This window comes from Clytia hemisphaerica, unplaced genomic scaffold (assembly GCF_902728285.1).
Source record: "Clytia hemisphaerica strain Z4C2 unplaced genomic scaffold, Clytia hemisphaerica genome assembly, whole genome shotgun sequence".
Lineage (NCBI taxonomy): Eukaryota > Metazoa > Cnidaria > Hydrozoa > Leptothecata > Clytiidae > Clytia > Clytia hemisphaerica.
Genome location: NW_027103748.1, coordinates 101,960 through 243,362, shown reverse-complemented (window position 1 = coordinate 243,362; position 141,403 = coordinate 101,960). Strand labels below are relative to the sequence as shown.

General features: G+C 35.7%; 11 protein-coding genes across 18 annotated transcripts; 5 read left to right on the top strand and 6 right to left on the bottom strand.

Annotated features, from left to right (window-relative positions):
- Window positions 1-9,040: 9,040 nt before the first annotated feature.
- Window positions 9,041-10,891, top strand: LOC136805402 (uncharacterized). Its single transcript, XM_067061982.1, has 3 exons — window positions 9,041-9,267; window positions 9,501-9,690; window positions 10,512-10,891. Exons 1-3 carry the CDS (start codon window positions 9,070-9,072, stop codon window positions 10,622-10,624), a joined length of 501 nt encoding a protein of 166 aa, XP_066918083.1. The 5' UTR covers window positions 9,041-9,069; the 3' UTR covers window positions 10,625-10,891.
- Window positions 10,892-14,332: 3,441 nt separating this feature from the next.
- On the top strand, window positions 14,333-25,161 carry LOC136805401 (TNF receptor-associated factor 5-like). 2 transcript variants are annotated; one of them, XM_067061981.1, is made up of 3 exons: window positions 14,333-14,476; window positions 23,648-23,722; window positions 24,017-25,161. In XM_067061981.1, exons 2-3 carry the CDS (start codon window positions 23,675-23,677, stop codon window positions 24,965-24,967), a joined length of 999 nt encoding a protein of 332 aa, XP_066918082.1. In that variant the 5' UTR covers window positions 14,333-14,476; window positions 23,648-23,674; the 3' UTR covers window positions 24,968-25,161. The 2 variants fall into 2 exon arrangements, with proteins under 2 accessions (XP_066918082.1, XP_066918081.1); XM_067061980.1 differs by lacking the exon at window positions 14,333-14,476 and adding an exon at window positions 23,163-23,330.
- Window positions 25,162-30,989: 5,828 nt separating this feature from the next.
- LOC136805400 (WD and tetratricopeptide repeats protein 1-like) lies at window positions 30,990-36,106 on the bottom strand. The gene is made up of 8 exons (XM_067061979.1): window positions 36,006-36,106; window positions 35,695-35,781; window positions 35,018-35,064; window positions 34,253-34,364; window positions 33,909-34,096; window positions 32,636-33,352; window positions 32,238-32,467; window positions 30,990-31,997 (listed from the first exon to the last, which is right to left on the bottom strand). The coding sequence occupies exons 1-8, from the start codon at window positions 36,060-36,062 to the stop codon at window positions 31,456-31,458; spliced, it is 1,980 nt and encodes a 659-aa protein (XP_066918080.1). The 5' UTR covers window positions 36,063-36,106; the 3' UTR covers window positions 30,990-31,455.
- Window positions 36,107-60,278: 24,172 nt separating this feature from the next.
- On the bottom strand, window positions 60,279-61,528 carry LOC136805434 (bombesin receptor subtype-3-like). Its single transcript, XM_067062017.1, has 2 exons — window positions 60,978-61,528; window positions 60,279-60,492 (listed from the first exon to the last, which is right to left on the bottom strand). The coding sequence occupies exons 1-2, from the start codon at window positions 61,526-61,528 to the stop codon at window positions 60,279-60,281; spliced, it is 765 nt and encodes a 254-aa protein (XP_066918118.1).
- Window positions 60,465-86,593, bottom strand: LOC136805399 (probable flavin-containing monoamine oxidase A). 3 transcript variants are annotated; one of them, XM_067061977.1, is made up of 12 exons: window positions 86,456-86,593; window positions 86,176-86,263; window positions 85,596-85,776; window positions 85,309-85,423; window positions 85,022-85,182; window positions 84,730-84,922; window positions 84,033-84,310; window positions 83,586-83,672; window positions 83,326-83,429; window positions 82,923-83,052; window positions 60,978-61,827; window positions 60,465-60,492 (listed from the first exon to the last, which is right to left on the bottom strand). In XM_067061977.1, the coding sequence occupies exons 1-11, from the start codon at window positions 86,559-86,561 to the stop codon at window positions 61,777-61,779; spliced, it is 1,494 nt and encodes a 497-aa protein (XP_066918078.1). In that variant the 5' UTR covers window positions 86,562-86,593; the 3' UTR covers window positions 60,465-60,492; window positions 60,978-61,776. The 3 variants fall into 3 exon arrangements, with proteins under 3 accessions (XP_066918078.1, XP_066918079.1, XP_066918077.1); XM_067061978.1 differs by lacking the exons at window positions 60,465-60,492; window positions 82,923-83,052 and having other exon boundaries at window positions 61,734-61,827; XM_067061976.1 differs by lacking the exons at window positions 60,465-60,492; window positions 60,978-61,827 and having other exon boundaries at window positions 82,436-83,052.
- LOC136805398 (acid-sensing ion channel 1B-like) lies at window positions 70,228-82,447 on the top strand. Of its 3 annotated transcripts, none has more exons than XM_067061974.1 (7): window positions 70,228-70,400; window positions 77,529-78,498; window positions 78,911-79,058; window positions 79,749-79,811; window positions 80,592-80,784; window positions 81,391-81,482; window positions 81,785-82,447. In XM_067061974.1, exons 1-7 carry the CDS (start codon window positions 70,306-70,308, stop codon window positions 81,973-81,975), a joined length of 1,752 nt encoding a protein of 583 aa, XP_066918075.1. In that variant the 5' UTR covers window positions 70,228-70,305; the 3' UTR covers window positions 81,976-82,447. The 3 variants fall into 3 exon arrangements, with proteins under 3 accessions (XP_066918075.1, XP_066918076.1, XP_066918074.1); XM_067061975.1 differs by lacking the exon at window positions 70,228-70,400 and adding an exon at window positions 76,236-76,402; XM_067061973.1 differs by lacking the exon at window positions 70,228-70,400 and having other exon boundaries at window positions 77,184-78,498.
- A 314-nt stretch (window positions 86,594-86,907) lies between the features above and the next one.
- On the bottom strand, window positions 86,908-95,597 carry LOC136805397 (NKAP family protein CG6066-like). Of its 2 annotated transcripts, none has more exons than XM_067061972.1 (4): window positions 95,516-95,597; window positions 88,741-89,171; window positions 88,476-88,544; window positions 86,908-88,170 (listed from the first exon to the last, which is right to left on the bottom strand). In XM_067061972.1, exons 2-4 carry the CDS (start codon window positions 89,155-89,157, stop codon window positions 87,166-87,168), a joined length of 1,491 nt encoding a protein of 496 aa, XP_066918073.1. In that variant the 5' UTR covers window positions 89,158-89,171; window positions 95,516-95,597; the 3' UTR covers window positions 86,908-87,165. The 2 variants fall into 2 exon arrangements, with proteins under 2 accessions (XP_066918073.1, XP_066918072.1); XM_067061971.1 differs by lacking the exon at window positions 95,516-95,597 and adding an exon at window positions 91,470-91,578.
- Window positions 95,598-100,905: 5,308 nt separating this feature from the next.
- On the top strand, window positions 100,906-118,062 carry LOC136805433 (protein still life, isoform SIF type 1-like). Its single transcript, XM_067062016.1, has 27 exons — window positions 100,906-100,914; window positions 101,303-101,415; window positions 101,714-101,819; window positions 102,317-102,395; window positions 102,663-102,719; window positions 102,888-102,952; window positions 103,569-103,979; window positions 104,196-104,591; window positions 104,928-105,152; window positions 107,603-107,979; window positions 108,174-108,565; window positions 109,677-109,847; window positions 110,987-111,104; window positions 111,308-111,363; window positions 111,455-111,552; window positions 111,700-111,846; window positions 112,059-112,127; window positions 112,270-112,338; window positions 113,021-113,077; window positions 114,803-114,911; window positions 115,388-115,482; window positions 115,766-115,960; window positions 116,189-116,339; window positions 116,549-116,601; window positions 116,702-116,798; window positions 117,094-117,172; window positions 117,377-118,062. The coding sequence occupies exons 1-27, from the start codon at window positions 100,906-100,908 to the stop codon at window positions 117,600-117,602; spliced, it is 4,020 nt and encodes a 1,339-aa protein (XP_066918117.1). The 3' UTR covers window positions 117,603-118,062.
- Window positions 105,195-106,788, bottom strand: LOC136805395 (galanin receptor 2b-like). Its single transcript, XM_067061970.1, has 2 exons — window positions 106,342-106,788; window positions 105,195-105,971 (listed from the first exon to the last, which is right to left on the bottom strand). Exons 1-2 carry the CDS (start codon window positions 106,740-106,742, stop codon window positions 105,266-105,268), a joined length of 1,107 nt encoding a protein of 368 aa, XP_066918071.1. The 5' UTR covers window positions 106,743-106,788; the 3' UTR covers window positions 105,195-105,265.
- A 2,845-nt stretch (window positions 118,063-120,907) lies between the features above and the next one.
- On the top strand, window positions 120,908-134,402 carry LOC136805393 (signal recognition particle subunit SRP72-like). Its single transcript, XM_067061967.1, has 21 exons — window positions 120,908-121,174; window positions 126,410-126,524; window positions 127,386-127,512; window positions 127,649-127,714; window positions 127,936-128,013; window positions 128,162-128,273; window positions 128,400-128,431; window positions 128,912-128,955; window positions 129,233-129,371; window positions 129,566-129,697; window positions 129,841-129,975; window positions 130,356-130,425; window positions 130,682-130,746; window positions 130,875-130,970; window positions 132,184-132,287; window positions 132,417-132,494; window positions 132,827-132,964; window positions 133,069-133,112; window positions 133,232-133,345; window positions 133,468-133,513; window positions 134,172-134,402. Exons 1-21 carry the CDS (start codon window positions 121,069-121,071, stop codon window positions 134,311-134,313), a joined length of 1,983 nt encoding a protein of 660 aa, XP_066918068.1. The 5' UTR covers window positions 120,908-121,068; the 3' UTR covers window positions 134,314-134,402.
- On the bottom strand, window positions 134,304-137,803 carry LOC136805394 (protein SSUH2 homolog). 2 transcript variants are annotated; one of them, XM_067061968.1, is made up of 7 exons: window positions 137,727-137,803; window positions 136,453-136,585; window positions 136,041-136,226; window positions 135,709-135,771; window positions 135,325-135,542; window positions 134,992-135,199; window positions 134,304-134,592 (listed from the first exon to the last, which is right to left on the bottom strand). In XM_067061968.1, the coding sequence occupies exons 1-7, from the start codon at window positions 137,783-137,785 to the stop codon at window positions 134,458-134,460; spliced, it is 1,002 nt and encodes a 333-aa protein (XP_066918069.1). In that variant the 5' UTR covers window positions 137,786-137,803; the 3' UTR covers window positions 134,304-134,457. The 2 variants fall into 2 exon arrangements, with proteins under 2 accessions (XP_066918069.1, XP_066918070.1); XM_067061969.1 differs by lacking the exon at window positions 137,727-137,803 and adding an exon at window positions 136,675-136,876.
- Between the last annotated feature and the right edge of the window lie 3,600 nt (window positions 137,804-141,403).

The following is a 141,403-nucleotide window of genomic DNA, read 5'->3' as shown; positions in this document are numbered from 1 at the left end:
GCTCCAGGAAAAATCAAACTTGAGTTTTCAAAAATTTCCTATAAATCCATAATGGCGCCCTAGAAATTGAGTTTTCATGCTAAATGCCAATATTTCAAGCTAAAAGTTAAAACTTGGTTTTCTTTGGCTAAAATCTCTAAAATGATTTCAAATGATGTCCTGAAATGTTTGGATTTTGGAAGTATTCTGAAAATACTCTGGGAGAATCAAAATGGTTTGGGTCAGAAATTTGCCCAAGTCTGCCATTATTGTATTGCATTTCCCACTAAAATGCGATATTTAGAGTTAAAGTCAAATTTTCTCAGGCTAAAATCTCAAAAATGGTTTCAAATGGTGTCCTGAAATTTTTTGGTGTTGAAAGTATTCTGAAAATACTCTGGGAGAATCTAAATGGTTTGGGTCAGAAATTTGCCCTAGTATGCCATTATGGCATTGCATTTCCAACTAAAACGCGATATTTAGAGTTAAAGTCAAATTTTCTCAGGCTAAAATCTCGAAAATGGTTTCAAATGCAGGAGAAAGTTTTGGTACATAAATTTCCTAGTTCTCCCACTTTTCCAATCAAAAAGTCAAAGTTTTGGCCAGAAAAATTGGAGAGTTTGTAAAAATTGTAAAATACCTTCCCATTTTTCCCATCTCAAAAAACCATCCTTGAAAGTTGTAAAGATGTGAAAAATAGGACTTTTCCAAACTCTCCCAGCAAACAACAGCAATCATTTGGATTTGCAAAGTTTTGGTATTTTGGTGGGAAAATGGATCTATGATGTCATAATTATTCCAGGCTCAAATGAAAATTATGCATACCATCCTCCAATAGCAATCGAATAAAGAACTTTCACTTTCGATTTCATGAATAAATAAATTATAGCGGGCGCATAAATTACGATTTTCCAAGGTCACCTTTACTTGAAAAAAATTATGGAAATATTTTCTATTTCGTGCTACCATGTTGCAACCATGGAAAATCCCCCATTTTTATAAACATTTGCAAAGTCTTGGTGAGGAAAGTTGTAAAAGTGTGAAAGATTGGAAAAGTGGTAAGTTTTTTTCCCAAAACTTTCTCCTGATGGTGTCCTGAAATTTTTTGGTGTTGAAAGTATTCTGGATATACTCTGGCAGAACCAAAATAGTTTGGGTTAGAAATTTGCCAAAGTCCGCCATTATGGAATTGCATTTCTCACTAATACGCAATATTTAGAGCTAAACTCTAATTTTCTCAGGCTAAAATCTCAAAAGTGGTTTCAAATAGGGTCCTGAAAGTATTCTGGAAATACTCTGGGAAAACCAAAATGGTTTGGGTCAGAAATTTGCCAAAGTCTACCATTATGGAATTGTATTTCATTCTAAAACACAATGTTTTGAGTAAGCTTGAGTGTTCTTCCTAAAGAAATAAAATTCATAATGGCAGACTTTGGCATATATATGTCCATTGTGAACCACTGTGATTTTCCTTGATTGTTCCAAGAATACTTTCAACACCTAAAGATTTCAGGACCCTATTTGAAACCATTTTTGAGATTTTAGCCTGAGAAAATTAGACTTTAACTCTAAATATCACGTTTTAGCAGGAAAAGCAATACCATATTGGCAGACTTAGGCAAATTTCAAACCCAAACCATTTTGGTTCTCCCAGAGTATATCCAGAATACTTTCAACACCAAAAGATTTCAGGACCCTATTTGAAACCATTTTTGAGATTTTAGCCTGAGAAAATCAGACTTTAACTCTAAATATCGCGTTTAAGTGGGAAATGCAATACCATAATGGCAGACTTGGGTAAATTTCTGACCCAAACCATTTTGTTTCTCCCAGAGTATTTTCAGAATACTTTCAACACCAAAAGATTTCAGGACACCATTTGAAACCATTTTTGAGATTTTAGCCTGAGAAAACCAAGTTTTAGCTTGAAATATTTGCATTTAGCACGAAAACTCAATTTCTAGGACGCCATTATGGATTTATAGGAAATTTTTGAAAATTCAAGTTAAATTTTTCCTGGAGCTTTCACTGAAGTGTTTAATTACTGAAAGTTTCAAGTGTGTACCTTAAAAAGTTTAAAAGTTGTGGGTCCTCAAAAATGCTGCTTTCATGTATTATGCTACCCAGAATCGGAGAAAATCAGCCTTTTTAGCCTGAAATTGAAACATTGAGCGATCTCGCTGGGGTTATTTTGTCTTTTTATATTGAATATTAGTACAAGACACCATTTAGAAACCATTTTGACCCTTTACTGGGCTTTCATTGTCTTAAAATGGGCAAAAAAATGCCATTTTTACTCATTTTTTGCTTTAGTGCGAATCAAAGACCCCCTGCGGAATGCTGGATTTTTGACCTAGGAGGTTAAAAATTGTGTTTGTTCTAGGAGGTTAAAAATTGTGTTTGACCTAGGAGGTTAAAAATTGTGCAAATTGTCTTAATAGATTAAATTTTCACAAAAAAATATTACACTTTGAATATTTTGACATCATGCTAAAAATGGTAGTTGACGATCTACCCTACAGATTATCGAAAAGGCTACCACGTGATAAACTAAAGTACTATCTTTCCCGGGTTTTATAAAAAAAACAGCGAGTCTATAACTAATCCAGCTCAATAGCGATAGCCATTTGAAAAATGGTGGTCAAGGTAGACGGGGGTGCCACGAATTCCGAGTCGCAATTTTTTCACCTTGATGTCTAATAAATGGTATATCTTTTTATTGAAGGTAGGTAATGGGATGGGGTTTTTTTCTTTGTTTCCTCTGATAAATTCTGAGTATTTCAAAAAAAAAGAATGAACAAGTTTGGAGTTGTTAAGGATAAGTTATGATGGATGGAATGTTCTAATTTTGATTTTCGACTTGTTCCACGCAAAAAATCCCGACGAGTGCGCATCCTACCATAGATGAAAAGATATTTAAGCCAAGCCAACCTTGAGAACAAATTAGAAGATCAACTTCCCTAGAAAAAGATCTACGGGGGAGACGGAAATTTTGCTGGACCTCAAACACTGACCCATTTACACGTGCGGAATTGTTTTTACTTTAGCGGTCTTTTTTAACATTAGTTCTCACCACCAGTCAGCATCACTAGCGATTCATTCCCTTTCGTTTATCACGGGAATTAACTACATGTGGTCTAAAAGAACGACAAATTACGCATGCGTGTTACAATGCAGGATCCTTTAGAGGAAACAGACTGACTCTTTCCTTCCCAACAACTTTCGTTATTGCTTATGTAGGTTTTAAAATCCACAAGTAGTGAACCTCTTATAGCTTTATCTGAATAAATATGGTTGAAAACCTTCTGTCAGGTTTCATTCTGTATGTTTTTTATCCACGTGGTGAACCGGTTTCCCCCGATTTCCCGATAATTAAAAATTGGAACTTTCCCGTGGGCGCGATTGGGCGTACCGCCATCGCAAAATATTTTTCGTGAAAATTTACCGTATTCTAATGCTAATATAATCTAGATAGAATAACAAATATTAAATTTGTAATATTCTAAATTTCAAGATAAAAAGAACTATCTACGAATTATTTTCCTTAACGGGCGTTGAATTGACATTGACATATTTAATGATGTCATAATCAATGCTGTGCATATTTTGTCAACATCCTTTTCATTGGATAAATACCACTAAAATATACAAGATAAGTAAACATAGATTTATCGCCCGCGAGCAGGGCTTAGCTAAGCACACCTCTCTTGAAGAATTGAAGCGGGCAAAGATTACCGCGCGGGCTGATAGCGGATGAAGGTTTTTTGAAGATATTTTCAGTTATAATCTAAGGTAGAACAAACTAAACATAGAAAGGGGGTATTTTTTAGTGCTCTATACGATGATGGGTATTTTTTATTGAATTCTATGTTTAGATTTTTCTACCCAGCCCCGTTGCTATGTAAGCGCGCCCTGTTGCTAAGACCTTTGCTTGAAATCAAAAGCCAAACCAAGATTATTTAGCGCACACTGCCGTTTGCGTAATATCGATAAAGTGAAATGAGGTCCTGACTGATAAACAAGGCCTTAAAAATCAAAGCGCTGTCTCGGGAATTGAATGACAAACTTTGGTTGGTTGATTTTGGCTGCTACATGTTTTATTTTGTTTCAAACTTTCAAGTTTTAATTAATTTTCTTGCGAACTTGATTCAGGTAACTCTCATCCTTGTTGTTCAAATACATCCTGTAGATGACTGATGTTGTTTTTTCTGAAAGCTAGATTTCCTAGTGTGACTAACTGAATAAGTCTTTTGTGGTGGAAGCTGGTGGAAGAACGTGAGAACCTATTGACGCATATTATAAAATTATTCCATCTATCCAGGTTGAAAAATATCTTTTCCATATACCAAAATACCGAAATAAAACCCTTTGTTAGATAAAGTCCCGCAAATGCGGGACAAAAATCAGTTTTTTTTAAGTTTGCAAAAAAAAGTTCAGTATGTGAATAAAGCAATAGAAAGTTCAGCTTTCGTATTTTTCCTTTTTTCGCAAAAGTTCAAGAAATTAAAATAAAGGGATAATGATTAGCCTGGATATCCAGACTGTAAACTTTTAGTCACACTAGCCTTCTGCCAAAACGCGTATCAAAATTGACTCGCAAGCAAAAAATATGCCGCAAAACTTCTGAAGGGATTTATGAAGATCAGCTTCCCAAGAAAAAGATCTACGAGAGAGTCGGAACCCACCTAGATCCGCGTACTACTTCCTGAATCAGCTACTTCCCGAAAATTTTACTGGACCTCAAACACTGACCCATTTACATGTGTGGAATTATTTTTACTCAAAATTAAAGCGCTGCCTCGGAAATTGAATGACAAGATTTGTTTTGTTGATATTCTGGCTACTTTAGGCGTACAAACTTTCGCGAGCAGAAACTTTCGCGAGGACGAAAAATCGCGAAATTCACGACATTTACTTTCGCGAATTTAACGGAAAAATATTTTTCGCGAGCATAAACTTTCGCGAATCAAGACGTAAAATTGAGAATTTTCACATGAAAAAATGGCTTAGAGACACAAATACTTCTTGGGTTGGCTTGAAACATTTGTCCTTTGACTTATTAGTCTTTTAGCAGGCTAAAAAGTGCCATAAAAGTTACAATTTATTCAAAGTTTGAAGTTTTACAGATTTTCTATTTTGTCAAGAATTTTTCGCGAGCATAAACTTTCGCGAATGTCCCTTCCTAGAATTTTTAAAGACATTTACTTTCGCGAAAAGGGCCAAAATTCGCGAAAATCGCGAAAGTTTCTGCTCGCGAAAGTTTCTACGCCTAAAGTACTGTACGTTTGCAATCAGATTTTATCTCATTTTAAGTTTTCAAGTTTTAAATTAATTGTCTTGAGAACTTGAACTTTATTCAGGTAACTCTCCTTGTTGTTTTAAATACATCCTTTAGATGACTGACATTGTTTTCTGAATTTCCTAAGTGTGACTAACTGTCTAGTTGTTTTATAATCTTGTCTCAATGTTTACAGTCTGGTCCAACTAACTTGTCTGCAGGGATATTTGTCCCTGCATATGCAAGTGCATCTGATTGGCTGATTTGCGCCAAGTTGTTGAGCAGAATTTTTGCGGGGTTTTCAATATTTTTCTATACGCGCATAATATATGGAAAAACCTGACATTGCAAAAAAAGATAAACAAATGAAAATGAAAACACAGGTTCATTTCTAAACAAAATGGCTGATGGAATTGGAAAGGAGCCTTTATAAATGTAGCTGATGTTTTGATGTAGTTTAAAGTAGTTTTGAAAGTTTTTGAGGTTTCTAAAAGAGGTTTTATGGTAAGTAATTAAAAATATGTGTCTCCCTGGGTTTCCAAAGTTTTGAGATTCTGTCAACAAGGGTTCACTCACAGACATTATCAAGCAAAATGTATCTGACTTTTTTAATTGCAGAGTCTAAAATTTTATAAACTTTGTTATGTCAGAGATAAGAATTTCTTTCTAAAAAAGAAAAAAAAAGAAACTTATACTATTGATTATCGCCAAATCCTGAGCCAAATTTCTTGAAGAGACCAGTCAACTTCAAGAATCAAGGATTAGTCTTTTTTATTATATTTAGACCAATCTTGTTCGAAAAAAATAGAATGCTTGAAGGAAAACCACTCTCATTAAATGAAAAAAGACAAAACTGTGGAAAATGGTAGGTCTATACCTACCTAGTCTAGCAATACCTCCCAGATACAGTTCAGTTATTGAATGGGCTTGAAAGAATGTTTGATCAGTATTCTTGAGGTATCTGTGATTCTTGCTGGTAAAAGGATCCTCAGAAGTAAAAGATTCGAGTCTAAGGATATGTCAGGTTGAAGACTTTATCTAAGAATCATCCTCGCATTTAAGTAGATTGTAATTGAATTCCCCTAGAAGAAGAAGTTGCTTTTTGGACCTACCCCGGTGGGGTGGAGGTCCTATAAATTAACCCGTGTTCGTTAGTTCGTTCGTTAGTTACCAACTTTTCTCGAGATTGGCTCATTCAATTTTTCTGATTTTTTGCACAAAGGTACATTACTATAAACCCTCGAGTGTGACGAAGCCCGATTTTCGAAAAAAAAAATTTTCCGGCCGGTAGAACCGGAAATGTCCCGAAAAAAGCGGTTTTTTGAGATTTTCTCGAGATTTTCTCATTAGTTTTTTGCGATTTTTTGCACATAGATGCACATTAGTACTGCCGAAAAGGTGTCGAAAACCGTTTGCCGAAAAAAAATTTTTTCCGGTCTGTAGAACCGGAAATGTGCCGGAAATAATAGTTTTTTCACATTTCCGTCACATTTTTTCAACTTATTTAATTGTTTCTTTACAGAAAAATGTTCTTTATGATGATGCCCAAAACTTAGCATCGTTTGATTTCCAAAAAAATCATCCTTTGAATCCGGAACTCCTTAAAAATCGCCGGAACAGCCGAAAACCGGCGTAAAACGGTTTTCCTTCATTTTTTCAACTTATACTCGACAGATTTTCATGCAATTTTTTGCACAATGATGTAAAATGGCAATGCCCAAAATGTGACAGAGCCCAATTTTCGAAAAAGAAATTTTTCCGGCCGCTAGAACCGGAAATGTCCCGAAAAAAGCGGTTTTTTGAGATTTTCTCGAGATTTTCTCATTAGTTTTTTGCGATTTTTTGCACATAGATGCACATTAGTACTGCCGAAAAGGTGTCGAAAACCGTTTGTCGAAAAAAAATTTTTTCCGGTCTGTAGAACCGGAAATGTGCCGGAAATCGTCGTTTTTTTCACATTTCCGTCACATTTTTTCAACTTATTTAATTGTTTCTTTACAGAAAAATGTTCTTTATGATGATGCCCAAAACTTAGCATTGTTTGATTTCCAAAAAAATCATCCTTTGAATCCGGAACTCCTTAAAAATCGCAAACGACTAATTTTAATAGATCGTCACTATTTGTGTTCTGAATGATTGTTTAACGGTCATGCTCACGTAGATATCAATTAAATTATATATGTGTTAAATGCATAACCAGGTAGGTCCATAAAAGTATCACTTGTTCTCTTTGGAGTTGTTTGCAGTGGTTTGAAAAAGTCTTGATTGAAGCCAGTCATCTTTCGGTGTCAAAGAATAGTAATCATGTTACTTGGCACTATCAGGTAAGATAATTTCACCAAAGATTCAAGATTACGCATGCATGATGAGTAACAAAGTTTGTCAAGGTCATTTTTAGGTTTATTAGAACAAGATTGAAATATACATGGCAGTCCCGCTTTTTTTTCAGTTGGGTAAAAAGTTTGATTCCATAGCCAGGTTGTTACAAGATCCTCTTTATTTTCTTAAGGATTTTCAGTCTATGTGTCTATAAGGTTTTGGTCTCAGAAATACAAATGATGCTAAAAGTACAATCGAGAAATGCAAGCAGATCTCCAAGGGTGTGGTTTAAGTGCACCTGTTTACTAGAATTTGAGAGAATGATTGTTACAATAATTTTGAAACATCTGAAAATATACACAAACTTTGAAAAAACAAAATCATTATGGAACTAAAAAGTCTTGTGTAGTTTGAATGATACACAATGCAAGACCCTTGTTTACATAATATCACAAAACTTTGGAAACTTGGGCACAGGTTTAGAATATATCAAAATAGAAATAAGATTATATTTAGTTTTCTTTGTGTGCTTGTCATTTCATTTGATTTGTTTTCCTGATTTTTATACAACGTTTGAAAAAGAAACCACAAAACAATAAACATTGGAAAAAAATTAAAGTAACAATTAATACAGAATCATATAGAGGGAGTCGATTATGAATTTAAATACAAATTTCACAAAATTTCGCTTACAAACCAGGGGGGGGGTCATGCAGTTATTATATAAACACTATGACAATTACTACCGTGGTGGTATATAAACCAAAATTTTGGAAAACAGTTACTCCACCAGTGGACTAACTGCAACATGGGTGGTGCCTAAGCCCAAAATTGTCGATTTTGGTAGGATATGGTGTACTAAGTGAGCAAATTTTTCAATTTTTCACTTAAAATTTCAGGTTTTTAAAAATTCCGGAAGCAAAAAAATTCAAAACATTTTTTTCAAAAGTCAAAAAAAACATCACAAAATTATTTCTTCAATCAAGGCATGAAAGATATTTTAACAAACTTGGATATTTAACTCTTCAACGGTCGTTGATAAGACGTACCCAGTAAAATGGTATCAAAAATGAGGAATTCAGTGAAAAAATTGCCAAATTTGGCATTTTTGGGGGTGGTATACACCGATTTTGAGGGTAAAATCAGTTAGTACACTATGGAATAACTGCAAGGTGGTGGTGTCTGTAGAAAATGTCCAAAATTGCAGTTACTCCACATAGTGTCAAGGAGTAATTGCAAGACCCCCCCCCTGTACAAACAAATCTGAAAAAAATTCACGATTCTCAATTTTTGAAGGTTAAGTAATTGCTGTTGTATCACAATGTGTTATCATTTGACTCAGGCGAATTTTTGTGACTTTGTCAGGCCTTTAATTACCCAATTACCATATTAACGATGTTCAAATTATCATTTGTCTTTATATTTTTGTTTGTTTTATTGTTTGTTCAATTAATAATCTCTTACACTTTTGTTTGATTCTGTTTAGAAAAACCATGAACAAAATAAACATGAATATAGACTTAGTAACAACTGGTCATTTACTAAAAACAACAGCCACTATATTTTCCGGTGTGTTTGTTGGTGGGGCGTTGTACGTGACGTTGGTGGAACAACCTGCCCGTATGACACACGATCCAACCACTGCTATCATTCAGTGGAAACCTTCTTTTGTGAGAGCTGCTTCACTTCAGGTATATTTTTCGTCTTATCTGATCCTGTCTGATTGTATTGAATTGGATCCTACTCATTTTACATTGCAGGAAAAACTCTCAAAAAAGGTGATAAATGTGAAACTTGTTTAGACTAGGTGAAGAAATAGTTTTCTTCATTTCAGATTAGCTGGTTCCAGTGGAACCATTATTAATACAAATATAATCTGAAAGAATTTTCATTTGACTTTCGTTATATGTTTTTTTTCATACAGAGTAAATTATCATTGCTGTCGAGTGCGTCGGCTTTTGGAGCTTATTTTTGTTTACGAAACACTTCAGCAGACGCATTGAACTGGCTTGGATGTGGGTGCATGATGTTGTCCATGCTGCCCTTCACACTCATCTTCATCAGACCTCTCAATAATCAACTCATCGAAACTGAAAAATGCATCAGTGTCAAAGGTAAGATTAAATGGGTCTTTTTGGATCAAATTTGGCACACAGGATCCTTGTCACATAAGGTAACTTTTGACAAAAAATATTTTTGATGACGTCACTCATCATGCCCAATGTGAGCAGAAACCGAAAATTTCCTTCGATCTTATAAATAGCTATTGTATTCTAACAAAGGCTCTAAGAAAGTTGCCTGAGTCTAAAATGCTTATTTTATCCTAAATATTCAATAAATTAGGGTTTAAACTAAATATTTGACATAAAGAATAAATTTGTATTGGAACAGTGTCAATTTTTGTGACACCTTACTGTCAGAAATGTCATCATGCTCAAGGTGTGAAAATTTTTAGGTGTCAAATTTTTTTTGAAGCTAATAAAAGTTAGGAATTTACAGAAAATTTCATGGTAAAAGCTCTATTATTTCAGAAGCTATTACCATTAATGTGACCTCCGAACAGAAAAAGCCCCCTAGTACGAATAGGGTTAACTCGAAAAAATTCGTTGGAACAATATTTTTGGTTCCTCGAGAACATAAAAATTAGGGTATTCAATGTCTCCATAATTCGAACTCTCCATAACTATATTGAACTATTTTTTTCTTTCAACTTAGCGTGAGAGTTAATTTAAACTTGACTGAGTAAACTTGAAAACCTCTGCAACTCGAATGTTTCCTTATCTCGAACGGTAAGGGGGGGGGGTAAACTGTTCGTGTAAAGGAGACATTCGATTCGCAGAGGTTTTCAAGTTTAAAGTACAAAAAAATAAGTGAAATAATTTACAAAGAGTATCGATGATTTCATATTTCTCTTCTTTCATTTTATCTTTTCTAGGTGAAGGTTGGATCACAGAAAATTTGAAACATTGGGGAAAATTACATTCAGTTAGAGCTATTGTTTCATTGGGTGCATTTTCTTTTATGATCTACACCCTAAATAAACGTTAAATGTGACGTACTTACAATAAACTATTTGGACCAATTTTTCAACCCTAGAAAAAGTAAAGAGCATGGAGCGTGTTATGACTTCCCTTCATCTTATATGATTTACTGAGTTCTAAATATTTTCTCTGCTATATTTTTGATATGTGAAAATCAGTACGTTAAATAAACTCACTTAAATTTGATGAAAAGGTTTGTGAATGAATTCACATTTTCGGAGTATCTTAAGAATCTTTGTGCTCGAAAACAAAGATAGTTTATCACATTGTAAATGACAACTGTTTCCTTTGAATGGTTTTCGAATTAAAACAATTGGCTGTCTTATCCTTAGGTAGGCTCTTTAAAAAGACAGCCTTTAGAATACTATTAGATTATTTTTTATTTTTGAGAAAAATTTGTTTGGTTTGTTAATTTTTAGTACATATTTAAATAAATAAATTATATTGAAATTTTAAAGTAACTAAACTGCCCTCTTTGAGTCGACGGTCTATTTAGCTTAATTGTTCTATACATCTAATAAACACTTTTTTACAAGAATAATTTCACAAAAACGTAAGGCTCAATTTTGGCAAAATCCTAAATCCAATCCAAGATAAGTCCACATCCAAGCAATTTTTTGCAATACCAACCGTTTTCCCTGCTTTTTGAATCGACCCTGATGTTTGCTCACTCATTCCAAATTTTGGATAGGAGGTTTGATTGAAGGATCATGCGTAGCAGAAAAAGGTTTTTGACTTTTTCTCTTCGTACTTTTTGTTAAGCTTTCCATTAAGCTGGACATGCTTCTGAACAACACCTGATGCGGAAGAATATCCTGATTTCCTTGTCCTCACTAATAGACATGCCCTTCTCGTCAAAGCCAGACCCATGACCATAAGTAATAAGGCACACTCTACATTTTTCAATGTCAAGACATCATCCAGGTTTGCGTACGTGTCTGTGGAAAGGTGTCTTGTATTCTTTTTTGTCTCTATATAAAAGATTACGTCATGCAAATCAATAATTTCGAAAGCATCCACCGAAGGGGAACTTCAAAATATCTGTTCTGAAGGTACGTTCCAGCTGGATATGGCGGTCTGTTCTTAGCGAACTAAAGAAAAAAGTCTGCTGGAAAAAAGTGGTCTGTTCTACTGAAGATTGGGACCAGCTGGAAAAATATTTTCTGTTCTACTGGAGATTGGGACCAGCTGGAAAAATATGATCTGTTCTACTGAAGATTGGGACCAGCTGGAAAAATATGTTCTGTTCTTATGAAAAAATAGTTTGATATCTTATATTTATAAATAACGTGTCTAAGAATTTCTTATCTGTTCTGAGGGAATTTCAAAAAAGTCCTGAATGTGGTTGCCTGGAGAGCAGCTGAAAATTCTCCATCTGTTCTACAAAACATCTGGAAATTGTGGATCTGTTCGAACTGTTAGCTGGAAATTAAGTTTCTGTTCTTAAAAGTCCTTCAATGTCAAGCTGGAATTTAGCGATCTGTTCTTATAAGATTTTGTCAGCCCTGGTAGATAAGAACAGTTAACTCGCGTAAAATCAATCGCCTGGTAATTTCGTATCTGTTCTGAAAGTTTTTTTACCTCTTAGCTGGAAAAAATACAACTGTTCTGAAGTAAAAATTTCTCCCCTGGAAAACGAGGAGCTGTTCTTAATTTCGTGGAAATACTTCCAGCTAGCAAATCAGAACAGATATTTGCAAATTTTAGGTCGGTGGCTGCTTCTGTAATTTTTAAGATAATTAGGGACCTGTGTATGCCAACCATAAGGAGCAAACACAGATCAAAATTATATTCCATAAGAAATATATTCATTAGATAGATGAAGTTAAACGAGCTTTTGAATGCAGTGATTGGCTAAAGCAAAACAATCGCACCAAAATCAAACGCAATTTGGGCGAGCATTAATCTGTTAGTTGATGATACATTAAAGCAAAAGCATAAAGTGGTTTTAATCCAATCTTGTACCTAAGGCCACTTGCACCGTTTTTGATTTTTTAAACCTTGGAACAATCTTTCGTGAGCGCTATAAGAAACATAAACAACGAACAAAATGACTGAGATTGATAGTAAGCAGATTCAGTTGAAGCTCTCTAATTCAACGTTCTCTGCTATTCTATACGCTCTCTTATTCGATGAAAATCCAATCATAGAGAACGTCAACTGGAGTTCGACAAAAAACGCCAAAATCCACCGCTCTTATCTCATCATCACACTTAAGTAAGACTTATAACCACCGACCTTATTATAACGCAATATAATCCTTGCGTTAAATTTTATTAAATTAAAACCGTTTATTAACACGCAATTTGAGCCAATGTAATTTTCGAAAACCCTACCTTTCGCATAGTAAATACTTGATTAGTTTGCGAGTTTGCGCAAAAATCCACCATGCATACGGTTAACTACAGAATCCCCATACATACGGTTAACTACAGATTTTCTTTTATCTGGTACCAGACGTGGAAATATGCTATTTAATTATCTGATATTCCGATGGCGTATTGGCGGCCGCCCACGCTAAAGCTCTAAAGGAGCGGGCCAATATACCATCGGAGAGAAATAGTAGTCATCCATTGATGTGCCGACATAAGTTTAGCCCTCATTTTCGGGGCCGTGCTGAACGCTCAAAAATTGTTTTTTTGAGATCTGGCGCCTCAAAAAGACCGTCAAATCACTGTCGTTAGTTACCACGTCATGAGTATGTCGGCAAAAATTACAATCAACATGACTGATGTAATTTTCAGAAATGTGTGCTGTATGGTTGTTTTTGGTTTCTTTTGATGAATTTTTTGTAGTTTAACTGTACTTATCACTCCCTGAATATTAGTTTTAGTATCCAGTGTAATTTCTGTATGTGCACCAACCCAAAAAAATGTGTTTCTACCACAGAAAAGTTGATAATCATAACTTTGTTTTTGTTTGTTTTGATGGCTGATTTTTTCTGCACTTTCTCAAATTTTATACCATTCAAAGACCAAAGAAACTAAAGCAGGTATGTTCCTATGGGTTTAGGCTTTTATCAGTAACTTTCATGTTGTTATCTATCTTAGACCGTCCTCCAAATATAACTGTTGTCCGACAACCGACAAACCGACTTCAGTGTTCCAGAACTGAAGTTTTTTTGGATAAAATCTTTATCAAACTTCACAAAAGTGTTCATTGAGGGTTAGTATTCATTTTCTATAGCTTCAGTTTTTCTTTTAGTGTTATTATAGATGATGATTTCTCTTCTTTCAAGCCTTTTTGTGTACAATGTTATTTCTATTTTGTTTTTGCTTCTGTGATCAGTTTAAAGAAGGAAAAATACTTATTTGAGTATTTCTACATGCCCTCCTTGTGAAAAGAATGATAATATTTTGCATGATTCCCTCTCCAAAAAGTTTTGTATTTGAATTTATTTCGTGAAACCTTTTGAATTTTTTTCTGACCAAAATTTTGTCGGCCATGACACCTTCCCTGTCCAAATTGCACTCGGGCCCATTTTTCTAAAAAATTACGCGGTCAGGCGAAATTCCGTAATGTATTTCTTCCAGATGTTGAAAATTTTCCCGACCTTCAGAGCTTTAGCGTGTCGGAAGAAAATTTCTACATCGGGTGCCAGATAAGCTATTTAATGAAAACAACGCTTTTTCGCGCGAGTTGCAGTATCTAGTCTATAGAGTCGAATTGACAGTTCATCGCTAGTCTAGGTGCCGCCATGTTTGTTATGATTTCCAATTTTCCATTCAGAAATTCGGAAATTCAAATCAAATTCTGCTGTTGATGGTTCTGATGGTTTTCATACAAGGAACAAGGATATATACAGTTAATGCAACAGAAAGCAATTCAGCCAAACACAAACGCGATGTCAATAGTATAGGTATGCTTCTTCATTCACATGTTATTCTAGAAACTTGAACTTGACAGTAAATTATTCTCTGAGAATAGCAAAACATTGATCTCAACCCCCCCTGATTTAAAATCCCCTGACCAGACCAGTTGGCGACCAGTCTAGTTTGCAACTGAATGTTTTTAAACCCAGAAAAATTACACAAAAACAAACCTCTGGAGAATTTCTTTTAGTAGTTAGAGTCCCCTGCCCAGTTGGCGACCGGTCTAGTTGGCGACCAAACGTCTTTGAACCCAGAAAAGTCATACAAAAACAAACCTCTAGAGAATTTCTTTTGGTAGTTATCTGCCTTGACCTATTTCCCGTACTGTGTAAAAAAGGTTTTAGAAAAAAAAACGAGTAGAATCCGAAAGATCCAACTTTGCACGGAAGCACACGAAAAAGCCGGATTTTTCAAAAAAAATAAAAAATGGCTACCTGTGGACAAAAAAGCTTCGTAAGAAAAAACGCTTCAACTCCCACGCCAAAAAATACTTGTCCAAAACAATGAGTATGTTAGAAAGCATTTCTATAAAAATCAGCTCGATACAGTTTCCTTCGTGTGAAATATTGATAAAAAAGTTGATGCAATCAGCTTCGAAATTTGACGTCCAGTCTGCGACCGACCAAACTCAAAAAATGAAAAAGAAGACTCTACATTGCGATCAAAAAATTCCAGACGCGAAGAGAAAAAAACAGGCATAAAAAATTCCCGCGTTTTTATCAAATGAAGACTCTCCATAGACCGCCACTTTCAAAACAAAACAAAAACAAACTTTAGAAAAAAACCGTGAAAAAGGGTAACTTGCATCAGTGGAGGCTAACATGCGTATACCCCAATTCACAGACCAACTAGAGCAGTATTACTTCTCTTAAAAGTGTTGACATGGAAACATTATAACAAAATTACTTGACAATAGAAAAACGTACCTTTGATCAGAATCACTTTTCTTTTCCCACGACAACATGTCACAAATTTCGAAGAGCGTGATTGTAAATGTCTTTCGCCTGCTCTCCTCTGCACACTCTCCCCCGTTTTTCATGGTAATTATAATAATCTTTCCTCAATTAATAACATGTTTTCTTAAATTTGATTTTCATATACAAGGTGAGAAAACCATGACCAGACAAGTCTGTGAATTGGGGTATATGCATGTTAGCCTCCACTGATGCAAGTTACCCTTTTTCACAGTGGCGACTTGAAGAAAAATTCTGAAAAAACATGCCGAAGGGAAATGTAAGTGAGCTATTTTAAAACAAAAGAACGAGTGTAAATAAATTTAATACGGGAAAGCTTATGAGTTTTTTTATCATCCTGATCAATTAATATGACCTTACCTGTAAGTAGAGCACTGATTTTCTCTTTTTAACGATCGGTCGCAGACTGGTACGTCGGTCGGGAACTGGGCACTAGTACCGCTCGCTTCGAAAGTTTTTTATTCTAAGAAGATCGCCTCAAATAAAAAATCAAAACAAACACGAAGAACATGTGAAAAGTTGTCTAACCGTTGGTTGAAAAGGATTTTCAAAAAAGTTAGAAGTAAGTGAAAAATTTGAATCCAAACTCTATCTTCAATCAATCAGTGAGGCTGGAACTTTGATTTTTGAGGATAACAATTTTACCAGCTTTTTAGCGATTTTTGCCTCTTGCTTTACCTTAAAGGAAGATTGAAATTAGAGTTTTTCAGCGTTCTAAAAAAAATGCAAAGCAGAAATTTTTTCATCTTCACAGGATCGATTCTCAACAACAAAATACATCCCTTGGTCTTTGGGTTTGTTTCTGACATTTTTCCATCAAAGAATATCGATCTCTTTCCTTTTCCCCTTGGGCGCGCGAGAAAAAAATGATTAGCTTGCATTCTTGCGAGGGGCAAATTAAGATGAGGCAGCAATCTTGCACTGAGGGTGCTACTTAGTTTAGGACCCTGCTGACGCACCGGACTTAACAAACACCGGACACACGAAAGTCCGGTGTAAAATGAGAATTTTTTTTACCACCAGTCAATCGCTACACCGGACTTAAGGAAGTGGGATGTCGGAGAAGGATGTTTTTCCACCGGACAATCAAAACACCGGACATGACCAGTCCGGTGCGTCCGGTGTTTTTTAATTTTTTGTTTCATAAATGTCCGGCGTACAAAATTCCCTGTATTAGGGTGCGCACTCGTCAGGATTTTTTGCGCGGAACGAGGAAGAATTTACAAAAATGAACTTCAATGCATTAGTACTTACCTTTAAATCATCCAAATGTGTTCATTCTTTTTTTTAAATCAATCAGGAATTATCAGGGAAACAAGTAAAAAAAACTGCATCAAGCTATCTATTTTCTTTCCAAAGATATTCATGTTTTTCGACGTCAAGGTGAAAACGCGATTTAGCGCTGACCACGGCACCGGAAAATTCTCGACCCACATTGAAACAAATGGCTGTCGCTTTTGAGCTGGTTCATCTTTTCAATCACGGTTTTTTTAGTAAACCCAGGGTAAGATTAGGCTACAATCTATCACAAAGTGCTTTATTTGAAAATCTACAGGCCGTCTGGAATTTCGAAAAATAAGAAGAAATTGTGATTTTTTAACAAGATTGCAGATTTTTTCATTTAAGCAGCATACACCATCTGAAAGCTGAGGATTTCAGCTTTCTAGTGGTGAAATTTGTTTTTAGCTATCATTTCTAGCTCATTAGCGATAAGCTAAAGTTTAACAGTCATCGGGCTGATTTTCAGACCGCACCGGCAAAACTCCCCACACCCCGCCACACAGAAGACTAGATTTCATCCGACTAGATTTCATTCATTTTTGGTGCTTCCGAAAATTATTTCTTGCTGGCGTGGTGTAAGGAGGCGATTCTTTGAAAAGGTGATTTTTTTGTGTTTTGAAAATGGAATAACTTTGGGAATACTTAACCAATTCTAATAAATGACCCCTCATTTTTCTCACAAAGGTAAGGACTTTCAAATAAAATTAGTTTGGTTTTTTTAAAATTGAGGGGGAAATTTTGTCCTGTCCACCCTACCTGTATGCAACACCAAACTGACACCGGACTTATTGCGTCCGGTGTAGCGAAAGGACTTTTTGCCACCGGACAAATACACCGGACAGTCCAGTGCGTTGGCAGGGTCAGTTTCCACCCTATTTTGTGCAATGTCGTTTTGTAAGTGTTAATTTTCTGACAGATACAAATAGTATATTGAATATTATTAACTTATTTGTTTAAGTATTTTTGAGCTCAAATTTAAATATTCGGTTAAATAAAAAACAAATGACAGCAGTTCTGTTTTTCCACCGGGAAAAGTTGTCTTGCCGACTTAGCTATTTTACAAATTTAGGAAAGAACTCCCATAGGAATTCCGATACATAACCCGATTGGTTTATTTCGGAACGAGTCATAATGGCAGATAATTTTAAAAGTTTCTGTGTAAATGTGTGCCATTTATCAATGTTGATGGCTTGTTGATTCTTTAAAGAAAAAAGATAACAAATATAGCTTTTTCTAATCCTGGAATATCGAGGTTCCAGCTACATTGATTATTGACCAATTTGCCGTGTACTCTGTAAACCAGACGGTACTGTGCGAGATTGCATAACTTGCATCAGTGGAGGCTAAGGGCCCGTCAACAAACGATTTTCTTTTTTTTAATGGCTTTGGCCGTAAGGGGTGGGACCCTCACTGCAATGCCGTTAAAAAAGTTCAAAAAAAAAGGGAAAGTCTCACTTACAAATTTCATCAGTTCAAAAAGTAGAAATATGTGAAGAAAGGCTAAGACCAAAGTAACCACACGACATTCACCTTATTCCCAGTCACCAATTAATGCTTCTACGAGAAAAATGACTGAAAAATATTTGAAAGTTCCAATTTCAGCCATTTTCAGCCAAATCCAACTTTTTTTCTTGCTGGGGCTTCAAGGAAACTTATCCTATCCATGTGTAAACATTCCCGTATGTTTCTGATGTACTTGACTATCGGTTGTCGAACCGGGATAAGACAGGGGTTATGCAAGAAAAACCATCATTTCCACCTCAAAAGGTGACTTTCGCTGCCAATTTGATAGAATTGTTCCCCTATAAATTTCCTCCCTTTCAGTAGGTCTTCCTCTATCTTATATGCTTCAAAAAAGCCAAAAATATTGCCCTAAAAGCTTAGCCTCACAAAGCTCCAGCTTAAAATATAACCCCCTGGTTGAATCTTTGTATTCTTATCCTATGAATATAACAGTACAGCTATTCTACGGAAATTGCTGTCATGTGACTTTACTCTACCGTGTGATACAAATTGCGCATTTTCATTGGATGTTGGAAATTTATTTGTCACGTGACAAGAAGTTCCGACTTCACATTAAAATAAAATAAAATGGTGGAAGGACGTTTTTCCGATGTATATGGATTATTGAAAGAATTCAGTTGATTTAAAGGTTTTAATTATTTCTTTTTCTTTTGCCATGTGTACTAAAAGATTCTACAATGTTTGGGGAACTCAAAATATCCAAAAGTTTTTCAATTTTTCATGGAATATTTTATCAATTATCTTGGTTTTTTCAGGGTTTATTCTAGAACTATTTTGGAGTAGAGAGCTTTTTACAGATCTTAAAAGTGTTTACTCATTCTTTAGATATAGTCAAAAGTTTAGACATTGGCGAAAACTTATTTCTTTGATTAAACATTGACACACGCTCTTTCAAATCAGACACGCTTGCACCAGACCTCCAAAGTCATTTTTAATTAACATAACAGCAAATTATACCGATAGATAGCAAATAATGTGATTACGCTACTCTCACCAGGTAGGCTTTCACACCTCAAAAGGAACAAATCTTTGCGACGAGAAACACATAAATGCAATCATGTGCATTCGCACAAGCGTCCAAACACAGATATAAAAAAGTCTGTTCTTCCGAGGAAAGTTGTGGGATCTGTTATCGACATTGGTAATTTTGACATGTCGATCAATAGCGCACACTGGAAAAAGCGCCTCTAGAGAAAAATAAGGAAGACAAATAATGATGTAAGCAGCAAGTGTGTGATTAAATTGTTCTTCAAATTATGTACTTTTAAAATGCTTTAAAAATACATATTTGGTTGTGATTATTGGATGGTGAAAGTTTGATTGATAAACTTGGTTGAAGTAAAGCAAACTTGTTGTCAAAGAGGTTTAAACATTAAGTGGAAATACAGGTCAGATATTAACAATTCCATGTTTTAACCAATCGTCCCAAGCTAGAGCCGTTAACGGTGCAGTGTCCTTCGTCTGAAATATTGATAAAAAAGTCGATGCAATCAGTTTCGAAATAAGACGTCCAGAGTACAACCACCAAAATTGGAAATAAGAAAAAGAAGACTCAACATTGTGATCAAAACATTCAAGACGCCCAGAAAAAAAAGAAGACTTTACATTACTATCAAAACATTCAAGGGACATGCCGACAGTCTTCAACTTTTACAGCTCCAATGCAAAGTTTCTAGCTCTGTTTTGAAATAACAAAAGAAACCGGTATATTGAATCTCTGGATAGACAAAAAATATTTGTGTGTTTTTTATCGAATGAAGACTCTCCATAGACCGCCACTTTCAAAACAAAACAAATACAAACTTTAGAAAAAAATGGCGACTTGAAGAAAAATGGGGAAAAACAAAAGAATGAGTGAAAAGAAAGTTCATGAGTTTTTTATCATCCTGATCAGTTCTTATGACGTAGGCTGCAAGTAGAGCACTGATTTTCTCTTTTAAGCGTTCGCCAACTGGACAGGAGACTCTATAGCCACAAGATTCTTGTTTTTACTTATGTGTTGTGGTGGGACTCAAAGATCAAAACAGGAGTTTTCATATTTATTTGCGCAGGAAAGAAAGTATGATTTCATAATTACTGTTTTTAAGATCGTGTTTTGAAAGTTTTGTGTGTGTACTCCGTCTTGAAATTTTTTGATATGGGAAAACAGAATATGCTATGTCTTTTAGAACAAATTACCTTAAAGCTTTTGTTGCTTTATAAATATTTCTTTTTGGATTATGAAATTCCATCCCTTATTGTTCTAATGAGTAAAATATTTCTTTATAAGATGCTTCGTTGGATTTACTGTATAATCTTTGTGTAAACTTGTATATGTTTTGCAACCACAGTTTTTTTGTTCCTGTATTTTTGAACTTAAACTTGAACTCCAGATGCCATGTTATATTTCTCTGATCCAGTTAGATAGCTATTTTTTTACTTACCCATTCTCCTGTCCAGTAAGACATAAGAATTTAAATTGCGTGATGGTTCTATTGAAAGTAGAGTGTAAAATTAGGGGAGACATACTCATTTTGCCTGACATTTAAATTTTTGAAACTTTCCCCTTCCTTCCACCCATTATTGCCACCTGCGAACTTTAATCCCCGCAAAAGTTTATCCCGTTAAAGTAACTCTCACCCTTGTCGTTGCAAATACATCCTGTAGGTGACTGATGTTGTTTTTCTGAAACCCTAATTTTCCAAAGAGAAAAAAAAAGAGAACCCTTTACCTAAAAGATATGGGCAAAAGAAAACTTTTAATTAGTGATAATTAGGGTAAATTCTCTTGATCTCTTTTTGCTCTTTTACCCCATCTCATCCTGAAGATCTCAAATCAAAAAAGAAAAGAACAAGTTGCTGTTTGTTTGTCAATAATATCCCTTTATTGTCATTTTTGGAACAATTAGAAAAAAATGGAAAAATAGTTGTATTTCTGGTTGCATAAGGTCCAAATAGTAAATTTGGAAGGTATTCTTTGTTGAATCTTTTCTGCAAATTAAAAGAAATTGTATATTGGCCCAGTTTTGCGAGTTATTTATTTAGCATTAGGTGGAATTGAAAATACAGCATTGTATACAAGGTCTAATGCATGTATTCCCCATATATTTCGTCTGAAGGTTTAGAGCCAAGTTGACTGAATATGAAGTCTTTGGTATTACCTCAGCAGGAATCGAACCTACTGCCTTGTCCACCGCAGCCAAATGCTGTAGTTTTGCACTACAAGCAAACCATACCTATGGCTAACTATCCGCTCAACATTCAAATGAAAACATTGGGCTAAAATGAAAATTTCAAAATGCTTTAAGATACGAATCCTTGCCTTATTTTAGTTTGCCTTGCATTATGTACTGGTTTGGTTTATACCACAGCACTATCCAAATTTTTGTCATTATTGCACCTTGATTGTTTACTTTAGGAACTTTTGCGGATTTTTGGATAGTTTAGCCGTAAGGGAAGTATTACAGTGCTTTCATAATAAAGTGTTAACTTTCATAGTCTCCAAACAGCTGACTCTTCTGGTCTGTAAACTATGAATTATGCTAGCTTGCTTGATTGGAATGCAAAAAAAGTCAGGCTGCAGCTCTTGTTGTTATCCCCAGCAGAGCAAACAGGGTCTTTGAAAATTTGTGAGATGACACAGTCCACTGAAACTGGGAAGTATGGTGTTTTATGCTGTATTAATCGATAAACTTTCTTGATTGACTAACTAAACAAAAATTGATGGTAGCATACTAGGACCTTGCTGTATATCTTAGTTGATTGGATTGCCCCAAATCTGTATCGTCCCGACCTGCATAAATATGCTCTTTTTTGTGGCCTTCCAGACCAGTTGATCCATAAAGTAATAAAGCTTTGATCAGATCCAGCATTCCCTTCTCTTGAACGTCCCTCTCTAAAGGAAAAGTTTTTCAGTAAAGGCTCCTTCGAGTAAACGCCTCCCCTCTAGGAGGGGTGTTTAAATTTGAAACATACATGTAGCTGTAAAAGGTAGAGTAATATGGAGAAAAATGTTAAAGATAGTATTTTTTTCAGTTATCAATCAAACTAATTGTGACCCATTTTTACATTTACAAAATGAAATATTTGAACTGAAATAAAACGAAAACGCAAAGCAAGGTTCCCATTCACTTTATCAAAGTGACCGTGGCTAAATAATATTTGATCAATGCCCCCTTCTTTTAAACGTTGGACCCCATTATAGACAGGGGGGACAACGTGATGAATTTTTGCCAAGCCTCTTTATGCTTCATGCTATTTTACAACAAGTTTTTTGTGAGATTTTCTCTTAATGAGTTTATAGACATAGAGAAAGTTTTATCAAAAAGGAAAGTAATTACTTTGTTTTTAAAAATGTCTAAAAGTAATAATTTTTTGTTATTTTGGAAACTTTTGATTTTTTGAAGATTTGTAAAAAATGAGGCCCAGCATATGTCTTTTTACGCAATGCTTTAAAAGTTTTACCAAAGTTAAAATATTTGTTTATCCTTCCCAAATACATCAAGATGTTTATTATTTATTTATCATTTGATAAATTACTTTTGTGCTCTTCGTATACGAATATATGAATTTGCAGCAGGTGTCTAATAATAACCGGCTCCCCTTTTTATGTTGATTAATTCCTTCTTTTTATCTCTATTATTTATCGTATCGTTTATTCAAAAGCTGAGCTCGATAAATCGCCATATATTTTTGAAAAGTGTAGTTAGTTTTTTGATGAGCTATAATCCATAATATTGTGTTGTTGTAGAGAAAACAAGACAAGCAGTTCTCTAAGAGGTGAATAGGATTGTTTTGTATACCATGGTGCTCCTCAGAAAGCTTTTTTATGTTTGCACCATGGGTTATTTTTATGTCGTTAGAATGAGTGATTGAGAAAAGTTTAATAATACTCGTTAGCCACTCTGTTTGCTGTATAAAAGTTGTACGAGATTATTTGATATAACTGATTGCAGAAAGCTCTTTTGCTGACAAGAATCGCGACAAGTTTTGATAGATTTTCTCTTTTTCTGATGAGTTTGTAGCTTGTGATGGAGAAAGTTTTATCAAAGAAAAGTAATTACTTTGTATTGAATAATGACGAGGTAAGCGGCTTATATCTTTTGTTATTGCAATCAGAATTTCCAGTGCACAAGTTACAAAAGTTTAGCTCACTGACTTATTATCAGATCTCAACCGACCCGTACTTTCTCTGATCATGGCGCTTGAAATTTTGTTTGAAATCCTCTTAGTTTCACAAACATCTTTTTAAAGAAAAATATGTAATGACGAATTCCTGCGTGAACAGTTTACTTTCTGATTGCTTGCTCTGATAATTTCTCTTTCTGATGAAGTGAAATATCAACCCATGTGAACGTTGAACTTATTTGATTTTTGATACGTGGTGTTTTTGTTTTGACAGGTTGGTGGTCATCCAATCATTCGTGAGATGGCAGATGAAAAGAAGAAATTGTTGGCTAGCCCTGATGATGACTTGGTGAGTAAACTTCATGTTCGTGTTCGTAGCAGTTCGTGGTCATTGCTGAATACGAATTTCATCAATTTGTATCATAAGTCACAGATAAATTCTCAGAACTAGTTTTCCCTCATTTTTAAAAGTGACTTCCCTTTTATGGTCATTAAAAGAGGCTAGAGGATGCATTGTACAAATCTTATGCGAGTTATGCGAGTTGTAGTCGTGGCGTTCTAAGTCATAGATTTAGAACGCTATGGTTGTAGTTTTTATTTTAAAACCTGAATAAAACCTTGCTTGTCATCCTTTCTTCGTCAGGGTTACAAGAACAAAGGGATCATATCCAACGATGAGGAGCACGACCTCTCTTTTGCTCTGAAGATCATTAAAGAGCAAGGTGACCTCCTCAAGACCATGCAAAATGATATGGACGAGCAACGAAGTTTGAACGCCAAGTTGTCAAGTAAACTGGAAGATCTGACGCGAGATATTCAAATACTCAACGATTCACATTCCAAAGAAACGATCAAGAAAGATGAGCAAATTGATAAATTGAAAAACACTCTGGAAGCTAAGACGGAATTCCAAGCTTCTTTGATTGATGAGTTGCGATATCAAATACAAAGCATGAGAAATAAAATGGACTCCAAACGGCTTACTGAGAATGGTACATCTTCAGGGAAAGCTATCGTCAAACATAACGAAATTCTTTCACCGACTAAGAAGTTATTGAGGAATAATTCTGAGGACAGTATCTCGAGTAATGGATCAAATCCGTGTCTTCTATCGAGAACCATCGGTCCTCAACGCGCAGAATATGTGTGGAGAATAAATGCCTTCACCAAAAAGCTGAAGAGAATTCAGTCCAATAGCTACGATGACCCAAGTAGATCAGAACCTTTTGTAACTGGTCCAAATGGATATCGTTTGTCCATGTGGGCTTACTTAAATGGGCGAGGAAAAGGGTTCGATAAATGTCTTGCAGTGTATGTCCGAATTATGGCTGGTGAATATGACCCTGTGCTACCGTGGCCCATCAAACCGTGTTATACTTTCCAATTGATCAGCCAAGCGCAAGATGCCAATAAGCGATTAGATCTTGTCCGCGTAAGAGACTTGTCAGTGAAACACAGCGGTATTTCGCGACCTCAGAAAGACGATAAATCCATTATTGTTGGGTTCGATGATTTTATTGTTCACGAGGACTTGGAGAAGAAAGAATATTTAGCGGACGATTCTTTGTTCATCAAATGTATCGTTGAAATTTAATTGCTGCTGGTCTGATTCTCATCATTTTTTAGACATGAAACTCTGCTATTTGTTGTCGATGGGATTCATAGAATTCTACATCGATGTATTTTATACTCATAATTTATTATTCTCCATTTTCAAAATGATCTTGATACGATTGTGCTAATTTTTCGAGAGGTATTTTTTAGAAAGAATGTTTTAATTAAAATGTATCAATACATTTTCACTATCCTACTCTGTATACAGCTACCACAAAAAAATCCCGTCTTAGAATTCCCCAACCCGGTGAGAATTCACTTTCAAAAGTTATCCAATTTTCTTGGGAAAACTTTCAGTTGGTGGTGAAATTCTTGGGCGGACGCTCGGGAAAATTCACACGCATGTTCAATGTGTACGTTTTTTATATTATGAGAAAATTTCGGGACCTTTGGAAATCAAGTTTGCACGAATACTGAAATTTTTGGTTCAGGCAGCAAGTTCCTTCCTTTTTCCTTTGCATTCTTTGCACTCGACTATAGAATACGCAAAAATCTTCAACCATTTTTACTCGGAGTGTTTGCTCTTGGCTGGCATGAACAGTGATTTTATTTACCAATCTAAGTAAACCGAGATGCAACATGATATTTTCTTCTCTTTGTCGTGTTTTAAAGGTTGACGAATCATAGGCCAACTACTCTCAGGTGCCTAATAAACGAAGGGGTTAGAAAAATCTTGATTCAAATTCCGGCTTATTGCTGGGGAGGTCGGGAGATTGAACCTACTCTAGGTACCCAAAAATAAGATAACTATGACTAAACCAGGCTGGGAATATTCAAAAATTTGCAAATGAGGAGGAAGGGGAAAATCGAAAAATTAATAAGCGATTTTTCATGTATCTTGATGAACGTGTGAACTAAAAATAAATGTAAAATTTATCTTGAAAATATGAATCAATAAATGGCATATTAAAAAAATATGTGTTCATCCGACACTGAGATAGACTGGTAGTTGTAGGCTAGCTGATTCAAAATAAATAAATCTGTTTTTACTTAACTTTGTTTAACCTTCTTTAAAGAGTAAATTATTTTTGAATGAAGAAAAAATAAGCTTGGCCTCCAGGTCGAGTTTAATTTTCGTTTGGACAAAAATGCAACTAATGCCTTTGATTTTTTCTCATGCCTAACCGCAACCTCGTGCCCGTGTATCCCAGGCTTTATTTACACTACTGATGGGGCGCCAGAGAATACCCTGGTGTTGGCTGATGCGAGTTCCCCCTCTCAGAGGGGGAACTTCTCAAAACAATACGTCATAAAAAAAATTGACGTTACAAAGTTGCACTGCAATGCAATGGTTTCAAACCCAGGAACAAATGAAATCTGACGTTTTGTTTTTGAATTACGTAATCAGACGCGCTCGAAAACCAGCCAATGCCAGGGTATTATCTAGCGCTATCAGTAAGCATCAAAAGCTGACAATACGCAGGGAACGAGGTTGGCCTAACCGTTAATTATAAGGTTACTCTCGGCTTTTTTGAACGAAGGAATTTCTTTCAAATAACAAATAACAAGGAATTTGAAAAGTTGGAAATCTTTTTTTCCCCACAAAACTTGATTATTGTGTCAATGTCCACCCAGAGTCATCTAGATAGTGGTTTTTCGATAGTAAAAGAAATTTCTTGTACAAAAAGTCGTTAATGGATTATCTAGATGAAACTCGACTAAAGTCTGTCCAAATATAATTGGCAGTGGAAACAAGAATGCCTGTAACTTTTGATAGTCAAATATAATTTATGTAATTTTTTTTGCTTGTTTTAGAGAATCAAAAGCGCTATATTTGAATGTATTTTTGGTTGAAAAATTCGCGATTTTTTGCGGTTAAATTTGCGATTGTAAAAATTGAGCTTTTTTTCTACTTATGCTATAACTTTCATTTTTACACCAATGCTAGTTCAACCTTAGGTTAAGAAGTTTGTTAAATTTCAAGGCAAACAGAAAGGTCCTTCGGAAGATATGGGACCCGAAATACCCCTTGGTAGCACTTTTCTGTGAAATATCAAATCTCCAACTTATTACTAAAAACGGGGGCTATGTTATCTTTTTTGAACAGGGAAATTAAAAGTTGGAAAATTTTAATCTGAATTTTAGAATTTTTGACCAACTTGGTTTCATGAAAATTTAACTCGTCAATTTAAGGTGCACCATAAATTGACGAGTTAATTAACTCGTAAGATTAAGGTGCACCATAAATTGACGAGTTAAATTATCTACTTGTGACGTCATAATTTCCCATTGATGACGTCACATTTAACGTAACTCGTGTTTTTTGTAACTCGTGTTTTTTAACTCGTGTTTTCCGAGCCTCGACTTTAGTTTGATGTTTTAAGAATAAAGACTGCATAAATCAAACGATGGGAAAATATGAGAGAATTCGCATTCTCTCTGTGAGAATTTAGCCTGAATTTTGCTTACAGTATATGGAAGACGGAGACGGCCCCCAAAACGAAGATCGTCATTAAAATGAGGATTCTGACCTGTAGATTTATCAGAATTAGACGATTTTTGTTTATTTTGAAAGAATAATGGTTATACTTAAAAATGAGCATGTTTTTAATGGATTGAGACATATTCAAAATAACATATTTGTGTAATGCCTTTCTTGGAATTCCATTCCTATCAGCTATAACAAAAAATTAACATTAATTATAAAATTTTTCGCTGAATAAGCAAAAACGGAAAATTCTGACATTTTTTTGCAAAATATAGGAGAAAAATACCTTTTCAGTTTCAGTTAAGCTGTTTTTATAAAATTTTCACAGCATATTCCATACATTCTATTTTCAAAAGAGATTGGTTAAATTCAGAAACTTGATTAAGGTGGTCGTTAACACTTCTGAGATAGGCTCATCTTTTTTGGGTCGATTTTTCAATTTTTGGTTTAAATTAAAGTTTGAACCTTACTAAACAATATCCCGAAGTTTTATTTGATATAAAGAAGAGGAAAGTGGAAAAATTTAGGTCTTTCTTAGACACCTACCTGAGCAGATCTTGCGGTCCGCCCTAAACGCCCACCCCGCCGCCCGTCACGAAAACCAAAATATTCGCTCTTCTGGTCCTTAGAGCGACTCTAAATTTTTACCGTCGCTACTTAGAGCCACAAAGAACATTTCCGGAAAATTTTTTTCCGGTACTGTTAATAGTTCCGGATTTATGACAACCAAAACAAACCCGCCATCTTGAATCTTGTCAAATTTCAAGTGTGGTTTTTTGGTAAAGGGAATAACTGTTTCATGGCTTATTTTCTTGTAATAAGTGATGGTTTAATGCTTCCATTTTATATAAAGAGCTTCTCAAAACTCCAAGGAACATTTTTACTTGATAATCTTTCTAATTTCCTCCCCATTGGGATCAAATTTCAGCGCAACAAATGTGTGACAGGTACGTGAAACGTTTCTTCTGTTTTCTCTCTCTTTTTAAGTTATTTAATTGATAATTTACTTTTAAAAAAGTCCATAATATATTCTTGAAACTATCCATACACTTTAGTGGGTTTTGATAGTGATATAGTTGATTTTGGTGCATTTCGGGGTTTTCGCAAAAGTGAAAGTGAAAGTGCTCTTTACTAGACTTGAGCGCAGCTTGTATTTCAAGTAAGTAACGGGGATGAAAATTTGCTTTTCTACAATAAAATGTGTTACTTTAACCAATGAAAAGGTTAGGGAATACTTTTCAATCACTTTTCACCAACTTTTAGCTTTTTCGCAGGCAAAAGTAAAGTTTACGCAACTTTTTTGCATGTTTGCGGTAAATCTCAGGGTTCCAGGCGAAGCCAAGAATTTGCTGACACATGCAAAAAAAATGGCTTTACTTTCTTTCTTCTATTGAAAATTGGATTAGTGCATCAAGTTCAACTGAAATATGTCAAAAATCCCACATTAAAAGCTTTTTTTTCCTCTTTTTACAGCAATAAATAGTTTTTTTTTTTTAAGGCCAGTTTACGCAAAACAGCAAAACCGGGGGTTTTTTATCTCTTGGCGGAAATATCTCAGGATTGTATGGTCCGATTGGCATGAAATTCTCAACACAGCTTCCCCTCATGGAAAGGTGTGATCTGAGTGAAACAGTTTTAAAAAAAAATGTTTTGTTGATTTCATAATTATAAAAAACTGTTTTTTGGGTTTTTACCCCCTGATTTTATTTTTTTCAAATTTTTTTTTCACTCAGATCACAGAAGGTCACTAGGGTGACATAACTGCCAAATATCAAAAGCTAACTCCATCTGGTTGCTGAGATTTTTCTGCCAAGAGATTTTCGAATCTATTTTTAGAAGTGACGTCATGACCCCCGTCTTTGATATTTTTATTTATTTTTTCTATTTTTAGAACAAAATAATAATGAAGTACCATCATACAAAGTTTCAACAATATATCATTTATACATTTTGAGATATTTCAGTTTGAATATTTTTTGACATTTTCAAAAAGTTTGTTAACGACCACCTTAAGACATTGTTAAATCAAAATGGTCATTTTGAAAATTTCTAAATTTTCATTTTGGACTTTCCATCATCGAAAATTTTGAAATATCAAAAAGTATCATAAATTTTACATCCATCGGGTCGTAAATTCAAGGGAAAGCTCAAATATGTTCATAGTTTCTCCCCCCATTTCCACTGGGCTTTATAATTTGATTTTAACTACGCCTACGTTTTGGGGGGCCCCAAACCTGCGTTTTAACAACCAGGGGTATACTGTAAAAATTTTATCAAACAAATTTATGTTTAAAACGCCACTAAATCACATTTCCTGGGCAAACTATGGTCAAAATTTTGTATTCATATATTTAAGAAATCGCTAAAATTGCAAACCTACTAGTCCAGGAAAAAATGGCCAAAAACCCACCTTGAACTGGACTTTGTGAACCATGGTTTTTTAGCTTCCTATGTACCTATAGATTACAGTTTGGGATGGTTTTCAGGCTGAATTGAAGATAAAACCCTAAAATTTGACCTAAAACGGGGTCTTTTGCTCAATCAAGGGTCCCCCCTTTACTAGTCGATTTTTCAAAGTGCTCAAATGAACAAACTTTTGTGCTAATCTGATAGAGCTCGAAGTGCTGAGCAAGAAAATGGGGTCATATGTTTGGTTTTGAACATCCGTTGCGGAGCTAGGAGTCAAAATGGCCGTTTTAGCCCTTTTTCTGCTGACAAAGTCCCGTTCAAGGTGGGTTTTTGGCCATTTTTTCCTGGACTATACGTTTTGGGGGGCATTAGAAAAAGCTATTTATTGAAAAATATTATTGAAATTGAAAATTTTGAAAAAGAACTTCCGGGAGATAAAGTAGAGATGATAAAGTTTTTCATGCAGCAAAAATTTTTGTAAAACCTCTTTTTGAGAGAAATTTTAAATTTGATCGATGTTTTGGGGGACACATACTGTAGACTTTAAGGAATTTTCTTCATGTTTGAGATCTTGTCATTTTGTTTTTTGCTATCATAAAAATCGAAGTGTTAAATTGGCGGGGAGCAACCGATGTTATGTGCGGTAGCTTTGTGCGCATTTTACAAGCTAACCAAAATCCCAGTGATCAAGGAAAAATTACCTGAAGTGGATAAATTTTCGCGAGACAGTTAAAAAAAAATAAACTAATTTTCACGGGACTTATTTTTCGCGAGTTGGCCCTTTTTTCAGCTATTTTTTTTCATTTTCCTTGGGGTTTTAGCAAAATAACGTTTATGGCAAAAATCTTGGTATCAGTTAATTTTCGGGAAAACTCGTTGAACTTTCGAAATATAATCCCTCGCGTAAATCTATCCACTTCATACCATTTTGTTTTTAGAAATACGAAAATTTGGGGTGGGGGAATGAAGGGTACGATTCTCACCAAAATTTTGCTGCACTATTAGCTTACAATTTAAAAAGCGAAGTTCTTTAATGACATCTTATGGTTTGCACGGTAGCGTGGTTGAAACGTTTCGAATATTTTGGCGTGATCGCGTTTTGCTATTGGTCAACAAATGAAGACTAGCTTTAAGAATACATGAAATTATGAAACTATCATCCGTCTTCGGATTGAAGATTTTGATTTCTTTCGAAACCATAGATAATTGTATAAAAATAAAAATCATTAAAGTATCATAAATAAGTACAAAAATTTCTAAATCACCTAAAACAGCTATTTTCTTACTAATCCTAGTACTTGCAAACTAAGGATGCCAACCAAGGTCTAAAAAATCTTCGGAAAAATATAAAAAAGAAAAGAGGCGAGGAAAAGAAAAACCCGAGAGGACAAAATACCCCAGCATCGCTTTGAGTGGTGAAAAAGCTAATGGCAATTTATTTTTGAAAAAGCAAGTTTAATTTCATTGATTGCGAAAACTTTAAAAATAAAAAAATTCTATAAAATAGCTTTAAAATATAAATCTCAAATAGGATGTTTTGTTTTAGTAAACTGAAGAAGGAGTCACATTGCTCCATTAGTTTTAACCTCGCGTTTGAATCCGAAAAGTTGGAAAAATATACTAAAGCAACATTAACTGGTTCTACACTGCGTGGGTTGGTCATCGTCTCCTTCCACATCACTATCATCCTGTCCATCTTCATCGTCACGAAAAGCATGGTAGCCCATCGTGCGCAACATCTCTTCTAAGGGATCAGTGTTCATTCGCTTCTGATTGGTGCGCACCAACACCTCCACTTCTTTCGAACGACTATCTACGTAATCCTCATCCACTGGTCGTGGACTCCACAATCTGACCACCGGATCCAAGCCACTGGTGGCCACCAGACATGACGAAGGATGAGGTTGAACGCAGTTGACAATCGATTCATCACCTTGCCATGCTTCGATTAAATTAGTGGTGGTGCGATCCCACAACAACATGCAACCACAATCACTACCCGCCACAATGTATTGTCCATTGTCACCAAAGAAATTGGCTTCTTTAATGTCAGTGGTGGTGTTGCAGGAACCTACAAAACGTTGATGGTAATCGAACGCGTTCAATTGATGATAGCTCTCTAGTCGTGAAGGATTTCGATGAAAAATTTCGCTTTCACTCTCCGACTCTGTTTCTGGAATGAAAAGTTTACCAGAGAAATTAGTAAACTTGGCAGTAAACTATTCCACATTAACTAGTAAACATAGCAGTAAGCTATCCTAATAAGGCAGATATTAGTCAGTAAACTTTAAAAATCAAACAAAAGGTTACCGAAAATCTGCGAAGGAAAATTAGTCTATTTATGTGGTGCATGTGAATTTTGAATATACGATAAAAGAAACAAGAGGAATCGCAACAACAACAAATCACCTACCTGCTCTACGTGTAAGATGTTGTTCGATATCCCGCTCCAACATTTTCAAGGAATAACTGTTCGATTGTTCACTGAATTTCTCCTTGAACGTTTCGATACAAAGACTGGCTTCCTCTATCCACTGCAGCTCGAATAAACACTTCGCTTGACGGTAATAAGCTTTGCTGTGTGTAGGGTCCAGTTGGATGGCCGTTTGACAATCGCGAAGTGCTCCATATATATCGCCATCCCTAAACGAAAGATGAAGCAATGGCAAGTTATTTCAACTGATACACGATTTTCTTTCAACTGAAAGGAGCTGGTTTATATCGTCTCAAGAAGGTGACGCCTAGAAAACTTCTAAAGATTGGAGCTGTTCTGAGATAGTGAAATGATAAAAAAAAGATGGGAACCATTACCATTTTCTTTTTAATAGTGCTGCTGCTCTGTTTGCATAAAGTACTGAACTGTTGGGAGAAAGAGCGATCGCTTTGTTATAATAAACCACAGCTTGGAAAAAGTTCTCGTTAGAAAAGTAATCATTCCCTTTTTGTTTCAAAGAAGTTGCTTTATCGCACGGAGTATCGTGTATCATGTCGTGTTCATATCGAGAGCGTGATCGCATCTCATAGGTCGAATTTAAACCGTTCCCGCACCGATGGATATTATGTTGTTTGATAGTGTCATGGTCGTTTGCTTCTCCTTGAGAAGTGAAAATAACCGGTTTTTTCTTTTTATTGTATTCGTAAAGATATATGTGTTCACCACCTAAGTTTTGTAAGATTTCTCTGCCGTCAGGGCTGAATTGAATATATGTTGAAGTGTAATGTCTGTATTTGTTAGGTCGTCTACGTGTTTTCCGATTCGGTAGATGTCCCGGTGATAAATAAGAAACACAACCCGATTTATCATCCGTTCTAATATCGTTGCTGAGCTCAGAGAGATTCATATTTCTACGATCGTATAATCGAACAAAAGGGTCGGTTGCACCCACAGCGAAAAGTTCAGGAAAATGTGGATGTAATTGTATGCATTTAACTTCTTTGTTCGGTACACTTTGTGTCTTTAGATTGACTAAGACGTTTCGACAAGGGCTTTCCGATGAACATTTGTGTGGTGAACGGAGGTCGAATTCTCTGAAAAGTTGAAAGACTAGATATATGAATACAGGAGGATTATCTAGAATAACCACCGAGTATCACATTGTTACTCGATATGTCGAAGTATTATTGGGCTTTTCCAGAAAAAAACCGTGCACCCCCTGTTGAGGAGTCCATTTCCATTTCAAGGGGGTATGGTTTGAAATGCAGTGGAATTCCATAGCAGTAGACAAAAATCCGATAAAAATAAGTGGAATTCCATGGGGGTAATGAATGAAAATCTGTAAAAATTCGGAATTCCAGAGGGGTATGATCCTAAAATTGCCTGGAATTCCAAGGGGGTGATTCACAAAAGGTTGGAGTGTACGGTTTTTTTTCTGGAAAAGCCCATTCTTTTTCAAAAGAGTATCGAACCTATCAGAGTTATTCGTTTCATAATAGTTATCGAATGGTACTGAGTAACAATATGGTCTATATTTTTCGAGTTCAAAAATTTAGAAAATCTTTTTAGATATCTGTGTTGTCAATCAATTTGGTTATTTTCAAGTTGTTGAGTACAGTTATGCGTTTACAATATATTAAAAAGGCCTACCGAACAGTACCATCCTCAGAAGCAGACCAGATCATAGAAGGAGAACTGTCGCAAACAGCCAATCGTTTGATGCGACGAGAATGACAATAAAAATTCTGTATGGTGCGCGAAGAAGGGACGTCATGTGTTTTGAGACAGGCGTCTGCCGCTCCTGTTACAACAATGTTGTTGTTTGACGCAGGTAAAAACTGAAAACAAAAACCACAATAAAGGCACCAACTTTTTATTACACTGTAATTGACTAAAAAGGTATAAGAAGCCCAAGCGACTATAGAACATAATTTCGTAGCAGAATACCGGGTTTAAACTTCGTCTGATAAAAAAGCAAGTTGACAAAGCCTTACCTTAACAGTAAAAATATTTCCATCATGGCGAGTAGGAAGCACGTGTTTTGCTTTCTGCTGAAAAACATTCCAAATGATGACATTGAAATCGTCAGAGCCTGATGCCAAGTACCTAAAAGGAAACAAACACCGTCATCAAGAAAGTATGATATATATTTTGTTCTATTAGAGTTAGGGAGCGTCTCCAAATATTGTTTCATTTTTAAACGAAAATGAAACGAATGCTTCGTTTATGTTTCGTTTAGCTTTCGTTTCGACTTCGTTTCGAATATATTCAGATAATGATGTCTGATTAACTTTAATTACTTAAGAAAATAAGATCATTGAACTGAAAAAAGATAATATTTTGAATCGAATGGTAAAACGAAATAAATTTTTTCTCTGAATTTCATATAATTTTCATGTCATCCAAAACTTTTTAGAACTTTTAGCAATAGTCTGATTTTGTTACTACAACAATAGATAGTTCTTACATCCTCAAAATGCGTATTATTTTTTTCGATGTTTAAAGGAATGCAGTTTCTGAAGTTTCTTGCTTTCAAGCTTAACAAGTTTTCTATTATCTTTTGCCCTCGATTTAAGAATTCTTTTAGAGCATCAACTATACCACCTTTATCACTCTAAGGGCTTTTGATACGCAAGCTAAACCAGTGTCGTATTTTGGATTTTCCGAACAATACTTCAACGTATTGATCTATGTTCTATTTTGAGAATTATAGAATTTGATTATTCAAATATTTATGAAAACGAGAGACAGATTCTTACTCTCCACAACCGCTCCATTCCAAGCAATTCACACACCCTGTATGCCCCTGAAACAAAACAAAACAGAAATGAAATACAGCTGTGCGGAGTTAAAATCTTCCCACGTCAGTACGATTTGACAAGATTTGACGCCACATCACAATCATTTAAACAGAGAGCCGTCATAAAAACGACTGCATTTCTTTGTGTGCATGGGAAAGGGAGTTGCTGTAGTGTAATCTACATTTTCGTTCAAGATTTCATGCTCTTTTAACTGTTTTTCAAGCTGTCATTTTTCTTGTAGTTTTGCCTATTGGTCATAAAAATTTATGCGGGGCTAATCCCGTCCTTCCTCAAAAAAGGGTTTCAAAATACATTATACAGCAATCAGTTGGATTTAGTCTTATAATACGGAACCCCAGTGTTATACCCTACAAAATACCTAGCATTCAAATCGAAATAAAACAGACGTTTTTTTATAAGAACAAACTATTCAAGAACATCGCTGGCCAAAATGTTAAGAAAAAGTTAGGAACATTTTAATTTAAAGCTTTTAGGACTCAAAAACACCCTATTTCTTACGAAAATGGTAAAAAATATTCACAAAATGGTCCAAATAAGAACATGTTAAGAACATTTTTAGGCTTAAAACTCAAATAGTTAAGAACATTCAAAGGCTGAGGTATGAGGAAACATACCTGTAGTTCATCTTGCAAACCCAACCTCTGGACGAATGGCAAGTTTATTTGAAGTGCTTTTTGAAATTTCCTGTTGAACAATCCTGACTAAAAAATGGAAATAGATTCGTTAAATTTTGTTAATTTGTGATGTTTAAAATATAGGTCAAAGGGGAAAATACAAAAATGAAAGGAAGGCTTATTAAAGTAACTGTGGATGTGGACAAGATCTAATGACAGGTAATGAAGGAGAGTGAGATAGATTTACTTGTTCATTAAATGCTAACTTGGTCTGACAAGGAAAAAATCAAGTGAAACGAACTGATACATACCTGAATTTCCCTTTTTTGGCAAAGTGTTGTGAAGTTGACATCATATTTTTTATTCATTTTACTCCTTACAAAACTATTGGAAACAACAGTAATTCACATAATACAAAGCCCGTTAAAAACAAACACAGTAAATAGATACAAGTTTTTTTAAGAACAAACTATACAAGAACAAAAGGCTTCGAGGGCCAAATTGTTAAGAACAAGTTAGGAACATTTTAAGGCTTTGTAGACGCTGAACACCCAATTTCTTAGGAAAATGGACAACAATACTAAAAAATTTGTGAGAATAAGAACATGTTAAGAACATTTTTAGGCTTAAAACTCAAAAAGCTAAGAACAGCTGAAGGCTTCAAAAATTCTGGATGTTCTTATGTAAAATGTGTACTTAAAGTGCAGGACAGAAGTTTGATGGCTCAATGACTTAATGCTAGAATGTTCATAAAAGGCCGTTTCATAAATTACGTTACAAACATCACTTGCCTTGTTTTGAAATTATTGCCACGGTAATTAACTCCCAGCGGATTTTATTAAAACTACTTCCTATTCATAAAAAAATAATTTAATGTCTCAAGAGACATAGTCGTCACCATGGTAATTGTTTGAATACGAGGCAAGTGATGTTCGTGACGTAATTTATGAAGAGCTCTATTAAATATAAAGAACAGATTCACTCATCAAGGAGAGAATTTTGCCAATTGAAGAAGTGAAGAAGGAGAAACAGGTAAACAGAGTGTCCCAAAAAAAGACCACTTCTACAGACAGAATCGCAACATTGAACACTCAACAGCTTACTACAGAAATTCATATTGTATTCACCCGTCTTGTATTGTATTGTCAAATATAAACTATCGGAACATAATTTCCGCTGAAGAGATGGAGCCGGCTGAAGAGTGGGGTGATTTTTCCACTCTGTTGGAAATGTTGATGTAGATAACGATGTGTGCTAGTGGTTTGTCGATCACTGGTGCAGAATCTTTGAGTAGGTTTGACGGTAGCTGATCGATACCAGTAGCTTTTTTGCGTTTGAGTCCTTGGAGGAGTTTAAAGATTTCGTCGCTTTCTACTGGATCAAACTTGAAAGTTTTGTCGGTGCGGATCGGAAATCTTTTGATTGGTCTCCAGACAAATTCAACGAGGGGCAGCAAAGTAGTGGCAAAACATATTGCCTTTCTCTTTGGCATTTGTTACGGTAATTCCATTGTTTTGTAACTTTTCGACTGTTTTTGATTTAATGTTTGAGTTTGGTAACAACTTTTTGACATGATTCCAAAATTTTTGACTATTTTTTTGGTTTTCAGTTGTATTTGAGCACCTTACCTACGGGAAAAACGACGCTCTGAAGCAAAGTTCTCGCTATTTTTCTGACACAGCAACGTTGATCGAAAATAAAGACGAAGTTAAAGACCTTGGAGTCACCCTAGACACTCAGTTGACTTGTGAGAAACATATCCAAGAACAAATTAAAAAAGTAACAAGTGATACTTTTATGGACCTACCTGGTTATGCATTTGACACATATAATTGATTACGTGAACGTGACCATTAAACAATCATTCAGAACACGAATAGTGACGATCGATTAAAATTAGTCGTTTGTTTCTTATAAAAAAACGTTTAGAAACCAAAATTTCATGCTCTTGAAATATTCTTTCATATTCAAGACTTCGTGAGCAAAAAAAACATCTATCTCATCAAAAAATTGAGTAATTTGGCTAAGAACATTGATGTATGCTTATTAATAGTGATTCTTATAGATAAACATGCGTTTTTTGAGCCAACAAATATTTTTTGTAAAAATCTGCTTGAGCAATCTTCTAACTATGATGGTACCCTATTTTCATGCAAAAAATCAGAAAAAATTAATGATCCAATTTTTCACAAAGTCCAAAAAACCCGTTTTTTAGCCGTTTTTTGGCCCAAATTTGCCCCCCAATTTTTTTTTTTGAAAATCGGGCTCCGTCACATTCGAGGGTTTATAGTTACACATCTTTGTGCAAAAAAGGGGTAGGTCCAAAAAATATAAGTGCATGGATTTTTCAAATCAAGGAAAATTGAAACCATGTTAACTTTATGGAGAGCACTAGCCATCCCTCATTTGGACTACTGTTCTCAAATCTGGTCTCTCTGGAAGCGTAGTCTTATCCAGCAACTGGAAGAAGTTCAGAAATCATATTTACATGGAATTCCATCCCTCAGAGTCAGACATCTTAATTATTGGGAAAAACTCAAATCAGTAAAACTGTATAGCCTTGAAAGACGGAGAGAACGGTATCATCCCGAATTTTGATTATGACAAAAGTAAAGGAGGCATTTCCTGCCATATGAATCAGAGATTGGGGAGAATTTGTAATCTAAAAGCTGTCAATATTAAACACAAAAATATCTGGAGGGGAGGTCTTTCCCAAGAAGGCCCTCGGTTACTCAACACCCTTCCCAGACCAATAAAAGATTTGACAAACTGCCCCAAAGAAGTATTCAAAAAACACTTAGACACCTTCCTCACAACTGTTCCGGATGAACCCTGCTTGCCCACTATTTCAACCTTAGGCAAGCTGACTCCAACAGCCTCAAGGAAATGTCGAAGCATCGGACTCAACGGGTTGGATCAGCTGTTCAAGCGAAAGCCAAAAAGAGGCACATTTAGCAAGCCTGATATCCCTGTTGATATGACTAAAATAAGTGAAAATGTCTCTAAGACATGTTCAAATGTATCTGCTGTGAAAAATGTAGCAGAAAACGCAAATCAGTTGGTCTGCGATCCGATCTCGAATTGCAAGATGAATTCAAAAAGTTGGTTGGTTCAGACAATCCTTTGGAGGTTGCTTCAGAGTTGGAGGAGGACACCTTCACCAAAAAGAAAATCAAGAAGGATGATGAACTAGCATCATCAAAGAAATTCAGCAAAAGTATCAAAGATTATTATCGCGAGATGAAGACTATGCTGAAAAAGGCTACCCAGGCTCAAGCTTTCACTAAGACTCTAACAGTGAAAAAAGCTTTACGACGAAAACCTGTGAAAGATGTTAAAAGCATTCTTGAATCTGACAAACAAGAAAATCCACATTTTCTGGGTGAAATCCAAAATTCAAACCTTGTCGACAGACCTGGTTCTAATCATCATGCAACAGACTACTTATCGTCTACTATGTCACAGGATTTGATATGCTTATTGGGATATTTTCCAAGTTAGAAATCTCACCAATCAACTCCGCTGACACTGGTAAAAAGAATGGCTTCTTGTTCGTCAATACAGACATTGTCAGCAAGACATTAACCAAACTGCTGGTAATCCAAACAATGTCAACATTGATGTGATTACCAAAGGGATTAAAAGAACCTCGTTATCTTCAGATGTTGACGATGCTGACAACGTTGAACAAGTCAAAAACAACAACAATGACAACGACGAGTTTGAGCAAGTCAGCAATTCTAAATTCATTTAAATCGGGCTCCATCAGAAATTAAATATTACCATTTTATATCACTATGCAAAAATTGAATGGTAGTTCCCTAATTATAAGGGAATTTCCTCAAATAAGAAAATCCGATTTTTACAGCCAAAAAAAATTCCCGGGCAAAAACGGCTTGAGCCACTGTTAGTTATTCCTTACCTGGACTGATCACAACTCTGGCCACCCTGGAAAGGTAGCCTTGTTCAACGATTGCTCAGAAATGATTTCTACATGGTATTCCATCCCTTCGGCATCTCAACTATTGGGAAAAGCTAGTATATAGTAAATAAAATTGTTCAGTCTCGACAGACGAAGAGAAAGTTATTAATCAACATTTGGAACGTCATTAAAGGCAATGTCCCAAATTTCAATTTTGAGGAAAGAAATGGAGGCATTTTCTGCCATACAAGTCAGATATTGGGCAGAAAATACAATCTCAAATACACACCACCATTAAGATCATATACCCTAATATTGCAATTTTACTACTCAAAAAGCTTATTAATACAAAAAATGCCTTCAAAACACTTAAAGTCAAGGCAACTAATAAACCATATGATATGATTGCTTTAATGAGTGGCTATATTAGGAATGAAGTGCAAGTGGATATGGATGATTCTGCCCAAAGATGCATTTGTGTTCATGGTGGTAGGGGTGAAATATTTCTTGAAAGAACTTTTACCTTCGGTTGTAAAGGATTCATGAAGAATTAAACCGGTGCTTTTTAATGAAATTAACATTTTCATAAACTATGAGAAATTACCCAAATTTTGAGCCATAGATAAATAATTTTAACCAAGCCAACCTTGAAAACTAGCTTTAAGAACAACTTTCGTGAACATGATCTACCTTGACTTTCAAGGCTTTCGACAGAGTCGACCATACAATCCTACTGAACAAAATTAAAATCAATGGCATCAAAGGCAAAATACTTGCTTGGATAAGATCCTTCCTAACAGGTAGAACAAAACAATACAACAAGTCTCTGTTGACTACACACTAACAATACAAAGATTCAACCAGGGGGTTATATTTTAAGCTGGGGCTTTGTGAGGCTAAGCTTTTAGGGTAATGTTTTCAGATGGTAGTTAAGTACATCAGAAACATATGGGAATGTTTACACATGGACAGGATAAGTTTCTACGAAGCACCAGCAAGAACAAAAGTTGGATTTAGCTGAAAATGGCTTAAATTTGACCTTTAATATAATTTTTTTGGTAAAAGCTATGGTTTGTCGATAAGCTTATCTATTCCTTGTCAAGATTTTTATTTGAGATTGATTGCTTTACCAAACAAAAAGATATTAAAAAATCTTGACAGGTCATTTTGTCATTTTTGTGTCATTTTGGTCAGCTGAACGGATTGACGCATTTCCATTGTTTTGCCTTTTGAAACACGCGTGACTTTCGCATGTTCGTTTGTGTGTAAAATGGCAATCTCGAATTTCAATGCCAAATCGATTTAGGCAATTTTTTTTTGAAAAATGACCCTAAAAGATTTGACTATATCTTTTTGTTCCACAAAGCAATTACTTTCAAATAAAGCTTTTGTCCTTCACAAAAACCAAAAATATTGGCCTTAATAGTTTGCTTTCAGTTCCTGTACTGTCAACTGCTCTAACTTGGGACAATTGGTCAAAAAATGGGATTGTTAATATATGGCCTGTATTTTCACTTACTGTAAATCACTTTGACAACAAATTTGTTTTGATACTTCTGCCAAGTTTATCAATCAAATTTTCACCATCCCATAATCACAACCAAATGTATTTTTAAAGCATTTTGAAATTAAATTAAAATAATAATTTAAACATAAAATTAATAATTTAATCACACACGCTGCTCACATCTTGACGTCATTTGTGTTGTTGTTTTTCTCTAGAGACTTTTTTCCAGCGTGCGCGATTGATTAAAATGTCAAAGTTACCAAATGTCAATAACAGATCTCCGCGGCGGAAGAACAGACTTTTTTATCTGTGTCGGATGCGTTTGAAGCCTACCTGGCAAGAGTAGTGTATTCACATTATTTGCTATCTATGATTCGGGTTATGTTAGTTAAATGACTTTGGACGTTCGGTAAAATGGTGGGCGAATTTCTGTCCCATGTTTTGTCAGATAGTCACAAGTTAGAGCAGTTGACGGTACCTAGTAGTGTGACCCCCTGTATTTCTATTTTATTTCGCACAGGTTTTTCAATAGAGATATCACATAACTTAAATCCTGTGTCTTATTGGACTGGAGAAAGTGAAAGTGTAACTGCGCAATCTGATTGGATGAAATAATTCTCATTCTAAAACAAGAAGACGACAAGAAAAGTACGTCTTTTTGCTTTGGACGAAAGGTTGTATATAAATTTTAGTTGATCTTGCGAGGTTTTATCTTATTTTCTCTCATTTACTTTAATTAGTAGAGGCTTTTTCAATGTTTGGGGAAGGTAAGTCTATAAAAGTTATTTGTTTTTCAATGGAAAAAAGTGTTTTTTCTACTTTTTTCTAACTGCTTTCTAAGTATTTTTCTGAAATTTGTCCATACTGGTGAAATAGGTCTCCGATCCCGACTTGAACCACCAAATGCAAGCAACCTTGGTTTACAAACCCAATGCCTAACTGATTGCGCCAACGAGACACAACATACAGTGTAGCTGGAACCTCGATATTCCAGGATTAGAAAAAGCTATACCTGATACTAAGTAGCACCCTCAGTGCAAGATTGCCGCCTCATCTTTATTCGGCCGCGCGAAAACGCGAACTAATCATTTTTTCTTGCGCGCTGGAGGGGAAAAGGAAAGTGATCGATATTCTTCGAAGGAAAAATGTCAGAAACAAACCCAAATACCAAAAGATCTATTTTGTTGTTAGCGAGGCAAAATCACTAAAAAGCTGGTAAAATCGTAATCCTCAAAAAGCGAAGTTCCAGCCTCACTGACATAAAGCTGTCATTCACAAATAGTTATAGCGTGTAATTTACAGAACTTAATTGAGGAAGCTCCCAACCCTAATGGTACCCTATAAGGATTTCTATGGGATCCTAAGTTAAGTCTCAGGGTACGAATGCCCCTAAGAAGGCCTTCGGCCTTGTATTTATTGTGACTCTGGAGCTCCAACCCTAACCCAGTGAAAATTCCAAGCACTTTTCTGTGGCCGTTATACGGCCAGAAAACTCAATTTTAAATTGAGTTTTGAAACTCAATATTTGAAGAAAATTTTTTTTTAAGTCATAAAAAGTCGGAAAAATATAGACAGTAAACCTTAGTAAACAATAGTCAAAGTTATTTACTCTATAATCAAAGGTAAGCTCAATTTCTCTCATTCTTTATATCTTTCAACAATATAATATTTTTTCTTCTCTCTTTGTGTGTTTTTCTCTCTTGTCATTCTTTTGACGAAATCAACATCAAAACATTTGAATCGAAGGCTCATCAGAAAAATATCAAAACATTTTTTTAGGGCCATTCTTTTTATTGTTACCTACAGTTTTATTTTTTTATTCTATTGTGGAGTAGAATTATTAACCGTTTTATTGATTTACTAAGAAGGCCGCTAGAAATATGTCCCATTTTCTGATCAATTTTTCCTTTATATTCACTTTTAAAACTCCAGATTTGTTAGAATAATATCGAGTGGAAAGTACATTCCACAATGTTTGCTCCTTTTTTATTTTGTAATCTTACTTTAATAAATAAAGCTTTGTTTCTTTTGTTCTTGAAGCATTTCTTTCCATCAGGGGCCGTAAGCTTTAAAAAAGACCTTTTTTAACCAGTCTAGAAGGGCTAATTTTCAAAAAATTTCTCCCGTCGGCGCCAACCATCGTGGCGCCTCCTTAGACACTAATTAAGGGACACTAAACTATGACCCTATCACCCTAACACCTACCATTTTCAAAGTGGAGCCGCGGCCCCTATCCATGCATGGTTAAAGTGTATTCTATTATAGTTACTAGTAAATGATAATTTTGTTTATGTTGCGAAAGAATTTTTGTTGCATTTTAATTCTTGATATCATTAATAAACTCTTAACTAGGAGTCCGTTAGGGGGGGGGGGGTCTCAGATAATAGCAATGGCATGGCTGAAACTCAATTTCTAGATCAAAAAACGGCCAGTGGGAAAAGTGCTTGGAATTTTGCCTGCTAACCCTAACTGATAATAACCGAACCCTGTCTAGTTCCGCAGATTGAAAAATTTAACTTGCATCCTGGTGGATGATATCGTCTACCAACCACATACCGTGAGATTGGGTAACTTGCATCAGTGGAGGCTAACATGTATAGCCCTCAAATGAAAGGCCTGGCTGGTCATTAAAATACAAAGTTAAATCAAAACAAAAATGGTAGAGTAGAGCTGCGAGCGGAGCTGCGTAGTTGTATTTTAATGACCAGCCAGGTCTTTCATTTGAGGGCTATGCATGTTAGCCTCAACTGATGCAAATTACCCAATCTCACGGTAGTTAGACTATTTAGGAGCTTGGATTTTTTACGGACTTTTTTACAGAATTTTTTCAGATATATTATTGAAAAATTTAGACATCCGTATTTCGCGTCTGGATGTTTTCAAAATGGAATATATCTGAAAAACTAATAAAGGTTAAAGTTAAGTGACCCCTCATTTTTCTGCAGGATAAGGAGGGTTTTTCATTAAACTTGTTTTGACACTTTGCAAATTAGTTTGAAATTTCGACTAGCAATTAGAGTCATCTGGTTCTGCGAAATCAAATCCCCAGGAAATATTAAAGGTTCACAGATGAGATCAACCCTGAAATTTAATCTCCATGAAAACTAATCCCATTAAAGTAACCAAAACCAATCAAAGAACGAATTGACGACTGAATATTTGTTTTGGCGAACGCAACGGTCTTTTGAATAACTAATTACTCCACAACAGTTATACCTAGAGACAAAATAATTTATCATGTTTTTATTGGCCAAGGGAAATAATGTATGTGGAGTAATTAGTTATTCAAAAGACTGTTGTGTTCGCCAAAACATCTATATGGATTAAAAAAGCCAATTGAAATCCGATCGATCCCTTGGACATATTTCAATCAAACAGTAGCTATAAAAACCAATTCATTAAAATTAATTTTTCAACTAATGAAGTCAATAAAATCTTACCAACTCCAAAGACAAAAATAAATGATAAGACTGCTACATAATTCCAAGAAGCCGAAACTTTCACAGAAATGTGACCGATTTCGAATTTTTCGTTCCGCCATATTTGTTATGAAAAAGGTTTTTGTGACCGTGAACCGAAATCATCGTCGAAAGAACTACCCGTAGTATTCACTATCCGGTTAACACTGGGACTATCTGGGGTGCCTGCCGTCCGAGTTCAATCAAAAAAAAAAAAATTTGCATGTACGTGTGCAGGTTTTATGCAGACAGGAAAAACACAAATAATATATACATATTAATACATAAAAATTAAGAAACGTTGTATTTCTTTTCAATACTTAAAGTTTCTTGCTTTCGCATTCATCAGTTGATTAGAAATAACTATTAAAACAAAATTCCACGTTTATATGTTCAATGACAAAAAGAAAGCGAAGCTGCTGCTCAAAGATTGGAAAGATCTATTGATAAATGATAAGTGTTATCTTTTTGGGTCAACGTTTGAAGAGAAGGTGGTGAAAACCCAAAAGACTAAATCGAAGACCAAACAGTTACTGAAGGATTCAATGTCAACATCTAAGAGCCCTCGCTCTCCGAAGAGCCCTCCTCCTCAGAGACCGCAAGGAAGAGGGCGAGGATGATACAGTTGGTTATTCAAAAATTTCCGTTCCTATCAAGGCAATCAAGGGAGCTCTAACAGCTCTCCCAACATTGACGGATTCACCAACCGTGGCAGTGATAAGAATTTTAAAATTTCCTCTGTTTCAAGTGGTTTCAACCGAAAGTTTTATCCATGTTCATCCAGTTTTGAAAGGTCTTTTTGGGGGTTCAACACATTCGGTCTTGGAATTAGCGGGCAGGCTGAAGTATTTCTTAAGAAACTGGGAAAAGGTGACAAACGATCCGACTATTCTAGACCTTATTCAGGGTTACAAGATTCCTTTTTTTCACTGGGAAACTCCAGTTCAGAAAATGCCTCCTCGTCCATTGAGAATGAACAAAGAGGAGGAGATGATTATAGATCTAGAGGTGGAGAGCCTATTGAAGAAAGGGGCCATAGAAGAGACTGTTCCATCTCCAGGTCAGGTCTTGAGTACTCTTTTTACGGTGAAGAAGAAGGACAAGGAGATTATGTCCAGGAGATTTGATGATCAAGTTAGATCTGAAGGACCCTTACTTTTCAGTCGCATTAGGGAAACAATACAAGAGATTTGTCAGGTTCGAATGGAAAGGCAAGTTATATCAGTTCCTCTGTATGTGTTTCGTTCGGTCTTGGTCCAGCACCCAGGTTATTCACCAAACTAATGAAAGTTCCTATAACTATTTTGAGAAGACTAAATATTCGGTTCTATCTGGACTATCTGGACGACATTTTGGTTATGGGGAGTTCTCGGGAGGAGATTCTGATGGCAAGAGACTCCTTGATATTTCTCCTTCAGCTCTAAGTTTCATCATAAACATTCAGAAATCTCATCTAGAACCATGCCAGGAGTTGGAGTTCTTAGGTGTGACAGTGAATTCAGTGAAGATGGAGTTGACTTTGCCATCGGACAAAATAGAGAAAATCATCAGCCAGTGCGAACAGATTCTGTCCCAGACAAAAGTGAGTGTGATGGACCTAACCAAACTCCTGGGGAGGTTGACATCATCAGCGGTAGCAGTGTTGGCGGCCCCACTGCATTACAGAAAGATTCAAAGATGCCAGATAAAAGCTTTGATAAGAGGTTCTTACCAGTCCGAGATAACCCTGTCGGAGAAGGTGAGACTAGAGTTAGAGTGGTGGAAGGAGAACCTAAAGTTGTCAAATGGAAAGTCTCTGTTAATGAAAAATCCAGACTTGGTCATGTCTACAGATGCATCCAAGAAAGGCTGGTGAGTAGATTGCCAGGGGAAGCAAACAAGAGGGCCATGGTCAATGGAAGAGAGTGGACTGCATATAAACATTCTAGAATTGAAAGCAGCTCTGTTAGCAATAAAAACATTTACACGGGCCCCTTCAAAGGTACAGTGTATCCATCTTCAGATGGACAACACCACAGCTCTATCCTAAATAGTGAAGATAGGGGGGGTACCCAAAACAAGGTGTTGCTATAATTGAGTCAGGAGATGTGGGATTATCTACGGTCCAGGGGGATCAAAATTACTATAGAATACCTCCCTGGAAAGCTAAACAAGACAGCAGATTGGGAGTCAAGAAATGTAAAGGACTCCAGCGAGTGGAAGTTAGACCAAGAAGTTTTCAGACAGATCACAAGGAGGCTAGGTTATCCACAAGTAGATCTCTTTGCATCAACTTCATCAGTATGTTTCGTGGAAACCAGACCCGTTTTGTATCAGGGTAGATGCCTTTCAAATGGCCTGGGGAGGTCATCTGATGTATGCTTTTCCTCCGTTTTGCCTGATTGGCCAAGTGCTAAACAAGGTAGCTCAGGAACAGGCAGAAATGATTCTCATAGCCCCGGTGTGGCAAGGTCAGTCATGGTATACAAAACTGATGTAAATGTGCGTCCAGAGACCGTTACTGATCCAACCGTTCAGAACTATGTTGACAAATCCTCAAGGAGAGTGTCATCCTCTGACACGAGAAGGGACACTAACTCTAGCGGCCTGGCGAATTTCAGGAAAACACTGGAAGCAGAGGGAATTTCAGGCAAAGCAGCCAACCTTATTTCAAATGCCAGAAGGAAGAGTTCAATCTCTCATTATGAGTCGGCCTGGGGTAAATGGTCTAGCTGGGCTCGTCAACGGAAGGTTGATCCAGTGTCTTGCTCTATAAAATATTCATTCTTGACTTCTTGGCGGAATTGTTTCATAAAGGCTTGCAATACAACACTATATATGCACCTACATATCGGCAATTTCAGCATAGCACAATCCATTTGAAGGAAAACCAGTTGGTCATAGTTCTAGGATTAATGCATTAATGACAGGTATTTTCAATCTTAGACCACCACTACCACGTTATACATTTGTATGGGATGTGTCAGATGTTTTAGGCTTTATTCGTAAGTTGGCCACTGACAATTCCCGTCGCTCTGCAGGATTAGATGACAAAAAGATTTTTCACGGAAAAGGACCGATGGATGGGGTTGGAGGTACGTTAAAAAATGTCGTTTTTCGGAAGGTGAAATCAAACAAGGCTGTGATTTACAACCCGAAAGAATTTGCCGAAGCTGCCTCGGAGTTTGTTCCATCTGTGATCACTGTCTACATGCCGAGTGAGTCGGAAATAACGGAGCCGGAAGGTATAGAAGCCGCTTCTCCCATCCCCGAAACCCTAAAGATTCACAATTTTGAGAGGTCAGTCAACCAACGTGGTGATTCCTCAATTGCATTTTACAAAACTGCTGCTGATGAGGAGCCGTATTACACTCAATGGTACAGCAAGGCTGGTGGCTTGATCTGTGACCACAACGTTTCGACTACAGTTGAAGAGAATCAATGCGCAAAGTGTTTTGCTTCCTATCATTCAGATAACACTACGGATTGGTTAGAATGTCCATCCTGCAAAAATTGGTTTCAGTTTTAAGGTGGACTTGGATGAATTGTTTTTATCCGTCAAAACTAGATAATAACTTGTCTTTTTATTTTAGTGTTGGACGGAAAAAGGTTAATATTCTTATCCTAACGAACGAAACTGCAGCCTTCAAAACTGTATTTTATGAAGTTATTTATGATGTTCCTTGGCATTTATTTACGATGATTTTGTTTTTCTTTAAAGATTGAACTAAAGTTCGAGTTAACATTCATTTTTAAAAAGCTCTATTTATTTTCTTACTTTAGTGTCGGACGGAAGATTTTTAAAAGTTCAATTTAAACAGGACAAACCTAACTCATCTTTAGATAATTTCTTGAATTAATTGCGTTTCCATATAAATCAACGTTCTGTCATGTTTTTTTGCGAGAATTGAGACATTTATTTTCCTCCGTCCGAAACTAATATTCAGCTTCCGTCCGACACTTTATTCCATTGCTGAAGAAATTTGTTAATATACAAAGTTCAAAAGTTGTAAAATTTTCCAAATACTGTTCAAAAGAAAGAGGACCGTTTCAAGACAAATATATATCTCTATCACATCTTTCTTTCTCATACTTTCGATAGAAACGTGTAGTGAATCGAAATTTTTCAAAAGTTCTTTTTTTATCGATTTCGTCTGACACTAAAATCAAATTCTAAATATTTCCCCGTCAGTTTATAGTATGATCACACCTTTTTTACCCAAACTAAACCAGCCCTCAGGTAATAAAATAAATGCATAGGGAAACCGTAATTATTTGCAGATTGTTTTTTATAGCCTATTCAAGTATCGATTTTTCCGTCCGACACTTTTTTAATAAAAAAAAAGCCCCTGTACGTGTTAATAAGTTATTTGGACGATGTGCTGTGCTGTTGACGGCGCACTCCATTTCAGAATTGATTATCACAAGGGATACATTGATCTTCCTCTTTCAACACCTGGGACGATTACCAGAAAATAGAGTTCTTGAGACTAGAACTACATTATCACTTCTAAAAAATCTAACTCAAGATGCCAAGAATTGATAGACAACTCAGGCTTTGCTACCACCAGCTACTACCACCAAGTTTCTCGGAGGAGTCAGGATGCCCAGTTTGCTTTCTACCTGGACCAAAACTCCATTAAGGAACTGCAGTGAACAATAGGAGATCTCTGCTTAAAATCGTCCATAGGAGTGGTAATCCAGCATTGTGGGAGAACCAGAGGATCGGGAGACGGTGGAGTTCACAAGAGAGTCAGATAAATCATTTTTCGACCATGGTATGTTATGAGATTCTATTGTAATCAGATACACATCAATGTACTCAAGCTGAAAGCAATTTATCTACAGTAGCTGGCCTCATTTAAATGTTTGTAAAACATCTTCGGCATCTCAAAAACTTTTCCCAACAAATACAATCATTCTAAGTTTATTTTTTGTTTGCTTAAAGTGACGTCACAAAATCCGTGCAGATGGACACAAGTCTCGATTCAACAAAAGCGTCATGGAATACTGTGAAAAATAGCATAAATCGGAAATATTTTATGTATATTCCCTCTGAGATTTGGTAAGAATGGGTTCAAAATGAGGAAAAGCAGTGCAGCATATTACTAATATAAATTCGAGAGATGTCTGGATATGACTAAGGCGCCACTTTCACTGAAGTCCATCGAGTACTCCATTATGTTTGGATTGAACCAAAAAAATCGGCTAACCTACCAATGACCAATCAGCATGAGTCCGAAGAAGTTTTTGTCTTGGTGAAAGAGCAGAGAAAAGAAAGAGAACGAAAAGCGAAAATGAGACAACAGGGAGAAATATAAACTACAAGAGGCTGTCTTTTCCAAATGCATAAAGAAGCGCACGAAGAAGCCTGTTGAAATTATGAAGCAATAGAGTGGAAGCAATGCACCTCTTGTAAATTGGTTCTCAAAAGACAGTGATCGGAAAAGAAATGTATGTTCGACGGGAAGACACCAAGAATGATCGCAATCACCTAAAACAAAGAGTCGATGAGCGAGGAGGATGATTTTGATTGTGAGTCATTAATGTTTATGACCAATGATTATGACCAATTATTAAATTTGTTTCCAAAAATGATGTGACATTGAAACGAACTAACGAATACTTCATGCAAGTGTGAACTTTAAATACCCAAATGGTACGTTATAACTAATTGGCTTTGAGAATACTTTTAATGAATTTTGGGGGTCAGTTACTGTAGCCTTGTTGACATATCATATAAGACTATCAATATGAAAAATGTTCACTTTGAGACAGATAACACGACAGCTTTGGCTTACCTAGTGAAGTTTTTTTATGGAGAAGAGTCAAGATCTAATTGTGATATCTAAGCCCTAAGGAAATTTGAAAATTTGCTCTAGAGAGAGAGATTGCATCAGAATAGCTCCTAGGTCAGGTAGAGTTTTGCAGCAGATTGGGAGTCCAGAGATTTTTATGACTTAAGTAGCTTTTGTCCCCTCAAGTCTTCCGGAAGATTTGTCATCAGTTGGTAATTCCCTCAATAGATCTTGCCTCCAGGGTTTGTCATCAACTCCTATTCTTTGAGCCTTGGAAGCCCGACCCAACAGCGGTAGATGCTTTGCAAATAGAGTGAAAAACTAGGAGTTTGACTAGACTGGAGTCGTTTATAATGCATGCAAAATACTAATAATAAACACAAATAATGATACGGGATTTAGTTTGTATAAACGACTGGAAGAATCCGGTGTTCCAGCCTTATAGATACCGGGCCTAGCTACGCAGAAACTTGCGTAGCGAGAAAACAATTTATTAAGCAACAACAAACTCTCAAAATAAAATCAACTCAAATTAAACATTTTTAACACACAAATCCACACACATTTTATTTTCAAGAATTTTTTTTGAGCGAGAAGAAAATTTAATTGCGATATTGACACTTTTTTTTTGTTTGGAGTTAGTGCACAAAGGTTTCTAGACGACTAAAATTTACTTTTTTGCTTTATTTCTAATATGTCTTAATTAGTCGTCTAGCTTGCTAGACTAGAGTCTGACTTATGCATTACCCACATTTTGTCTGATAGGTCAAGTTGTCAGGAAGATAAGGGTGGAGGAAACATTCATAAATCTAAGTATCCCCACATTATCCAGGTCAATCAATGGGTGTTAGCTGACAATTTTACAGTATTCTAAGTAAGAAAGTTAGTTGTGAAAGAAAATCCTACAATATATAAATAGAGAAAAGAAGAAGGATGATGATAATGTTGCTTAAAAGTCCGACAGTGGGAGCACGCGTATACGTTATGATAGTCTAATACGATATTCTATTCCCCTTGAACTTTTCTTGAGCACTTTGTGACTCTCACTTATATCATAAACACCTTCAGTCAGCCGCACTCAAACAAAATATTTCTACAAACAATAGAATCAGAATTTGAAGGATCAGACATTCCTACCAAGCGCATGCGCACCCATAAATTCATCATCGAACAGCCAACCACTTTTCTTGTCAAAAAGATATGCTTCATCAAAGCAAATGATTCATCACTCGCATCACTTTTGTCTTTGCGCCTCGTACCTCGACAAGAAACTTGAACAACTAGACAACTCTAGAAATTAAATCACAAAGAAGAGGGACCACTCACACATAAATTTGACTGGAGCCATTCAGTGTTCCATCAAGGTACAGGCTTGACTGAATGAACTTGATTGTGGAGGATTAAAAATCCCGTAAACAGCTGTGGATGATGTTAGTTCCATTATGTATGACACTTCTTGTTGACGTCCTTCAAGCTGTTGTGTATCTTATCCTTCGATAAGATCACGCAACAATGATGAAGCTCATTACGTTTTTTTAACAATTGTGGATAAAAATATAAACAATGAAAATGATATTGAATCTATCTGTATGGAAGCCGATCGAGTATATCGCAGAATGGACGTGGAACAAATGCATTGAAAAAGAAAGTTTCGATAGAAACACCTAGCTCCAAACAACTGACATCATGTATCATAAATTCATTGACGAAACTTTTAAACCATCGCAAAGAAAAAAGTTTGTAATGTCATACACACAGTAGCTCAATAAAAAAGCAAATGAAAATGAAAACCCTAATACTGACCTCCCTAGTATTTTCTTTATTCTCACAGTATTTACTGCGTTTTATAACAGAGGTCGACAGCTGACATCTACAAGTAAGGGTAGTAAGTATTGACAACTAAATGAAGCTTACTATCATATATATAAAACTATTCAAAAATCGAAAGAAAGAAAACAAGCAGATGTATTCTCAATTTTAGACTAAGTGATAGATTGTTCTAGCATAAAAAATGGGAGCCTCGAAGATTTACTTCGTTGTTACAGATTTCATTTTGACTATTCGATCGTATTCAGCCCTTGTCTTGAAATAAATTAATTTATGTGTCAAATAAACAAATTACGTTAATAGCTTGATAGGTGAAGTGTCTTTTAGTAGTAATTTTGGATTAAACTTCCTCCAAAGCAATACAAACCAAAAGCAACTGCAACCAATATTTCTGCACCAGTATCCAGTCAATGGCAGCAAATTCTCCTACACCAGCATCCAGTCAAAACCAGTAACAATAATGAAGCTACCTCATTGGCAGGGAATAAAGTTATTCAAGACACATATTATATCTGCTAAGCAAGAAAACAAGGTACTGTTTGTGCTTTAATATATGTATTACGATGCAAGTTTCCGTTATGCCAGTAATTCATCAAAGTCAAATCGATTCGAGTTGAGTTGATATATGCAGTAAGTAAGTAAGAAAAAAGGATCATTTTGTGCGTGATGCAATAGGTACGTAAGTTTTTCATATTGATTATGCTATTTTCGTTTCTTTGCAATCTTTGTCTGATTCAAAAATGTAACGACGAATAGTAGCTTTTCAGGTTTACGCGATCAGTGTAATAATGGCATTCTGCTTTACATTGATTGGGTAGTTTCCAAGTTGTGATAATTCGAATTCAAATTAATCTCCCCTTTCCAAATGAGGCAAATGAGATAGTTTACACAAGTAGTATATATTTCATAAACATTCCAAACCACACAGATTTAATACATATCATGCCAAAAAGTCTTTTGAAATTATATCTCACTCCACCTACCTATGGTTAACTATCTATTTTCCGTATACGAAAATCTATTTTCATTTTTCAAAATGTTTACAATTCAGTAGCTGTAAAAAAGGGTATAACTGTACTATTTATAATAAAATAATTTGACCAGGAAAATATTTTTCTCATTTATTCATGTTTTTTTTTTAATCCATGGTCTTTTTTTTGTTTTATTATCTCCTTTTTTTTGTTTCTTTTTCATTTTAATTTTTTCCATTTTATTTCTTTTCTTTTCAGTTCTTTTTAGTATTTTTTCAGTTCTTTCTTGTTTTATTTTGTTTTGTGTTTTAATTATTATCATTTTTATTTTTAATATTTTATTCATTTGGTAATTTATATTTACAAATTCGACAGTTTTTTGTATAAATTCAGTACTACAAAATTCTATATTCCAAGCTGAGGTAGTCAAAAGGTGACCAATGTTGCTGTTGTTTATACAAAAGGCTTTTAGCAAGAATGTGATTATCGATTTTATGAATAGTTTTACCATAATAACAGCCCATCTAATTTTTACTGAAAATTTGAATTTCTACTGATTGCACTGTGAGTAGCAATTCCCTCTTAACTTTTTGATGTCATTAACATGGAAAATTGTGATACAAGAGCGTCAATATCAACCTTAACTTGCTTGTTAAAATAGAGCTATAAACCTTTCGAACAGCCATTACACAGACAGAAAAAGAAAATTATTTCTCAACTCACCCGCAACATTCAAACCGACAAACAGTAACAGAAGAAATATTGTGACCAGAGATTAGTGTATGAAGACAGGGCATCAGCGGGAGTTCAACAAGATAATGGAGAACAAACAGACGACAAAGAGAAAGAAGACGAGTCAGCTACAATAGACAAACAGTCTGCTGCACGTTCCACCCAAAAACAACATCAACTTCGGAAGAGAAAGACATTTAATTTTCAACCGATAATTATCGATTAATTTTTTTCAGAATGATTTTTTGCATCAATTCAGCTAATCAAAAATATGGAATAATCCTGACATTACAACTATCACAACCATCTCAAATGCCCCACTAAAAAGCCTTTAGTATTTATCCTCTTAGTGTAACACTTCCAGATTTTTGGTTGTATGAAATGTAGGAATGTCACATTTTTATTTAACATTTGACCCTTTCCGCACGCACGGGCCACTGGGTGGCCCATGAATCGTGTTCCTATATGACGCACTGGCCACTGGGTGGCCCATGAATCGTGTTCCTATATGACGCACGGGCCACCGGGTGGCCCATAGCTTTGTAAAAGATTTTAACAGTTTTCGCGCCAAAATACAATAACATGGTTTTGAATAATGATTTTGAGATAAATTTCCCGTAACCTGCAAAAAACCGCTTTTCGATATCTTGTTTACAACAAGAATTATAAATTTTCAATGTTTGTTGCAAATTTACTCAGACTAAATCTGTAAGGGAAAAATTGCTCAAAAATTTGGAAAATCACTTTACTCAGATTCTTGGAAAGCTTATGATATGAAATTTTTTTTACCCGGTCAGTAATTCAATTCTCTAAATCATATTCAAAGTTCAAGGCGTAAAGCAAATGCCTTTTACTCTATTTCAAAAAATCACATGACCAGGTGTCAGCCATATTTAAAAAAAATTTTTTTGGTATTACATGTGAAAAAAATGAGGTATTACTTATCGTGATATCATTTATCAATCACTTTCTATTGCAATTTTAGTGAAGCCAGTCAAAAATCGAACTTTTGTTCGCGTCATATAGCCGTGAAATCATGCGTCCGGAAAGGGTTAAGGGAATATGGATTATGAAAATTGTCAAAAATTGAGCAGTTCTAGAAAAAAACCATTATGCTTTGAAGAAGAAAGGAGGACATGATCATACAAACGTTGATTGTCGACTGTCGTTGCAATGATGATCCGGCTAAAGCTGCAAGTACAAGTAAAAGTATATACCCCCTGTGGACAACAGGTTTTTTTGGATTTTTTTTCAATTGGAAATGGTTGTACGGAATGTTATGAAAATCAATCGGACTTAATCGAACGATAGGTCTTCGATTACCGAACCAAATCGAGCCGAGAAATTCCAGTAAAGTTCGATTAATTCGATTGACACAATGTGTTCGTTTTACGGTTTTTGTTCACAAATCATTCTCAGAGCACATATGAACAACTCTTTTCTGCTAATCCAATGATTGTTGGTGATTGTTTAGTTAGGCTAGAGCTGTTGCGCTAGCAATAACTGGAACCATTTGAGCTACAAAAACACTGATCTAACTTAATTGAACTGCGAGAATTAATCTTTAATCTTTAAATCGAACTGAAGATTTTCCGGTAAAGTACAACTACTGTTTGATCAAGTTCTCTAATTGAGCACCTATTGTTTGATTTGGTTTGATGAAATTTGATGGTTCCATTACAGGGGCCGCCAGCTCCACTTTAAAAGTGATAGGGCCATGCCCATGATATACTGACGAAGGAGGCGCCACCATGGTTGGCCAGTCTGGGAAATCCTCTCAATTGCACGCTTATGTTCCGAGGGCGTAAGCGCGCAATTGTGCATGGTAAAAACCTAAAACAGGTTTGTTTTGACGTTTATTAGACAAAATTTGGTTCGATTGGTAAATTTTCTTTTACTTTGAAAAAATGTGGTCGGGCCAAGGCCCGGGTGGCGCCCCCGGTGCCGCGGCCCATGCATTACAAAAATTATGGTTGGTATATCAGTCTCTCAGAGCAGAAGAGAGATATATCTTCAAAATTAGTAAATTTGGGACTTTGTCAAATATCTTCAGAGCTTAAAAAAGGGACCCTAGAAAAGGGACCCTGACCAGCGACACGTCCCCATACCCAATTTTGCCTAAGTGCCCCCTCCCTGCCCCGAATCAGACTCAACGAGTTGGATGAGCTGTTCCGTCCAAAGACCAAGCACACCAAGCAGAAGCAGAAAATAGGAATCTTAGTCGCCATAATATAGTAAAAAAAAACACAATAGCTATCTAGTCTGTATAGTTATTAATTTTATCATAAATACTTACTAAAGGTGATGAAAAGTTGTGTAGTTGATGGATAACATTAAAGTAAACTTCTGGCGGCAGCGCAGCTTGTAAGCACTGTAGCATAAAACGATGAAGTATATACAGTGTTCAAAATAAAAATTCCCGCTTTTTTTATAGCCTTGTCCCGAGTAGGTCCGAAAATTGTAAATAGACCAGAGGCCGCCCGCGAGGAGGTAGGTAGTGAATTGTGTCACTTCTTAGGGCCCTTAGATCAGGGCAAATTTTTGATATTATGCTCCTAATAGGATGTAGAATCTGTAGAATTGACAGCCCTTCGAATCTCCTGCAGTTTTCAAGTGAATAGAACCTATCAACTTATCAAGGGTCCCTTTACTATTTTCGAGGTCCGAAAATTAAATATCTGATGCTACCAACGGATTCAGTATTTTGGTCTACATATTGAAAATTATTTTTTGCTGAGTCAGCAGTTTTTCAGCATATTTACCCACCTCAAAAATGAAATACCGCCTTTGTTTAAAATCCCACTAAGCAAGGGTCGTAAAAATACCAAAAATCTCATTCCAGTCACCTTTTCCTTTTCAAATTTCAGTTACTCCAAGACTTCCAAAGGTCGGGTGGCACATACCCGTCATGCATCTCGCAAACCTAGTATCCCCGGGCCCCCGCCCACAGCCATTGAAATATTATTCGTCTTTTGTTAGACCAAATATACTCGAATCTGAAAATTAAAGAATCGCAAGGAAAAATTTGAGTAATAAGAAAATAACGAATTTTGCGAAGAAGAGTATTTCAATTTTAAAGACCTTATATTTTTAGCAAAGAAAAAATATTTTGATGAATGTTAGCATTTACGGATTTCAACACAGCAATTTTGTTGATGTTAATCGAAATACTCTTTTGTATCTTTATATTGGACTACGGAAAAGTTGGACGTACCTTAAATCCCTGAAATGCATTGAATGTGATCTGTTGTGAGATTAATCATGGATTAATCGCTCAATCATTGCTCATATTTGCCTTGATTTAGAGAGAAGTCAAGTCTATTTCCGATCGAGGGAGGTCGATTTAAAAACCACCATCATATGTATCGGCAAGTATTGAGGCCCCCTATCTTAGGCGAAAATAGGTGCAATGTATGTGCAAACGGTTCGATGTTTTTTACCTTTCGAAATCTCTCGAAGGGTTACAAAAATAAACCAAATATGTCAAATTAGCCTCTCTATACCGTGAAAAGCACAGGCCGAAATCATCTATCGACCTGTGCCGACCAATCTAGATTCTATTCAGCGCGCAATCAACGCAGAGAAGAGTAACCATGACGACAATCCAAGACCTTGGATTAAGTTCAAAGTTGATATTCTATTTCGTATCGTTGAAAATAAAGCTCAGAAATGTCATCAATGCTTTTTAAAAAGAGTGAGTGATAGAGAATCGTAACATAAAGACTTTTACCATAAACATTACCATAATTAGTAGTTTAATATACTGTTATTATTCTTCTTTTTTGTTGAAAAAGCTAATCAGATGGAGAAGTTTTATTTCGAGAACAACATTAGAGACTTTTATGCGACTTTACGTGAAGTATACAATCCTAAATCCAAGTCTACTAATCAGATACGCTCCAAAGGACAGCACGCTTTGGGTTACCGCAACTCAAATCAAAAGAAGATGGGTTAAGCACTTCTCTGAATTACTTAACCTCAGATTGAATCCGTTCTGAATGAAGTTTGACAGCTTCCTATCGACAGTTCGCTGCACCAATTACTCGATATGAAATTGATAAGGCACTGAAAAGCACAAAACTAAGAAAAAGCCCTGGTCCAGATGGGATCCTTCAGGAAATCATTGTTTTTGGAGGTGAAGCACTTCGAGAATACCTATTGGAGATCTTCAATATCTTTTGGGAGAATGACAACATTCCAGCAGAATTGTTCAACCCCAACATATATATCCTCTTCAAAAAGGCGATAGAAGTGAGTGTGGTAACTACCTGCTATTCTCCTTTTGGTTGCCTTCAAAGACATCAAACACTATACTGATCAGATTCCGAACTGATGGCAAATTTTTCGACTTGAGAAGACTTAAAGGGGCCTTAAAGCAAAATCAAAGGTCTTCCTCGAGTATCTACGTGAAGGTCAATACGACGAAGATATCGCCAGGTCCTGGGTTTCAAACGCTTCTTACATCCTACAATCTCACCTCTATTCGTTTCAGACTTATGATAAATGCTAAGAAGACAGAAACCATGTGCATCGGTTCTGAAATCACATTTTTGTCAACGAATCACCGTTAAAGAATGTCAACCGCTTCAAATACCTTGGAAGTTTCGTTTAATCTGATTGCACGCTGAGGGAGGAAATAACAGCACGCATTCAGGCAACGTCCTATGCATATGGACGTTTGAAACAGCGTGTGTTCAATAACCATGACCTTACCACTTGTATACAAGCAATGCCTCATGCCTATTCTATTGTATGGGAGTGAAACTTGGACACTATATGCTCACGAAATCCGTCAACTTCGTACATTTCAACAACGGCATCTACGAACCATCTTGAAAATCAAATGGGATGATTTCGTTAGCAACGAAGACGTTCTGAAGAGATCAAACTTCAAAGATGTTGAGATTTCGCTTGCCAAAATCAAGTTAAGATGGCTTGGGCGTGTTGTCAGGATGGATGATAGTCGACACGTGAAAATGTTGTTTTATGGAGAAAGAACTGATGGCTCCAGACTAATCGGCAGACCTAAACTCCGATATAAAGATAATATTAAATCTCTCTTGAAAATTGGAGATTTGTTAGAAACGTGGAAAGAACTTGCTTTGAACCAGAACAGAACTAGATGGCGCTCTGGTACAAAGAAAGTATGTACGAAGTTTAATGGAAAACGTATTCAGAGCTATGAACGAAGAAAACAAAAAAGAAGATTTTATAGTATTTACCCTTTTGTAGTAGACATATGTATATAAACTTATTATTATTTTATTATTATCTTTGATTCCTTTACAGTGATTAGATTGACACATGCGCAATAAAATTCATATTATTGGTCTTGAGAGTCTTTCCCAAAAATCAATAAGCGGGGGTGTTGGAATAAGAATGTCCTGGGTGGGAAATTTTCGAAAAATTAATTAGCGCCCCCCCCCCCTATTAGATACCCGAGAGTAGCCTCTCAAGGGTTAGAATTTTTATTTTCCCTCTTTAAAGAGGGATTTGAGTCTTTTTTATACGAAAAACAATAAAAAGTCGATTTTTTCGCCGATTTTGTCAGTTCTCATTTTCATGTTTTCAAAAGCCTTTGATGAAGAAAAAAATTTTTTTTGCGGTTTGTATAAGCAGCCTTTTTCGTTCCCTCTCTAAAAAAATTCATTTTTCATTTCCCCTCGAATGTTGTCCGTCGTAACCCGAAAGTAACTTTTTTTCACTATGGGAGTTTTTTTCCAAAATATGTTAAACTGAACTTTTTGAAAAGTATAGTATACAGGAACAGAAAGATTTCTATATATCTTTTGAATAAAAATGGGAAGCCTCTTTTTCATTTGGTGCAGCTCCTCGTATAGGTAATTTTTGACTGAAAATATGCTATGGGTCTTTAAGGCATGAATTTTGACCATGGATTGACCGTAAAATTGTCGAGTAGTCATGGAAGGTAAAAATCATTTTGTAATTTGAAACAGTTTATTTCCCGTCAGATGACTGATGTACCTTCGAAATTGTTCCCAAAAAATAAATTTCCTTTCCTAAGAAACTGGGAATAGTATTTTATTTTGAGTGTTTACCGCAATCTATCAAAAAGCTCGTCAAAATATCGTAAAGCATTATTATCATCAGATTTTTCATTTTGTGTACACACTTAAGAAATATAGTGTTCCTTCCCTTTTTTGAAAAAACCAATTTGATTTTAAATAAAAATGCGGATCAAAATTTTAAAAGAGCATGCTGTATCTTATTTCTGTATAATAACGTCAAAATAGGTTGTCTTGTAACACCCTAAGTTTTTAATTGACTTGAATGGGTCCATAACCGATTCTCAAATGAAACTATTCTCTAAAAAGTATTGGTTGTGAGAATGGAATATTGTACAATGTCAGTATTGTGACCGGTTATATTTCACTTTTTCTCGTACAATTCATCCTTTTTCTGATATTTTGAAATGTTTTGGTTATTGTTGTTGCTGTTGTTGTTCCGTTCTCTAGAAGTGGTGTTAAATCGTTTTCGCGATGTCTTGATGTAGTAATGAATGCGTGAATAGATGAAACAATTTGCCAAGCTGTTCGACATTTGCAAGAGAAACAAATACTTGGAAAGCAGTTCGAACGGTTGCCTGAAAAGTAAAAAGAAGATAACGAAATAAAATAACGTGACTACCTCTGGCGATATCACTTAGTGTCTAGCGGGGGAAGTCTTTTTTGTCAGTAGTGATTTGTCTCATTTGTTCGTTAGTGTAACGTGTAATCCATGTTATAAAAAAAAGCAAGAAAAAAAGAAAAAGAAGAATATATTTTTTAACTCGTCTAATAAAAGTGCGACAAACTTTTCAGAAAAAGACCATATGCATCACATCAGATAACGGGGGCATTTCGCAATCAATGATATGATTCCTACAAAACAACTGTTTCACTAAAGGTTACATAGGGTTCTCCAAGGATCACAAGGAGGCAGAGAAGAGCAGGTTTAAAAAAAAAGCAAGACTCGTTGACATAAACTTCTTCCGTTCTCACTATTTTAAAATGATATTTTCTAAAAGAAACACGCTCACTCAAAAAATGATTAAAATGATATTAGGATTGTAAATGAAAGGCAGCTTACCAGGTGAGTCGTTGCTTGTGAATCATCACAAATCCAAGAGATGAGATGGACAGTACATCGAACGGCAAGACTAAAACACTAAACGTGATCTGCATCATCAGCAAATTCTTGTACACTTTTTTCGATTGCACTTTCTTACGAAGCATTTGTTGTTCTGATAGATCGGGTGCTTTTTTGAAGGAGTTTCTGATCAAGAGAGAAGTGGTTGTAAAAACTACTAAGAATGTCACGTCTCGGAACGCCCAAACAAGCACAGGTGACAGGTTGATGAGGGATCCGTCTAAAACATAATTACATACTCCACCGCGCACTTCCGCTTTCATGAAGCGCTCGAAATAGACGATGACGGAGAGCACGATGCAGCTGAGAGCGATGGTGTGAATGGAGATGGGCGAACCGTACGACCGAAGCGGTCTGGTCAACGTTCTGCATCGGTCCAGTGATATAATGATCAAAATACAGACTGATATATTGACGGACACATCGTAAAAGGGTAGCAAGATCTTGCAACCGATATAACCAAATTTCCATTTTGATGAGCACATCGTCATCTCGGTGTAAATGCGAGGGATCATGGTAAAAGCCGCCAAGAAATCGAAGGTGGAGAGGTAGATCAGTAGAATGTCATATGTGCTTTTACGTTTCGCGATTCAAGGTGAACATCAAGATAAAAGCGTTACCAATAAGTAGAATGGTCGTGAACAGTGCCGCAAGCGAGTAAAGAATGATTAAGGGCGTGGTCATCACATTGCATTCTAGTCGTGTTGTTCCATTTGTACCATTTCTTTGCCATAATACATTATGAGATGTATTCCATGTCTTCTCCATCATATTTTCTTAATGCAACCTCCTGAAAAATGAAGAAAGAGAAATTTAGGGTGATATTAAAGAATCGCTGTGCCATCTTTTTGAAGAGCCCTATCATCGATGAAACAGAAGGTTCGTTTTAAAAGAAAGTAGAAAATTTAGGATCCTCTCATTTCTATTCACAGTGCTCTCAGTAAAAAGTCATTACGAGTGAAACCATAAGAACTGGTGAAAAACATTGATATTCAACCATAAGACAACAGGATGAAGCTCTTGACGATTAAACTTAATCTAATTGTTGAGCAAGAGTTTAACTTCACGTTGACGTAGCTATGAAATTCTTCCCATAAAAAAATAACATTCCAAATCGTTTGGATTTGAAGAGAGGGAAGGAATGAAAACAGTTTTATAGTATCAAATGTAAGATGAAAACGAGAAAAGCATATGTTATATTGATTATAGACAAAACAAAACAAAAGACACAAGCGTAGAGATCTTACATTTTATATTCTCTATAACCCTCCTCAACAAAAGAACTTCACCGAGTAAAAAATTATTGTTGAAAAACTCCTATAGCAAATCCATCCCTTTGGTCATAAATACGATTTAGTTCCAAGAAAAAATCAGTAAAACTGAAAAAAAAAACAGGAGAAAGGGGAATGAGTAAAAGCCAAAAATACAGGAAAAAAACTTTTATAATCTGTCACTCTTTAGGCACTTAGTTCTTCAAAACTGCCCGGCGGGGATACTTAGACAAGTGAAGGGTACGGGTATGCACCGCCCTTAAGGTGCCTTTTTTGGGACCTTAAAGTCCCTGCAAGCGTTAGAAAAACCAAAAAATTAAATTCCAGTCCTATTAGGGTCGGAAAAATAGGAAAATTTCTACTTTTTGCTCCTCGAAAGATCAGAATTTGGTCAAATTAGTCCTAATAAGGGTCGTAAAAATCGCAAAATTTTCCTATTTTTCTCCTTTTACTCCCGCTAAGGGTTCGAGGGTCGAAAGTCGGGCGGCACATACAGCTCGCAATCTAGTACCCCCCCCCAAGGGCAAAAATGATAAAGGGCAGAACGTGACTTATCGAGAAGTCGGATAATATTGGTTTTCACCGCAATGAAATATCTCAAAATGAAATACGAAGAGGGACTCCATTAAAGGCGCTACCGACAGAAGAGGAAAGAAGAAACGCTTCAAACCATAGACGAGAGATATCCTATCTATCTATCACTCTGTGTTCCTTCATCAAAGACATAATGTAGTCTCGCTTCTGCGATGTATTTGTGTGACGCCTTTAGTTTTTAATGTCTGATATTCAAATAAGATAGATGCAGTCGGCCCCTGTACTTCTTATCAATAATTCCTGTTTAATGAAGAAAAACGACCAAGGTTTTCGTTATAAATATGTTGACAAAATTTCACACCGGGATTTCATTCTGGAATAGCCCATGCATGTCGTCTAAGCCCCACTTCCAAAAATGTTTCATTCACTCGTGTTTCGTGTTTTAAAGACCCTGTGACAAAGCAACCTACTTCAACATACTAAAATTTAATTCTAAAACTACGAAAAAATACTATATGGAATTAACAATCTAAATCTTGCAGCTACTAAAGTAAAGATGGAATGTTGCCATGTCCGGATATTAAACACGAAAAATGTTCTATGATGGTACCCAAGTGAGGGATGATATGGAAGTTGAAGCTTGCAACTGGTTGTGAAAATCATCAAATAATGAAGAGTGTGAAAAGGCAAGAAGGGAAATATTGAAACAAATCGAAGACATGAAAACATGTGTCAAATAATGGTGTGATTTTTCAAATGAAGGTTGCTTCGTTTCTAGTGAAGGGATTGAGACACAAAGGCGTCTTGGCAAAAAACATTTTCCTAGAAGAGAAATGACTTGAGTAATACACGCTTTTTTTATAAGAATATACTTTATAAGAATACTCATGATGAAATTGGCGGAAAATTAAGAATAATACTAAGAATATCACCATCATGGAATTTGGCTACTTAACCCATCGATGATTAACCTAAGAATGCCATTTCAGAGCATTTTTAACTGTAAATTGCAAACTATCCCCCAGTAAAGTTTCTTTCACAAAAATGCCATTTAATGGTTTAGTTGTATATATTACATGTTGAATCTAGTTTGAATTTTGACTCTAACCTAAGAATGTTGTAAGAATATTTTAGGATTATTTTTATCAAAAAGTTAAGAATATCCATGATGAAATGAAAAACAAGTGATACTTTTATGGACCTACCTGGTTAGTACTAGTAATCGCATAGTTTGGAGTGCAATTAACGATTAATCACGAGTAACAAAGGAGAAAATAGTAATTTGCAAATTACGGTATTTTCTCCTTTGTTACGAGTGATTAATCGTTAATTGTACGAAAAAACATACGATTCCGAGGTAATCGTCAGTAAATAATCATTAGTAAATCATAGGTCGTGTTCACACTACAGACCTTCCTTAATAAAAATCTTAATAGGAGAATCTTTAACAAAGAGTCGAACGCGTAGTATTGTAACTTTTAATCGACCTTCCTTAATTAAAAGTCGTAAGCTCTATTGTATTAAGGGTAGGGTAGAGGCTTCCCTTAAAACAAAAGATTTAAAAAAAATTAGAAATAGTGCAAACGGTGTTGTTGATGTAAGATGAATGCAGTTAATGAGGAAAAACCATTAGAACAAATATGTTTGCGGATTTCAAGTGATGTATGGATACCAATATCAATCAATCACAGGTGAAATCGAAACTCTCAATAAAAAATCAACAAATGAGAAGCCTTAAGCAAAATCAATTACCGTGTTATAATAGATCTCGTGAACCTACAAAGAACTGTAATAAACCAGTGTCTTTGTTTAACTTTCCAGTCTGAACGCGCCCTAAAAGGGAAAATTTGATCTTCGAAGAGTGCAAAAAGTGGTAATAGTGCAATTAACGATTAATCGCACTCCTCTAAACCAATCAGATTCGAGTAATTTTGCACGGCTGACGATTAGTACTAGTAATCGTATGGTTTGGAGTGCAATTAACGATTAATCACGAGTAACAAAGGAGAAAAAAGTAATTTGCACGAGTCCGAAGGACGAGTGCAAATTACGGTATTTTCTCCTTTGTTACGAGTGATAAATCGTTAATTGCACGACAAAACATACGATTCCGAGGTAATCGTCAGTAAATAATCATTAGAAAACCTCTTTAAAAAGAAAACATCGCAGTGTAATTTTTCTTTGTTTTCAATTAAAAGAAGCTATTGTAACATAAAATTTCTTTGTTCTTTTTTATATTGAAGAAAAAAATGTCTTTGTTTTTTATTATATAGTAAAAAAAAGTCTCTGACACAGGACTTGGGAGAGAAAAGAATAAGGGGACAAAAGTGTCCCCCCGCCGAAGAGTGCAAAAAGTGGTAATAGTGCAATTAACGATTAATCGCACTCCTCTAAACCAATCAGATTCGAGTAATTTTGCACGGCTGACGATTATGCATGTAACACACATATAATTGATATCTGCGTGACCATTAAAAAATCATTCAGAACACAAATAGTGATGATCTATTAAAATTAGTCGTTTGTTTCTTATAAAAAAAACGTCTAGAAACCAAAATTTCATGCTCTTGAAATATTCTTTCGTATTTAAGATTTCGTGAGCAAAAAAACATATATCATCAAAACATTGATGTATGCTTATTAATAGTGATTCTTATAGATAAAGATGCGTTTTTGAGCTGAAAAATTATTTTTTACAAAAATCAGCTTGAGCCATCTTTTACCTACTTTCATGCAAAAAGTCAGAAAAAACAATCATCCAATATTTTAAAAGTCCAAAAAACCCTTTTTTAGCCGTTTTTTAGCTGAAATTTACCACAAAAGTTTTTTTCGAAAAATCGAGCTCCGTCACATTCGAGGGTTTATAGTTATGCATCTTTGTGCAAAAAATCATAAATAATGAAAGAGCCAATCTAATTGATACCTAATTGATAATGTGCTTATAAAAAAATATCGAATTTGGCCAGTTTTTCTATAAAAACACGCCAAGCAACCAAAATTTCATGTCTAAACACACATATTTTTTAAAAGTAAGCCCTTGAGAGCAAACAGAAACATCTATCTCATAAAAAAAATTGAAAATTTTGACTAAGAACATTGATGTATGCTTATTAATAGTGATTCTTATAGATAAACATGCAAAAATCTGCTTGAGCCATCTTTTACCTATGATGGTACCCTACTTTCATGCAAAAAATCAAAATTAATGATCCAATGTTTCACAAAGTCCAAAAAACCCGTTTTTTAGCCGTTTTTTAGCCCAAATTTGCCCAAAATTTTTTTTTTTTTGAAAATCGGGCTCCGTCACATTCGAGGGTTTATAGTTATGCATGTTTGTGCAAAAAATCAGAAAAAACTAATGAGCCAATATCAAGAAAAGCTAGTAATTAACGAACGGACGAACGAACGAACGAACGAACGAACGAACGAACATACAACGGTTAATTTATAGGACCTCCACCGGGGTAGGTCCAAAAACACCATCTTATAAAAAAGTCCAACTATCCGGGAACTATCCGCTTAGCTCTGTTTGACCCATAGGAAATCTACCAAGTTATTCTTCTTTTTTGTATTTCCCGGACAACCCTTTCTAAGCGACCCGATGGAATTTGAAAATAAACAAGGTTGACTATTTTTGGTCCCCATTAAAAATTATTATATAAACCAATCCTCACTGCTAAATATTATACTATTTTTCCCATCGTCATCTGACTTGAAAACAAAAGAGTTTAAATCCCCAGCCATGAAAAATATGGGAATATCAATCCCACTGAGTTATATTATTTTTTGCGTTATTGTTACCCCCACTGGCTGAAGAAATCCCGCCGGGTCTGTGAGAAGGGGGTGTGATAAAATAAAATTTTAAAATCTTGATAGCTCAAACACTAGCTGGGGTGAAAAGTTTACCTCAATTTCGACCGGGGCAGGGAAAGGACTTGCATCAGTTTTTCGGACTTTGCATATTACATCTGTAGAGTATTTCCAGATAAAAAATTAAGACTAGAGGAGCCAAAAAAGCTTGGTTGGGGCTAACAGGGTTAATTCTTAGGATCATTTCTCCAATTGCTATCTACCCTTTCTACAATTTGTAACCCAACAAACCATACCATTTTCTTGAAGTACTCTTTCAGGGCTATCCAGCGAAAGTGTCAGAAATGCCTAAAAATTTGAAGGAAAAATGCTGACGTCAGCAGAAAAAGGGCTAAAACGGCCATTTTGACGACTTTGGCGGGCCCTAGCTCCGCAACGGATGTTCAAAACCAAGCATTTGACCCCATTTTCTTGCTCAGCACTTCGAGCTCTATCAGATTAGCACAAAAGTTTGTTCATTTGAGCACTTTGAAAAATCGACTAGTAAAGGGGGGACCCTTGATTGAGCAAAAGACCCCGTTTTAGGCCAAATTTTAGGGTTTTATCACCTGTTCAGCCTGAAAACCATCCCAAACCGTGATCTATAGGTACATAGGAAGCTAAAAAACCATGGTTCACAAAGTTCCGTTCAAGGTGGGTTTTTGGCCATTTTTTCCTGGACTATTCGCATTGGAACGTTATTCCTGGAAAATCGCATCAGGACAACCGTCTTCTTGGCATTTCCTTAATAACTGGGGATTGCCAAGACATACACGCTTTTTAAATATGGAAAATACTGAGTGCTTTGAATGTTTACCTCTCAAATTCGAAACTGTGAATCAGGAATTGAGTTCAACACGGCTAACATACAAAAATACGCAGTATTGTTCTCTTAGGTTTCTTTTCTACGAGAAAATTATTTTCACTTTCTTTATAAGCACAATAAGCTGGGATATGCCCGATGAGCCCTGTTATGCTCAATTTCTGAGCTTACGCTTTTGCACCTCAATAAAGACCAAAACTTTCATCGGTATTTATACACGAAGCTTCTGTAAATAATTTATCTGATATTCCGATGGCGTATTGGCGGCCGCCCACACTAAAGCTCTAAAGGAGCGGGCCAATTTCTCATCGGAGAGGAGATAGTCGGCCTGTGATGTGCCGCATCCCCAGTCGGGTTCAATTACCCTTACGCCGCATGAAGCTAAAAAAATTTCGGTTGGACCCGCCAATCCCCGAAAACGAGGGCTGGGTTACCAGACCTCCCACTGCAAAATCCTTGACGCGGTCTTACAAATTCCGTAATCTAAACCTTCCAGATGTTGAAAATTTTCCCGACCTTCAGAGCTTTAGCGTGTCGGATGAAAATTTCTGCATCTGGGTACCGTATAAGTGAATAATAGAACCCGCTCCACTGGAAAAGTTGGCCAAAGAATCTTCTTCAGTGGAAAAGTGCCCAGTAGTTTTAACCCCTCTGGTAAAGAACCATATGACTTTATCCCTGTTGGAATTTAAATAGAAAAAAAAACTCCAAAAATATTGCCACTTGATAAGAGTTTTCATCGCCACTGCGGGAAGTAGCTCCGACGGGTCACTGTGAGGGGTGTTAAGAATAAGGAATATCATTTCTCATGTTTAATTCCAAAGTCTCTCGGCACTTACCACAACAAACGAAAATATCAGGCCAAATTCATCACAGCGTACCAACGAAATTAGTAATGAAACCAGGGGTTGTCACTCTTGGGAGGTCGTATTAGGTATTCTTAGTGTAAAGAGAAGGAAGCCGCTACTTCTTTGCAGCTCGGAAAGCAGCAAAAAGATGAAGATATATTTTATTTTTAGTTTCAATGGCAGAGATGACAGAGATAATAGCAGACTGAAGTATAAGAAATAAATGGTGGGTCATCTGAAGGATAAATCGATCATCAAGTATCACTCTGGCGACATTTTTCAAGGTTTAATCATTTGTTTAGAGAATGGATGCGACATTAGCGAAATAATGAAGTAAAGGATCTAGAGAAGCTTTTATAACTAGATTATTCTATAAGAGCCTATTTCAATCCAATTAGAGATAGATTTAGAAAATTGAGAAGCTCAGACCATGATCAGTCCTCTGTAAAGGAGAATTTGGAAACATATGTTCCCAATGCAACCTTCTGGCTATCCTTTTCCATTTTGTGGATTCGATTTAGTGCTCCTTAGGGCGCTTGTGATATGGCTACTCAAAAATGAACTTCAGAAGGTTGATAGACAGGAAGGGAAAGCGCTTCATTACTTTGCAGAAATTTAACAAGATCACTTTAATCTCGGCTCCTCTTTTCTTTTATATTGGACCATCATCAAAATGAAGTTTAACGAGATTAAGTTCTTTTGGCATTTAAAGAAGCGTCAAAGCTGTTATAAACAATTCACCTGCCCAAAAAAGATGAAATGATGATGATATCAAGTGAAGTGAGAGTGTTCAGTAAATATCATTTCACTATGAAATTCACTCAGTTTGTGCGGAGTTGAGTTTGTTTGACTATGCAACGCAAAATGTTTTCTGTAAAGATATTTTCACAATAAATAACCAGTCAAATGGAGTCAAATGGGAGAGTTGATAGAGTCTAACGAAACGAAATCTGAAGACACTGTGCAAAGTGAAAAGGTTGATGGCTTTAACGTGTGGAATACATTCGTTTTCTTGTTGTTTAACCTCCAGCAAAGTTCATAAAAGATACATTTATCTCAAGCTTGAATATGATATGGGACTTATAGTAGAGGAAAAAGTAAATGTTTTCAGGGATTAAGAAATTTCTCGGTTTTAAGGGATTACTGAGGATTTCGAAGAGTCCATGGAAGATTTCGTAAGTCATTAAATCTAGGGTCTTTCCGTGTGTTTGTTTTACGTAAAGAAAAACGGTTCCTTGTCTCGTCCTCTTGATTCGAAATGAGAGCTTGTCTGATCATCATTTTTAACATTGGTAAATAATAGGGATACAGGGATAGACTATGCCTTAGGCTGGAAAGATTCATTACACACACTACTTTAGGCGTACAAACTTTCGCGAGCAGAAACTTTCGCGAGGTCGAAAAATCGCGAAATTTACTATATTTACTTCTGCGAATTTGACAAAAAGAATTCGCGAAAGTTTGTACACCTAAAGTATATCGAATTGACTACACTTTAACTTAAATCACACCAGCTAATAGCTATTGATGTTTTCGAGACAAAAGAAGGTTACCACACCCATTGCAAATATAATTAAGCCTTTAATTATTCGATATAGTAAAAACGGCAGGGGGTAGCCCTCCGCCGTTTGGCCGTAACATGGTAGATGATATATTGTTTTCATCGACTTGCAACATGGGAAATCTTTATTAAAGAGCTTTAGCATATTAAATCAAAAAAAGGTTACAAGTAAAGATGTGAAGATTCTAAACTGAAAAAATTCTTTTTCGTTAGAAAACAAAAGAATCTGTGATATATAGATGATAAAGCTCCTTAACTAAGTTGGCCTTACTCGTTAATATTTCATAACGTTAACCAATGAAAACTGAAAAATAGAACTCTTTCTTTCAGTTTTTTTATAAGTGGTAAAAAATAAAAAGCAAGTGAACAGGGGGAAGGCGATATGAATAGGAATTGGGCAGTAGCACGAGTGGCTTTCAATACAGCTACGGACAAAGATTTGGAACTGGTCGATAAAGAAGATGGCACTAGCCAAAGGTAAGACTTCTTTCTACTTTCTTATTTCTTGTTATGAAACTGATATCGTCAACACGGTCATCAATCAAAGAGTTGAAAAGCATTTCTAAGTTTTCTAAAAAGTTTGTCAAGATTAAAAAGGTTTTGATAAGTTAATAAAGACTTGAGTTTCAGTTAGTTAGTTCGTCTCTACATTCATGAGCTTCAAAATATAGGGAATTTAGCATCAGGCTAAAGTTTGTTTTAATCAGGAAAAACTTTGAGGTTTAAAAGTTATCAAAAATGATCAAACTTTCAGAATTTGTTTTTAGAAAACACAGGTGAAAGTTTATATTTCATCACAGTCAGTAACAGTGCTCATAATGATAACTTTTATTTGTTGTTATTATTTCCACCTGTGCAAAAATCGCAAACTTTTGAGAACATTTGAAACCAATTTAAAAATCCAATAATAAGGTCAACATATTCCCCTCTTCCAAACGAAAGAGTTTATTTTTCAATAAAATGATCCCTATCAAAATTTGGTTTATCCTGCTACGGAAAATTGACGAAAAAAAACTCACTGTCCACATTACCATACGAGGGTTTTAAGCAATGGAGTAAGTATATCAAATGATACTTCAATGCTAACACAAAAGATTATCTTCAGTGACGAAAATAGATACTCGTAATATAAATGGGTCCTCAGGGCAGTCGGTCAAAAGACTGACGGTATGCATATAGCGTAAAAATCGGCATTTCCAAAATAACCCTTTCAGTGCAGTATATTTGAATGAAAAACATACCCTTTAATGAGCCCCCCCCCCCAGCGGCATCTCTAATCACGCCATCACGCAAAAGAATTTTCTCCATCACGCATCACGAAAATCACTAAAATTTGTCATCACGCAAAAAATATCCCAAAATAGCCCAAATCAAGCATCACGCCTCAATTTTTTCCCTATCACGCATCACGCTAAAATCTTGATCACGCCACCACGCCAAAAAAAATCTCTAATCACGCCATCACGCAAGAAAAAGTTCCAATCACGCCATCACGCAAACCGCTGGGGGGCCTCTTTAATGGCCTTTAGTTGCATATTTTCTAAAACTATAGACTAAATTTGACCGTTCTTTTATTTTCCAAGTTTTGTTGGTTTAGGATTCATCTTCCATTCACTTCAATTTAATTTATTTTATTCAGGTTTTGCTTCTGTTTAATATTTTTAATGAAATTTGGAAATCATCACTTACATTGCATTTATCGAAAAACACATCGTTACTGTGCATCTTGGTTTCCTTGAAAAAAATGCCTTACACTCATTTGCAAATAGGATTGTGTATTTCCGAAGGAAATTGATATTTTTTTGCAGGTAGAAAAATCAAAGATTTATTATACACTGGATAAACGACTCATAAAACGATGGAGAGCGATCATTGTATTTCCTTTGTTTCAGAAAACAATCAATGTTCTAGCTATGTCCGCAAAGGACAACTGTCATGGCGGCTCGAAGATGTGTGATTTAAAAAAATGTTTATCAGTCTTATTTTTAGAAAGTTCTCTAGCTCTTTCTTTTTGTACATTTGCAGAAAAAAAGTTTGAAAGTAAGGCTAGTATTCCAAGCCGTATACATTTGTGAAATCTAATGTGAGAAAAACATCATTAGACAAGAAATTCAGACAAAATGCTTATAGTGACACAATATTTTCAATTGGAGATATCTTTCCAAGACTGTCCCCAGAAGAGCTCAAATTAACATAAATAAGACTTGAGTGTCTTGGCTCCACTGTGGTATGAAAATCCTTTGGAGGCACGTGGTGGCAAGGTGGTTTTTTTGAGGTTGAAATTTGAAAATTTCCGGTGTCCACATTAAATTTCTTATACACAACACGTTTTTTGCATCTTTCTCACAGCTTGAGACGTCATAACGACTTATAATTAGCAATTAAGGGGAAGAATTTGACTCTCACAGGAAAGTTTTAAGTCTCTTTTGGGAATTGGATGAGTGATTTTCGATAAGAAATGCAATAAAAATGCTTCGAAAAATCATTTAATGAGGGAAGGAGAGTGAACAATAATATCATTACTGCGGACATAGCTAGTACACAAGAAATCGGCAAAAATCTGTTACTTGTATATCCAGTGTATAATAAATCCTTGGAAAAATAATCGCACACTTAGAGTAACAGATCACCAAATAATACCAGTAATAAATATAATCATATGTGTTTTGGAGGGAGATGTCACAGTGTATATATAGAAGGAAAATATAATCGTATTTCTAAATAGACATTTTTTATAAGAACAAACTATATAAGAACATAAGGCTTCGATGGCCAAAATATTAAGAACAAGTTAAGAACATTTTAAGACACCCCTGTCTCAGTGCCCCGGTAGTCCTTTTTTCCCTCAGTGGGGATGAAAATTTCTATCAAATTAGAAAATCTATAGTTTCCAGATCGAAAATTCCAGTGGGGATGGTTTTGGAGTGCAATTTTTTACATTCAGTTTTCAATGGAGATAAAATCATAGAGCAATTTCGCAGTGGGGTTGAAATTGTAGGATATTTTTTTCACCGGGGACGATTTTTTGGCCTATTTTTCCACCGGGGTTGGGGGTCCACTGGACCTTTGACACAGGGGTGTTTTAAGGCTTGAAACTTAAAAAGTTAAGAACATCCTAAGGCTTCAAAAATTTTGGATGTTCTTATAAAAAAGGTGTAAAATAAGTGCATACTTCTAGAGAAATTTTTGCACTTTCAAGTAAAAGATTTTGGACTTTTGAAAGAAAAGATAACCGTGTATTTCTGATATGAGGGAAATTTTATTGTGTTTTTTTTTTTGAAGAATTGTAAGAATCAAAGGACTTTTTTTTCTGACGTTTTTTTCGAAAAGAGAATGGAATGTGTATTATTACGTAATGTACTTGAGTATTTTTGAGGGAAAAGAAAGTAGTTATATCTTGAAGAATAATTGATGTGTATACCACCCGGGGGGGGCACTGGGTTTGCGGACTGACGGTATGTGCGGGCCAAAAATTGGATTTTAAAATTGCACCCTTACAGTGCAGCAAAAATCAGTGAAAATCATACCCTTAGAGTGCATTTTCCCCCAAATTTTCGATCCCTTTCGTGCAAAAAATGGTCAAAATTCTAGCATTTTTGGTCAAAATATCTAGATTTTTCAAAAATTTTCTGAAATTTCTACCCTTACAGTGCATCTCTAGTTTTTCCGACCCTTACAGTGCATTTGAGGTGCCTTGAAAAAGACACCCTTAGTGCCCGCACATACCCGTCGGTCCTTTTGCCCAGCTGCCCCCCCCCCCGGGTATACCAGGAAACCGTGTATTGAGTTAAGGCTGTACGAGAATAATTATAAACAAGAAAAAAGAACTTGTGTCTGCAACAAAAACATTTGGATTAAAAAGATTACAAGAAAAATATTGGCGACTAATATTTAAGCTTTTTCCCAAAAGAGTGAAATATTATTTGGACTTTCCGTCCTTAACAGACTTCTTTATAACCTGAAATACGTTACACATTTCAACCTTCAAACATGGTGACACAGTTCGTCTGATCAAAATGCTGTCTGTTGTCTACCGATGTGTAGACAGTGAAAGAGGGAATGAAGGAAGAGAGATTGTAGTCATGATGAAATTGTGCGACGCACTGAAGTGAAGTGATGGATTAATAGCGATTAAGCAGTGATATACCACAGCAGTGCGACGCACTGAAGTGAAATGATGGATTAATAGCGATTAAGCAGTGATGTACCACAGCAGTGATCGTTCAACTTCAAGTGGCGGCTGACAGAGAGTTTAACTCGAAACTGGTTGACAATCAAATTCTCTTGCTATTTATTGAATGGGAAAGAGCGGAACCTCACACTGTGCCATCACTAAACTGTTCGCATTTAATTAAACAAATTACACATACAAAGCTATTACGTATAGCAGTGGTAACCTTTAATTATTTACTAAAAATGCCAATACTTTTTGTAATACCAACTCGGCCAACAGAAGTTATTGACAGTGTTGTTTGAAAGAGAATACCTTTAATTAAAAGGTTTCAAACTGAGGAGAAAATTCGCTCACTGCTATGTATTTTCAACAAGTGTTTAGAATGTTTAGGGGAGAAAATAAAGGAGAGGTAGTGGTAAAGGAAGCTTCAAGAGCGAACCATAAAACATGACTCTGGATAAAACAGTTGTTGGTACATTGATGGCGCAAAATAGACACTTCAAAAATTCCTTTTCGGAACTGTGTTTGAAAATAGGACGAGTATTTTGAGCACAGCTCGTTGTTAAGTTGTTGTTTAGTAGAATTCCATCATAAGTAGATTAGTTAGTCGTTGATCCGGCATCAAGCTTCATTTTATCAAAAAGAGACAGTAAATTGACCTTTAGTGGATTTTCATTCTTTAGAGGCAATTAATTCCCTCTCCTCTTTATATATAAGGCCGTAACAAGCTTTGATCTCAAACATTTTTTCAGTTCAGCAAGCCATTTGAGTGAGGGAGAGTCAAAGAACGTTTTAAGAAGTGTTTGACAGATCATTGGATCATTAAAAAAAAACCTCCATCTAGACATGAATAATTACTTCTCAAATTAGCCTAAAAAGGAAAGGCTAATTAGCGAATGCACTTAATCACGATAATCACTTCCCCTTTGGCTACTCACACACCAATGCAATATTTACATACAAATAAAAAAAGGCTTCAGAAATCTAACATATCTGGCCTAAATTGAAAGTGATTTTATAACATACAAATGAAATAGAATATTGTCAGCATTTGAAGTCACGAAATTGAAATTCAGTTAAGTAGTGGAATTTCGAGGGGGGAGGGGGTAAAGAGTAATATTGATTCCTATGACGGGAAACAACTGAATACAGTAAGGTCTATAGGCCCGATTTAAAACACAACTCCAAATAATTTTGAATTGCGAAATAATCATTGTCTAAATTTTAAAGAGATGATTTAGTTATCAGTAAGACGATAATTCGAAAAATCCCAAAATGACAGAATTATTGATGATGAAATCGGATAAAATGACATGTTCGGGGATTAAACAAAAGAGCACGTATACTCCACATGACTAGCTGCTTCTATACCACCGTCTGACTACTTTGATGAAATTCTGGACCTTTCACAAATTCGGATGCAATAATATCAGACAAAGAATATCTGAACTGTATATATGTCTACAATATCACAGTGTCATTGACTTTTATCAAATGAAAAATGCTTTGACGAGGTTTTGCTTATAAAAACTTTCACACTTTATAAGAACAGCATAAAATTGCTATCTAAAGTTCCACTTGAAAAAATACCCCGGAGGATTTATTAAAAAAGATCTTATTTGTAGGCATTTTGTGATTCAAGATTGTTCTTAAATTCTTAATCTACTTAATAAAGTTCTAGTTCATAGCCAGGCGAAATAGGTGACGTGCCAGTTTTATTCCAAACAAATCTTAATCAGAACTTAAAACGAAGACAGATTGTTTCTCTTTTTTTACCTGAATTCTTAACTGCATTTATCATTCGAGGGTAGGATAGCTGGTATTAAGAATCTTTCTATTTCCTCTTTACAAGATTTACTTTCTTAAATTTGGAAAGGGATATCGGTTTCAAGTTGAATTAAGAAATAAATGCTCTCTAAGTAAACAGTTCATTAAAAAGGCTACCATTTTAATGTGAGGGATTTCTGATGATAATGCCTAGCAGGGACTCAGCGTTCATGAGGCTAAAGAGATCATTCATTCTGATTGATGACAAAAGACAAATACCAACTCGTCGGGTATTTTTTATGGAAATTTTTACATTTGAATTGACCAAAAGAACTTTGAGCTGTGAGAATTTGACCAGCGAAATCGAAAACGAACTCGATCGTCTGTATTGCTTTTTGTGTTGAACGAGAGAGAAAAACACAAACTTCTTCTAAACATATGTCGTTGAAGTGAACGCTTACAATTTGTTATTGAGAAACGTTTTCCAACATTTTATTTCCCTTCGATGATGGCTTTTATTGATCAAAAATAAATGTTTGTGAGTATTATACTTTCTTTTTCTTTTTCTTCTTCAAATCTTTTCCAAACATTATTCATGCTACTCCAGTTTGAAATGTAAATAGAGTGCAAGAAAGAGAGACAAACTTGATGAAGGCTGAACGTTAGATGGTGTCGAGGGGAAGGAATTAAAAGTTTGTTTTATATGCTAGTGTACAAGGTCAAAAATAAACTTTTTGAGAGTGGAGTCATCATTTTGTCGGCAGCACTTCACTCATTAAAAGCTCCTTGATAACAAGCAGTCAGATTAAAGTCTCATTGAGAGTGATGATTAATGGAAAGAAAACTTTGTTAAATATATCAAAACAGTAGTGAACCAACTAAACTTTACAATATTCCTAACATGGATAGCTTATCAAGAACTTGTTAAATCATTGAGAAAATACGTTTGAAAAGAAAGGAGTTAGTGAAACAAAAAAAAGATTAAGTTACAAAAAAGTTGACGATGAAAACAAACTTTTGAAATGAAACAACGACTTTTCTCGACCTTTTCAGATCAGGAAGGAACAGATTTACAAGTTTTTTTTGGAAAGTGGAAGTGACCACTTTGAATTGATTTATGATTACTAAGGGATGATTCTTCAATTTCGAAGTCGATTAGTAAAATCCATTTGATTAAACTAATGGATATACATAATTTCAAGTCTTTTTTAAATAAAATGGATTATCGATTTTGAGCTTTTGATAGAAAAGGATAATCTTCATAGGACAGGAGCCAAACACTTTTCCCATCTGATAAAATCGCTAAGTTACATGTATTGAGAGAGGTATTTTGTTGTTGTTGAAACTGTTTCGATGGATTCGTATATAGAGTGAAATAAAAATAGATAGGAGATGACAAAGAAGGACGAAGTGATGATGTTTGGACGAGCCAATCGAATGAAGAATAAAGACGATGGCAGTATCATCCTACCACCAAACATAGTGCATGAATATGAACAACTCGCTAAAGAGCCTTCTTTACTAAAGAATATGGACAGTACTAAAGATCAGGTTATAAACAAGTCAGAAGGTGAAAATAATAATAATAAGAACGCAGATCCTGATACAGCAGTTATTAAGAATTTGTCTAAAAAATATGGTCTTCCATTTTCTCTTAACCATAGCCGCCAGGAGAATGGTGAAGTCAAGCCTTCCACACAAAGGACGAATGGTAACTTGGCATCAGCAGCATCGATATTCAACAAGAAAGACTCTACAACTGACACTCATCCCGCTGGCACTAATAAAACAGCCAACGGTGACACACAACGAGCAAGAGACCGGTTTCGCCAGGCTGGCATGAAAGCGAGGCTGGCACGAAGGATGGAGAAAATTGCAGAAGATAGAATGACCATCAGTCAAATATTTAACAGATATGTCGATAATTCAACACTTCACGGATTCAGATTTATTTTCATGAAAACGTTTTACGTCCGTCGTTTTTTATGGTTTGCATTGACGTGTGGTATGGCTTGTTTGTTTTTCATGGAGTTGGAGAAAAGTATTGCTCTTTTCTACCAATATCCATTCACAACTTTATCCACTATAGAATATGTACCCCAATTGAAATTTCCAGCTATCAGTTTATGCAATTTGAACAATTATCAAGTTTCCAAAATACGAAAAAGTAAACTTAAAGGACTTTACGAGAAAGGTTTATTTCCATTTCACGGTGAGCCTTTTGACCCTGGCTTCGAGCTAACGGGTGAAGAGCTCTTACAAAATATGAAAGCATCATCACAGAGTATAGACTACATTTTAAAGGGATGTGAATGGAAAAGTAGAGACACTGCCAAAACAGGCAAACCAAATTTTTGTGGTGCTATGAATTTTACGAGGTTCAGTAACCTTGAAGGTCAAACTTGTTATACGTTTAATTCCGGTATCAACTCTGACATTCTCACTTTGAACGAGACAGGACTTAATATGGCGTTCAAACTCGAGTTAGATTTACAAGTGAAAGATTCTGTGCAAAGTTTGGAAGAGGTAGGAGTGAACATTGTTATTCATGATCAAGACGAGACGCCTCTTCACCATGCAGGATTCATTGTTTCTCCTGGATTTCAAACTTTCGTCGAAATGAAAGTAAAAAAGGTATTGTTTATTTATCCAATCTACTATGTTAATGATAGCTGTCAACACAATTTATTTAATTGCAAAACGTTCAAAACCTAAGTATAAAGTTTAGAGAAGACCGAAGCTCATAGATTTTTTATCAAGACTAAAATTTGGATCAGTTCAAACACCCAAAGGACTTCTTTTTAAAGGTTTTCACAGGCGTACGCAAAATCGTAGAGGGTGTCTACGGATAGCAAATAATTCAGAAAAATAATAAGGCCAAAATTTGCCGTCAATATAAAAATGGTATGTAAATACGTATCAAAGAGGACTGTTATTAAATCCGGAGAAGGGTAAGTTAGATAATTTTCAAGCACATGTGGGGTTTGAAATGGTTTTAAACACAGTCAAATAGAAGGTACTTAGTTTCATTTGTTTATCATTATAGACGGAGAATTTGAAGCCACCGTACGCAACAAAATGTGGTTCGATGAACTTGAAATATACAGATGACTATCGACAATCTCAATGTTTCATTGAACAACTCAATAATGAAGTTATCCATCATTGCGGATGTAGAGGAGAGTTCATGAAAGGTATACAAATATGTCTACCCCCCTCCAATTCATGATATGCACCAATACAATGACTTCACGAAATTATGCAACTTTTCTGTTTTCGTTCCACCCAATACGTCACTTTTTCCATTGTTTAAGTGACGTATTCGGTGGAAAATTCTAAAAGTTTTCAGAAGACACTCCAGTGGTGCATATCATGAATATGTTCCTTGTGGTTTGAAAAATACCGTATGACTTGACTTGAAGCTAACGTTTGTTCTTTTGATTTTCAAAAGAATCTACAGAAAAATTACATAAGGTCATCTAGTTAGCTTGGGATGACAAATGATAGAGGGCATCATATTTTCATATTATGTAAAAACTAATAACATTCTTTACCGAGTCAACACTAAAATATAATTTTTGCCATCTTTATCGTCAGTTCGAACTTGACTAGACTGTGACAAATATCGTATCATGATAATTATCGAATAACTTCTAGTCACCACATGCTAAATTTATTAGAGAAAGCTTAGCTAATTAGGACAGTATACTCTGATTACGAAAGATATAGAGGCTAAGCTTTTTACTCAAACTAGGCTTTAAATCTCCCCCTTAAAGTCAGAGGAAAGAGAGGTTTTCACTGATACAAAAAAAATCTTTAAAAAACCCTCTCACAAATCAAGTGTTTTCTGACATTACTCTAAGGTATTATTATTTCCACCATAGAGCCATCTGATGTTCCATATTGTACGATGAATGAAACTATACATTGTCTACTACCAACCATTCGTAAGTAACAACTTCCCCTTATCACCAATCCATCCTTCACTGAAATTAAGAATTCCGACAAAACGGAAGATAAGTTCAGGTTGAAAATGAAGGACTTTTTTATTATTCAGGTATTCATCAATTTTAATTAATGGAAACTACTGGAGCCAATCACAGTCTTCAGTACATTTTGAACAGCAGGCCATCCTTCTTTCCAAATTATCTTCTTCATTGATAAGAAAAAGACGTTTTCGAAAACGAGGGGTCGTACTGTCTATTTAACAAAGTCCAGTAATTTGGATTAATCCGTTTACCTGTTTGCAAGGCCATTACATTAAATTACTTTAATGCTCAGACCACCTTTTTCGGTCCCTAAACCTACAATCATGGTCGAAATATATTGAAATTTTAGTTTATTTTAACGTTTTTCAGAATCTAAAGTTCGGGCGAGAATTTCTATTTTAGCACTTCCACTTTCTTTCATTGAATATTTCGATTTTAGAGGGGTTTGGTGGCTTCTACGCTATATTTCAAGCCTTATTCCAGCAAATTTGAGCTTTTAAATCCTGAGATCTTAAGGTCCTAAGTCTTAAGTCTCATGTTAAAACTCAGAGTTTAAACTCTACTTCAAACTATAGTTTAACACGCTTAAAAATCATTTGTAGTGTTTAAAATTTCACCTGGAAATCCCTTTTGTCTCAAATATTTTGTCCATGATTGTAACATGAAAAGATGAGTGTCAAGATGAGTGTCTTCGTATATATACGATATATCGAAATAAACGATCCCTCTGTTTTGCAGATCATTTTGATCGGAAGACAAGCCAATCATGTCCGGTAGATTGTGAAACAGTTCAATACACCACTGCACTTTCCTATGGTCGTTTTCTTTCGAGCCCCCCTATCGGTACAAACTTGGTTCGCAATGGAAGCACCGCATACATCAACGAGCTGAAGAAGACCATGGATTCCTCAGAACTGAGAAAATATATAGAGTGAGTATGATTGGCAGACTGTCCAAAAGTTTTGTACATTTTATTAACTTTAAGATTAGATTTTGAAAAAAGTACCCATTTTAAAGGCGCCGAAAAGTTTACAAAGATATTCCCACAGATTCACAAACCCATTCCATTTTCATTCTCATTCTATATCACCTTAGTTTTGATTTTAAGTACCCCTTCCAAAGGCGCTTGACTTGAAAATTTAGCAAGGATATTCCTAAGGTGTCTACGGAAATCTTTTTCATAGTTTCAACATTTCTAAACCAAATTTAAAAGAATCTTTAAGCTCGATACTCAAATTGATTCTAATATTCTTGAATGATTTGAATGTTCTTTCCATAAAACGATTATGAGCAAAGATAGCAAAATCATATTGTTTAGGAAAAAACAGTCCAAAATTGCATTCAAAAGCCAAGATAAAAACACGACAAACCTATTGCGAAAATCACGCTTTTCAAGATTTCAAGGTTCCTAAGTAAAGGTTTCTCTGAAATTTTATAATTTTCGAAGATTTCAACGTTGTGGGAGGGGGTTATGATTTTCAAGGTTTTCAATAAGAAGCTGTCTTCTAACAGGTTCACAAATCCCTTTTTTCTACAGGGAGAATATTGTGGTGGTGCAATTCTTTTACCAAGAGATGAAGGAAGAGAATGTGATACAAGAACCAAGTTATGATTTCTATAAACTTGTTGGTAAGAATCTTCTACTACTCCCTCCTCTCTCCATTGCAAGATGGGAATAGAAAATGGTTTAGGTGAAATTTCGTTTTTCTTAAATCATCACAACAAACTGTGAATTATAAATGGAGATAAACAAACATTTTAAACTTAAGACGGAGACCTGTATGATCATGTCTGACGACAGCTAACTGATTAGTTTATTTATCCGAAAGATTTTGATTTTTCAACATCTCCGTTCTAATCCAAATCTTGCTGACCCCTTTCTGATTAAATATCCCCGAAAAAATAAATAACAAACTCCTTTTGATTTATAGGTGACGTTGGAGGACAGCTCGGTTTGATGTTGGGAGCCAGTGTTTTGACGTTAGTGGAATTTGTTGATTTGTTTCTGTTCACATTATATCATCAATTATTAAGACTTTCACGAAAAAAGAAAAAGGAGAGTGAAGTGAAGGAAGCTAACAACAACAATTCGAATGGGACAACTAAATTGATGGATACTTGAAACCAAACTCTTTCTTATTGAAGAGACCGAAGGTGATACGACATGGCACCAATCTAAGGAATTCAGTCAAAATGGATTCGAGGGTTCTTTTGAATTTTCATTCAAAATATACTCGCCAAGAATTGAAATATCGAGAATATCACAGAGCGTATGAAACATCGACAAAAGATAATGAAATTTGAAGTTAGCCATTCTAAAAACAACAATATGTCATTAAAATCGGAATTTCGTAATATCTAGATACCTCTCGCATGTCATAGATTGAGCTTTTAATGCTCTAGCGATTGACTTAATTGATTGACTGCAAAAAAGGAAAAGATGTGCTTAAAGAGCAGCCAAAGTTTACTTTACGAGTTATTTGTATAAAATATCATTGTAAATATTTTTATTTAAGATCTTTTACATCCTTTATCAAATGTATAATTAAAATTTTATTACAAAAACAATTTAAAAATACGATATTTTTGCAAAATTCATTGTCTGTCATTTTTAAAGAAGGTAAGATTTATTATTAGTATTCTGGGTGGTGAAAAGTCCGAGAAATTTTCTACTGTACGTGTATCAGAGATTTCCGCTACATTTGTTAGTTTGTTATCTTGTTCTCTAAATAGAAAGTACTCTGATGAAATTGCGAAAAAAAAGGAAAATTAGCTTTCGTATTCTAATTTGGATCAGTCATTGCATTACAGACATCATTAACATTAAGGATTGCGAAATCAAAGAGAGGCGTAACGCGTTCAAGAATTATTAATGGAAAAGATGTTCATTAATGAAGTAGACAGAGATCGAAGGAGATAAAACTGAACTCAATTGTTCCATTTTAAGACAACATAAGCACTCAGCCCACAGAAGGTTAGTATAGACAATGAAGCGACCCCTACGAGAATATAATAGGTATTTCTTTGTTCAGTGAAAGCTCCTGAAAGAAGGATGTCTTCAAATCTTACTATGTCTTTGGGAACGTATGAAGTATCCAATCGTCTGATTATCTCGTCTGCCGCCCTCTCACCTGACTGAACCGCCCCACTGACGAAGCCACGCCACAATGTAGCCGTCTCCGTACCGGCAAAATGAGTTCTATGTACAAAGTGTAGGACAAGCAAAATACAAAAAATCTAAATCTTAGATTTAGTTTTCAACGAATTGGAATTGTATTAACCATAGAAAAGGTTACCAAGACTATTCAGTTTTAAAGGTATCATATCACAAATATGTACTGGAAATGTTATGCTCCAGAAGACCAACCAGTTACTAAAGAGATTGAGGTTTCAAAGTTTATGCTTTTGAAGCCTCACTCGAGCCTGGCTAAAAGGAAGAAAGAGAGATAAATTATAGCAAATTTTGAAATACCTTAGATGAGGTTGACGTAAGCAGACATCTCCATATTTGGATACAGCACCAGGAGTTGTGAAAGTGACAGGACATCCTCCGTTGTCTTCAACCTTCGACCAATCCTACCAAAATAGTTTATCAGTGAAATATTTTGATCTGATGTAACTGATGTTTTACTAAGGGCCAGAAGGTCGATATAAAACAAAATACAAAACATATTTTTTTTAACAACAGAAATAACTGTTTAGAAACGACGTATGTGTGTAGTGCAGTAATACCTGAAAAGCAATGTCAATGTATTCCTTGGCTTCGTCCCCAAAGAACAGGACGAAGGAATTGATGATAGCTCTCTTGATCTTATCTTCCTGTAGAAAAATAAGAGGAGTAGAAATATTGTGCTACAGTTTTCGTCTACTATCAAAAAGTTTATAAAGAATGCTAAAATTTCTTTATATTGAGCACAGCCGATTCATGAACTCTTTGTGGATTGTGAACTACATAGTTTTCCTAGCACAAGAAACTGAATGTTCATTTTATTACAACATTTAAGGATGGCTTTTCTTTCGTCTGAGACGGTATTCCGCATTTTCAATTTTAAACAGCAAATTAGCAAATACTCTTGTAATTTAGGGTGAATTATGTAGAGCTTTGACACAACAAAAGCCTCTTTGTATACTTCGCTGAGAAGGAAGAGTTTTTAACACTGATTTATAAACAGAACTAACAGTGAGATGTCTCATTTTTTGGATTAAGGATCCACCGATGAAGCCAACAAGAGCAGGTTTGCCATTGCAAGAGGTGGCATCGTATGTGATACTGACTGGATGTTCAATACTCCTTTCTTCTGCGTAATATGGCCAGTGTAATGACATACCAGACAAACCGTTCTCTTGCCAAAACTTCCTCTTGTATGTTGCTATGCATTTCATCAAGCAACCAACGTTTGAAAATTGCAAAAGTCGTTTGTGTTCTGTGGGAAGTTCCGGTGTCATTTTTATGTTACCTGAATAACGGAAAGCTCATGTGTCATGATTATCGTTGGTCATCTTCCGAATCCAAAAAAAGTGAATCAGAAAAACAAACAGAAAAAGTAGTAGATTAAGGGAAGTAAATTTGGCGAGACCTAATTTTGGCGAGTGGCAAAGAATTCCATAAAAGTTTTAAACGAGGAAACTTTTGCAAAGCAACTAATTCTTTTAATTTTCACTAGAACTAATTTTGGCGAATGACAGGGTAAATTCGTTCTTTTTGCCTAAAAATGAGTGTTTTAAAGACAACAAGTAGGGGTTATTTTAGAGAATATTGAAAAAACTTATTTTTTGCATAGAGCTGATTTAGGCGACAGCACTTTTTTAATTTTTACGCAGTTTGGAAAATTCGCAAAATTTAGTTGCCTTTTTTATAAAACCGGCCATTTCTTACTGATCAAATGTGGAGGAACAGCCATTACAACATATTTGCATTGGAATTCTTCAGTGTTTTCCGTGCGAATAGAACAAAAACCATTCTGGTCATCGATCACGTGATTATGGATACTGGTCACCCGTCTGTTCAGCAGAATTTTCTCCTCGCCAACCGCCCCTTTCAACTTTTCAATCAACTTGAACATTCCACCCTACATGATGTTCATGAAAAAAATCCGAATTTAAGGAAACAGGTTCACAGAGTTGGTTGATTTTTAGAAATAGAATCGGGATGATCCATCAACTCTTACCTTGACTTTGGATTCTTGAGCATTACCAGGGAATCGGTCATCGATGAGGACGGTCATCCCCCCTGCACACTTTGCGTACAATAACACATACAGAAATGATGCTTGGTTCAAATCAAAGCCAAACATCGTGATAAATGCTATATCCAACAATTTCCTGCTCCCTGCAAATCGAAAGACACATTGTTTTAGAAGATGTAATTCATGTTGTTGTAAACTTTTCTAGTAAAGCTTCAAATTTGAATTCAAATTGTGTGGTGAAAAGTATGAAGAGAACAAGGTTTGGTTACACTGGTGTTTGAACAGGTATTGTTTAGCGTGACTCATTGGTAAATTATCCCATTCTTTAGCACGTGGATGTGACAATGGCTCTTCGATACTGATCTCCTGCGAATATTCATCAATCTGAAAACACAAGAACATTAATTTTACCAATGCTTGAATGCAGTAAGTTAGACGACAGAGGCTAAAATAGAATATCAAGGCATTATTCTTATCTTGGTTTTTATAGAAAACCAAAAGCCTAAAGAAACACAATTCTAAAATAGCATGGATACTTTAATAGTTATAAACAGACCTTTTTCATCCCTTGAATCATGTCGTAAGCGAAATAAACGGATTGGAAGGCTAAACTGAGTGGAGAGCTTGTGTAGAATGTCGTCCCTTTATCAAGGATGTTGACTGTGCTGCCATCATAATTTTGATCATATAATGATAAGTCGAATTCCTTCAACAATCGAATAGCGTGGATTTGCGATCTAAATTTTTGGGCGTAAAAAGTTCTCATCGAAATGTGATATACACACTTTCTTTAGGTTTTGATTGTCCAAGTTTTTACTCCAAGACAAAAAAACGTCTAAAAAAGGCTTTAAAACAGTATAACATGGTGCCAGGTGGCAACCTCCCCCTCCACACACGCTGGTTCGATACCCCATCACTTTTTTACACTCTAAAATTAAAGAGGAAAATCTGAATATCGTTTTCGCTTCACACGCGCAATTGCTCCAAAGATATCTTTATAGGGGGCACGTTAAAGGACCGACTTTGGAAAATTATCTTTACTTTGAATTTCACTCAATTTTTCTCGATCCATCGAACTATAACACTGCTTGCAATGGATAACAAAGGTGTTTAGTCCAATTCCTTGATAATATTACCTTCCTATCCATTGACCACCGAGATCATATGATTCAGTTCCATCAGCAACTTTCAAATCTTTTGCAAAAATTCGACCACCTAACCTGTCTTAAAAATCAAAAGACCTTCGTTTTCGTTTACTCGTATAACAAGTTGATTCTTTTCATTCAAGTGGGGTGGGGTGGGGTTCTCAATAAAAAAATTCAATTAGATTGTCCCATCTGAAAAAGCATAATAAACATAACTTTCGTTTAGGGGGTGCTTTTTAGATTATTTTTAATTGACAAAAGCATTAGATACCTTTGGCTTCAAGGATTTTGATATTAAGTGTTGGATCATGTTTCAACAATCGATGACAACACGCCAAGCCACTTGCACCACCTCCAACTATCACCACATCTAACATCTTTGTTTTTTCATTGAGAATTTTCTTTTTTTTCCGCTGAAATGAAAAGATTATTTATTTTAAGTCAAGCTTTGAAATGGGTAAATTATTAAAAATAGATAGGTTATTCGAAATCACACTAACACAAAGACAATAGATTGGTGATGGATTGCTCCCCCCAAATTCTTTCAAAGCAATTCTATTATAGCCGAAAAGTCAAAATGTGTTCGAAATTCGGTAGATCTGAATTATACTACATGAATCGGCACTTGGTACTAATCGGTTTTCACTTTAATTTTCAAAAGGGAAATTTCATAGAAGATTTATAGCGAGAAAAATGGGAAAGTTTAATAATGATGCAGTAAAGTTAGTGAATTAAGAAATTCAACAGGGCTCTCTGGAGAAATAAATAACTTTCATAACAGATTAATTAGACAGGAATAAAACTATAAAATTGCCACATAAAATCTCCTATAAATGATAACAAATAAAAAACTCTAGAGGACTACTTTGCGTTAGTGATTACTAGTTCTATAAGTCAGATTGATAGGTGGTAAACCCTTTAAAAGAAGCACAAAACAATTATGAAAAATTACAAATACAAAGTCTGAATAAAAAAAAGAAATCATTTTCTTGGTTGGAAGTCACTGTCGTAATCAGAGAAAGTGTTTTTCACTTTATTGCGCCTATGTTTGACAGCAGGTTTTTTTTGCTTGGCAACGGTTTGTTTACGTTTTGTAGGTTTTTCATCTTCGTCATCAGATGAGCTACTGGTGAGGCTGGAAGAGGATCCACTATCACTATCACTGCTACTACTGCTGCTTGAAGAGCTGCCTGATGCCGAAGAAGATGAAGACGAAGAAGAACTTTGACTGCGTTGTTTTCGTTCTTTCCTTTTCACTAAGGTTGTTTCTCTTGTTGGTTTCTTTTGTATTGTTCTATGTACTTTCGGTCTCTCTGTTTGTCGCTCAACAGACTTTTCTTTAACTGCTGGTTTAACATGGATACTACTTTTGAGGATATGTCGTGCTTTTGTTTTGTGAATTGAATCATCCTCGTTCGCTTCATCATCCGACACGGTGATCGGTTTTCTTTTAACGATACTTATCTTTTTAACTGGCGTTTTCTCTTGTTCGAAAAAACCATCATGGCCCCATTTCTCAGAGGAGACTCGAGATGCAGGTCTTTCATCAATCATATCTGCATTCAATTTACCATACGTTCTTACAATAGCAGGCTCGGTTTTCTTCTTTTTAAGTGGGACATCTTCAATGATGACGTTTCTTTTGTGAGAGCTGGCCTCTTTTGTTTTCAATGAGATTCTACTAACTTTACGCTTTCCCTGAACAGGTTGATTTTGGTTACTGCTTTCATCATTACTTGATGGAATGTCAATGGTTTGAACAGGTCTCTTCACTTTACGACGAGAAAGTTCTTGATTAGAAGTGACAGTTCTAATAACAGTCCGTTTCAAACTTTTCCTGCTCTCTTTTTTGATTGATCTCTCTTTTTTGATGGATCTTTCTTTCTCTGGTAATTTGACAGTGAGACTTGCCCCTGGTTCAGAGTCAGCATACATGCCACCACGTCTTATTGGAGCCTTTAAAGACTTTGACTGCAGCTTTGTGCGCTAAAATGAAAAAAGGGCTATTTTTGTATGATTTGAATGATTTATTTGTCAATATGATATCTAACTAACCGCACTGGCTCAACTTCAGATGCTTTTAAATTACTCGGTCAAAGGTCAAATTGTAAACATCAACAGATTATTTTTTTGGCAGAAAATTTTGAAAATCGGGCTCTGTCACATTTTAGGTATAGTCATTTTGCGTCAGTGTGCAAAATTTCATAAAAAAATATAAAGTACAGCTCGAGAAATTCAAGAAATGAACGAACGAACGAACGAACGAACGACAGGTTGGTCCAAAAACTCACCTTCTTTTCCACTTGAAATTTCTCCCACATTTCACCTTCTTCTTTCAATCTATTGTGCACGCTGGTATGCTAACATGGAAAACAAAAACATGTACAACTAACAATCCACTTAGAAGCTTATTTTTATACAATCTCTCAAAGTTAAACAATCTAATCCATGTTTTCCCCTGGCTTGAAAGCTTTTAAAAAGATTTTCCTTATAAGTAAGTAGCATTTGAAAAACAGAAAGTGTTATTTTTAAGTGTAGTTGTCATATCTAACTAACCTTCAAGTGATTATGCAGTAGCGTCTTATCAAGAATAATTTTAGGGCGCTTTGATGGTATGAAAGTGCCACTCAGTTTTTGAATTTCTTTCTCTGACATTGTATTATCAAATTCTGCAGCATCTTTGACAAGCTTTTTCATCTGTTCCAATGGATGAATGATGCCCTTCTTTTGAGTTTTTTCAGAAAGCTTTTCTGTAACGTAGTCACTGTACATAGTTTTCCCTTGCTTTGTTGATTTTCCTTCAGCACTCAATTGTAATTTAGTATGTTTTTTCCTCTCTTGGTTTACAAATTTACGTTGATTAGTTTGTTGGATATTGGATGTTATCCTATTATTGTCATCTGTGTGCTTTACGATATTTTTTGCAAATGTTCTGTTAAGCTTTAGTGGACTGCTTGTGCTTGACTTAGACATGACATCTTCTATATCTAAAGGAAAAAAACATAAAAGTTAATAATGTAAAAAAAATTGAGGCCCCCTCCCTAAACGATTTTGGTAACTTTTTAAATATTTATGCAACTGTGCATAAAATTCAGGTGCATGTACAGGATGGACAAATTGACCTGGAGTGATTCCACAGCGTTTTCAATTTTTCTGGTTTTTGTGTAAAGGTTTAAAGCCCAGCAGAGCCCAGATCAACAAAATGGACTCAACGGAAAATCTAAAGAGATGCCGTTTCACCAATCTTTTTTGCTTTGAATTAGATATTTCGCAGACTTGTTTTCGAGATGGTAGAGAATGACCTCAACCACTTTGACCGCATGAAAAGAGAGGGATAAAGTGTCTGAATAAGTTCTGAAATTAATTGGCCAAGGTCGACCAGCACCTTAATTTTCTGTTTTAATTCTTCGTCAACCATGGGCGGTTGGAGCTTGAAATTTGACATGCCTTCTCCTGTAGATATGACTAACATCTCCAGAAAATTCCCAATCTTGAGCTAGGGGGGGGGTCTGGTACATGTCTCCTTGGGTAGTCTCTTATGCCTTTTGAAAAATTTGGACCCTGACTAGACTCGAATTGGCTACCCCAGGTGCGTGGGGCCAGGGCTCAGTCAATCGGCTGGGTTATCCAGTTACATTGAGTGAATTTTTCAGTGTAGTCTTGGGTTGCTGCTGAACTCACAAGGTACCCTTTAAAGAATTTTGAAGCCATGGTAATTGATGGGATATAGCACTGTTCTGCCAAGGATACCAATGATTCTATTCTACAACAAGAAGGTTCTTTTTTTTTTCTCCTTCATTTTTCTTCACTCAGTTGTTTAGAAAGTTATAGCCAAAAAATACCTGACTACTTACTGTATACAATAAAATACTTCAAAACTGCTTGGAATTATGAAGGCAAATACACAATGTAAATACTCTAATAATTATTCTAAAATAGCCTATTTGAAGTAGTTTATGTAAATACTGTTCAAATTACAAGCCAAGTAAATTAATTTAGAATAAAGATTTTGCATAGGTAAATAGGAGTTCTGGTCTGGAAAATATCCAAACAGATTAGGTAGTCAGTATTATCGTACTTACCTATTACATTCCAAAATTTCCCTCAATAATCAAACCCTTTTTTTGAGCACTGATTGGTTCATTTAGATCAATAATTATAATACTTTTTAAGTTTCAACCAATCAGATCAATTTGATTGTTTTGAAGGATAATTTCGGATTGTTATAGGTAATTAAGTACGGTAACAGCTCGGAAAATTCAATAGAATGACAGCGTTGCAACTTTAGTGCTGTTGAATTCTGCAACGTTGTCAAATATCCCAGTTTTCCTGCTGCAAATTTGACAACACCAGTCTTTGAACCAAGAACCGGTGGAAGAGCTGAACGGGTGTCAAAATCATGCGCATTTTGTAGTCCAATCAAAAAGTAAACTTTTCACCATAGGATTTTAATTTCCTACCTGTGGATTTTTCACAATCAGCCTTAGTAGTAAGTAAGCCTACTTTATTAAAAAAAAAAGCACTAAACTTGTTCAAAAGAGCAAAGGTTTGCCTGATTTTCGTTCCAACATGGTATTTCATGTCTCAGACATCTCAGCTATTGGGAAACACTAAAATCATTGGAATTGTACAGCCTCGAAAGACGGAGAGAGTATCAATATAATTTCTGGAACGTCATCGAAGGAAAGGTCCCAAATTTAAATTTTGACAAAAGAAAAGGAGACATTTTCTGCCATAAAAGTCAGAGATTGGCGAGTATTTGCAATCTCAAAGCTGTTAACATTACAAACAAAAATATCTGGAAGAGATTTGACAAACTGTCCCAAAGAAATATTCAAAAACACCTAGACGCCTTCTTCACAACTGTTTCGGCTGCACCACTGCTAGCCCACTATTACACTCTTAGACAGAGGAAATAAGGGTATAATGCATATGCTGCTCTGCCACCCGAATCTCATGAAAGAAGATAGTTGGACAGAAATTCTAGTTGAGTTTGGCAAATCCCTAAGATTGGCAAACAATCATTTTTTCCCACTTATGGCTTTTCTCTTTGATCTTTTATTGGTTTCTTTTGTTGATTGCTTGCTTCATCAATGACTTGAATGAAGTCATTTCCAGTCAAGATCAAGTGCAAGTTAGGATACATTCGGCAATCTCTCCTACTTAGGAGAGTATCTTAAATTGGATACAAAAAAGTGTCCAAAATAGCAATCAACATCCTAATTAGGATACTAAAAACCAAAAAACGGAATTAGACGTGGGATGTCGATATTAGACCAACTTACGGTAAATAGTAAGCAAAAGAGATTGTGTATTGATTCTTGACTGATTTCTTGAAATGGAAACACATGATATTTCCCAAGCTCTGAGATGGACCATAATATATCATAATAATTCAGTTGATAATGATGTGATTAATACATCGAAATATTCTGTTTACACAACATCTTGTGTTCTTTCTTGAATTTTTACAAAAAAATCAGAAAGATGCTTATATTTGGACTTTGCTGCTCTTATTATATATAATAATACCGGTGCCCTTTTAATGTTTAGACACAGGGTGGTAAAAGTGCCCCTCTAAAAGAGGGCCGCTATCCTAATGGAACCACCATGTAGGTATCCCGTCTAGACGTTTCGACAGAGTGAAAAAGATTTCAGCATTGGTAGCTAGTGATTTACATTCTACCGGATGGACACCCCTGCCCTGTAACCATAATAATACTATATGGATATATATATAATATACATATATATATGGTGAAGATCAGAGATCTGACCTCAAGGAGAGAAAGTGTTGAAAATACTAAATAAAATAAAGATGTATATAACATAAAAAGGCACTAATATTTTTATAATTATACGTTTTTTTTTCCATTTTTTTGAATTTTTCTAAATATATAAATCAAACCAATCAAACATTCTGTCAAGAAATGAGAATTTTATGTGAAGAAGAACCAACAAACCAATAGACATAAAGTTTAAAAAGCCAAGCAGAAAAACACAAACACCAAAAACCACTCAAAAACCCAACCAATGGGCCCCGTTGGGCCGTTCGTAAAAAATCCCTTGGTTCCCGTCATTCCAACCATAAAAAAGTGGGTCGGCCGGTCGGTCGGTTGGGCGAAAAATATTTTCTGTTTGAACAAAATGTCCGAGAGGGCGGAATTTTCCTTAGAAAAAGGCAGTAAACGGACGTTTGATCGCCCTAAGCCTCTTTTTCACTACTTAAAAGCTCCACTGGTTTGTTTTGATGCTTCCATATAGTCGACAATGAAAAATCTGACTTGAAAATTGGGAAAAAATAGAATTAACGGGTTTTGAATTGTTTTTTGGGCGAGATTAGCGTTAATCTCATAACCCATCATCATTGCTAAGGCATATAATCCTGCGGGTCTATCCCCTTAAGAGCGCATGCGTGGGATGAGATTCAGCAGTCAAGACCTGGATTAGCGTTTGCTCTTTCTCTCAAAAGAGAAAACATGGAGGATGATGGTAGAGTTTCAGCTGTCACGCAAAATGGTTTCCTAATTTTTCAGTAGAAATCACGGTTGGTCTGGTGGACGGGAACCAAACTTTTTTTACAAACGGCCTTGTTAAGATTTTGGCCATAAACCAAAACTGAATTGAAACCAATGAAAAAAGGTAAAATCAGCACGTACTCTTAATCCTGTAATCTTGACATATGAGTTTTAGTCGTAAACTGCTCTCTGTCTCTGACTACTTCCTACTTCGCGTCATTTCCAGCCCCAAAAAGTGAGACGGTCGGTCGGCACTAAAATCGTTGGAAAAGTGCGCTCTGAACCTAGGCAGTCGGTCAGCACTAGAATCATTGGAAAAATGCGCCCTGAATATAATAGGTTTGTCGCACGGCAAGAATTATCAAGCGCACTAGCTGCATTATGATCCTTGTTACATATCACGGTTGCAAAAAACAGTGGCATAGCAATTTATAACGCAAACAATCTTTGAAAAATCAATGTTTAGAAAAAGGGGTTATGCGCGCTCCAGAACGCTTAAGTACGTTCCTCCACTCTGTTTGCGTTGAAAATGATACTGAGGTAATCCAGGATAATCACGACGATTGGCGAAAAATTTAAGGCTCGTGAAAATACGTTATTTTATTGGTTGAAACTCACTAGCCTGTTTCATTTTTCGGCCGTTTTCGTGATTATGCTGATTTGCTAGTTAACCTCACAAATATTTAGAGTGTAGAGTCTTGAGAAGCACTATTGAAAGGTGAAAACAACAGCTTTTTAATTGAATATTCTTTTTGCGGGAAATCTGTTAGGCAAAACTAGAGTGCCTTTTCTGGGTAAATATATCGGGTGAAACTTGAAAGTGACGAAAATTATAAGAATTAAGGCAACAACATTTTTCCCAGTTGACAAAACTTTTATTTACCTGGTTTTTTATCCCCGGCGGAAAATTTTACAACAGCCTCAGGATCTATAGAGTCTAAACATCTTAAAAACACATTGGCCAAAGGGAACATAAAAAGAAATTCCAAAATACCAAAATTCTAAAAATTTAAAAAAATCCCGAAAATCAAGTATTGCACGGGCCCAGGTCTACACAATAGACAGCTCCAGGCTTTTAGGCCTTACTCTTGGAAAATATTCGATGTTTGCAGGCCATTCTTTATGCTCTTTAAGCGTCCGGTTACCGGACGCTGCCCCTCCTGAAATTACTAAAATATTGGTAAAAACTGCCTTTTTAGTGGAACAACATAGGAAAAAGTGCCCTTTTTGGCCACCAATGGACGCTGCCTTGCCTTTCTAAAATATGGCCTGGTTTGCATCTTTTGACTTTTACAAAATAGAGAAGCATTTTTCGATCCCAGAAGTTTTGTTTCGTAGTGAGGGGTGTTGCAAATTTTTCAGAGATGTATTTGAAAGTTTCTAGATTGATAATTGAAAATGCAGATGATGTTCAGTATTATTTCGATAGAGAAGAAACCACCCTTCATCATTGGATTATTCAGATTGAAAGCACTGATTCCTTTTCTACCTATGTTTTTGTTTCGATATTCATGGAAAAGAAAAGCAGAGGAAAGGAGTTCCATGATTGAAACGTATGCGTTGGTTATAATAATGGTTAAAAAAGACAACATTTTTGAAACAGTAAAACAATGTGAATAATTTCTTGATTATCGTCAAGCCGTAATGATTGTTGTATGTTGAGATGCTTAAAAAGTCAAGGACCTTTATCGCAAACAAGAGAATTGGGAGAAAACTTTTATAAATATCGCTCGTCATATGGTTTTTAAATACAAGACATTACATTCAGTTACATTTCCCATATTATATTATCAGAAATCTCGCATATTGGCAAACATTCAAGAATCTCAAATTTTTTGTATGCAGTGATGAAAAACTGTTTGGCTTCACACGGACAATACCAAAAGCTGAAAATATTTGGATCATGTCAAGTAGTTTTATAAATTTCTTATAGATCATCAGATTTGATGTTGGTGTATTTTATGGAAGAACTCCAAATTAAAAGTTTATCTGAAAATATTTTTGTTGCGTTTTCCCCCTTTCCCTTTGTCTTTGACACTCCCTACTCCGAAAGTCATCTTTTCGACTGTTTTTGATTTATTTTTCTCAGACAGGCCTGTCTGTTGTTGTTAAGTACTGTATGAAGATTTTAACTTGAATATGAAACTCTTTGCCTTGAAATTTTGTCTTCACAATTAAACCACAGTAATGTCTATGGTTAAAACCAAGAACCAACAAACAAACTGTATCCTAACTCTTATTAGGTTCTTAATAAGGGGAGGGCTAATTGTCTGTTGAAATTAGGTAATTGAAATTTTAATTCTAGAAACTCAAAAATAAGCTAAAATCAGGCTTTATAGAGCAAAATAAGGAGCCTTCCTTCCCTCTGTCAGCTGAAAATATTTTTACAAATTTAAATAAACGATGGGGGTCCTAATAACAAATAAGGTCCGGGGGTTGGAAGATTTTCGTTTTGGAGCAATCTCATTATTTAAAATATAAAGCACTGAGGATCCTTCACTTGCGATCGGAGTGATCCGAGGATTTAAAAATTGATACGAAAATTGATGTCATGTAGTCATACACGAACTTAGGATTTTGAAAATGGTTGAGCGATATATAGTAACTTAGTCGACCGCGCGCACATTTTCGAATGATTGCGATTCGATTGTCGAATGAATCGAATATCATTCGAACGTAAAATTCTGGGTAAAATTCGATTGATTTGATTGATATTCGATTACGTTCGATTGATGTTCAATTACGTTCGATTGATGTTTGATTACGTTCGACTGCGTTCGACGGGTGGTCGATTAAATTAGAATCCAATTTACCTCAATTCCTTTGAAGGTGATAGGTGAACACGCGGGCTGCTTACGGTAAACATAACATTAAATTCCATCAGCCTAACGATGAATTTACAAAATGCTTTGAACTGAAAAATATTGATAAAAAATCCGATAGATTTCCGACTTTTCCGACTGAAAAATGTCTGATTTTTAAGATAGAAAGTTAGTCGGTCGGACAACGCCAACACAACTTATTTGTGATCTACGTCTTACTTTTAATATAACACAGTATTCAAATTATTTAAAAAATATACCGTAACTTGGTCTAATGTCGACATCCCTCCTCTAAATTGGGCCATTCCAGAAAAAAAAAATTACCCCCTAATGGAAGACATCAATTTTTGAAATAAATTTTGGCACAGAATTCCAGGCAAACTTTAAAGAGAAAGTATTGGAATTCCATGAATTTTACTTAATTTTGCATTAAAGTATTGGAATTCCAACATTTTTTTAGGTTACAGTAACGGAATTCCACGGTTTTGATAGGTATTTTGTAAATTTGTTACGGAAATTCCGGACTTTCTTGAACGCAATTTGCTACGGAAATTCCGTGTCGTCCATTGGGGGGTAACGAATAAAAACTGGAATGGCCCATTCGACACCCTTTACTAGAGCTGAAAAATTAAAAAAAGGTCGAAATTATTTTATTTGCTTAGTGGTAAGGGAGGATAAATCTTTTTTCAATCACCGATTCCGACTTTCCTATTATTCCTATCTCTAAAGAAGGGTGTCGAAATTAGAAGACGGATGTCGAGATTAGACCAACTTACGGTAGTATTCTCGGTCTGCTGTGAGACGCACCACAATTTTTCCCATCCAAGAGTTTCAGATCTAATCCCTTTAGAGCTTCGGAATCAATGGGTCTGACCATACTGAAGCCAAAACAGTTAAAACATTCCCATTTGAAAAGATCCAGAGTTTGCAAGTTTAGTTAGTCTTTTTTAAACCAAGAAAGCCGAACAGTCGGGCCATACCTGATCAAGTCAAGTTATTTTCACATGGAGATTGTTTTTCAGCTGAACCCGACTTTATGCATAGCTAATAATAAGCATCTCGCAAGGCGCTCAAAAACTATCAGTAACATTTAGTGTTCTAATGCAAGCGTGGTAAATATAAAAGATACAACAACTGTCTATCGTAGGTACGGTTTACAATAAAGCACGTCATTGAGTCTTTTAAACACTATCTGAGGATCAATATTGGTCATCTTGCTGTGATTTGCCAAAATTGAAAAATTCCTTTTACGAGATCAAAGTTCTTGTGACTTTTGATAGAGTTTTGTTTTGGTCCAAAAATCTTTCACATTTGGTAAGTATAGCTAGCCATAATTAATAATAAAGACCTTTTTCTCATCAGGATGTATTTTGAATAATTAAAAATTCTAGTACGCAGTGCAGTACCGTCGTGATATGAGCCAGACCCGATCAATCGAACTTGTCGAACCAATCGAACAATCGAACTAATCGAACTCCATCATCCATCGAACAATTAAAGTTCGATTAAAAAAATTAATCAGTTCGATAAACCAATTTTGTTCGACAAGTTTGTCAGTCTGGGAAATCCTCTCAATTGCACACTTATGTTCCGAGGGCATAAGCACGTAATTGCATGATGGTTATAATTTACGCCCGCTCCCGCCCCGGTTGAAATTGCTTAGGGATTTCAAGGGGTTCAGAATTCTCTAATTCGGGCGAAGGCATGGTTTAACAGGCAATCCATTTTTACGGAATCTTCTTCTACGATAAATTTTGAGTAAAACTGCCCTAGGCTTTTGAAATGTCCGGCGTCCAAAATTCCCTGTATGCAACACTGGACTGATACTGGACTTATTGCGTCCGGTGTAGCGAAAGGATACTTTTTGCTCCCGGACAAATACACTGGACAGTCCGGTGCGTCGACAGGGTCCTACCCAGGGTAGTTAAATACTAAAATGGGTCACAGCTGTACCGTGCTCGATCCCATACAAACCATATTTTGGCTCTTAACAGACAGACAGAAATCCCCGCTTGAAAAATGGAAACATTGATACGTGGTCGAATTTACTAAACTTTGCCAAATTAAAATGCAGGAAAATATTGTATGATATATGACCACGGCTCCCGTTCACTCCGATCATGATTCTGATCACGTGATATAGCTTGATGTTTTGACTTTTTTCAGCCAATGAAATCGTTTGTTTATACCGCACTAAAGGCCTTTCTAGATTACCGCGCAAATTAAAACGGGGGTCAACATGAACTTTAAAGCCTGCTGCGGGAAAGGGGAATGGTTTTGAAGAACCAAATATATGCAAAAAGGTTTTAATATTATCCAAATATCACAAAAACAAGTGACATTTTCATGTTTGATCTTTGTAAAGTTTGATCTGACGGTTTGTTGTAAAAAAGTTGACCCCCGTGTTGGTTTTATAGCCTATCTTTGTGGATTTGTGAGAAGACAAATGTTATTGTAAAGAAAAGTCATTTGGAAGTGTAATCATACCCTTTCCAGGGAACTGGACCAACATTTTTTAAGTCAGAATTCATTGCCAGTAATGCCGCAGTGTGGTTTGAAAGTTTGCTGGTGGTTGTTGTAGGTCTGGTGGAAAATGGATTTATTTCTGAATATAAACATTACTACAGCTAGAATATTTTTTTTATTTTGACAAAGAAAAGGTTCAAGGTTTGTTTACTTTTTATTTTACTGCATTTCTCTGTCTCATTCTGAGCTGTAGTAGGCAATTGAGAACTCCTGATTTTTTGTTTTTGTCAGTGCTCGCTCGGCAGCCATTTTGAATTTTTCTTTTCGTGACCTCTACAGAATCGAAGATTTTGCCTAAGGGGAACAGCTGTGGGGTGGTATCTATGTGTTAAGTGTTGAAAAGATTTTACTACCTGGGTAGTTAAAACTGGTAAGGGGTCACTCACATATCGATGTTTCCTGCAACTAACGTCATTGTGACGCGAGGAGGTGGGGGGGGGTCAGAGCCTATAGAAGAATATCGATTTTCAAACCTGTAACATTTTGTATTCCATCCTTCGCTACACCGGCCATCTTAATTCAAACGCATAAAATATAACAGAGATGATATCCAATACCCTTCCGTTACGTTTGTAGGAATATGTTATTATCTCCCTAATCATAAAAACAGAGATACCGCAATAAAAAATAGATGGGCCGTATTTTGATATACAAGGGCCGTGCTGACAGACCGTCTACATAGACAAAGCAACAAGCCGTTTGTCTGGGGACAAACAAAATGTGAAAGTCATAAGTCAAAACCACTGGTTTTAAAACCGTGCGAAACGAAGCACAAAAATCAATGTGGCTGGAATATCAATATCTGTAATAGAGAAAAAAAATTGCTTTCATCGATTTTTGGTATATTTATGTAAATGACGCTAAGAAAGGGGGGGTGGGGGGTTCTTCAGATAGCGTCACAATGACGTTAGTTGCAGGAAAAATCGATATGTGAGTGACCCCTAAAATTAGCAAATTTAAGCTATTTTTGTAATTCTTTTAATTTTTTGGATGACTTTTCTGAAAAAATCTGAAAATTTTCATAACTTGAAAAAATTTTCTGTTGGAAAGTTGTTTTCTGCGAACAAAAAAGACTTTAATTCTAAGGGCAAAACATTAATTTTTTTTTGTAAAATCAGTCCGAAAAGCAACCAAAAAATAGGTGGTCTTTATGACAAATTGTCCCAAAAACTTTTACTACCAGGGTAGTAAAATACCTCTTCCAAGAGTCTGGGTGGTGGTATGTAAAAATTCGCAAAAACCCTTTTACTACTCATATATGTCTGAGATTTTACTACCGACCCCCCCTGCATGCATAGCCCTTTAATGAATGACCTGGCTGGTCCTTAAAATATAAATTTAAATCAAAACAAAAAATAAATGGAGTAGAGCTGCAAGCTGAGCTGCGTAATTCATTTGTTTTGAAATTTTGCTGCTTAGATTGGTCAGCAGGGCTATGAGGGCTATGTGGATGTTAGCCTCCACTGATGTAAGTTACCCGACTTCACGGTAGGGCAATGGGAATTCGATGTTCTGTTTACCGTCGCATTGCAACAAATATTTGAGTGGCTAAATTTCATTATTCATTATTCAATATTTTTTGATACATGATAAAAAAAGACACCAACCCCCAGATTCAATATACTTTAGTAGCAGAGGTTTCGTAAATAACGCCATAAACATCGCAGATCTTGCATGTGATTCTTGATACGTAGGTATTGTATGCGTAATATAAGACTAGTATTAAAAAGCTACCGTAATGAATTAAAAAGGGCACGCGATCCAACAAACACGGCCATGGTTTCGATCGACAGTCGATGATCCTATTAATCTGTTTATTTATTGTTTGTTTCTTTTTTTTTTGACGTTTACATAAAGGAGGAAAAATATACAAGAAGTAAAGTGAAAGAATCAACAGATGTTATAAGTTATATTTCTGATGTTAAACGTTTGAAAAATATCTCTTTTTAATGAAGCTTTCGACGGCCGCCAATACGCCATTGGAATATCAGACAAACGCCCATAATACACCGTTTAACACTCTCGCCATCTCCACCGTAGAGGCGGTAGTTAAAAATGCTCATTTTAGTACTGTGGAAGGTTATTAAGCCATGGTTTTCGTGATACTTTAGACCCTTTTTGTGGTTGTCGAACTAACTCAATTGAAAATACTCAGCACTTTTTTCTGCACTGCTCTATATATTCCCATGCGAGACAATATCTGTTCGGCAAAGTATAAGACTTAGGTATTGTTTTCCTCCCACTAAAACCCTTCTTATTTTTGTCAGCTTTTATTATACGGTTAACGAAAGCTTGACTTCAATCTCAAATCAAAATATAATCCTTTCTGTCGTTGAATATATCCATGAATCTGGAAGGTTCAGTGGTGCGTTATTTTAGTCTATTACAGCCATTAGCTCTCTCCACGTCACACCTTGTTTTACTTTTTCCTTTCTTCATAGTCTATTACCTCTGGCGATATAACTTAAGTTTCCAGCGAAGGGAGGGACTTTATTAATGTTTAGTAGTATTTTGTAGTATATGTTCGTAGTGTACCCTGTATTTATGTTTCAATAAAGAAAGGTATAATTTTACTCTTTTCCCGTAGATTCTTTTCTCTATAGTTTTTTTCCCAGGTTTCTTCCTTTTTGCTACTCGTTGATCATTCGAGTTCCTCCTTGTTGGCCATCCAGTTGAGATCTGATGTTTCTTCTTATTTTCCCCAATTTATAGCTTTTTGCAGAAGTCCTGAACTTGCATTTCTTTTGTTGAGTTAATTTGATTCATTATGTAATGTCTCAATAATTTAGTCAGTGATTTAGGGTTCATTTGTTGGATGCTATAAAGGCTCATTGTGTTGTGTGTGTTATAATGTAATGGATGATGTAAATAGTTGATGTAATGGTTCAGGTTGATGTGATATTTTATGTAGATGGTATGATGTAATGGTCTGATTTCGTGACATATGGTTTGAATTCCGTTTGGTGTCTTTTTCCATGATGTGATGTTTCTAAGTTCGTTCGGTGTCTTCTTTCCATGAGAGGTTGTCTTGGTAACATCTTTGAAAGTGGAAGCTGTCTTGGCAACTTCTTCTGATGAGGAGTTGTATTGGAAACTTCTACTAAAAGGGAATTTGTCTTTTCTTTCTTTGTTCTCTAATGAAAATGAATAACTGAAATTAGATACAGTGCTTATGTAGTGCTTTTTCTATTTTTCTATTCTTTTAACATATTTTTTATTGTAAAATACTTTATCTCTCTTACAATATCATAGACGAAATTCAAAATTGGTAATATTAATGCATTAGAGGACCCTCTGAGTCAATCAGAGAGTCCCAAACGTGGGTTGAAATACAATGAAAAAGTAGAAGTGAAAAAAAAGATCAGGTAACTATTGTTTTGATATATTCTGGACGAAGATTCTTAATCACCAAAGCTATTTTTTATATTTTCAGTGACCCTTTTCTGCCATTTTCTTTCATTACACTTAGGAATCTGTAGATTTCCTGGACTTTTTTTGATTATCTTTCATGAACCTGCTCTGGTGCTCCTCCGCTTTCGGGTTTTCATCTGTTCACGTTAGTGTTCTTCAAGGAAAGCCCCATCAATCTTTTTGGGTAAGCTTCTAGTGTCTTTTCCTAAGCTAATCCTTTTAAAAGTTTATTCTAAATGCTTGTTTCCATAGCTTTTATGCTGAGGTAAATCAATTGATGAAGACCAAGGAGAAATCCAATTGGACAAATTGTTTTGGCTCCATTGTGCAGGTGCAAGCACAACTTTGTCACACTGAGGTATGTACATACAAATTTCAACAAATTTCAGGCCATTTACCGTGATATATCAATGTTTTCTGCAATGTCTAGAATTTCTTAAATGAATTGGGTTTAAGAAAAAATAGAATCACCCAAAATCATATTTCTTCTGGAAATGATTAAGTAACTTTTATATTTGTTATTATAACATAATTGCATACCTCTAAAAGCTGTCTCCTCTTTCGCGGGAAATGGGTGAAATTTTTTTAACGTTTTGTAAGGTCATTGGTTGGTTGAAAAATGAAGCAATTCCATTGGGCAAGTCCGACATAACGGTTTTAAAAAGTTTTATTTTTTCGCTCAAAAGTTTTTTAATGTCGTTATCTTTTCAACATGAAAAAACTGATTGACAAAAAGTTTTCGCTCGTTTTTGCGCGAAAGTGAAGCCTTTAGAATAGTTTGAAGTGCTGCCATCAAGCAATTTAGTATGTAGTGTTAGATATTAAAAAAAAACCCTAAATATGGTTATGTCATAGATAAGCAAAGGAATACAATTGTTTATTCGGATATCCCTGAAGAAAGATATTGAAGATGGCATGGACGTTAATCTCCCAGGTATCTTTTTGTCCTGGTCTTGTCTGAAAATTTATAAATCTTCTAATGTAGCAGGTCAACATTACCACGAAAGCACACGCATTGCTCGAAAGTTGGAATAGTTTGAAACTTAAAAATCTTGATGAATTTCGAAAAAATTCAATTTTCTTAAGATTTTATTTCCGAAATTATTGGATTTTTAACCCTTCAGTTTTTTTAATCCCTATTTCTGCCCACCGTGACAAAGTACATTAATGACGAACAAAGACCATTTCTTTTTCAATCTAGTCACAAGATTGAAGAAAACAACAGATAGTTTCATTCAATGGAGAGATAAAGAATATGGTATATTCTTCTTACCCCCGCAGACAATGTACTCATGTTTATTTCTAGTTTCCATTATTGCTGTACAACCTTAGAGTTAATGCATTAATATGTTACCAATCGTACTCTTATGAATTTATACTATTTATATTTGTACTATACTACATGAATAATATTCTCGTATTTTAGCAACTGCATGGGGCTTGAATTTTGTTTCTGAAAAAGACGCACGGCGATTCCTTAGACTTCTAGCTGTAAGTTTTTCTTCATTCACAGTTTGTGCCTTTTGAAATGTATTTTCTATTGAAGGTAAATATTTTGAACGAAAAGAAACGTCTAGAAAAAAGGGCTCGTAACATATTTTTTTTCATGAAACCCAGAATCAGAATCATTACGTCATATCTCCAGTAGGTAGTGAAATAGAGAGGGAAGAAAGTAGTCATCAATTATTCTTGAAAGTTTTTTTTTCAAATGAATTGCTTAAGTGACAGAAACCCATCAAAAGATTAACGGTGACCTACTATTTGTTTTATGAGAGGGAAAATAATAAATTTTGAATGAAGTTAAGCAGATGATTTTGAAATAGAACTACTTTTTATCTTGAAACGGTTCACTCGGTGTTCTAATTTCTTCGAAACTGTTCATTCATCCTGTTTGAGTGGCAGGTGTTAAAAACACTTTGTTTGGCCCTCAAAGAAATTGACAAATTTTCTTGTTTTTATTCAGTCAGTTTTGCTGATAATCTTCTCCATTTGAATATCAAGTTATATTATTAGCTTGCTTTGAGTATTTAGTTGGTATTGCTTGTTGAAAAAATGTCACTTCCAAATTAAAGTATTCTTTGATTTTTTTTCATGAATTTTGCTTTAGAGCCAAGAAGAAAAAACTACACCTAAACGGAAAGATTCAGATGAAAGCAATTCTTCAGTGGGATCTCGTTCATCGAAAAGATTATCTTCAAGTTTCGGAAGTCAACAATCTCTTGATTTTTCCAATCCTCCTTCAATTTCTGTGACGTCAGAAGAAAAATCGGAGAAGACGCCCATCATTCGTAAACCGCTTGTTCCGCCCAAACCGAAATCCGCACATAGTACATCGGCATCAGATATTGGCAAACTCCCTGCTTCTTCGTTGGATATTGAGAACGAAAGTGAAGACATCCCAGTCGGTTATGATCCTGTTGAGTATGATTATTTGATGAACGAAAAAGATCAAGAATCGGACGAGTTCAACCTTGGCTTAAGTGCTTCTGGAAATAAATCAGGTTCCACCAACAGTCTGGTATGTTGTATGATTCAAATTATGAACTCTGCTGTATTAAGTTTCATTAATTCAAAAGAGTTTTGAAATATTTTTAGTCTTTTGGATAAGTTCTTAGCTATATATTTGATTGATTGATTTAATTCTCTGTAAAAGTCTATTGGCTCTAATCGTATAAGAGGATTAATTCAAGTTTATTTTTACTTTCTAAATTTCAGTTTTTCTCTCTTTTTTTAGTTTTTACCAAAAGAATTTTCTGCTGATGATAGTCTCTCTGGGATCAGTGAAGATTTTCAAGACACACGACCACCATCCGTAGTTAACTTAACACGCCAAATGATGTCAACACGGAAAGCAGCATGGCTTCTCGTCAAATGCTTATTACAACATTCGAAGAAAGGGCGCTTAGAAATGAGCAACCATCGTAAATGGCGGAAGTACTGGGTGGCGTTGAAGGGCGTGGAACTTCTCTTCTTTCAAGCAGACGAGAAGACAGTAACAACGGAAGATATGAACGAGCCAACTTTCCAGTTGGATGTCGATTCTTCTCTCGTGCAAGCTGTTCCCGAGTATACACGCCTGGAAAATGTGTTCAGTATCTGTACTAAACAAGGAAATGCCTATTACCTTCAGGTAGCTAAATAAATCTTTTCTCGTTGGATGCTGGTTTTTTTAAATGATAAGAATGCAGGGTGATTGTCAACATTTTTTATTTCAAATATAGCTTAATTTAAGCGAGGTTGAATGGCTAAAATTGACTATGAATACTGGCTCTTATGTTTATTTGGATTTCAAAACTTGAAGACTTCAACTATTAAAGTGAAATTCCAAATATCAAAAACTTGCAAAACATTATACGCCTTAAAGTTGTTCAGTAGTTCCCTATTAGAGACTGAAGTCTTCGATGCAATTATGAAATGTCTCATCGTTGTACATACTTGTCTCTGACTTTTTGTCATTACACATTAGGCGACAAGTCAAACAGAGACAGAGAATTGGATGCATTACATTCACACTTCAGCAGCCGCTGCTTTCGCTCGAAAACGTGGTCTTGAAAACATCACACCTTTACTTCTCCAAGAAATCGAAACTTTGCAAAAGAAACTACTGAGTGAAGAGAAACTTCTAAAGATGGCCGTGTTGCAGTTGAAGATCGAAAAAGAGTCGCATATAAGACAGAATATCACGGATCAGGTTCGAATTTTTGTTTGACAGTTTGCTTACAAATTCCTACAAACGAACTATGGGATTTCTAAAATTATAGTTAGTTCTTTTACTAAATTAAATTATTCAAGGTATCTATAGGTCTATCCACTATCAAGCGCTTCTCCTTTGAAAAAATCTTCCTGTTGTATCAACTTGGCACTGATACCAACGAATCCATATTTCCTATCCACCATTTTGACCACTCCATACTTTCGTTTCATTTTGTCTGCACTTCTTTGCGTTGAAAGAAACCTCTTGAAAGTTCTGCTAATATCCTTATAACGCATAGCATAAATAAAGGGGTTGATGCAAGCATTGAAACCCATCAGTGTATAAAATGCATATTGTAAATCAAACAATAATTTCCCTTTGACGCGGTAAGTTTGGATATCGAACGTTCCGTAATAAGCGACGATAAAGAAGGAAATCATATACGGCGTCGTCATGACGAAAAAGATGATGACAATGATGCCGAACATTTGCGTCACCCGTTGGTTTTGCTTGCGACGTCTCCGTTTCATCATGTAGACTGAATCACCGGGAAATTTGTTGTGGAGAAGGATGTGAGCACTGGTGGCGTAGGTAGCGATCATGATGATGATGGGGAAGAAGCAGGAGAAGAACTGCAGAACAGTGTAATAAACGAAACGGTAGATCCTCTCCCAATGGTCTTTACAGAACCCGTTTTGTACCTCCAGGAAGTAAATGTACGGAGAGACGATCAGGATGGAAATGATCCAGACTACAACAACTTCTGCGATAGTGATTCTGCGTGAACGACGCTTCAAACTGGTTTGCCGAATCACCCTGAACACGAAAGAGAATCGATCATTAGTGAAACCTCTTTTACTGTATGGGGTGAAGTTTCTCGATGTACCCGGAAACGAAGTTCTGTTATTATCTTAAAAGTAAACAAACAGATTGGCTTCTTCTGGCCGATAAGAAGCGATAAAAAGCGACAGAAAGTGAGGGTATTTTCAAACTTAAAAATTTCAAGCTGAAGGTATACTCCATCGTTTTACGTCACTGACTGATCTTTGGCATACGGAGCTAAGGCACTAAAAATGATCACCGATACTTAAATCGCTCCCGGGGTCTTACCAATCGTGTTACCCTTACTTATCGTAATTAGTTGGTGAAAACTGTTAAAAACCCAACTCAATGAACATTGACATACCTTAATCTGTCGAAAGAAATGACGACCAACATGAGAGCTGAGACCAAAGAATTGATGTGTGGCATGGGAACCAATATCTTACACCCAAAACTTCCCAAGTGCCAATGGTTCCACTCTGTATACAAATCATGTATCATGACCACAGGAAGAAATATCGACGCTAATAAGTCAGTGATGGCAAGCGAAATGATGTAAATATCGAAATTGGATTTCTTGTTTTGATGCTTCAAAGTGATGATGTAAATGACTGCACTGTTGCCAACGCTACCGATGACAAACATCAGCGAAAAAGCGCAATAATAAAAGGTGGTGGTTTCTCTAGAGAAGAAGGATAGCATGGTGGGGTAGGTACTGTTGAAGGTGTGATTGGCTGATCGGTTGAGTGCGATGAGTTCTTCCATCTTTCACTTCTGCTTCTGTGAAATGATGGAGTTGAGAAATAAAGAAGAAGAAATCATCTAAAAATATTTCACGTTTGTATTACTCTGTGTTTAACGGTTCTTATTTCATAACCCACTGATTGATTTTGATGAATGCTTATTGAGTTGGCTTCAACCTTTCATTCACTTTACATCCCCAAATGTTTTCTCTCTTCAATTAACTCAATCCTAAATCATGTTTATTATAGTATCTTTTGATTTCGGGAAAAGTGTTTGAATGGTCTTTCATTAAATATTCTTTGTTATAATAAGGTGAAGAAGAAGAAAGTGAATGTTCTTCCCTTTGTTGTGGTTCACTTCCGCTTTTCAAACAAATGGCCTTTTCCCATATCCTCTACCTCATAATACCTCCTTCCTTCCCTTCACACGCTTCTTGCCATTCCAATACCTAGAAGAAAAAAATGGAGAAAGTTTCTCCATGACTCATAATGAAGTTGGTCATGATTTTCAAACTGATTTAAATAATTTTATAATAGTCGGAACTTGAAGCTCTGATCGAAAAAGAATTTGAAAGAATCGTCAAAATGTACCTTCTTTCCGTAAAAAAAAGAGCAGCATTGCAACTTTCCTTTTTCGACCTGAATTTGTCTTCATTTTTCGAAATGGTGCAAGAAAAATAAGATGAAGGTCACCATAATATTTCTTGTCCAAATATTGTACCAAATGAAATTCCAATGCGAACGGGTGAAAAGGGTGAAAGTGTATAAGCAAGTGTTGTTTTTATTTTATTCTGACAGGTTCAATTAATCAGGACGCGTGAGCTTCCAGATAAGGAGTAGTTCATTTTGCTTAATAACCATCCCTTATTTCCTTTCGTTCAGATAATCTCATGGGAAGAGAGTCTGGAGGACATACATGCAACCAACTTTAGGTTAAGATGCTACATTGCAGCTATCGAATCAACTCACATACCAAACCCACAAGAACTTTTAACTCACGTATCTAGGCCAACAAAACACGCTCTTTCGAAACTCGGTCTTTTCTCCGTCACCTCCTTCATCTCTTACGTCAACACGAAGAACTACGTCTGTTTGACGACTACCGCTGCGTCAAACGAGAAACGCGCGAAGAACGTACGCAGTACCAAATACAAGAGTGCGACGAACGGAGGTATCAAAGCACGCTTCTTAAGTTCGTTGAAGATAGCAGACGACAATGTTGTTACTGCTATACGAAATCGACATTCACCTCAAACAAAGTAAGTTTCTGTATCCTCAATGGTAAAAGCTCTATGGTTCATGTTCTCGAAAACAAGACGGATGCTATTATACTACTCAAACGTGAAGACGAGTCGTGAAATTGTGCCCGATCCTTTGCTAGCTATTAAAGAAAATCTTAATTTAAGTCCAGTTTCTTTTATCTTTACATTATAAGTGCACTATTTTGTTTTAGAAACAGGCGGACGCGGAGTGATCGATATAGCAGTGATGAAAGCAACTCATCTCACGCGTCCTCACGTAGCGGTGCACGAAAATTCGGTCGCGTTGGCGATCTCTTATACATTCAATTACCGGACGCTAGATCGTGTTGTTTACCTTACGAACCTAACCTCAAAATCTGTGAGTTGATGGAGCGCGTTTGCATGAAGGAGAATTTCGATTCTTTAGATTATTTCATGATGCTCATGATGAACGATAATAATAAACACGGACTTTTAGATTACACTATACCTAAAGATAACGTCCTACTAGACACTTTCAATTATACTAGACTTAAACTGTGCCCGAAGTTACAATATGACGTCACTTTGACGAATCCTGCAGATTATGAACATGGTGCATTTGGTAAGTATTTCAGTTTCTACATAATATCATGTATAATTCATTTCGCCTTCCTTGCGTTTCTTTGAAAGAAAATATTATATTGCTACCAGGTGCGCCACAAAAAAAGTTTCTCTCTTTGAAACTAATTTTCTCTAAATCTAAAAACTTTAAAAGAACCATTCCTATTTCATTGAAAAAAAGAAAGACGAACTTAAATTTTGATGGGTCGTTTATTAAATTCGATTCATTACATCAAAAGTTATGCTCAATTGAATGAAAAAGTTACTTTCAGAAAGTCCTCGTAATCGTTAAAAATCGACCTGTCAAATTTTTATTTTAAAATTGGCAATCACAATAGCCTTTACACGATTAAGAGCATTTTTCAGTAACTAAACACATAAATTTTGAAACTGAAGGTCGAAAGGGTCAAAATCTTCATCAAAATCACTTTAATTTACTTTTATTGAAATTTTCCTCAGATTTTTGGATAAACATACTTATATAGACTAAGGCTGGATCTACCTAGAAACCCGTATTTGATGTATTTTCATGAATTTTACCAGATTTTTTGGCCTTTTTCGACGAATTTTCTTCATTTCATTGAAATTTAACCTTCCTTTATACAACAAAAGGTCATTATGTCATATTTAGACAGGTCATTTAATTGTCATTTGAAACGAAAATACTGATGTATCATGTAATTTATGCTTCTGTTTGATTTGATAGGTCGATTTTTAACGTTTTTCAGCACTTTCCGAAGGTAACTGTTCTATTCAATCAAGCATAACTTTTGATCTAATGAATCAAATTTAGTAAATGACCCATCAAAATTTAAGTCTATCTTTCCTCTTTCCAATGAAATAGGAATGGTTCTTTTAAAATATTTAGATTTCGAGAAAATTAGTTTAAAAGAGAGAAACTTTTTTGTGGCGCACCCGGTAGATGCATTATCTATTATCTCCATATCATCTATTCAAAATGCATTTTTTTGCGTATTTTTTTGTGCTCGAGGAATTAACCCCCTTGTCCGTCGAGAAGGAAAAAATACCAGTTAACGACAGATGTGCCACGCATTCCATCGAATTTTTAATAAGCATCACGTTAGACTTAACCTTTTCTAATTTTTGAACAGGCCTGGACATGGAGCAGACATTAGACGAACGCATAATGGTGACTTTTGTGGAAGATGGAAGTCCTGCACGAAAATCTGGCATTGTTGTTGAAGACGAGGTCATCGAAATCAATGGTCAAAATCTTCGCGTCATCAACAATTCATTCAATGATATCCTAGAGGTTATGAACGGTAAGTTACACTTTCGCCTAAATTTAACCTCTTTCTCTCAAAAAACCCGTTTAAATTTTTAATTAAAATGCTTATGAGATGGGTACAGTTATTTGTAAAGAAATTTTCATGATTGTTTTCAAGTTAAATACACAAATCCTAATAGACACCTACTAGACAGTTCCCGTCGTCGCAAACGCCGGTTAACAGTTTTGCTTGCACATCAAAAGCCTTTAAAATACTATAATGTGGGTTAATGCCTGACATCGTTTTGGCTTAAAATGCCGAATACAATAATAAAAATTATACTTCTAAACTTTCTACATTAGTCAAAATTTTGTGTCTGTATATGCCTCGATGGTATGTCTTTTTAAGATAACGGAAGTTTATGTTCAATAAAATGCCATAGTGACCCTGTCAAATTTATCAAGGGTACCCGTCGTTGCAGACGCCCAAAGGTGTCTGAGGTGGTGAGAGGGTTGCTTCTAGGAAAGAAAAAGCCTTAGTTGTGAAGGAGAGGCTCACGCTTTGCGATTGAGCACTGAAGGTTTTCCCGTTTGTTGGCTTCACATGCGGACAGCTTAAGACCGGCGCATATGCAATGCAACCAACATTGAAACCTTTTTAAATAATGTTAGAAGTTTAATCATCAAACAACAATGTTGGATTTTGTTGCGTGTGCTGATATAAAATAATTCAAAATCGTGCCCCAAAAATGTCACACCTTTTTATTTGAAACTTTGTGACGTCGCAGTACATTTTCATGAAATTGACGTCAGAACTTCTTTCGTTTACAAATAGCAGTGCAGAGTCTTCTCTAATCCGAGTTTTCTACGCTTGTCAAACTTAGCGCGAGACTTTTTGTATCGAAGGTGGATAGGTTTTCCAGCCGCGGCGTTCAAATTTTAGAAACCTTAACATATGTTACTGGGCTAGCGTTACAGACATTTTTCATAAACTCATTTAGTATAGTAAGATATGGACACTATTTATTGACGTCTAGGTAATCTAAATATTAAGATTGCCCGTTTTCTATAAATGACAACGTCACGAAAAATCGCTGTGCTTAAGTTTTTTATACTTAAACTTTAAAAGTTATCTAATGTGCACTGACGGAGACGGACCTTACGTTTATGAAATCAAATTTCTTGTTGTTTAAGTTTCGTCGTCAATCAACTTGAAATTGCGTTCGAAGAGGATAGACGACCCCAAAAAGACATTCCAGACGACTGAAAGTTTGATCAGTTTCCTGGTCTGCCCACCTCCACCCAAGTCTTTGTAAGTTTCTTTGCTCACTTTGAGCACTAGTCAAAGTGTCCCTTGTTACCAGACTTGAATCGCTTCTTATTTTCTTGGTTTTACTCTGTAAAAAATTGAAATCCTAGATAAATAAATATCTATATTGTTGATTTGCGGCACCAAACACGTAAATGAATCAGCGTGAAAGGTTTTAATATGCTATGATTCGTTTTTTTTTCTAGACAACCTGATTTATCGGATGATCTGCTCAATACTTTGATCGTGCCTGCTCCCACCGGTAAGCATGTTGTTTATGATTTTCTTTGGCAACGGTAAATTATCTACCGGCTGTTCTCGCGGATAATATATGGTATTATTATTTTGTTCAGATCTCGAAGAATCGACCACCAGTTCATATCACTCAGCGAGCGACAAACCTTCTCTTGGGAAAGAGGCGAAAGTTGAAGATATTGATGACTTCTTACATGTAACTACCCTGCTTTCTTGTTTAGCTTGATAAATAGGTATTAAAAGATTATACAAACAATCCTTCCTTACTTTGTAATGGTCATCAGCATAGAACATTTTGCATAACGTTTGAATGTCACTTACTCACATTTCTTTCGATGTTCAGCAAACAGAGCAAGTGAATATGATGACACGTGAAATGAACTCCATACCTATCGAACGTTCCACATCCACCGCCCACTCACGAAAACCTGGTGTCCACCTACGAAAAGCCATCCTCGAGTTGAGAGACACTGAGAAAACTTACGTCAAGGTTTTATATAACCTTCTTTGTTTTTATTCGATTCTTTATTCAGTTTCGAGTCAGTCATGTGAAAGGACTAATTTTCACTTTTCACTACTTCTAAAGTCGGTATTTTATCACAGAGAGCTATTAAAAGCAATTTATCAGAGATTTTCGATTAGGGAATAAATAAAAAATTTAATAAGTGAAAGCGTTTTGTTTACATCTCTTCGTTTGTTTAGAACTTGAGAATCCTTTTGGAAAGATATTTGATTCCATTAAAAGAAGAAAACTTCCTACCCAAAGACGAGGTATGTGAGCCGAATTTTAATCTCTCTTTTACTAGGGTTGCATTGCATCAAATAACGTCATATTAAGAGATTTATGCATGTATTGTAAAGAGTTGACTGAGACTCATGAAAGATGACAGTGTAATTTTTCTTTATTTTTCAGGCGGAATTGATGGTGAATAATGTGCGAGAAATCTTCGACTTTCAATCGACATTCTTCGAACGTTTAAAGGTTTGTTAGGATGATGATTGTGATCTGTATAGAGCCATCGCAACTGGCTTTTATTTTCTACCATCAGTGCCATATTGGCAATTTTGACTATTTCACCATTTTTAAAAAAGTTCGAGCGAGAATGTCAATTTCGGGGCTTCAACTTGATTTCATCGAATATTTCGATCTGGGAGGGATTTATTGGTTTCTAGGCTATATTTCATCAAGCCCAACCAGACCATTTTTGAACTTCTGGATCCCCAGTCTTAAGTCTAGCGTTAAAACTCTTCCAAAACTCTTCCAAATTGTTTGTGGTTATAAAATTTTGTGGGGAATTTCCCCTTTGTGCCAAGTATTTTGGAACTGATTGTATTATAATTCTTTAAAATCTACCTTAGTACACTAAAATAACCACTTAAATTTTTTTCAAGTGCGGATACAAAGAAGTTTTAGAAAATTACTCAAGCTTGTAATATCCCACCACGCATGGTTAGTTCTGGTTGGGGGAAAATGTATGTCTATCTGTCCGTGTCCGTCTGATACGCAGGCTAAAATTATTCAAAGGATTATGGAATAAGCCCGACCTAAGTCGATTCGCATTTATAATATGACTAGTTTTGACTAAGGTATTCGAAGGCAATAGAAACACAACCTATGATGCTACTAGCTACTGTAAATCCCAAACTTTCTGGTATATTTACAGAGCATCATTCGTAACGACAGCAATTTCGATGAATTTACCGAAACGAAACAGTTCCAAGTAAGCTTTCTTCTATTCTTGCTCTGTGTCTTTTTGGACCTACCTGGAGGTCCTATAAATTAACCTTTGTCCGTCCGTCCGTCTGTTACCAGCTTTTCTCGAGATTGGCTCGTTAGTTTTTTCTGATTTTCGGCACAATGATGCAAAATGGTAATGAACAAAATGTGACGGAGCCTGATTTTCGAAAAAAAATCATTTCCGGCCGAAAATGCCAGAAATATGCCGGAAATCGACGTTTTTGCAGATTTTCTCGAGATTTCATCATTAGTTTTTTCAGATTTTTTGCACAAAGATGTGTATTAGCAATGCCCAAAACATGGCAGAGTCCGATTTTTGAAAAAAATTCTTTTCCGGCCAAAAATGCCAGAAATATGCCGGAAATCGACGTTTTTGCAGATTTTCTTCGGACTTTTTCCTTATATTTCGTTGTTTTTCCACACAAAAACATTATTAATAGCAATGTCCACGATCAAGCATAGTTCAATTGTCGATAAAACTGATTTTTGAAGCCGGAACTTACTAAAAATCGCCGGAACAGCCGATTTTCGCCGGAAAAACAGTATTTCTCGAGCTGTACTTTATATTTTTTTATGAAATTTTGCACACTGATGTAAAATGACAATACCTAAAAAGTGACGGAGCCTGATTTTCGAAAAACATTTTTTTCCGGCCGAAAATGCCGGAAATATGCCGGAAAAACTGGCTTTTTGGCATTTTCTCGAGATATTATCATTAGTTTTTTTTTATTTTTTGCTCAAAGATGCGTATTAATATTGCCCAAAACATGGCCAAGTCCGATTTTTGAGAAATGCCGGAAATCGCCGTTTTTCTGGATTTTCATTGGGCTTTTTCCTTATAAATGGTTATTTTTTCATTCAAAAACATTATTAATAGCAATGCCCACCATGAAGCATGTTTCAATTTTCAATGAAATTGATTTTTGAAGCCGGAACTATTTAAAAATCGCCGGAACAACCTATTTTCGACGGAAAGACAGTATTTCTTGAATTTCTCGAGCTCTACTTTATATTTTTTTATGAAATTTTGCACACTGATGCATTATGACAATACCTAAAATGTGACGGAGCCCGATTTTCGAAAAACATTTTTTCCGGCCGAAAATGCCGGAAATATGCCGGAAAAACCGGTTTTTTACATTTTCCCGAATGTTCATCTTTAGTTTTTTCTGATTTTTTTTGCAGAAGGATGCGTATTCGCAATGCTCAAAACATGGCTGAGTTCGATTTTTGAGAATTTTTTTTTTCCGGTTGAAAATGCCGGAAATCGCCGTTTTTGCAGATTTTCATTAGATTTCTTTCCTTGTATTTCTATGTTTTTGACACAAAAACATTATTGATAACAATGCTCACCATCAAGCATGATTCAATTGTCAATAAAACTGATTTTTGCGACCAGAACTTTCTATTTATTTTTTTACATACAACCCTTCCCTCTCCCCTTATCAACAATAAATGATGAATTTATTGTGTTATGCATTTTCGCTAAACGCTATATTTTCTGACTGATTTTTTTCTCCTCGCATTGCTATCTAACTTTCATCATCAGGTAGGTCCATTCAGCATAGCTTGTTGTTTTAAAGATCACTCTTAGCAATCTGGTATAAGACCAGGTAGAAGGCTAATTGGTTACCGAAGATGCAGTTCTTTTCTTTCTCAAGATTTCGTAACAGACTATTCCTAAATACATTCTATTTCATCTTTTCAGAATATTTTGTATTTGATTGGTGAGACCTTCTTGGAGTTTGTGGAGAAGTTTAAACTTTACAGCACATTTTGTTCCTGTCATTCTCGAGCTGTCAAACTGTTGGAATTGAGTAAGAGCTATTCTTTCTTTAGTTTAGGGCACATTTCTACCGAATATTAGAATTCCTCTAACAGAAACCAATGATACTTTTGAAGTGACTGGCTGATCTCAACGTGACTTTGACGAGTTAAGCGCTTCGCACATCGTAAACTGATTTTAGTATAATATAGTTTCCATGATTCAAAACCATGACAAATTTCTTGAACTTCAATGTGTCAGATGGCCCAAAGTACTGGTTCCCGCAAACCTCCAAAAATGGGGGGGGGGTGGAGGGGGCTGGGAAATTTTGAATTTTCTGGGGGGTGAGGTATAAGAGGTCACCTGCTTTTTCCTGGGGAGGGCTGAGACCCCTGAGTATAAAATGAACCCTATGTATAAAATAAAAGTATTTCAGAGATAGGGTCTCTTTAGAACAGACAAAAGTATTCAATATTTTCTTTCCATACTATTGGAATCAACTGAGAATATGAATGTAATATTCTTTAGATTCGAACGATGCTTTGAGGGCATTTTTGATAGCAAGAAATCCTAAACAACAACATACAGGAACAGTGGAATCCTACTTGATCACCCCAATTCAGGTAAACTCTCATTCTTCGCCAAAGAAAGCCACGTCATACACTGTTTCACCAATAAGTTAAAAAACTTCGATAGGAGAATTTAGTCCTCTAAGATGCTTTGCACACCTAGCAAACGTTATTAATCTTGCGTAACTTAGTTCTACCGTAGCGCTTTGTTAACACCCGATACTGACGTTTGATCAGTCTCGCTGTAAAAAGAGGCTAACCTCTCATTCTACATCCCCGAACGTTCTTCGACTTTCTTCTTCATCCACAGGTTTTGATAGTCTCACTTTCTTTCTAGCGTATTCTGCGTTACCCACTGCTGATGAAGACCATGCTGAAACTCATGGACAAAGAGAGTGATGAATACAACTGTCTTTACAACGCCTTACGTAAGGTGGAGGAGGTGGCTGACTACATCAACGAAATGCAACGTATCAGTGAAACATACACTCCTCTCTTTCAAAATCTTTGCAAACAATATCCAGAAGTCGAAGTAAGATCATCTTGTTAATCAACTCGCTTTTCAACCACGCGGTTAAGACAGACAAGTCATAAATTTTCCCCATCTATATATTGTGTGTTCGCTCATTTTAAAGGATTCTTTAACACTCACTCCTGATAAGCACAATTTTGATCATCTGAGGAGAATGCTGCTTTTGAAAGATCAGATTTTTTCCCTGAATAAATTAATTATATGAGTTTTTTATGAATTTTTCTGTAGAAGTCTGAAATGGACGTGGACAACCTGTTACATTACGGACGTGTACACTGGGCCAATGCGGACTACCCGAACCGACGGAATTCCGGTCATTCTTCGACCTTCTCATCCATGAACAACAACAAGACAGAGGCTGAAAATCTCACCGTTTTTAGTAAGACTTACTTTTTCTTACTTTCTCTTCTTTTAAGGAGACGTTGACCTGAATTTTAAGAGTGCATGTATAAAGGAGTATGAAAAGAATTCAAGCCCTAAAGATTCTTGTCATATTCCATTAAAACATGACATATTGCATATGATCACGCCCAACCAAATTTACAGCGGCCATAGATTGACTTGTAAACTTTTCAAATTTATTTTTAGTATTCAAGAAAGCAATCATCCTCATTTCACACCACATCAAAGCTCATAAAAAGGTAATGATTTTTTTCAGAAATACAGTGCTGTCAAGGCTCAAAGGGGCATGCATGCTTACTTGACAAATATGTTATACCACGATTGTTTTCCCTTTTTCAGCTCAACCAATCACAAAACATGAAGAGCGATATCAAATTTCATTATTTCGTTCCTATTTCACATTTGATATTGCGCGACCATGCCTGGTCTGAGAATGGTATGTTTACCTCCAATTTGTATTTTAATTACTCTACACCGCACAATACCTCTAATAATTAGCTTTTGAATAGGACCAGTAATAGCCTTGCCCATACCATAATTTAGTTTGAATTGTTCGAGTTGTGTATACACACGACGGTTGACTCAAGAAAACCATTGATGTTCTATTGTAAACAAGTCCAATTAAAAATTTCAATGTTAAATCAGATTAAGCAAACAACCAAGGCTTTTGTTATAGTTGCGAGTTTTTGAGCTGAAAGTAAAAATACGTGTTTCTTCGATTTATCTTTCAGATTCGGACCAAGTTTGGGAGATTGTTGATGCAACCAATGAATGTGAAGATGAACAAACCGTCTTTGTGTTTGTTAACAGGTATGATGACAAGTGAAATCTTTCTTCTGTTTGTCTTAAAGCGAATCTCGGTGGTAGTCTTGTGGCATATAAACTAATATTTCGTCTAGCCTAATTCGATAGTGTTATTTGTATTTTTTGATAAATGCTGGAATACATTTTAAGTTTGGAATCTCTTCAAGCGATACAGTATAAAACACCTAACTTGTTTGTGCTTACTTTTAGAACTGGTGAAGAAAAGAAGGTCTTTGTCAACGCCATCAAGGAAGCCAAGAAAATCAGCAAATTTTCCAATTCCATTCCTGTACTTGGGAAAGGTACCCTGAGATCTTCATTTGACGGGCGGCGCTCGAATGGCGGGAAAGAAGGGCTCGCCAAACCAACAATAAAAAAGAAACCGAGTTTCGGTAAAAGAGACACTGAAAAGAAGCATGGCATTTTTGGAAAGTAAAGTTATGGTTCATTTTGTATGATTTTTGTTTGCAGAATTCTTGAATAAATTGTGAAATTTCATAGTTTTCATGATTATGCACCATTGCAATGTCCTCGCGGACAGCTGATTGGTTGCAAGTGACGCAAAGTCAATCAATTCGTCACATGCACCCAATCAGCTGTCGGGTTCATGATGTAATATCAGATCACATTGCAATGGTGCATATCATGAATATTTTCCAGTAGCCCACAAGGATTTATCGCGCCTTCAGAAAATTTCTTGAAAAATTCTGCATTTTTGCAGAACTTTGGACTCTTTGGTATTGCCACAAAGGAGGGATATCTTAGACTTTTATGTCAAACTAATTTATTTTGGTTCTAATTTTTTATCACGTTTTGTAATAATAGAGACGATTATACACATATATATTTTTGCTAATTTTTTGTATTTATGGTGAATAAATGAAACAACAAGTAAATCATGAACTCGCTAGAACGCCCTGGTCTATCAAAACGAAAACCATTTGATTTGTTTATAAAGTCTCTAAAGAAAGGCAAAAAATCATTAGCAATGTCGTTTTTTGACACTTTGACTGTTTCTTGATTGTTCTGACTCTCACAGGAAAATTTTTAAGTCTTTTTTGGACTTGGATGAGTGATTTTTTATAAAAAACGCAATTAAAATGTTTCGAAAAATCATTTAGTCAGGGAAGGAGAGTGGACAATAATATCATTACTGTGGACATAGCTAGAACATGAGAAATCAGCAAAAATCAGGTACCTGTATGTCCAGTGTTGTTTCAAGCAACAGTGTGATATTTTAGTATATAGGGTATTAAATCTTAGCGTAAAAGTGAAACTCACACCAGACACTGACAGTTGCAAGATAGATTCATGATAGAAGATACATATTGATGATCTCGAAATACACGGGAGATCACAGTGCTCATCGCAAGAGTAGAACGGGATTAGCGGGTGGAAGAATGAGATGTGATGTGTGTAATATTCGTCCATATCACTCTCTGTATTAGAGTTTTGGTACCGTGGAAATTGCTCTCGAATCGGGGAGGCATGGGACGGGAAAAACGGGAAGGCATGGATGATTATATCATTTACAGTACCACTACACCACATCGTTAAATATTAAATTTCCAATAAAGGTTTTTTGCCCATTTTAGGCACTTATTTAGAAGCAGCCGGCGGAGAGATTATTTAGAAATACGTGTTCTTATCTTCTAGGAGACCAAATGTTATGACGGGTTATGACCTTTCAATTTTTTATACAAATGAGGTGTTCTGATTTCTAGGAAACCTTTATCGCACTATTTGTCTCCCTAAACTTGTCACTACATCATAGTTTGATGTGTTCTCAAATCTAGGAAAAACAGTTGGCAAGATAAACTTGTAAGATATTTGTTTTTTTTTCACGAAAGATGTGTTCTGAAAAATTCTGGGGTTACTAGGCAACAAGATTACATCAATTTTTTTTTTAATTACCTTTTATCGCTATCGGGGAAAACTTCGTCGGGGAAAAGTGACGAAATTTTGGACAAGTGACGAAAATTTTCCCCGGCCTTAATGCGTTTACCAATTACCAGCAAGAGACGAATTTTTCCCTGACGAAAATTTTCCCCGACGAAGTTTTCCCCGATAAGGTATACCCCTGTCTCCTTAAAAGATGTGTTCTGAAGCTTTCTAGGGTTACCTAGACAACAAGAACACGTTCGATGAATTTGATTATACCCCTGTCTCATCAGAACACATCATTATTTCTAGCTGATTAATTTTCGAAGTTCTGATCAGAACAGATCAAAATTTCTAGCTGAAATATGCTCTCAGAACACATCGGAAAAAAAGGTCGCCTTGCCGGCTGCTTTCGCTTATTGCCCATCGGATCCTTTATATTTAGAGAAATTTTCACATTTTTGGAAAACAAACTGTTTATTAGATTGATATTTTAATAAATGCGCTCGAAATTATCTTCTCAAGTACGAATGAAGTGTCCGAGTGTCTCTTTTGTTGAAAGCTTTTTTCTATGGCAGTTTATTTGTAGCAAAATTGTGATTTTACTATTCAACCAAAATTTTACTATTCAACGAAATATTTCACTATTTAGTGCCAACGAAAATATTTTAGTGCCAACGAAAATGTTATGGTTCAACCAAATTTTACTATTCAACGAAATATTTTAGCATTCAACGAAATATATAACTGTTCAACGAAATATTTCATTATTTAGTGCCAACCAAAATATTATGGTTCAACCAAATTTTACTATTCAACGAAATATTTCTATAGTCAAAATTTGTGCCAATGAAAAAATATTCGTTCAACCAAAATTTCTCCATGGAAGAGTTAATAAAACGCAGAACACTGTTTTTCCGGTCCTTGTATTACACGCAATGATCCGCACATGTGGGACGTGAGCAGAACTCCGACCTGAGGACCTGGGGGGGGGGGGGGTATAGAGGGTTGGCGAATAAAGGGTATGTGCGGACGGGACCTCCGAAAACCGACCCTTAGAGAGACTGATTTTTGTTGAAAAGATGACCCTTAGAGAGACTCTCTGGAAATAAAAAAAATTCCTAACAATCCTGAATTTTCCGACCCTAACAACTCTAAGAGAGACTAATTTAAAACTTTCTGATTTTTCCGACCCTTAGAGAGACTTTGAAAGGTGAAAAAACCGACCCTTACCGTCCGCACATACTCATCATCCATTTTTGCCTGAGTTACAACTACAAGAGGAAGTGAATTGATGGATTAAAGCAAGATTAATGTTTCATAACTTACTTATATCAGTATGTGTGTAAAGCTCTGATTGATTCAAGAAGGTACAAAAGGTAGGAGAACAGTACAGTTAACAGACTCGAGATTTGATTGTTCTGTGTTTTATTCTTTTTTTTATGGGTCGCGCAGAAGAAAGAACAACATAGTCTACACAATAGACAGCTCCAGGCTTTTAGGCCTTACTCTTGAGTAGGAGTTTTACGCTGGAAACGAAGGAAGATATGACGTAGCCCAGAACAACACTGTAAATAATGATTGAAAGAAAAATATTTTGTTGAATGGTAAAATGTTTGTTGAACACTTATATATTTTGTTGAATGGTAAAAAATTTCGTTGAATACAAAAATTTGGTTGAACCATAATATTTTCGTTGGCACTAAATAGTAAAATATTTCGTTGAATACAAAAATTTGGTTGAACCATAATATTTTCGTTGGCACTAAATAGTGAAATATTTCGTTGAATAGTAAAATTTTGGTTGAATAGTAAAATCGTAATTTTGCTACAAATAAACAACCATATTTTTCTGAGGAAAAAGAAAAATGTTATTTTGATTTTGAACAAAGCTGCGGGGTTCCCCTGCAAAAAGTATTTGGAAAGCCCCATTATATCGGTGAAAACTCTTAATAAGTGGGTTTCCACTGAGTTGTTTTTAAAGTACACGGCATCCTTTTCTCAGACTACCAAAATTCAAAATGGCGACCAACAAAGATGTGATCAGTACTTCTCAACTCTTCATCGATCTCTCCAGAAATTTTAAGAATGGTAATTATGCAGAAGCTCAAAAGTTTGCTGGAAAAAGTGAGTACTTTTGGATTAGTCATATCTATCAAAGCCTTTGTGAGGTATGAGATAGCTGGCTAGTGGCCAGAACAGAATAACTGTTAAAAAAGTTGTTGGAAAAATTGGTAAAAATCATCATCAGATCTAATTTAACTTAATGTATTGATTGTCTGACTTTTTTTAATTGAAAGGAACTGAAATTTTAAATATTTCCACTCTTATTCAATGTTACTTTTCTCAAAATTCTGTCTGACCTTGTCAATAGACCTTTTCGCCTTTGCGTCCGCCATATTGAATTGTATGCAAAAATTATGGTTGCCGAATTGCCGTGGTGAAATTCCCTTAGAAAGTATGCAAAACATATGCAAAAAGAAAGTATTAAATAAAAACTTACATGCATAATTGGCATTATATTAAAGTGTAATCTTGTAGAAGAAAGATTAAATTTGCTTCTCTCTTGAAAACTAAAAACAATTATATTCACTCATCTCTTAGAACAAGCACTTCAAAAGACCATAACATTAGACAGAATCTCAAACTGAAAAATCACCCGCGAAGGTAAAAAACAATCCTTATTCGGCTGACGGCAAATTATTCTCCTGGGAATAGAGCCGCCAAATGATCAAATCAAAACATTGATAAAGTGTGACGTCATAATTACTGCTTTCAGTTTGCGTGTTTTGAAAGTTTGATGTGTGTACTCCGTCTTCGTGGAATTTCTTAATGGCATGAAAACAGAATATGCAATGTCTTTAAGAACAAATTCCTAAAAGGCTTTTGTTGTTCTGTAAATATTTCCTTTTGGATTAAGAAATTCCATCTTTTATTGTTCTAATGATTATAATATTTATTTATAAGATGCTTTGTTGTCTTTTTAATCTTTGTGTAAACTTGCATATGTTTTGCATACATTCCAACTAAATCCAACCACGGCATTTTCGTTCCTGTATTTTTGCATACAATTCAATATGGCGGACGCAAAGGCGAAAAGGTCTATACTGTCAATACTGTGCCCCCGGACAATTGCCCCCGTGACAATTGCCCCCGGATAATTGCCCCCCGGACAATTGCCCCCAGACAATTGCCCCCAGACAATTTCCCCCAGACAATTGCCCCCCAGACAATTGCCCCCAGATGTCAAAAGTAAAAAAAGATGTCAAAATTTATGGTGATTGAGTAACTCGATTTTAGCCTTAATGTTCTTATAAAAAACCTCATCTTTGAAATATCCTGAATATTTTTGAAGACGTTTTTTTAAGTTTCATGAATGAATGAATGAATAAATAAATCGCACCTGGGTTTTCTTTATAAGAAAAGCCAAGAATATTAAAGCGACAATTTGAAAGAGCGTCCCAGCATCGTCCCACCTGAGGGTTCCACCATCGTCCTACTTGAGCGTCCCACCTGAGCGTCCCAGCATCGTCCCACCTGAACGTCCCAGCATCGTCCCACTTAAGCGTCCCACCTGAGCCACCGTCCCACGTCCCACTTTTCCAGTAAGCCTTTTATTGTCATTTTGTTTTTCAATAACAGCCCATGTGCATGGGAATTCAGTAAACACTTTTTTATAAGAAAATTTGCCAGAAAAATTATCGCTTATTTTTGAGTTATCTCTTTATTTGTTTTTGGTCACACGTGATTGTTTTACAGTGGGTATATTATGCAGACTATTTTCTCTGTAATCGTCAAAAAGTCTCTCTTGGAAAAATCATACAGCATAGCATTCTTGAATGCCCTTTTCAAGTCTAACAAGAAAAATAGTCAAAAAGACTAACGATCACCCGATCAAGAATTGTCTCAACGGTGATTGTCTCAAATTTCTTTTTTTTTGGGGGGGGCAATTGTCCGAGGGGTAATTGTCCTGGGGGTAATTGTCTGGGGGTTAATTGTCCTGATGGTAATTGTCTGGGGGGCAATTGTCCGGTCCCAGAATCCCGAGATTTTGGCAGTCGGGCGTTCAAAACAAAGGCTTTAAAATAGACATTTAAAATATCAAATTTTAAAATAATAGTATAAAACCTTATTTTCTACCGTATATATAGTCCTTCTTCTAAACGGAAAAACAAAAAACAATAGAAAAATAAAGAAATTACGAGTGTTATCAAGCCACCCAAATTGAACTTTCATTCGTCGCGCGTCATGGAATTGTTGTATCTATTGTCAACCATTGTCCAATCTCGTAAGTGATTGAAGTGCCGTCAGTAATAATCTGAGAAGAGAACAATAACATTATGAGATCACACAAATAAATTACACTGGGAAAGTCCGCGACGACAACACGCGGTCTTAAAATTTTTCCCTCGCAAGTTTGGGGGGAAAACGAAATTAATCAGTATTGTGAATTTAAGCAAATTTCTATTTTGCAATTTTTCTACAGAGCCAAATAAAGATTTTTTCTATTGTTCTTGCTCGATTGCCTCTAAGGATAAGTTCCGTAGGAATGAGGCTATTGAGACATGATGTGACGAAATTACGGGAAAACGAAATTTAACATTTCTCTAGGCCGCCAGTTGAACATAGATACCTTGGAAAAAACAAAAACATTGACCTAAAACCAAACCACAAAAAGAAGCCATAAGAATCACCTTCAGTATTATATCCCCACCATTTTGAGTGTGCATCGCGCATTCTGATTGGTCGGAGAAAGCAAAAGTGGTTTTCGTGCGTAAATCGCGTGTTTTTATTGGATGAAATAAACTCAGTCTCATATTTTATTGGACGAGATAAACTCGGTTTCAGATTCTGTCACTTTGATACAGCCGCTACAGGAAACATATGCAACACAATCGAAGGTATTCAATATGATCGAAAGTGATTGAAAGTAATCGAACAGTAATTGAAACGATCAAACAAATCGAAAATGGTCGCAGAAAATGCCATGATTTGGAGTTGAGTGAGTATTCGATCACTGATAGAATTGATAAGTGGTCACTGATCACCTTTGATTATTATCGATCATTATTGATTACTTCGATAACAATCGAACGTACAATTAGTACCGTCTGGATTAGGCAAGACACCAAACATTTGCATATCGTATCAACAGGGTTATTCAGTTTTGGGTAAATTTGATTAAAAAAAATAATCAAACCTAATAATTGAACACTCACAATTTTCAGTCAGTAGAGAGAATTCCATTAGTTTGATATGGTGTATCCAATCCTACCATCTTCCTTTCCATGTGAATATTACCCATTTCGACAGTTCCCGGCAATCACAAATATCTTCATTTTGCGTCCTCGTTGGGTCTAAAAAGTGAGTCAGTCGGTCGGTCGTAAAAATGGTTGGGTTTTCTTACCTCCATCATCCATTTTTGGAGTGTATTCTTGAAGGAAACTGCCAGCCAGTCAGCCAGCAGCCAAAACAACCGTGTGTCATGGGTGGTTTCAAATTATGACCTTTGAACACTGTGACTTCAGACCCAAAATGGAGTCAAAATGCCACAAATGCCCTAGAAATCGCTCACAAAAAATTGGTAATAGTAAAATTTTTGAACAAAGGAAACGTCATCAACAGAAAAAGTCAGAAAAATTTACCGACTCACCAACTCAATTTTCGAGAGTCGGTCAGGCGAAGCGAAATGAAGGTATTTGTGATTGTCGCCTTACCCGGATATTTATATATCCAAGATAAAGTCTGTCAGACTCTCTGTTGCAATTTCTCCCACGCGCCATGGTCACATGGAATTTTATGTCCCAATGTAACTGCCCTGATGACAGGGAAGGTGCGTCATCTGTTATCAAAAGTAATATTCCGATTTAGATTCTAAATTTGGATTTGAAAACAGAAGGTGATATTTTGTGGAGCAGCATAAACTTGTCAAACAAGTACCATAGCTTTGTGTAGTGTTGACATACCTTTATAATTCCGACATAGCAACTATCTGATCTGCATAGTATATAGCTAGAGGAGCAGAGTGACTTTTTTAAACAGCTTATTTAGAAGGTTTATCTATAAACATTTTAAAGACCACACAGTTGCTATGACAGAAATTAAACAAGGTACCGTCAACTGCTCTAACTTGGGACTATCTGACAAAACATGGGACGGCAATTCAGCCACTATTTCACCAAACCTCCAAAGTCATTTGATTTGAGTTAATGAACGGCGTATTAAAAAATACACAATTTCTCTTTCGCACCAAGTAGGCTTTTAAATCGAAATATGAAAAAAATTTGTAGTGGAACACACGCAAATGTCTGGAACGAAGAAGACCATATTAGTGGCAAAACGATGGAGCATTTGATGTCACTTGCGGGGCAAGTTACACACTTGTTATTTGTTTAATCCCATCGGGTGATAGGCAGTTAGGCGGCGGGTGTTCTCTAATTTTTCGATCAGCGTCCGGTCATTTTGAATGAAAACAAAAAAGTTAAGAAGGGCGCGCTATCAGTGAAAGTTATCGTGGCATGTTATGACAGGATGTATGATTGATAAACTTGGTGGAGTTATCAAAATAAATTTGTTGTCAAAAAGATTCAACAGTAAGTGAAAATACAGGCCGGATATCAACAGGTCCCATGTTTCGACGAATCGTCCCAAGTTAGAGCAGTTGATCGTATGTCGGTATTACACAAAGTTACAGTAATTGGTTATCCAACTGATCAAACCGCAATCCATTGATCGAACTTGATCAAACACTCAAAGTTTTTTTAGAAGTCTGAGAGTTGGATTAATCAGGTCTTGTGTACATGTGAGATGTGTTCAATTTGTTAATTTTGCAAATAACATCTGGTTTTTTTTATGTTACAAAATTTCAAGGTTCTGTAAATTTCACATTGTAAAAAGCTGGGATGAACATGTGTATTTTGTTTTTGCAAACTGAAGATTTTATCAGCACATATTAGATTTTACAGAGTTTCAGCAAGTTTTTTATGGTTTGTAAATGAATTACAGATGGCAGTCTTATAGTGATCTAAAACTTTTTCACTTACATTCCTTTCCTTGAATATTATTAGAAGAAATTGGCTGCCAAATGATGAGCACAACATCACTTATGTGGCAAGCTGTATGCTTGGTTTATTGTATTCAGTGGTGGGGATGTTAAGCAGCAGGAGCTTTCAAATTCTGAAATTGGCACAGCCATTTCAAATTAAAAATTGCATGCTAACTCACAGTGAGATCTCATTTTGTCACAGTGTCAATTGCAGTAGTGTCACCTCATTGACATTGCTAAATGCTGAGATCTGGATAGATTTTAGGGTTCCATTCATAGCTTTTTCTCAAATAAGCATAACTCTTCATTTCTTTCAGTCCTCAAATTGGATGCTAATGATGTAGATGCTCTCAAATGTAAGATAGTATGCCTTTTGCAACAATCCAGCTTCAAGTCTGCTCTTGACAGTATTAACTCCAATGAAAAGAAAGGGTAAGTCTTATCAAATGTATTATTACAGTCACCATTCTGGTTTTTATAGGAATATTTTCTGAAAAAAACTCCTTATAATACACTGTTATTGAGTAATTTGAAACTTCTCAAAATTTTTTGAAATCGATTTAAAAGTTAAAAGAGCCACATATTAAAGGCCCAAATGACAAAACTTTCGAAATAGGGCAAGGGAAGGAAATGAGATGATACTTTACTTCTGAGCAAACCTTCATCCCATTAATTTTAGAGCGCCTTTTATTTTCACACCTCTAATTTTTGCGCCTTTTATTTTTGCATACCCCTTTATAATTATATCTCTTGAAATTGGCTGTTTGGCCCTTTAAAATTTTCGCATATCTTGTAATTTCTTGGATATTTTTTGAGTGTTTTTATGAAAAAATATAAGTGAGGAGGGTAAGAAAGACATGAAAACAGAAGTTTTATTCACTTTTAGCTCCCATACTAGCATCTACCTAGGTAATATCCTCTAGTTGAACATCCCAGAGGTATGTTAACTAGAGGACATGTTTAAAAAAAACCAAGTGCTAATAAAGTATGAATTTCTACAAATTTGTTATGGCAGCCTAGTGCACGAAAATAGGCCTTTTTTGCATGCCTTTAATTTTCTCGCACACTTTTTGCACAAAAATAAAAAAGCGCAAAAATTAATGGGATTAAGGTATTTTGATAGGTTTTCCTATGTATCTAAATCATGAGAATTATTTTTTCAATTATAGGTCTGATGACATAATATAAGAAAGCTTTTAGAATTATACTGAATTAAGAAAGAAATTTTTCAGTAAATCTAAAAGTTAGTTTTTTAAAACTCAAGTAAATTTTGAAATATTTCTTTCACTTCAGGTTACTGAAAATGGATTTCGAAAAAGCATATTGTTTGTATCGATTGAATCGTCTGAAAGAAGCTGAATCCGTTATTTCACAAATCCCAGAAAAAAGTGACAGAGAAAAAGACCTTCTTGCTCAAGTGGTATTTTGAAATTAATTTTGCTTGAAAATTTTTTTATTTGAAATTTCTCTCTTAAAAATATATGTTGCTGCCTATCACAGATAATAGGAATATTATCGTTTTCAGGTTGAAAATTTATATTTATATTTTTTTTCAGCGCTACAGAATGGAGGACTATAAAGGCTGTTTGGACCTGTATAAAGACTTGGTCAAAAACTCAGATGTAAGTTGCCCTTCGAAATACTTTTTCCAGCAAATTCGCATTATAGAATGCTGGTTAATAAGATACCAAAGTTCAGTATCAGTGAAACTAATTTTCAATTCATTTCAATCTGTTCCCATGTCTCTGTAACATTTAGGCGATTTAGAATATTTTTTTGTTCGTTGCTGTTCTCATTTTGTCCTTGATATTGTTACTGTTACTTCATTGTATTTTTACTTCAGGATGATTATGGTGATGAACGAGAAGCAAATATGGCTGCCGTTATTGCTGCTGCAAAATTGTGGAAAAATCAAGATATGGTATTCAATTTTGATTGAAAATTTAGCTGTCCAGTAATAACATACTGAAAATTTTATCTTAAAAAAATTAATTTTTAAAAGAGAATTTTCGCCATGTTTAAGTTTCACAAGATTATTATACAGTATATGGTTTCTAAATAATTTTCAGGGTGTTTCGCATGTCAGATCAGATACATACGAATTGTGCTACAACTATGCATGTCTTCAATTAGCTCAAGGCGAAATGGAGAAAGCCAAAGCAACTTTATTGAATGCTGAAAGTAAGACTTCATCTCTTAGTATTCTCGCTCAACTTTGTTTTTTTTAGATTTTTTAAAGTTTTTCCTCCTTCAGAAAAAAACTAGCCGTGCAAAAGTATAATTACACCTCATACATTTTCATTTCAGCTCTTTGTCGACAATTCCTTGCTTCTGAAGAGGTATGTTATTGTCGTAAAAGTGAGAAATTAACTTCTTGAAACAATTAATTAGATTCTCCATAGCTCAAAAACGTAAGCGGAACACAATTTCTTTTCAAGTTATGGGGATTTGATGAGTCACGGTAACTTTTTTTCAGGCATTGATACTTAGAGTGCCCAGAAAACTGGAAAGGAAGTATTCATGTCATAGAAGTATGCAGATTCTCAAATACTTAAATCGGATTAGTTTTGAGCGAAATTAGAGAGATTTGATTTCGTGAGGCAAAAAAAAACGCGAAATGATATGAATTTATTTTGCGAATCAGCGATTTAAAAATTAAAGTTAAAAATGCCTATTTTCACGAAGAATTGCAAATTCATATTATATCATTATATTATGTCAATTTCGCGAAAACGTGAAATTAAATCTCGAAAAAATTGATCCCAAAATTTTTTATGTTTTGCTTTTCACAACAATATAATGAATGATTTTTCCCTTAGGATGTCACAGAAGAAGAAATTGAAGATGAGCTCAGCATCATTAAGTAAGCTCATATATATGTAAAGAAATTCAAAGAATTTCTGTCCAACTATCTTCTTTCAGGAGATTTGGTGGCAGAGCAGGTGTATGCGTTTCGTCGTTAATGGGACTCATCAACACTGCATACTACACCATGGCTGGGCAGATCAAATTGCCCAGCATCTCAATGCCATATAAGATCGACTAGTCTGTTAGTCTGAATAGATAGTCTCATTGACATCATTTGTAATTGTATTTTGTCATACGTCATAATATTCTTTGATTTTCCACCATGAACACAGAGGCCAATTATCGTACATTTATCAACTGCAAGGGAAAGCAGACCAAGCTCTTACGGAATACAACAAAGTGTTGAAGAATAAACCCTCTGATGTTGCACTCACTGCTGTCATTTCCAATAATATTGTTGCCATTCATAAGGTAGGATGAAGCTGACAATCATTTTATTTAATGAATAACTCTTGGGTTGTGATGATCATCCTAGGCTATAGCTCACTAACTAAATTCTAGCCACTCTTTGCAACTGTTTATTTTAAGGTGTCGTTTTGTGCCAACAAAGTCGGTCCAAATGAATGATCGCTCTTATACGAATACAAAATATTTTTGATACTTAGGACAAAGACTTGTTCAACTCGAAGAAGCGTTTGAAAGCGATGTCAAGTGAAGGTTTAAATCACAAACTGACATGTCAACAACAAGAAGTGATGGAAGTCAACAAATGTCTCATGATGATGTACACCAATCAAGTAATTCTCTCTTCTTCCCTAGTTTATCTCTCGTCTAGCTTCTACATAACTGAATAATGAGCTTGGCAATATATGGTTAGTAATGCCACAACAATCTTATGCGGGAAGATTTATGGTCATTTCTCTTTTCTTGCTCACCACAGCCAGCGCAATGTCGAAAAACAATCGAGGAGCTGAAGAAGAATTTTACCAACATCAGTCAAGAGAGGATAGCTCTCCTTGAAGTTGCCATTTTTGCTCGTGAGAAGCAATGGGATAAAGCAATTGATCACCTTCAGGTTATTATTTCAAACTTCCTACCCTCTTTATTCTATCAAGTTTTTTAAAACGCGTATTTAAAATTTTAGTCAGGATCACCTTGAAAGGTATATTCTCTAATTACAGCGTCTGGGTAAAGAGCTAGTTTTCGTAGCAACCGTTTGTTTGCTGAAGGAGACTGGTCCAGATTATTTTTTGTCGCCGAGATATTTTTAGATATATAAACCAATAATAATTCGAGCATAGCAAATTGTGCGATGTCTGTCACCGTCATGATAAAAATCAAAAAGATTGGATTCAGCAAATAGGTTCTCATTGCCAGGTTTCCAGGCTACCATTTGTATTGTGTCACGCGAAGAAATGATGACATAATTATCATTCTCTTCTTCTTTATTAATAGAAAATTGTGGAAACTGGTGATTGTACTGATGGAACGATATTGACATTAGCCCAGCTCTCCCTTCAAAAAGGTAGGGGATTATGGTAGTCAATGATTGTATTGAAACGATAGTGTTTATTGCAACACCAAACGACGAAGCTTCTGTTCTGTTTTTATGATTCAATAAAAGATTATTCAAATTAACTTAAATAGCCTTGATTATTTCCTTTCGGAATCAAAAAACGATTTAATTCGAAACCCGTATAAAGTGCTGTAGTGCTAAAAATGTGTCAGAATGAACTGTTCGTTTAATCTTGTCATAACTTTGGTCTTTATCTCTACTCCAGGAAAATATGAGGACGTGATCAAGCTCTTACAGAAGTTGACCTCCATTAGATACAAACCTGCTGTGGCAAGTTCCTTTTGAAACTTAATACTTTATTGAATGTCTCTGTGAAATCGTCTGTAAAATTTATTTGTCTTTGTGCCTTGTAATCTTGGTTTTTCATATTATAACAATACATTCTCATTTGGTTTTAGGTTTCACTTTGTGTCAGTCTTTACAACATACTTGGTGAAGTTGAAAAAGCCAGTTCTTATTTGGATGAGGCGATCAAGCATTGTTCAAGCGTACCTGTAAGTGTTATATATTGACATGATTAAGATAGTGCAGCACCTGTCCCTCACTTTCTACACTTTTCAGAAAATTTTCACCCAGTGTGCTGTTGTTTCAACCCACCTCTGATGATTTTTTGAGCTACTTTTTTCAAAGTTCCCTCGTTTTCCCTTATTCAGGTTTTTCCCAATCACCCAATCACACCGCTTATTATAATACCCCCGTCTTAGGTATCCTAGTGTAGATATTCCGGCTGTTCCATAAAAAAGTACACATCGCGGAGATAACGCGAGTTAACGGATAAGATTTTTCTTTGGATTTTTTTTTATTGTACAGAAGAAAACCTAACTTAAATTTTGGTGTATAAAACTTTGAAATCGGGTTAGCCAATCAAAAGTTATATAAAGAAACTGAATATTTTGACCTACCCAAAATGTAAAAAAATTCATTAAAAACGAACTCTCAAAATACCATTGCATATAAGACAATCCTCAGACGTTACGGTTCCGCATCGTTTCGAAACGAAACAGATTCGAAACAATGCCAGAATTCGAAACATCAAAAAAGAGGTGTTAAAAAAGCGAAACGATTGAAACACTTTCGCTCTACTGTTTTATCGGAACGGAACTGCTCCGTTATCTTGCTCCGAAACGCTCCGAAATCAATATGAACACACTCATCCGTAACGAAAACTATACCGGAGCGATACAAAACCGTAACGTCTGAACATGGTCTGAAAATGATCCAAAAAAGGTGCGAAAAACTTATGACATGAAAGTATCGGCATGGTAGAACTTGATTTTTGGCTAATTAAGTGGAATTTCTGAACTTTTAATGGGAACTTTCGCTTTTAGAAAAAAAATCAGCCTCAAGAGACCTAAAATCTGCTATTTTACAGTTTTTTCAAATGCAAAATTTAATAACTCTAGGGCTATTCAACTGTTTAATTGGTAATTAATAGAGACAATTTTGCTCACTGTTTTTAATGACATTTGACATTTTGGATAGGTTAAAATTTTCATTCTTAACATAACTTTTATTTGCCTGGACGAATTTTTAAAAGGTATACACCAGCATTTTAAAAGTTAGTTTCTTCTGTACAATAGAAAAATAATCGATAGGATATTCTCATCTGAAGACTCCCAATATCTTGACAAATCTGTAAAATAATTTTCGGCGCACCCGGTATAATTGTTGTGATAAACTCTCCCTTACTTGTTCAACTTATTTTAGGCGTTGAAGAAAGATGCAGTGACGTTTATGAGGGAAAGCTCCAATATGAAGTTTACCTCGGGCGATATTGAGAGTGGTGTCAAAATGTTGGAACGATTGAGAAGGTAAATTAAGTCATGTAAGAGGTGAAGATCATGGAAGTTGTGTTTGAATTTTTTCATATGGCATTGGTTTAGAATCATCGCTTTCAATTTTAGCAGCTTAAATGATCTGTTACTTCCTGTTTTTTTTAGCGAGGATCCTTCAGAAGTTTCAACGTTGGCGAAGATTGTCGTTGCGTATTCCAAAATTGATCCAGAAAAAGCCAAACAGTAAGTTAGACCTATATTTATGATGCCTGAGACAGCCTTATCCTCTTAAAAATAATTAAAAAAAAAAAGAAACATTCTTGAAATTTTCAATTTTTTTTTATTTCAAATATGCGTACATACATACACTCAAAGAAAGAAACAATGTCAATGTTGACTCGTTTTTTATTCGGACGGGGTAAACAACTGGGCGTATTGGTCGTGACGCCCCCTCGGTTCGGACCTACCATTACACCGAAAAAAATCAAGCTTTCGCGTATAATGCCAGTTCCATTTAAGACGGGCTAATCTATTTGTTTATATACATTTTTGATACTATATTATTCATCTTTCAGATACAGCGTAGATTTGCCGAGTCTTGATACAAGTGGCAACGCTGCGCTCAATCTGGACGTCCTGGAGATGACGGAAATGATCGGCAGCTTCCGATTCTCCAAGAAGCGAAAAACTTCCGTCGACGAAACGGAGGCTAAGTAAGTCCTTCCACTCATTTTTTTTGTCTGACTTAAGAATATCATGTGATTGACTTACTTATTTTCATGCTTATTTTTTCATGCTTATACTTTCTTCCTCATAGGGAGGAAGCAATAATGAAGCGGAAGAGACGCAAGAGAAAGAAGGGTACGTATTTTTTTTCTTCTGCATTCGTATGCTCTCGTTACTAATAAACACGTCGGAGGGTAACTTGCTAACAATAACTTTTTGAATATAGTAATTAATATATTGAAATATTGTTGCAGGAAAACTCCCGAAAAGTTACAACCCAGACGTGGATCCTGATCCTGAACGCTGGCTTCCACGATGGGAACGATCCACGTACAAATACAAGAAGTCCAAACGAAACCCTGGTGTCGGTATGTTTTTTCCTCTCGCACTGTTAGTTATTCTCTTTGGGAGCGACTCATTGAGCATTTTGAAGCTGTTGATCAATCAAATACAATCATAGAAGTACAATCTTATTTTCTTAATTTTACAGGCAAAGGAACACAAGGTGCTGTTGGCGGTGGAAGCGCTGAACCTCAGTAAGTACCCGTCTCTAACTACTTGACCGAATTTAGATATCATTTTCAAATTACATCTACGTTCTCTTAGTATTCAACGCAAAAACACACGGGACCTTCTCGCAGATTCCTTTGACACAATGTGGCAAATTGAATGGTTCGGGAAAAATCACTTTATTATTTACAAGCCAGGGATGGGGTCAAGCAGTTAGTACATGTCACCCATGACACTTAGTACGGTTACCGTCCTGTGTGAAATTTGTAAACTGCAGGTTAGTGCAGCCAGTGTACTTAGTCCAAAAACAGGTGATATGCGTGGCAATAAACAACAAATTTTGTGTACTGACTGCCAAAAATCAAGCTTTTAAAAAAAAATTATAATTATAATCTGTTTTTAAAAATTCAAAAAAAATTTCAATCTTTTCTAACATAATAAAAGTTTCCCGAAGGGCAAATTTTGAAAAATGCTATTTTGGGTTATTTTGGGGGTGGTGTATTGAAATATAACCTCAATATTGAAATATAAGTGAATGTGGTGGTGGTCCTTTTCAAAATTGTCAAAAATCAAGAAAGTACTAGTACAAGTACTTAGTACTCATAGTGTTTCGAGGTAGCTGCTTGACATCCCCCCATTGACGAGTAACACGTAATTTCTTAATTGCAATTTCATAATTTTCAGGCCCGCCTCTCCGAAACCAACGATTGCATCTCCCAAATCAGGCAGCAGTTCAGCGGGTCCATCACCAAGTGTGGTTCCACCCAGGCAGCAAAAGCCTGGTGCCAAGTCCAAGGGAAAGAAGAAGAAGAAAGGTGGTTGGTAGAAATAATTTTGAATTCTTGTCATATTTACAAAGCATCTTTTTTAAGCAAATATACAGTAAATTAGTACGTATCAGTACTACGCCTACAATCAATATAATGATTATCATTTTATTTTCATTAAAGCTTCGTGCTGATACTTATCCCTACATAACGGAACACTTAGTAGGCCTTCTTGGACAAAAGACGCGGTTTTCGTTGCCATACACCCAATAAGTAAATTCTTTTTTGTTCCATTCAGATTGCACTTTCGCCACTGGAACTTCTTTCACGAAATGTCTCTATAACAGAAAATGTTATAATTAACTTTTAAACTAAATAAAAAAATAGCAATCTGATCTGATCAATATGATCATGACATTGTTTAATATTTGTCATTTTTAACAAATCGTCTCGATCTGGTGTACATGTCGCTCATTTTGATAAGTGATACATTTTTTATTAAAGATTACCTTTTCAAAATCGCACAATACCGCCGAAGGTTTTTCTTTTTTGCTTTTGTAATTTTACCACAGCTAATTTAAAGACTACAGCAACAAAGGACAAAAAGTTTATTTTCATCTTCATGTTCAGAGACGAGTTATAATTGTTAGTGCTTGCGAGTATCTTATGTAGTATGGATTTGAACTAATTGAAGATAGATTTAAGAGTTATATTCTAATGGACGAGAGTGACTGTACCTGCATTCGGATTTTGGCATGTTTTAGCTGTTCGTTGTGTCCTTTGATCAATTTGGCTGATAAATCGTTGATTCCATTCTCAGGGAAATCGAGCAAAGGATAGACTCGATCGTTTTGTTCTTGGAAGACGGACGTGCCAGAGATTTCTTTGAATAGTTGTTTGGGAATGTGTGATCGTTCTATGATTCGCTCGTCTTTCATCAGCTTCCTGTCAAGGTTTTTATTACTTGTGATTAAATAGTCCCTGTCGAATTTAAAATCAAAGTCTTTGGTTGGAGGTATTCGACATAATATCTTTTTAAATAAGAAACGAGAATGAATGACAATACTTACCACTTCACAATTAATCGAGTGGATACTTTCAAAGCACCATGACCTTGGCAGACAAAACAAATGATTTTTCCATTGCCTTGACATTTCTTGCACTCTCTGTTTCCACCGTTACAGTGAGGACATGAGCGGTTTGTTATGGAGGTGCTATTTTCGAATGTCAGTTCATCTGGTGAAAACAGTTGGAGAACTCCAAGTCCATCACATACTCCACATTTGATCTGAATTTAATGAAATTAATTTTTACTGCCTATATACTGAGATTATAAGAAATCGACGCTACTTTGATTATTTCCATGGTTCTTTGATGGTATAAAGATCTCGTATTTGTTCGTTTTGAGCCATTTTTTGTTGTGTTTACTAGTTTACTGTTTGCAACGGTCTTACCTTGCCACATCCTTGACACGAAGAACACTTTCGACTTCCGTTGCGTCGACATGTCGAACAATCCTGTCGTGTCGTAAAAGAAATAAAACTGAATAGTTTGAAGACAGTATGACATTTGAGGTTAATATTCTCGAAACTACATGTATTTCGGGAAAGATAATATGATATTCGACTTTCGTCTGTGAGATTAAATTACATCACAAATTAGTAGTCGGAAGCTGACGGATGTAGGTGGAAAGTCGACTAAGCATGTAATCATTTGACCGTTTATCTGATCGTTCTAGAATATTATAGACCACTTCGATTCGATTGGTTAAACATTGGTTGAGTACCTTGATGAAAGCAGTATGAGGGACTTCAATGGATAGTTGATGTGGTTGAAACACAGAGGGCATTGAAACAGGGATATTCCACGGATGCGTCGGACATCCATTCTCCATCCCGTCTATCGTTTGATCCACGTAAGGCTCTTGGTGCCATACTGTCGTCCTTTCTTCATAAAATGTCTCTAAAACGTACTGAGAATGAGGGAAGAGCTTGTTTGATAACTTGTTGATTTGGCAAAGGTTTTTGACGGTTAGTAATAGTAGCTTGTAGTCTTCGTCCTACTTGTAACATCAACAATATGATCAATAGACAAAACATAGATTCACTCTTAACCATAGAAAAAGCTGTCTGGTCCCGTATATTCGTAAAAGCATTTTTAAACAAAGTGAAAAGTGAGAAGGGTAGTGAACATTTCACCTGGTGATAATTTCTTGCAGTAATTTTCTTCGTTCGTACGCTGTTTTTCACGTTACTTAGATTGTTACTATAGCAACAACCATCGGCTACAAAATCTGCGAAAGCTTCTGCTGCATCCTCCTCTGTCAACGTCCTGAAGAATTCAAAAAAATTCGAAAAATTATCTCCCTAACGTATATTGCGCACTTAGAAAAAACCTTTACTGCACAGCAGTGTACTTACCTGGCTCTTCTTGTATTACTGTTATTTAGACTTGATTTTGCCATTGTATTTCAAAAGCTATTTATTATATGGAGCTACATTATGTTGTTTTTGTATAAATCTTGTTCTTGGGTTTGTCAATATTTCGAAAAGTCTACAAGCTTTCAACACAGCGACAACTAGATCAACGTGATTTTGAGAAAACAATCCCTCCTCATTCGCGCAAATCCTTTTTTTGATAATATCAAGATCTTTGCTTTCTCTTTCACATCAGGAACAGTATTAAAGGGAAAAACAAGAAGGTAAACAAAAGAAAAGAAAAATGAGATTCAATTTTGATAGTTAGTTTTCAAGAATACGGGAGGATAATTTATTTTGATATATCGAAAGAGGATTTTTTCTCGTATATTGTAATTTATAAAACAGCGAAGTTTAAGTCAGTTTGCTTCCATATATCTTGTTGGTCACTTCTTGAAGGCCTTTGTTGTTGTCCATACTACTGATTTTTTTAATTTATCGTTTTACGCTTCTACTCTTCTTGTCTACTTGTGAAGATGTAATACTCACTCCTCACTTATGTTTTGAAATAGCCTTCTTGATGAAAAACAAAGGTACACTACTAGCTCGTTTTCGTAGAGTAGGATAATGGACTGTGATGGTGAACCCGGGTAGAGAACGGAAGTTTAATTCATGCCAACTTCTACAAGATCTTAAAGATCATAATTCACCAAAACTAGTGAAATGCATATTTGTTATAAACTGATTTGCTCGACACGCAATATTACAAAGCATAAAATATCTCTACCCCTACTCAAAGACCTCTAGAACTTATATTTTAAGTAAAAGAACAATTTAGCTCCCAGAGAAGCTAGACAAAAGTGATTTTTAAGATTTGTAATGACCTATAGACATTATTGATATGGAAATGCATGCTTGCTCAATATCTCAAATCCTTTTCGAAGAGATAGTCCTCCTTTGCACCAGTTAACAAGTTAAATGTTTTCCCGAAACCAGGTTGAGAATTTTCAAGAGTGAGCACTTGAAATCTCAGGTGGAACCATGATGGAACTTACCAAATGGAGCGAAATTTTGTAAGACGACGAAACAAGAAAAACTTGTAAAAACTGTCCATCCTCAGACACTTACTTTATAGTCTAACAAAGTGTAAGGAGAAATAAAAGTTAGAAAATGATTCAACCCCATTTCATATTTACTCAAATAAGTAGAAACATTGGTTAAATTTTTCCAATTGTTTTAAAGCAGATGGAGTTCCTTCCCTTTCAGGGAAGCCGCATATCTGAATGTCTTTTTGATATGCATTCAAAAGGGACTTTTCAATATAACTCTTCAATCCATCATGGTTCTGAGAACTAATTGATTGATGAAAATATACATTAAGGAAAATTATTTTGGCGAGCAGCAAAAATCTTGAAAATTTTTATTATCGGCGAGAACTAATTTTGGCGAATGACAGGCTAAATCTGCCCTATTTTGCCTTATTTTGAACAGTTTTGATGAATTTTAGAGGTTTTTTTTGGCAAAATGCAAAATGCCAAGAAGAACTTAGCAATCCTTGAAAAAGAAAGTCGTTATCAAAACGATATCACGAAACCTAAAAATTCAGGCTGAACCAGAAACCTCGTGCGTCAGGCATATGGCCATTTTCAAAAATGTTAACCATAAATTTGAAGAAATCTCACGCCACGTCACTTAAGACAACAATTATTAATTATAAGGCAATAGCAATAAACATCAATCAATAGAAATTGCACATCCTCATTACTTTAAAGGCTCTATGGTCATGTTTTCTTTTTTTGTACTGTGGCTATTTTGGTATTTCAAAGTTCTTAGTTTTAGTGCTTTTAATGGTCACGTTTTCAAAATAAAAGTGTAACGTGTGATTTGGTAATCTCCTATTCACCTCTAGTTCAGTAGCGTGGTGGCAGGGGGCTCCAGCAAAGGTCTTTCAAAAAGAGCGCCGAAATAAAAATACATAGGACGCAAAAAGACTCCTCTGATTATTAATTACGCGGCCGCTTTGCTCTTTTACACCTTAGATATAGGGGGCCGTCCATATAGTGCGTACGCAAAGATTTTCCACAAATTTGGCCCCCTCCCCCTTGTACGCAGAGAACAATAGAAATGATGTCATTTAAACAATTGATGTACGCTTTTGCTAAACCCTCCTCTTCCCCCTCTACTGCGTACGTACTATATGGATGACCCCTAGTAGTTTTCGACCAAAAAAAGAGAAAATACTCCAAAATTTTCATGCTCACTTCGCCCTTGCTATTTTTAAAAAGATTTTGCTTTTCATAGGGGGCTGGGCGCCAAAAATCAAAAAATTCTAAAATTGCTTCCCCGGTTCGCCCGAATTTTAGTTGACCCACCACGCTACTGCTCTAGTTTTTGAAATCATTCTGGGAGCAATACACAAACTATTATTATAAACTATATATGTTCAGTCTCTCCTCAAAAAAGACGACGCATTGGCATTAGATAGCTTCTTTCTGCCGACAAATTACATGAATAACTGAATCATTACTTCAAACGGCATTTAGATTTGCATCACATTTAAATGTTGTTATTTCAAACACTGTTCTATGTAACGACGTTGATAAAACCTTGGTGACACAAGACCCGCAATGGTTTTTTATCCATTTCGAGAAGAAATAAGATTAAGAGTGTACTCCACAGTCAAGTCACGCGATTTTATTCCAATCCAACGCTAAAGCTCCCAATGTCTAGTCTAGAAGCACGAATTCCTGGGTAATCTGGTATTCCTTTGCCAGATTCGCGTCCATTTTCCTATCAGAAATGAAATGATAAGAATGGTAGTCGGTCTTTGATGTATGTCGCATCGCAATCCTGGGGTCGGGTTCTCAGCCGCTCAGTCATTGTCTTCAAAGATCGATGTTTATTCAAGATGTGTGTGATAACTCGCGGTACTCCTCTACATATATAACATACTGCGTAAACGAAAAGAGTGCTGGAGGAGTGGTTCTTGTCAAAATTCGTGAGAGTGGTCCGGTTGTCTGTACTGTACACAAACCCAATATCTACGGCTAATTTCAAAATTCATTACGCTACGATAATCGTGAGATACACTCTGGTACAGAGTAGTGGTCCGGTGAAATTCCGTAAATTCAAACCAGATGCCGGAAATTTTCCAGATCTTTACCGGATAAAGAAATTTGTGTGGAAAAGTTTTCATTCTTAGTGGTGTGGCGGAAAGTGATGGTTCGTGCGCGCAACCGCCTTAATGAAAATTCCAATTATGGTGTTTATGGCGCACGATTAAATCATTTAAAACTGCTGACCATGCAAAACAATCGGAATTAGAGCGCCAATTTTTCAAAATTAACTAAAATGTAAAACAGTCGGCCAAAAGCAAAGAATAGCAAGGTTTTTATTTTTTATTTTCGATATTCGAGTTTTTGTTTATGATAAGGTATTGAAAGGAACCTGTTATATTGATGTTTTTTTTTTTCAACTGCAAGTAGTTTTTTTGTTCTTTTGAATTTTTGTGCTTTTCTTCAAACTCAAAGTGCTCTGCTCGTTCTACTTTTCTTCTAACTTGAACTAACTTTATTTATAGGCTGGGCACTGACATGATGCTACTTCTAGCCAAGGTTCTAAGCTAATGGTATAATTTTGGCATCATTAGAAATGTATGTGTGCTACACGTATATTTTATTTTTAAGACTTGTGCAGTCAAAAAAATGGGATTTTTGCTTGGAATATTGCATGATGCATTTTACTAAAATTTTTAGCAGAGTTTCCAAATCAAAAATGGCAAGAGCAGAAGTATCTTGAATACCTGAATGGTTTTTATTTCGCTGGAGTATTTACAGAATACTAGTCCTGGGTCACCAATAAGTTGTGTTCACGTCATTTCCAGCCCCAAAATGTGAGTCGGTCAGGTCAAAAGGCTGGCTACAGTACGCTAAATCTACAAATTTTTTTGAATAATATCCAGACGATCTCAATCGAACGGAATCGACGATCGAACCAAATCGAATGCAATCGACCGATTGAAATTCGATTGTCGGACGCAATTGAATCTCAATCGAATATTACCGCAATTTTAAGATTCGATTGATATATATTCGATTGCGTTCGATTGAATTTCAATCGGTCGACTGCGTTCAATTTGGTTAGACTGGTTCGATCGTCAATTCTGTTCGATTGAGATCGTCTGGTGGTAATATCGCTAAAAAATCCGACAAATTTTCCAACTTTCCGACTAGAAAAGGGTTGGATTTTTAAGATAAAAATTGAATCAGTCGGAGGACACGAACACAACTTATTGGTGACCCAGGCCCCTGTCACTGCAATCGAATATTACCGTGATTTTCTCGATTGATTCGATTGCGTTCGATTAGTGCCTGGATTTGATTGATTTGATTGTGTTTGATTGATTGGATTGCGTTCGATTGACTAATGTATTCGATTGATTCGATTGATTCGACTACGTTCGGTTGGCTTAGGCATTCGACTGGTTCGACTAATACACCGTTTAGGAGTCTCGCTATCTTCACGGTACTCCATTGCAGAGGCCGGTAAAAATGGTAGGTAAAAATGCGCACTTTAGTACTGTGAAAGGTTAGAGGAATGTAAACATTGTGATTTTTTTTCTCTCCTTTCAAGAGAATGATTTAGATATTTGAACATGATATCAATGATAATTTTATAAGTCTCTCCTGAAAATTTCACAAAAATTCATCAAGAGGAAAAGGAAGTTATGATT

Excerpts from the sequence above, each read along its gene's own strand:
- LOC136805402 (XM_067061982.1), top strand. The coding sequence starts at position 9,070 with ATGAACAAAATAAACATGAATATAGACTTAGTAACAACTGGTCATTTA. Across the intron at positions 9,268-9,500 it reads TGAGAGCTGCTTCACTTCAG|AGTAAATTATCATTGCTGTC; the intron begins GTATATTTTTCG and ends TTTTTCATACAG. Across the intron at positions 9,691-10,511 it reads AAAATGCATCAGTGTCAAAG|GTGAAGGTTGGATCACAGAA; the intron begins GTAAGATTAAAT and ends TATCTTTTCTAG.
- LOC136805401 (XM_067061980.1), top strand. The coding sequence starts at position 23,277 with ATGGAGAAAGTTTTATCAAAGAAAAGTAATTACTTTGTATTGAATAAT. Across the intron at positions 23,331-23,647 it reads TTGTATTGAATAATGACGAG|GTTGGTGGTCATCCAATCAT; the intron begins GTAAGCGGCTTA and ends TTGTTTTGACAG. Across the intron at positions 23,723-24,016 it reads CTAGCCCTGATGATGACTTG|GGTTACAAGAACAAAGGGAT; the intron begins GTGAGTAAACTT and ends TTTCTTCGTCAG.
- LOC136805400 (XM_067061979.1), bottom strand. The coding sequence starts at position 36,062 with ATGAATAAAAAATATGATGTCAACTTCACAACACTTTGCCAAAAAAGG. Across the intron at positions 34,365-35,017 it reads GAATGGAGCGGTTGTGGAGA|GTACTTGGCATCAGGCTCTG; the intron begins GTAAGAATCTGT and ends GTTTCCTTTTAG. Across the intron at positions 32,468-32,635 it reads GCACTATTAAAAAGAAAATG|GGATGGCGATATATATGGAG; the intron begins GTAATGGTTCCC and ends TCTTTCGTTTAG.
- LOC136805434 (XM_067062017.1), bottom strand. The coding sequence starts at position 61,528 with ATGACGATGTGCTCATCAAAATGGAAATTTGGTTATATCGGTTGCAAG. Across the intron at positions 60,493-60,977 it reads CACAAGCAACGACTCACCTG|GCAACCGTTCGAACTGCTTT; the intron begins GTAAGCTGCCTT and ends TTTACTTTTCAG.
- LOC136805398 (XM_067061973.1), top strand. The coding sequence starts at position 77,257 with ATGACAAAGAAGGACGAAGTGATGATGTTTGGACGAGCCAATCGAATG. Across the intron at positions 78,499-78,910 it reads TCGAAATGAAAGTAAAAAAG|ACGGAGAATTTGAAGCCACC; the intron begins GTATTGTTTATT and ends TTATCATTATAG. Across the intron at positions 79,812-80,591 it reads TTGTCTACTACCAACCATTC|ATCATTTTGATCGGAAGACA; the intron begins GTAAGTAACAAC and ends TCTGTTTTGCAG.
- LOC136805399 (XM_067061976.1), bottom strand. The coding sequence starts at position 86,561 with ATGTTAGATGTGGTGATAGTTGGAGGTGGTGCAAGTGGCTTGGCGTGT. Across the intron at positions 85,777-86,175 it reads GGTGGTCAATGGATAGGAAG|ATCGCAAATCCACGCTATTC; the intron begins GTAATATTATCA and ends CCAAAAATTTAG. Across the intron at positions 83,673-84,032 it reads AAAAAATGAGACATCTCACT|GAAGATAAGATCAAGAGAGC; the intron begins GTTAGTTCTGTT and ends ATTTTTCTACAG.
- LOC136805397 (XM_067061971.1), bottom strand. The coding sequence starts at position 91,563 with ATGGTCCATCTCAGAGCTTGGGAAATATCATGTGTTTCCATTTCAAGA. Across the intron at positions 89,172-91,469 it reads TCTTTTGCTTACTATTTACC|ATATAGAAGATGTCATGTCT; the intron begins GTAAGTTGGTCT and ends TTTTTCCTTTAG. Across the intron at positions 88,171-88,475 it reads AATTTCAAGTGGAAAAGAAG|CGCACAAAGCTGCAGTCAAA; the intron begins GTGAGTTTTTGG and ends TTTTCATTTTAG.
- LOC136805433 (XM_067062016.1), top strand. Across the intron at positions 102,396-102,662 it reads CATGGACGTTAATCTCCCAG|TCACAAGATTGAAGAAAACA; the intron begins GTATCTTTTTGT and ends TTTTCAATCTAG. Across the intron at positions 105,153-107,602 it reads GACAGAATATCACGGATCAG|ATAATCTCATGGGAAGAGAG; the intron begins GTTCGAATTTTT and ends CCTTTCGTTCAG.
- LOC136805395 (XM_067061970.1), bottom strand. The coding sequence starts at position 106,742 with ATGGAAGAACTCATCGCACTCAACCGATCAGCCAATCACACCTTCAAC. Across the intron at positions 105,972-106,341 it reads ATTTCTTTCGACAGATTAAG|GGTGATTCGGCAAACCAGTT; the intron begins GTATGTCAATGT and ends TTTCGTGTTCAG.
- LOC136805393 (XM_067061967.1), top strand. The coding sequence starts at position 121,069 with ATGGCGACCAACAAAGATGTGATCAGTACTTCTCAACTCTTCATCGAT. Across the intron at positions 121,175-126,409 it reads TCAAAAGTTTGCTGGAAAAA|TCCTCAAATTGGATGCTAAT; the intron begins GTGAGTACTTTT and ends CATTTCTTTCAG. Across the intron at positions 128,956-129,232 it reads GATGAGCTCAGCATCATTAA|AGGCCAATTATCGTACATTT; the intron begins GTAAGCTCATAT and ends CCATGAACACAG.
- LOC136805394 (XM_067061968.1), bottom strand. The coding sequence starts at position 137,785 with ATGGACAGTTTTTACAAGTTTTTCTTGTTTCGTCGTCTTACAAAATTT. Across the intron at positions 135,543-135,708 it reads CGTGTCAAGGATGTGGCAAG|ATCAAATGTGGAGTATGTGA; the intron begins GTAAGACCGTTG and ends CATTAAATTCAG. Across the intron at positions 134,593-134,991 it reads ATGCCAAAATCCGAATGCAG|AGACATTTCGTGAAAGAAGT; the intron begins GTACAGTCACTC and ends TTTCTGTTATAG.